A 118367-nucleotide genomic window follows, 5' to 3' on the forward strand; every position below is an offset into this window, starting at 1 on the left:
GTACGCGTCGAACAGCTGACGACCCAATGGCCGATCGATATTCGATATCGGTCTTAGTAACTATATCTTTTTCTCGTCACAGCGATTACGTATATAGGAGAAAGATGATTTATAAAATCATCGAAATCGGTGAAAAATGGTAACACACTCTATGTAATTACCAGTAACACCGGTTTCCTTTTATGATACATTTCCCAGAAAGTTCTCAGTCCTTTTATATTCGATGAAAACCCTGATTTCATTAAACATTAAAAATTTATTTATAATTACCAGCTCACTTTCTTTGCGCATAAATAATAAAAGAATACCGAAATATATAATAAGTATAACGAAATATAAATTGCAGAAAAATAATTCCATAAAATAAACGGCAGTACTGATTATTTTTTTTTTTTTTTTTAAGTAACACCTTAATTAAGTACACCTTTCAAACACCTAGACACTGATGTGAGTCTGATGTGACGCAGTAGTAAAAGTTTACACAAGCCGGACTCTTAAACATCGTCTGATTGCGCACGCATCGTTTGTGTCGAATAGATGACGATGGCATACTGTACGTACTGTACATACAAGTAGGTGCATAGGTAAAACCTTATTAGTTTTTGCTAATATCTGAGCATACCCTACACGTGACAAGACACTGGCTGGAGCGTCGCATAATCAGAAAAAATATATCGATCACGCACCCGAACAGTGATCAAATTCGTTTAAGAATTTATCGCTCTCTTGTCGGAGCGATATTTGTTGAAAACTTTACGTTTACACTTATTACATTGCGCCGCTGGTACAGCGTAATTTTACACGTTAACATCGGTTCCGTATACGTTACACAGAGTTATATAGGTAATGGAAATTAACGTTCAACGCGATACGATTGATTTTTAGGACTCTCGTGGCTGCAATATAAGATGCACCCTAAGCTAATATAAGGTTATCATCCATTTTTTCTTCATAAACACAAAATTCATACAGTTACAATAATATCACACCAACGTAAATAAATGGAACACTGTATTCATTGTACGCTTAGACGGATACGTGTCAACTGTTCATTGCACGAGTGAACGATAACAGTTCGGACTTGGTAGTGGTAGGTCTTATATTTCTCATAACTTCGGATCGGAACTTTAATATAATATTAGAAAACGATGAGTCGATCAATTTTTCATAATATTCTCGACGGCACGTAAAACCTTGCGTTTCACATCTCACACGGTCTATTTATCAACGACAGAAATGTTAAAAGAGCAATGTTGAAGCATCGTGTATTCGTCACCTACCTCACACACGTGGATATAATCCTGACAAACTCCGTGCAAACTCTGTGTGAAACTTTTCGTCTGTGAATCTTGTATACCCGATCGACTTACACAAAAAAAAAAAAAAAACAAATTAGTCTGTAAAAAGCGAACTTCGCTGACCGACTTCCAATTACAATATTAAAGGAACACTGGAATGTGTAACGATATTTCACTAGAATAAATTGGTAATTTTAAGGTTGCGACGTGCAGTTTTCTTCTCGTCAATAATACCGATACAAGTGTCGCGGGCACGTCGCAGAGAACTGCCTAGCGTCTAACTCGGGAGCATCTCGTTATTATTGAATTGGATAGACCCTATGGTCTGACATCAGACCATGTGGTGCCGACCAATGGGAACGGTCGTTTTCTATACGCATGCGCACTGGAATGGACCAGAGTTCTCATCTTCTGTTACGAATATTCCGTTTTTCTGCTGAAGCGCACTTACTTTTTCGCGAATGACAAGCAATTGAATTTAACATCAAGAGAGGTCGTGTGCATGCAGCTGTCACATGTCAACTTTGCTATATTCTCATATTTTACATAATTTCTACTTTATCAATATTGATAACACAGACATAGAATTATTTGCGGCTAACGACCAAGTGACGCGTACGATTGATATAATAGTGCAATTATTACGGTTCGGCGATTTACATTTTATTGCTTAATTAATCTCTCTAGTGGTATGTAAGGAATATTTTTCATATTCTTCACATTATCTTCAATATTTATGCTTCTCGAAATTTGATTTGTTCGAATAAAAAAAACTTTTCTTATTCTACTCAGTTTTTTAGTATACTTTTAATGCCAAAAGTGTACAACCAAAAATATCTACTATATATAATAGTTATTTTTCCTGTTGCAGCAAATGAGAATGAGAACTTTTATATAATATAACATATAATAGAATGGATAGAAAACGATAAGTGTCTTACGATAGACGTGTACATAATTCACGCCACTGTGTAGCATGATCACAAAATCGGATCGTAAACGCGCTCAAGTTCTTATATCTCGGTGGTAGGGATATATAAAAGTATATATATCGACAAAAATCGAACAGATAAGGACTTGAACTCACGGTCAGGGTGAAATAAAGCACTGCAATTAATTGACTGTCCGTATATGTATGTATATATATTTCTTACTACAAGCTGTCTTTATTACAACAGCTCCCTTCTTCTGTATGACAGCACGTCGGCAAACTCGAAACTTTAGATACAGTAGCTGTACCGGCTACCTTGCACCAATTCAAAACTTAGCGAAATTTTCTTATGCAAATATAAGCTCCTTTCAATCTTCTTTGTATAATAGGTTTTTTCAAAATCATACAATCTCATCTTGATCAGAACCTGTAAGAACGAACCCATTGTGTTATTATAATGTCGAATCACTAATACGGAAATTTTTATCTTCCCCCTTTTTTTATCAATTTTAATTGTCACCATGTAGGAACAAAGCCTCCTGCATGTTAAAAGATGGGATATATAATTTTGGTTATATAGTTTTGGTTACACGAAAGAGGATCAAGCCATCATTCTCATTTGTTCTCGTACGTTTTAAAATTAAATTAAAATTACAATAAAATACAATCAACTTGATATACGATTTACTGTTCGTTACTTAAAAAAACAAATCGGAGAATATATAATTGGAGAAACCGATAGATAATAGGATTCTTTTTCACTATAAACTGACGTTTTAAGATTGAATTTGATATGTTAGTGACAAAATACAAACTATTATATATAAAGAGAATACTTGTTCGTATCTCGTACATTTATATTTAGTACATTTCTGCCTTGATTTTTCTCGTTCCGAATAAAAATAGATGATAAATCTCAATAATAGAAACAGTCGGTATAATAATAAGTAACAACTTTTTCAAGCTATGTGGAACATCAACAAAAGAAATGAAGATTTATTATTGGGTACTCGATAGTCCAAATAAGAGTGGATTGGATTTAAACACATTTCGATAGAGCAGAAATATTATTTACCCTCCCCTCCGTTTCTTCCTGATTGATAACGCTTTGAAGAGGTCTTTGCCACTGCCTTACTGAAAGCCTGTTAGCTGCGTGTCATATCACGTGAACGTTATAAGAAAGAAACAAATAACCTGTATAACTTCAGAGTTAACGAGACTTTTGTGCTGCGATGCAAAGCTAACGGAGGCATCCTCCTACTCCTATTTCCCTTACAAAAGAGATGGTCACGGGCCAGATTGAAATTGTAGCTATCCCGAACGTAGTGTTACTGTGCCAGAGAGGCCATCGCTATTTTTGTCGAATGTCTCGCACTTTCCGTAAATCGAGCAAAAATTTTTAATACAGTCGCGACAAAATTGTGAAACGTACCATGTGACCATGAACTGACTACGAAGATTATATCTGAAATTTATCGGTCTAACACGAAGCTACGAATGTGCCAATTGCGCATGGAAAAAACTGGTATAATATACTGAGTATCTTGACGTTAATTACGACACATATTGATATTGTATAATATGAATTGCAAAACCCTAATTGCTGGTATATCAATGCACGATTTCTAAAAATGATTATCGAGCCTTGAAGAAGTTAACAACAAAATATATCTTTGTAATATTATGTATATCAGTTTGCACTTTATACGAAATACCAGTAAGATGGTTGGGGTGCAATAGAAAACAGAACCAGAATTTTTCTATGCATAATGCATAATATAGTGCAAAGTTCCAAAATGCAACTATACTATTGTATTACATAAATACACACAACTATTGTATTTATTACATAAATAAGATCAGTACAAAGAGATATTTTTACTAATAGGAATTGAAGTTGATATTGAAACACATTGCACGTGCAATTGTCCGCCGGTTTGCCATTAAAATGTATAGAATTCCATTAAAACAACATCTATATACGGCTACGCCAACGAGTCGAATCGGTGAAGCGTTAAGGCAGTGGTCGACTTATTTGTGATGTTGAAAAACCCTTCCTAATTATTATAATTAGGAATTATCTAATTGCTACGTTTCTCAAAGTCTAAAGTATCAAGAGTTAATAGAATTTCATTATGAATCGCACTAATTTCTATTATCCAAAGGTGATTTTTAATCCTCCAGTTAATGTAAGGTTGTAATGAAGTAACAACTTTTTTAACACACGAAACTCCTTCTTTTGAACGCAAATAATGATTACGTATCGCTTATTTTTACTTATGTAACCTGACTTTACATGCGTTGCTTGTAGTATGTAATATATAAGTGCCGATAAAAAGTATTTAAATTAAACAAATTAAAGAAAACAGACGATTTTTCTTATATACGTGAAATTCCTTTTCTGTAAGCAAATAGCGATCACATTACGTTTACGTTTACTTATGTAACTTACTTTTACATACGTTTCTGCGCGAGAATTCTAGGATTGACGACAAAGATCATACGGATAGGATGAAACCTAAGAGGAAAATTAATAATTAATATTATAGAAAATTAATTTTGTTTTAATTTAAAGCAAACGTGGAACGAATTCCGTCGCAGAATTATGCTAAGACAGCGCTTCTACTCAGCCTCTCGTAACGCCATAGTCTTAGCATTGGGGCAACACTTGTGTCACGACACTATTATAGCACCGCGATATGGCACAGGGGCAACATCGCCATGGCAATGACACTATCAGCTCACCATAGTGACACGCCTGACAGTGGCGTACGCTGACATTTCCTAACGGGGAAACTGTTTCCATCAAAACACGAAACAAAGATTGTATGAATTTGTTTTTACTACTTTCTATAAACTAACTCGATACGGCGATTTTTTCCGCAAAGTCGTTAATTATTTTATCATAAGAATGTACACGCTTATTTTATAAATAGTTTTTTCAACTCGTCGTTAAAAATTCATGCAACAGAGGGTTACATTATTTTCAATAATTCCGTTCATATTTAACAAATAATTACGTTCGATATTTTCACCTGAAAATTGTGATACACTAGGTTTAATAGGTGAATATATCATTTATTACATTTCCTTAAACACTATATAATTTCCATCGTATTTAATACTCTCTATCTTGGCATGAATTTTTATGACAAGTTGACAAGTGACATACGTCAATGCAGACAAAACATTTGAATGGGACGTAGACACGCGTGTCACGATGGTGCTGGCATTGTGCGATTCGCACGGCGTGTTACGCTGGTGTCTAGAACGTGCTGGTAACGTGTGCCAGCATTTTAGCCAACAACAAATCCGGTCACGGTAGATGGCTACGGATCTGCTGACACTCCTCGGAAGTGGTAATACAGTGCCAGTATGGTGTCGACATCATCTCGTCGTGTATTGCCTGGGCAATAATGCCTGAATAGAGTGTAACAGGCATTATAGTATTATGATTACATTGTTAAATAAATTATCATTGTTATAATGATTAATGTTAATATTGCAATTATTCATGATAATTTTTTCCTTTTCTCTTCTGCTTCTCATTTGCCTCTTCTAGTTGCTGACGTTCCAATTCGAGCGTCCGTTGTTTTTTACGATATATCGGTGTTTTTGTCAGCCATGCTACAAATACAAACTCATTACTGTAGTAACAGGATTATTTACCAAGTCAAATCGTAATTAAATGAATTATAGAAGCCTGTACGAACCTAAAAACGCTTCTTCTTCTTCGCAATAAACTGGATTCTTTGTACTCAGTACGTTTATTAATTCCCCGTATGTCAAAGGATGAGTTCTTAATTGAACTATTCGCTTCGTGGTCATGACCTACTTTCACATTTTTCGGTGTTATAGAGATAACAGTAATTAGTAGAAAATTGATACTATGGTAAATGCATTACAATAACTTATTTCGCTGATACCTCGTTAATCGAAGTTAATACAGTGCCGACAGTAAAACCATCGCAAACTTTCGCCATAGCGGATGTATCGAATTGTCTACTAATCCCAGAGTGCTGCACAGAATATACGATTAAAAAACATCAGAGACTGTAAGGTGGTACAGATATATAAATCAATAAAATATACTTTGTACAATAATTCTTTCCATATAAGAGACATAGTCCCATAATCTGGCCTGGGAATATATATAATTTTATCATAAGTTTGATGCAAAAGTTTTTGATCACCATCCCATGGTAAATTCGAAATTCCAATGAGAATCACTTTGTCTTCACTTGTGATACTTTTTACCAATTTCGGAAGATCTTTTCTTAATCGTTTTGGTTCAGTTTTATCTGCTTTCGAAATTTTTTTTACAAATGGTTTCTCTGCTCCGTCTATGAATATTACTGATGGTTGAAGCAAACGTGCCACCTTGAAGTTAAGAGAAAAAGGTATGAAATATTTTCTATTCTATTCTTTATTCTATTTCTAGTTATATACCTATGTTTCAAAGCACACCTTTGATACTAAATGAACAAGCATAATTAATCCCAATTTGCCAGGATATTTTCCAGCAATATTAGCTGGTGTAATATCAAACAAAGTGGCACCGAGCTCTGTGCAAATTGCATTTACTAACATCTTTTTGCCACTGCCATGTGGACCAGCTATCAACACTGATCTCACTAGCGGTGTTAATTGTCTAAGAGTGTCGTTTCCCAAAGGTAGAATGCAATATTCAGCTATCAATTGCCTTATGTCTGCTGTTGTAATATAGAGATTATTTAAAAGCAATTACAAGAGAGAGAGAGAGAGAGAGAGAGAGAGAGAGAGAGAGAGAGAGAGAGAGAGAGAGAGAGAGAGAGAGAGAAAATATTCTTTACACGAATCTATTCTTAAAATTGGAATCAGTAGATTATAATAGGAGAAACACTTAACCAAGTGATGGCAAAGGATCTTTTCCATTTTCCCTTAAATTATAGTTCGCAAACGAATTTTCCCCTTTAAAGTCACTAAGGAAAATTTCTGCAGGAAGCTTGATAATTCCTTCGTTTAACAGTTCCTCGAATAAAGATTCTATTGTTCTGTCAGGAGTCAAGTCCTTTTCTTTTTTCTTTTTGTTCTTTTTGCCGGTACGACGAATTTTTTTCTGACTTTTCTTAGTATGTTTGCCCCTTAAACCTCTGTCCCTATCCAACGCATTTTGCAATGCTTCTATGTCATCTTTAAATATGATACAAAGTATGATACAACACTATTGCAGCTTTTATGTTCCAATGAATTTAATCATGTTGTTTACCCCTGAGTGCTTCATCAACTGTAAGCCTAACTTCATTCTCTACCTCCTTGGTTTTTTCCATTTCTATCATGTCTAAATAGGGTAATTGTGCTGCATTCATAAATTCATCTTTATCCTTCCATACCTCTTGATACTCTTGACTTGCAAACACCAATTCTGAGAGGAAGTTAGAAGGCTTTGGTTTAAAACCTTGCTCGATTTCTTCTTCCGATTCTTCAGCGTCGCTGTCCTTTTTTGACTTTGATTTCTTAGATCTCTTGGACTCCTTTGATGACACTGCTGTAGATTTACTTATAGTGCTTTCGGTTCCCTGCAAATAATGAATTGTCTAACCATCGAATTGCTAAATAGAATTCAGTTTATAATATAAATCTGAATGTTAAAGTAGACTTACCTGCCTACTAAAAATAATTTTGGAACCACCACATTCTGCAGATGGCAGGTCAGGAATTTTTCCTGTTTGTTGGAAATAAGTATTTACCCAATTTCTAACTTCGCTTCTTATATTTTCCTCTATCATGGCTTTCTTCTCCTTACAAATTCTTTCTTTAATTTCGACCAACAAATTTTCGTACAGTTCTTGATATTTAATTCGTTTTTCATACCTCTCTTCTTTGATTCTCTCAGCTTGCCTGGCATTCTCTGTAATTTCTTGGCTCGGTTGGAGCATACCTTTGGAAATAAAATGATATATCGACATTTGTTTGTTAATAATCGATCGTTTCCTACTTTCTAAGCGAAAACTACCGATTAATAGCATTTCCTCAAGGCGCCTCTTATATATTTTGCACCTAGTCGCGTAACCCCGCCAAACTTTTTGTATTTTTATTGCGGCCGCTCTTTCCATTAATTCGTTTCTCACTTCGGTTTCCGTTTTAATCGCAGACTTATCTGTCATTTGACGAATTTCTTTCATAAATTGGAATCTAATTCGACCTTGCCTAGCGCGTTCGTGAGCCTAGTAATTTTACTAGCCTTTACTCTCCATTTAAAAGCTTGCCATACGTACGTAAACTTGTATACGTACATTATTGACAATTAACATTGCATTTACTAACAACCATATAACTGTATAATTCTGTTTCATAGGAAGAAACATTGGTGTGTTACCTGTATAAGCCTTATACCTTCGGATTCGGTCATTATTTTTGGTACAATCACTTCGCCCAAAACCCCTATATTTTTTAGAACACCTTCTATGTACTTTCGTCTCTCTTTAATTTCTTTTAAACGTTCCTGCCTAAAATATCTCGGCACTTGAATTTCAACTTCTTGCGGAGTAACGTTCAATTTCCTAAGTACATCATCGTAGTAATTATACTCTGAAATATCTGTTTCAACTAATTCGTGTTTTAGTTCTAGAATTCTGCCAAGACACGAGTCTAATAATTTCTTGATCAGTATTCGTTTCTGCGGTTGAATCATTTGATCGTAACACAATTCCAGCTTGTTACAAACAATAATATACCTTACGTATAATTCAGACACTGTATTATGAGCTTTTCTGCGATCTTTTTGCAGTTTAGCATTTTGCAAATTTGTATCCATTTGAACAAGTTCCGCCAAAGTGGTTTGCGTACTTCTCCAAAGCTGATTGTACGTTTCATTTGACATCATTCAATAGAATAAATATAAATTAACACAATAATCTTTCCTTTTCAAAGGAATGATAAAATTGCTCGATGACGATAGTATATAGAAGAACACTTTGCTTTATTTGTCTATTGGGATTAATCAACAATTGTTGAAAATCGTTAATATATCTTAGCAACCGTTACAGTATAATATATATATATATATATATATATATATATATATATATATATATATATATATGTATATCGATCGTTTGTATATGATATTAATTGTTGTGCATGATTCATCATTCGCAAATAAAAATATTTCACCTTACTTGTTAATTTATTCGTAGATCTTATAAATATTTCTTGAAGAATAGATATATATATATATATATATGCTAGACACAGGTGTATATATACATGTACCTACATTTATAGGCATGCCTACATATATTAAAGATCTACGATAAATATAATAATAATGTACAAACAAACATCAAACTTTGTTTTTAATAACAATTATACTTTGATCGGGCTACTTATAATGAAGATGTACACATGATGCATAATTTACTGAAATACATATCGATTCAAAATTGTGCGTTGATCGCAACATAAGAAGAGGGAGTTCGATGCAACCGGCTATTCTTGTAACATGCTTCAGAGCATTCCGGTTGCCTGTTTCAAAACGTCATCTTGGCTGATCGTTTGTTCGCGAAAATAATTTCTGTAAATACGGCTCGCCACTGACTAAAGGTGGTGATGATAAGGAAGCATTTGCAGTAATGGCGTCGGCATTGGAGCAATTTGTAAATAACGTGCGGACGCTCTCGAAACAAGGTACGACAGATGTTCGGACCTTCTTCGCATCCCTCGTCAACTTAACCTCTAAGAATATTCCCAAAAGGATTATCTGTAAACTATGTTCAAACGCTAATTATCCATATCTAAACACTTATTTCCTTGTTCAGTACGTGATACGAACAAAAAGATTATCCGTGCCTTTTTAAATCAATTCCATATTGCGATTCTAATTGTTATATTTATCCAAAGTAATTACTAGTTTTTTACTATAACATTTAACGTGTTCGATAGGTAATTTCAGAGAGCTGTCTGAAATAATAACTAAAAGTACAGATGTTCTCATAAAAAATGGACAACACTTGGATAATGTTCTTGAAACGCTAAATCTGCAAGAACATTCGTTGGGCATTCTGGCAGTGTTGTGCGTGAAATTTTCCATACCTAATCCTAGCGGCACAAACAATGTCGATACTTGTAAACCATTGTTTAATCAGGTACAGGAATTCATCATCGGTTGTAACGGAGAACAAGTTAGATTTGCTTCTGATATATGTGAGTTGTTGGTTTATTTAAAAAAGCAGGCCTGAAAATATTAGTATCTTATCTGTACCGTTCACCTTATAGATGCTGAATTATGTCACTTATTTACTCAAATGTTGGTCGAACTTCAAATACCTTTGCGTGGTATCGAATTATTATGCCGTGCGATACGCAAAATACAGTTGTTTGATAGCCAGCTCACTTCGATACACGCTGATCTTTGCCAACTGTGTCTCCTTTCAAAATGTTTCAAGCCAGCGCTTGAATTCCTCGATATAGACGTTACTGGTATTAGTCAAGAGGAGGGGCAATTTGATTCTAAATACTTTTTACTATACTATTATTATGGTGGTATGATATATACAGCATTGAAGAATTACGATAGAGCATTGTATTTTTTTGAAGTATGCGTAACAACACCAGCAATGGCAGTTAGTTACATCATGTTAGAGGCCTATAAGAAGTATATATTGGTCTCCTTAATATTGCACGGGAAAGTTTTAAATCTGCCTAGGTACACAAGTCAAGTAGTCAATAGGTACATGAAACCGTTGGGCCATCAATACCAAGAATTGGCTAATGCCTATCAAATGAATAGTTGCGAGGAGGTACAGAATATTATTACTAAATACCAACAACTTTTTACAAGAGACCACAACATGGGACTGGTGAAACAAGTGCTCAGCTATTTATACAAGAAAAATATACAAAGGTTAACGAAAACTTTTCTGACCCTTAGCTTGAGCGATGTGGCTAGTAGAGTCCAATTATCTGGACCTGCTGATGCGGAGAAATACATACTAAATATGGTAAATTTATTATTAATTTATTATTTACTGTCCTATAAATATTAAATTCACCTTTTTTTGTTTATATAATCATAGATAGAAGACGGCGAGATTTTTGCAACGATCAATCAAAAAGATGGTATGGTAGTATTTCATGACGACCCAGAGAAATACAATTCACCGCAGATGTTGGCAAAGTTAGAAAAGGAAATGGCAGCATGCATGGAATTGGATAAACGAGTTCTTGAAATGGAGGAAGAAGTTGTCCTCACGCCACAGTACGTTCGGAAAGCTTGCGGGCAAAATGATCAAGATGATCAGACAGCTGGACCTGCCCCAACGAATGTAACAAATGTGCAAGGTCAATCCAAGCATAGCAAATATTCCATGTAACATATACACATCGTTATGCGTTATCTTTATTAAAAAAGAGAGAGCAAAAAAAAAAAACAAAAAAGAGAAACCGAAGCAAATCTTGTTGAAAAGCGAGGACTCGAACATTTAAGAAGCCTGTTTTGGATGAGGACGAAGGTCCGTAATTTGGCTAGACATCATTTTTTTTTTTTTTTTTCTTTTTGTACAAAATAAAAAGAAAGCAAAAGTAAAGATTAAAATGTACCCCTCTTATGTCACACATTACACGTAACACATTTTCTGGATCTCTCTAAAATCGAAAAATGATCGATAAGTTGTAAGTTTTGAAGCGTGTCTGTGAATGAGTTGCCAAACTCAAAATATGCTTTATTATCTAACCCTTCTATTAATTTTTGTGTACGAAATACACTATGCATATCTAGAACGAAATTAAAAATTATTTCCCTAGCGATTATTCTTACAATTAACATCCGAAGCAGGCTTTATATGTGATACGAAAAAGAAATGGAAAAATTGTACATGTTATAGTTAGAATATTGTGATATATATAGCAGAAACAGTGATCACATTTCTAACGTAAAAAAAAAGCAAGCTACATTTGATTCGTACATGGGCATTTCCAAGGGAATTCATAAAAATTTATCGACCGATATTGCAACAATAACATATGTACATATTGCGTAAAATAAGGAAAATGAAGGAATATAAATCTACTTATCATTTACGAAAAACGCTCAATGCACGATCGTGCAAGGTAAGTACATTATGCTTTTTCAGCTCTATAAAAATTACACATACGCAACCGTCTATTTATATAGGAAATTTAATATACAGGAATATATCGTTACAATTATTTTATATATTTCAAACGTAGCGAAAAAATATTTAAGATAAATAATTTTGGTTACTATAAAAAGAGTATCTGAGAATTTCAATTACAATTACTTTGTGCCAAGCATTCTACGATGCTTATCCTTCTTTTCGGATGTTTATAACGTCTTCGTATTATCATTATAAAAATACTCGGAATCAATTTATGAGGTGTATTTATTTTATTAGTTTTAAGTAATTTCTTCGTTTTCTATCTAACAATGATTAACATTTAAAGATAACAATCTTTTTATTTCCGTAAAAATTATTTGAAATATTTCTTCTTTAGTTTTCGATCCATCAATGAACGTTATCGTTTTACATAAATCTTTGTCTTCCATCAATTGATTTTTATGTTTCAAATATTCCGGCCATACAGCTTTTTCAAAGTAACCAGGAACATCCTGTGGTTCGTATACTCTTCCTTTCCTTCTTTCCCAACATTCTTCTTTCGCCAATGTTATGAAGTACTTTTGGTCGCACAAAGTTGAAATAACCTTACATTTGAAAAGCAAGAAGCCTTCTATTATTAAAATGTTTCTATCGTGCGTTTCTTCCGAAAGCTCGCTTTCATTCGAGGAAGATTCGATTAGTTTTAAAATGTCCGAACGCATTTTCTCCATATCCATGCTGGTTATTATTTCCCAGTTAAAGTGATTAAGTTCTTCTATTTTGGTGTGCCGTGGATCATCAACCGGTAAAAAGTAATTGTCTTGATGTACGATGACAGAGTTTTTCAGTTCCTTCTGTAGTCTATTAGCCAGAGAAGTTTTTCCGCTGCATGTTGCACCCGAAATACCAAATACAAACCATCTTTTCGACATTTTTGCCCTTTGTTTTTTAATAGTAGTATAAAAGATACTTTACGTAAGATTTGTATCACTTCCATTATTTTACCGTTCTAGAGCTGTTCTAGTCATGCGCAATGCATATTAATCGTGTTTCGATTTTGTAGTATCTGTCTCTTCTTTCAAGATAGATTTGTCACAACATTCGATCGATAAAAAGTATAATCTTACATCTTATTTACGTCTCCTGTACTTTATATATACGTGAATTTCTTTAGAATAACTTGTTTACGCAAAACCAGTAGGATTCCAATTTTTAGATTCTCTTTCGAATTTGATTTGATTCTATAATAAAAATTATATATTTTTTTCTCGATATTTGTACATTTAATTATCATGTATTAAAAATATTCTTATGCGTAGAATTCACAATATTTAACATCTCTCTCTCTCTCTCTCTCTCTCTCTCTCTCTCTCCCTCTCTCTCTCTCTCTGTCTCTCTCTCTCTCTCTCTCCTTCGCTCTTCGATATTAAAATAATCCATAATAATTTTAATTGGTAAATGATTTAAAAGAAATTCGTTATAAAAACAAAGGCAGTCGTGGGAATATTACTTGTTGCCTTTGTATAGTGTATCAGCTCCCTCTACAGACAAATAACGCATCACCAACAATTTTAGTGATCGTTGGTAACTGCATCTGGATCATCAGTATGAAATCAGTATTAAAAAAAGATGCAGTTTATAATATTTTTCAATATCTTTGAATACGTATAGAGGAGAATAAAGTAACATTTCAGATGCCGTTAAATGCGTCTTCCCTCTATGATGTAACACTGGGGATTAATAAAAAAACAGAAATAAAAGCGTTCAGGCAGATCCCCTTATCAGTTCCAATATAAACGATTGCCGACTCAGATCAATCATTATGAAACTGAAGTTAGGTTAAAAATGTAGATAAAGTTGCAGGCACGAACGAAGAGATAAATATACTAAGATTCCATCAGTTATTAAATACAGAAGTATGTACTAAAAAATGATGCAGTTTACATTGCAAGTAGAGACGTTTATTTTAAAAGTAAAACAAATGATTTTTATATCATTTTGAGACAATGTTGTGTTACATCTTTCATAAATTTAACTTATTGAATGAAAAGTACGGCTGAACATGATAAATGGTGAACAGTACTAATCCGCCAATGAAACATAAGCCTGATATAGCAGGTACTACTAACGCGATATCATGAGAACCAAAAAATGCTCGTAATCTGTTATCTTCGATAAATGGTAGGCCAATGATCCAAACGGTATAATAGAGAAATGAAATTGAAGTTACAATTAATATTGCTTTACCTTTTTTACGGTCGTTATTCAACATTTTATATCTCTTAGCCATTTATAATAAATTCAATATTTACATAAATTTGTCTGCGCATGCATGTGTTGACTATTAAATATAGTCATAAATATTTTTATTTATCATAAAGCGCAAAAAGTTATTGGTCTACATATTCTTTCTCAAACTTCTTGAAATCTTCTTCGGTGAATGCAGTGGTTTCAGTTTCCTTAGATTTCTTCTTCTTCTTCTTTGGAGTGTTTGGTTTTTTCACGGCTCTGTCTAACAACTGTTATTAAATTTTGTATTATTAATAAAATTTGTCATTTTCAATTAGACGAAATTCAGAAACATACTAAGTACCTTATTTGCTGTCTGTAAAGGAATACGATTCTTACTAAGCATTAAAAGTCTTTGTACATTTTTATTTGTAGGATCTTTTTGTCTAGTTAATCTTTTTTGTGCCTCGTAAACGGACACTTTGCTTGATCGTCCCAAAATTGTACAGAGATCTACAATTTAGATTAATATTTCGATAGTTACTAAACACTGGAATGTGCAATGTTTTTATTTAAAAAATTTAGAGATACCTATTTTATCGTTCTTAGACAATATTCTATGTTTCGGAGGAATCAAATCTAGCGTGCCTTTATATTTCATGTGCTTTTTTCCCTTCTTTCCTATGAATTATAAATATCGTGTAATCTGAGAATACATAAAATGATAATGTAACACTTGTACAAATTGGAAAATCTTACTCTGTTTTACATCGTTTTTGTATCCAAGTAGCTCAAGTCCTTTTTCTACAAGCGAGTTTGACATTTTAAAGTAATTTTTAATTTAATATCTTTTCCGTAAAACGTATCAAAATACGAGTTTCTAAATAACATGATATAACCACAGATAAATGAGAATCTTTACTTGCAATGTGATTAAACGTATGGGTCACTAACACAGTATGTGTATCTGTCACTGGACTTAAAGTAAAAGAATATGGTCTTATAGAAGCGTATCTACGTCAGGCATGGAAATATATAGCATCAGCGACACTAGTGTCTTTCTATGGAAGCTTATTTTAGACCATGAATTTCAGTGGAAGCTTTTAGTGCTCAAGCTTGGTAGTATCGAAGTTGAAAGTTTGTTTTTTACTTTGTACAGAAATAAATAGCAAACTTTTACATTTAAAACGTGAAAATGCACGATGCTTATGAAAAAATATCAATATTAAATATTTCCGTTCAAATAGAATCTATGACTGCGTATGGTAGGTGTCACATAACTTTTAAATGAAATTTTATTTTCTGCACTCGAGAGCTATTACGCTTCTCGTGCTTGAGAAAATGTGTAGTTTGATATTACTTTGTGTAAACATGCAAGTATAATAAATAATATTGCATGGTTTCAGATGACAATTTACTGATTGGGACAAGGGAGGGTCATCTTCTTATGTATAATATACCTTTGGTATCCGATGACAATCATAAACTAGAAATATTAAGGCATAGCAAGAACTTCAATAAAAAGCGCATCACTCAGATAGATGTGGTGCCAGAGTATAACATACTTATAATTTTAACAGGTATTTTTCTTTAAATTCTTTATGTCAACTTCCGTAAACTTTCTTATTTGTCTATCATATTCTTTTTTAGATAACATAGTATGCATTCATGATTTAAACTCTCCAAACTTTCAACAACTTTATCAATTACAAAAGACTCGTGGTGCCACATTGTTTACATTAGATATACAACGCACTCAGAGTCTAACTGGTGAAAAAAATACAGTAGTACGTTTGTGTGTAGCTGTGAAACGCAAACTGCAGCTATATTATTGGAAAGCAAAAAAATTTGAAGAATTCAATGATTTTGAACTGACCGTACCAGACATACCACGTGAATTATCTTGGTATCTACTATGTAAATCAGGCATGGGTAAATTTAATGTCTTGGGCTATTCGTTTGGTAAAAACTCGTTGTAATAAAACTTTATTCGTACGGCTCAAGATTACTCATGTTTGGTACAGTTCGTATAGAATGTACTACATATATGTTTGTAGAACAATAGAATATTTTTCAATTGTAACACAGGTGCGGTGAAACATTAGTTTTGGGTTTTCGTGGACTATCGTACACAATTCTGGAATTAAATGGAAAAACCAAAGAATTGTTTCCAACTGGAAAATCTCCTGAACCAAACGTTACAAAATTATCAGACGCTTCCTTTGTATTAGGGAAAGATTCTCAATCGTTTGTTATGGATACCAAAGGAGAATTAATTCAACACAGTCCAATAAAATGGTCTGACACACCTAGCGCAATAGGTATGACATCTGTATAATTATAGTAATAAAGACTCTAGTGTAGGCCATGCAGACGTTGCGCGTTTATGTTAAGCGTCGAGGTACACGTTGCACTGACGCAGAGTGGTTTTTAATTCTTAAAGAATACGAAAATTGATGATGGTCTAGAGCAGCCTACACTGGGATCACTTATAATGATTAGTATTTTATAGAGAAAATAAAATCTGAACTACTCTATGTTTTCCTCGATCAATTACGTAGATTGAATAATTTCAGCTTGGGATGATCCTTATCTTCTTGGAATCGTACATGATAAATTAGAGATATATACTATAGAGGGTTGTTTGCATATTCAAACTATAAAAGATATAAATAAGGCTAGACTCATATATAGATGCAAACAGGGAAAAGTTTTTGTAGCGTCTATTAGTCACATTTGGTGTATAAGAGCAGTTGATGTAACTCTACAAATTAGAACATTACTTGAACAAACTCAGTTTCAACTAGCCCTGAAATTAACTGTAAGTTGTTTGTTGATGGTTTCATACATCCTAGTTTAGAGGTGTATAGATTTTGATTCACGCTTATCGAATGGAACACTAAGATATGGTTTTTCGTCGGTTTTTTTTTTTTTTTTTTTTTTTTATAGAGCTTATCGGATATATCCGAAGAGGAGAAGGTGAAGCAGATATATAAAATTCAAACGCTATATGCTCACCATCTGTTCCGCAGCAAGAGGTTTCAAGAGGCAATGGATCTGTTCTTAAAGTTGGGAACAGATCCGTACGAGGTGATCATGCTATTTCCCGATTTAGCCACACCGTCTAGTAATAATTCTGAAACCAATGATCCAACGTTACCTAAGCTCCAAGATCACGATTTGGAAAAGGGTCTACGCGCGTTAATAGTTTTTCTTACAGAAGTTAGACTTACGTTACTAAGTGACACAAAAGGGAAGGATTTAATGGAAGGAGAGAAGAATATGACAGCAGTAGCTACAGAACAATTGTTAAAAATTATAGACACGACTTTGTTAAAATGTTACTTACAAGTAATTAAACATTTTTAATTGAAGATAAGTAAAAATTGTTCGTTCTATACTTACGAATTATTCTTACAGACTACTGATGCATTAGTAGCTCCATTGCTTAGATTGAATCATTGTCATCTAGCAGAAGCCGAGAAGACTTTATTGATGCATCAAAAATATCCCGAACTTATCATATTATATCAGACTAAGGGGCAGCATAGGAAAGCATTAGAGCTTCTCGAAAAACATGCAAAGGAAAATGATTCTAGTCTAAAAGGTACCGCAAGAACGATACAATACTTGCAGCATCTTGGTAAAGATCATATGGACTTAATCCTAAAGTTTGCTGGTTGGGTCTTAAATGAAGATCCAGAACAAGGACTTCGAATTTTCATGGAAGATATACAAGTAATACGATATTGCGCAATATTTTGCGATATTTTTTTAAATATCATTAGAACTCATAATTGCAGGAAGTTGAACAATTACCAAGGCCAAAAGTATTGGACTATCTTCTCCGTTGTCATGAAGATTTAGTTATAACTTATTTAGAGCATGTGGTACATGTTTGGGAGGACACCAGTCCTTTGTTTCACGACGTCTTAATACATCAGTACAAAGAGAAATGTTTAACGTGTATGAGTAAAAACGCCACACCGGCAGAAAAGCAAACGGTCCAACATGTCAGACAAAAGTTGCAACATTTTTTGGAGAAGTCCGTCCACTATACTCCGGAAATAATATTGGCGCATTTTCCGTTCGATCAATTATTCGAAGAACGTGCAATTATTCTTGGACGACTTGGACGTCATCAGCAAGCTATTTCTATATATATTAGTCTACTTAACGATATACCAAAGGCTACAGAATATTGTCACAACGTGTATACCACGTATATAAGTAGGATATAGATATGAGAATTAATAATGCTTATCTACAGACTGAATCCTGTTTTGTTATTTTTAATTATTTTATTGTAGATCAACAAAATGCAGACAAACAGAAACAATCCGATGGAGCTGATGAAGTCTACGTAATGCTTATTCAACAATTATTGGAACCTAATAAAGAGGATTTAACGATAGGTAAAGTTTCGACATTGTTCGGTTTTTTTGGTCGATTTTATGATATCAATCAAATGTTCATAAAGGGATGGAATTAATTATTTTTGTAAAAATATTGTTAAATCAAGCTTGAAGGGAACAATTAAAATGATATGTAATGCTATGTTACATTAAATTGTTGCGTTAACAAATTCATCATCGGACGCCAAATGAAGTTGGTTGAAATATTTCGTTGGTTAAACTGGCACAGAAACAGCTCAAATATTATCACGATTAATTCATATATCATGCTCTATATTTAAATTATCCTGTTATTTATTTAGGTTGTAGCCCGAATATGCAAAGAACAGTTCAGCCCGATTTGGAGATGGCGCTTCAACTACTCGAGGAACACGCGTCGAAAATAAATCCTTTAAAAGCATTGAGCGTTTTGCCCGATTCAGTTCCAATAGGTAGAATAAAACACTTTTTGGAAGTCAGTTTACAGGAAAATTTGAACACCAGGAGAAGAGTACAGGTGTTGAAAGGTTTACTTTGCGCGGAACATTTGCAAGTACAAGAGCAGCGTATGCATTATGAATCGCAGAATGTTCTAATGACAGAATTTAATATATGCCCAGTATGCAAGAAAAGATTCGGCAATCAGAGGTTTGTATTTATTTAGTAACGTCAAGCGATATCAATGAGCGAACATGCAATTTAATATGATTATAATGTTAACTCATTTTTAGTGCATTCGCGAGATACCCAAATGGCGACATTGTACACTATTCGTGTCAAGACCGTAAAGGATAAGGAAGACATAATTTAAATACATTTATACTTATTATTAAACGTTATCAAATCAAATGTATACTTTAATGTACTTTTCTACTCATGCTATCTAAATAAGTGGACATATTTTCCATATATTCTCCTACTCATAGTAGCTCTCGTCTAGTTTTGACCATTTGTTTTGTTTTTAGAATATATAAAAAGAAAGAAAAGAAAAGAAAAGAAAAGAAATGGAATTGAGAAAAAGATTAAAAAATCAATTTAGTTCATATTCTGAACATAAATATATGAAGAAATACTGCTATTATATATCCTATATATGGATTTCAGTATTTATACATAATGATTAAGTAGATTCAAGTATATTAAATTTCAATTTATTTTTCGATAGTATTTTCGTGTAAGTACCAGAATTTGATATTTTCTAAGTATTATGATCCATAGAACCCGATCAGGAAGTGCCTCATTAAAAAATTTAAGGATGTGCCGATATTTTTTTATACGTTTACTAAAAGTAAATGTATTTTTATGTTAAAAAAATTTAATCCTTAAAACTTGTAAAAGATAAATGATAAAAAAATTTCAACAAAAAGTATCGCTTTACTAAATATTTAGTAGAGCAACGTATCGTTGCGAGAAAGTGTAAATAGAATGAGTATGCGTGTAGCCGATTCTTTTTCGGATGTTCGAATGTTCTCTCCGAACAAAAATTTCCTCACAGTTAAATAATTCCTTTTTAAATTTTCGTCATAATGTGTAACAGAAAGGATGGGGCGTGCCCGGTCCGGAATATGGGTAAACGGGACTAGTGATGTCACAAGCTATCTTGTATTCCTACGCCGACTGTTACTTGCAGGTACGGTACCGACAAAAGTGTAGTCATAAACACGTATTATTTAGTCGTTAAAATTCGTCCAGCAAAAAGGGTGAATTAATCATTTTTTATGTTATTTTGTAACATTTGCATAATAGTATTGTATTATTGATATTAATTAAAAAATCGTTATTTATACATATCTATTATTGTAAAAAATATAAGAATAACGTATAGTTGCTTTCGTTGAAATAGTTTCTTTTTTTCTTTTTTTTTTTTTCTTCTTTAACGAATATTAGTAGACCTGTTTCTTTTTCACAGAACGGTAATACATTTCTTTGGAATCTCGATGCAAATATTAAAAGTATATTTCTTTAGTATACGTAATAGAAGTTAACTAGAGGACATTCAATTAATCGCAGACTATAGTACGAATATATTAAATTATTATTATATATTGTTAAATATCTAATATATATAAGAGAAAACAGTTTGTTTTATTCATTATTCTGGTGAAGTATATATGCTACGTGCACATTGGCAAACTACTTCGATGCATCTTCGTTATAAATTTTAAATAAAAAAAGAACAAGGTTAATAATTGTATTTGTTACTGTTAAAAATATTATTCTCCAATGAAATTATATACCGGTTTGTTGCAGATATTCGTAATGTTATGGACGATTCCGATTGGTGGAGCTGAACTGGGACTAGTTACGGTGGCGTAGGTCGACGCTGTATGCGCTCAGTCAGTTGCGCGCCGGTCGAGTGTGTGGTTGGGTTTGTGTGGATCGTTATCGGTGGTTTTTGGTGTACATCGGCTGGATTTTATGCGAGTACTGGGATAGAACGGTGTCGCAGGGTATCCTTACGAGAAGGTTAGTGCATGGTTTATTATGGTTTCAGTTCGAAAATGCGAAAGCGATAGCGTTTTACGATCGGCTGTCTCGTGACGGATCAGACTTTACAGATAAAAATGGCGTGTGCCGCCTTTACCTTCCCTGATTTCTCTTGCGCTGTTTGAATCGTTACATGGAGTTTCGTTTGACATATAACTTTGACAGCGTTCGAACGGCATTCGCGTTTCAATGGGTACGTAGTAAGATTATACGTAATTTATTAGAATCGTCTCGCTTCTCACTATATCTTCCTTTGGTCGTGAATGCGGCATCGATTCCAGCGACGAAACTGTGTACCCACTGTACGATTGAACTAAAGTAGATTCTATTTGCCTGTTACAGGGACTTGTATACTGATATATTTTTCGTATAATCGGTGTTATAGTTTAACGAATTCATGTTGTAGTCTTTCCTGTTACTTCCTGTTGGATAATCTGCCTGGCATTCGGGTTATGCGTTCATTTATAGCGCTTTAATTTCCGCTACATGGTGTCCCTTGAATGGTTTTGTTCACCTGTCAAGACGCCCTATCTGTCGTCTGACCTAATTTCGCTCTCCAATGAAAATCTGTCAAGCATCTATCGTGCCTAACGTTACTGCGACTTAACGTCAAAATATCATTGCCGTGTGTTGTTATAAAAAAAGTATAAAAAGGACGGAAAGATGGTTGAACGAATATACGAAATTTCGTTGTATTTCACGTTGGAAATCAACTTCTTGGAATTGTTGCAAGTAGAATTATAATCTAATCGCTTAGGTCTATCGGATAGACAAATATCGTATTATCTTGATAATTCTGTAAAATGGACATTTAATTACGTTTGATCGTTTTGATTTTTGTGGAAAATATCCATAACTTTGTATAGTAAACCCGATGAATAATTTTTATTTATACTTAATTTGTCTGGTTTACGGTACAGCGTAGTAATTAATAGTAATGATCTAATCGCGTCGCATAGTTTTTTAATTGGTGATACTTGTTAGAAATTGCTCGGTTCGTTCAGTGCAAATTATTTCGTCACGAGACTGAATTCGGTGCTGAGTCATTATCAAAAACCTTCGAATTGCTTGAAAAACGTCATAAATGTTATATCGATTCCAGACAGGATATGTAATATTTTACAAAGATAAAAGCGTGTCTAGATTGGAATTACTAATATCAAAACATTTCGATTCAAAATGTTTGGGAATGTTCAACTTCTGGTTAAGGGATTTAAGCGGTGGTGAGTGTCGTTATTTGATTAGCTTTAAAAAAAAGTGTCGCGTAAGTCATTTAATAAATCTTTCTTCCTTTCGCTCCCCTTTCTGTCTTTCTTTCTCAGTGTTGTGTTTACAGTTACGTCACCGTTGTCGTCGGGGCTTGGGCGTGTGCGCGTCTTCAGCATAAATTAATAAATTAGTGTCGTGTACCGATCGCTTCTTCCGGATTGCGTTTTCGGCGACATCTGTCTGTTTAATTTAAAATACCACATTATTATTATTAGTATTATTATATTAGTATTTTACATGGAACAGAATCACTGAACAGTTCAACGCAGTGACTAAATACGTAATAATTTGATGCCACAGCAGATATTACTGTACCGAGTGTATAGCTTTCTTGGTTTCGATGTTATCAGATAAACAATATGTAGAGATCTGTCTAGAGGGCTGTTACTTTGTATCTATGTAATATATGAAGTGACCATTTTTCGACGCACCGTGTACAAATATAGAAGGCAAATCTGTGCTTTTGACCCATCATTACAGTCGTTGATGCTTGTTTGTAGTATATCTTAATATGTTCGGTGTTACATAGGCTTTGAGGGATTCGTTTAGAAAATAGATATTTGATATTATGAATACTTTAATCCTTCGAAGAGTCATTATTTGTCGATATATTTTCATATAACTTGTGTGGCAAATTGTATGCGTGTATGATGTCACTAGCTGATTTATTGTAAGTACCACGAATATGGCACTGTCCATGGTAAATATTGGAAGCAGGGCAAGTTGTTTCTTACTATTTCCTTTGTATAGAACACATTTTTCTTTGCCATTTTAAGGAAATTTAATAAGTCTATGTTGCAATTTCATCAACAACAATTAAAACACAACATATTTACATAAATGTGAAGGTAAACGTTTTTTCTTATTGGTCGCGTTGTCGGTTTTCTGATAGCTAGATTACGTTACTCCGTTTTAAAAATATCCACGGGACGTTTTTAACTTTTCTGCCCTGATTAATGCATCAACACTTTTATACCGCTGCATGGGGAAACGATATGGCAGTATAATAAGTGCGAGAACACGTACATACCAGGGACATTGAACTCCGTTTAGCAATTTTCTGGCTTTTCTTCAGTCTGTGTACACTGTTTGTCACACCAATTAGTCAATCTTTTACTAGTTACGCCCTGCTATTCGTATCACGTTATTACGTAATACCCCATTTCTTTTCACAGAGAAAATGGAATGTATTATTATTTATAACAGTAATATATAGTTTCTTGTTCCACTTTTTTCGCGCTGTAATTTTGTAGAACCACTTTTTCTTTTTTTAATCGTTTATTACTTTTGTTTCCTTTCTACTGCAGATTCCACGGTCCAAGTACTTTTCGTAGAAAGTTCGTAACATAGCAATGGGTACGAAGTTTGTACTAAGACTCGATATAAGCTATATTTTCTTTTTTGCAATGTTTAGCTTATTAGTAATACTGGTAGTAATACTGGGTTATTAAAGTTTGGCCTTGATTTTAATATAAAAAATAATAATAAATAGTCTTTTTGCTTTCTATAAACGTGCCAATTCGATGAAGGGTAAAAATATTCAAACTTTTCGACTCTTCCTGAAACGTCGCATCGTCAATGCCATGATGAATCATGGGAAGAGTGTATTTATAATCGAGGAAACTTCTCATTTTGCGAGGACCGAATTAAGCGAAGATACAATTGGTCCAATTAAGAAAATCGGCATTTCTCTTTAGTCCAAAGTATGTCCACGTATGGTTGTAATGAAATGTAACTTTTCATTTATTTTTCTGCAATGTATTTACATGAGCATAATTCGACAATTAATATATCCTGCATTTTCAATATTTATTAAAACCTGATATATAACTTTTTTCGTGAATGGTGAATTCTGTATTTTAAGAGACTCTTTTCAATCTCTATTACGAACGTTCTATTTTTAAAGGAGCAAGAAGATGAATCGTATTCTTCATTTCTGGGTCACCCGAACTAGAGTTCAATTTCCATCCAGTTTAATACAATCGAAATTATAGTAATTGTCGAGACGAACAGTACTTTCACCTATAGTGCGCACCTGCAGACTCGAAAGGATTGAGGGGTAAACGATGCGGCGTTCAAGTAAATGATGGAAGTAACCAAGTCGGCCGACAGGCGGATTAACGTAAATGCGGACGTGACGTAGTTTATACGTGTTATGTACAGCAGCGAACTAGCCGTGCTGCTCTATTGCACCAACATCCATAGCCTTAATCGATGTTCTTTTCGGCTATTCTCTCATCCTTTAATCCAACAATATCGTTCGATTTTACTATTCGTGTCGATCAGAGAACGTCACGACGTGTACAAGGTGGTTCTCCCTCGAATTCCCCTTATTCCTCGTATACATCCGTAGTCGATTCGAAATTCCTTGGCACCCGACGTGCTTTTCTATTTATTGAGGATGACTCGGCGTGCACCGGCGGAAGGTCAAAAACCTGCAACTTGCGGGGATTCAGAAAGGCAGATCCGAACTGTCTCGTGTGCGTGCGTGCACGCACGATCGATCGATAAATACACGCACCGAGATACGAGCTGTTTTATGGGAACGGAAGAAAGTATTGTTATAACGATTTATTTATTATTACGTGCACCTTGGTTTATCCGCAATCCTATGCGGGAGCTTTCTGTGTTGGGTGAAATTTCTATCGTAAAGTACCAAACTAATCTCTAACGAGCGAGAATATTCGAGTCAATGCATCGTCCAGACTCGCTCTTAACCTCATTAGCCAATGGACCCCCCTTCCGAGTCGAATAAAGTAACATTGTTGGCATCCTCCGGACCCGGACCGGACCCGGACCGGACCCGGACCGGACCCGGACCCGTTGGAAATCAGGTCGTACTCTGTCGGACTACCGAATTCGTCGGAGAAAATTACTTTTAATTTTTTATTACCGTCTAGTTTGAAAACAAAATGTTAATGTTACTTCTACTTGCTTTCAAAATTACAGCGAATCGTTTACATCGCTTAACTTTCAAATTAATGGAAATTCATTTTTCACGCGCGCCAATTATAATTAATTTTCAATTCCGTTCAATTTCAGTGTTGTAAATGAAATTTTTTTCTAATTGCGACCCAGTTTCTGTGCTACGTCCACGATTTCACATTTAGTAAACGAGTGTTACTTTAAGAGCAAACTTAACACGACTCGAAATAATCACGAGGCTTTCTCTTTTTCATACGAAGTCGTTCGAAACTTTGCGTCGTTCATTCGAGAATATTTTACAATCACAATACAGTGTAGTAGTAGCTATTTTTGACTAATATCAGAGGACCAGAATTGGAAAGAGAATTGAACTGATCCTAGTTAATTTATTCATTCGTTAGATTAACAAATTTTAGGCTAGGTAAATCGATAAAAAATGCTTGTATAACAGGTTCAGAAAGAAACACCGTCGTGTAGACGGCATACGTATATCGTGAACATTGGCGCCACGGTGACTCCGCTGAAAAATCAATAGCCCCGACGCTGTGTGTTCTTGGCGAGTTCATCTTACCCCTTCGGCGTTGCGGAGTCGCGCGTCTCTGTCGTGACTCTCTTTCGTACACGACCTACCAAATCCGTACCCTTCGATAAGCTAATATATCATAACATCAAAATATCATATATCAATTTTGATCAACCATTCAAATTTATCTTATACGTTAATAACATTATCAGATATTTGAATAATAATGTAACATTTGAAATAGTTTCGTACAATTCGAAGATGATTCAATCAAATTTTGTCACTTATTCAGTTACAAGTGAACGTACAATAGAAACTTACGTTCTCGTGTCGAAGGACAAAGAGCTTCTTGTCTCGCTCGCGGCTTCTTACAGCCTCGTTTTCGCGTGACTTGCTGTGTAACTAGGACGGTTCTAGTTTCCTTGATTACAGCCGAACCTCGTCCTCCTGTCTTGCCACTCTTCTTTTCCAAATACTACTTACTTACTCTGTTTAATTCGGTTAATCGATATCGCGCGAAATGTATTAATGGCAATTAATATTCCATAGAAGGAAAGTCCCACTCGAAAGTGCATTGTAATCGTATTCAACGTTCCTTTCAACGAGTCCGTCGTAGTTACGCGAGTAAAGTTAACCTTCCTCGATGATCGTGTCATTCACTTTTGTGATTCATTTTACTCCGCCCACTCGGTCGCAGAGGCAGCTGCTAATCTTTCTACTTACTCTTGCTCTACGCGGTCGGTCTCTACTCCCCTGCTTTCTGGCAATGTTCATTAAAGTGTGTCGGTGCCTCGCGTAATTGCTCTTAATTCGTCTTAATTCGTAAAGAATGCCATTCATTCGCGCGTTGCTGCCCTTTCGTCGCTGGCCTTCGAAAGTTTCTTCATTTTCGCTCTTTCCGGATGACCTACAACTGTCTTGAAGAAACATTTAGTCTTCATTTACATATTAGTGTTTGCTAGACAAATACTGTCTACTGGTGTTAAGTCTTTGTTAAATCCATTGTCTTCCAGTCGCGGATTAATAGATTGGTATCTGTGTCAGAAAAATGAAGTCGAGTTTATCGGTAGTGTTCACTTAGTCGAGTCTTGACGAATGATTCACCAGATAGTATATAGGTAAATTATGTAAATATGTAGTAAGTGAAAAGTATTCTACAATATATTAGATAATTTCTCTTCTCTGAAGCTATTTTAGTTAACAGTACCGCTTGAAATGGATCCCCTCCTCTCCTCGTGGAAAGGTATCGATGTCTCGTCCAAAGGTGTTCTCTGACTTACTTAACTGAAACTCGGCTGTGCCGCCGTTATGCAGCGAAATGTCACCGTGAAAAAAGGACGTCGGTATCCACTTACTGTGGTTTTCCTTGAGTTTTTGCACGGTTACCCGTGCGAATATACGATACACCAGCCGCGTGTACTCGCTTCGGTCAAGAGGAGATTCGAAGGACTTGGACCGTGCGACGACAAATGCTGATGTTATTCTGGAAGTCGTTCAAAAAGTGAATCTAGAGAAGTTCTATATCTATTACCATGGTATATTAATCGCACGACGTTATTTCAGAAGAATGGTGTAAACCGGAAATACGAAGATACGCGATCCGCGCAACTGGTTGCGGAGGATCACCGCAATGACAAAATCAGGATAAGTAATAGTCTTTCGATTATTCTGACACACTGAATAACTTGATTGAGATGTGATATAAAGGAAAATTCAGTTATTCTATTTAAAAGAAAACACTCGAACCAATCAAGAATGACGACTATACACCACAGTACTCGATTAAGAGAAGTTGAACTCTTAAAAAAAATGGCAATTCTAGACTTTTACTAGACCATTTCAGAAAAGATTCGCTGAACGATAGAAAGTGAAAATAATGAAACAGAGGGCTAGGATAAAAGACCAATAAAAGACAAAATGATGTTACTACTATATTATTGCTTAATACTATACGTACTTGGTACATTGTACGAGGAAAGGCTGTATTTCTTCGGTATACACAACTCGGACATAAAATCTTGGTCGAGATAAGAGCTGCAAAGTAATCTTATCTGTACGTTTGCTTTTTACGTGTTTTGTGAGTTGTAGGCGAGCTGAGCGTAGATAACGAGCGGCCCTGATCGAAGCATGCCGGCGCAATTAAAACATCGCAAAGATTACCATCGAGGATGTGAACGAAAGTGCAATTCTCCGATGCCACGAGCGTGTGACTAATTCGAGACGGTAACAGAGGAATTATATACTCGGTGAATCTATTCACGGAACGGTAAATAAAGATTGCGCAGGGAACCGTGCGGAACCTAATTAATTGGAGGATAAACGGCTACGAGCGGGTTGATAAGGATAAAGATAAATCGCGTACGTTTGAAATACTAATTGCGAACGGTTTCACGGATCAAGTAACGATCTTTAAATTATCCAAAATTAATGGATCCGCTCACCGAACACAAATGAAATCCAATGATTTCATCAATCATAAATTATTTTCGAGGAGAAAAATGTAAAATTATCGAGGAACTTTGTACGCTTTAATAGTAGTAGTAGTAGTAGTAGTAGTAGTAGTAGTAGTAGTAGTAAGTTGGAATGCCTTTTAAGGAGCAACCACAATTCCAAAATGAATAAAACATAACCTTCAATGATTTCATCGTGTCGTTCGAGCAAAACAATCTTTTGTTACGTATCGCCGATTGAAATTGCATAATCGAAACGTTGCAACTGAAGCGTGATGATAAGAATTTTCTTCACGTTATTTATTTTACTCTTCGAGTTACAACTGTTCGCAGTGTTATCAGCAATTAACAGGAACCCGAAGCGACAGTGGCTAAGAGAGAGAGAGAGAGAGAGACCCGATCGATGGGTTCAGAAAAGTCAGCAGATTAGTGGAGATTCGTTGTCCAAGTAAACTGAACAGTTCAAGCGACTAGAACATATTATACTTGCACTCTGTAACAGACTTTACGATAGTCTGGAGTTTACTAATTTTTTTTTTTATATACAAGCTTAAAAGTCGCCAATTAAGATAGAAAAATGTTACAGATTTTGTGGCATAATATAAGAAGACTTTGTTCCGCGATACGATCAATGTTTATACAATTTTTCTATACAAAATAGAATACGTAGAAAAGAAACTCTATATCAAATCAATACTTATTCCTGTTCACTTCAATGGCGGGTGAATAGACACGCTATAAGAATTCCTTGTAGTCAAAAATACAAAGATAATTTATAAAATAGCGTAATAATATATAAATAGAATAATCGTAATCAAGATACATATACGTAATAGATTTATCCTCCATAGTGAGTAAATTAATTTCCCATTTACAATGTCTTCTTTCTTTTGTAAGAGAATGCACGAGCGAGATATCTTTAGTAAAAATTTTGAAGAATCTGATGATAATCAGAAATTATCGAGTTATCGCGTACAGATAGAAGAAAAGTATACAAGTAATACCGTATAACAGTATTGTCAAGTGCACTTACCGCTTATTTTCAGACGTGGTTCGTGTAGTGGTACCGTGTGGGAGTCGCTCGACGCGCGATTACATCACGCGAATGATGTCACACGTGCGAAATATGCACCAATGGCGTAGCGAGTTACTCGAATGAACGCCGGGCTAGTCTCGCTCCTTTTAGCCGTGAATCGTTCCTTCCTGATACCGTAATCCATAATTGAAGCAATTGGTGTCCCAGAACGGTCAGCTTTTTTTGTTGTTAGGGCCTTGCTGATAGCGGATATGGTAATACGTGATGTAGCTCAGGGACGGTTCACAATACAATCCTCGTAAGCTAAGGAGAACATAGAATTTGCTTTAGCAATTGCTGTTCAATTTTTATCCGAATTATACTAGTACTTTTGCACGTACATCGAAGGATGTATACCGTGCGTAGGCGTTTGCTTGGGTCGAAATTACATCTCCGTCGGTATACAGAGATCTCAAATAAGAATAGAATGTTCTCTTCGAAGACTTAGGAACGTTTATAAGAACAAAATATAAAAACCAATTATTGAAAAAATTGTTCGAAGCCAAATTGCTAATCCACTTTTTATTATTCTGTTTTAGGAGCACCCTTCCGAAGGGTAAGAAACAGAAGTGAGCTGTTGGTCCGATTGACAAAATGACGACCGACATCTCGGTGGTGCGCGGTTGGGACTCCACGCTGCAACAAGACATTGTCGATGAATACGAATACGACGGGGGAAACTCGAGTTCGAGACTTTTCGAACGTTCACGGATCAAAGCTCTAGCTGGTATGCACCCTTGCGCACGCGAAACAAGGCTATTTTTGAATTTAAGAATTTAAGTATCAGCGTGGCATTGCAAAAAGGTTTCATTGCAAAAGGTGCCTCCTAATTGAAAAAGTATAGTTGAGAGTAATTCGCAAGAGAGCAATTTGCTTGGGAACTATTACCACATCCTTTGATAAAGACATGAATTTGATAAGTGTATGCTTTAAAGTTGATGTGCTTGCTAAAAAATGGTTAGTAGTTGCTCAGTTGCTGATTTTAACCGGTTTGGTTTGGTAAAAGCACTTGCGTGTGTTGACGGAAGAAAGGCTTTGAGAATTTGTTTTTCTTTTCTTTTTTTGATAAATGGATTACGATAGAGTCGTGTTTGATCTGAGAGGTAACGATTATGATGATAATGATGATATTGATTTGCGACTTGGCGTTAACATTTATTCACCCTTTTTCTCTCAACTTAGGTGAACGTGAATTGGTACAAAAGAAAACGTTCCAAAAATGGGTCAACTCTCACTTGGTTCGTTGTTCCTGCCGAATTGGGGACCTGTACGTCGATCTACGGGACGGGAAAATGCTTATCAAGCTTCTCGAGATCCTTTCCGGAGAACGTCTGCCACGACCCACAAAAGGAAAAATGCGAATCCATTGTTTGGAGAACGTTGACAAAGCTTTGCAATTCCTGCGCGAGCAACGAGTACATCTGGAGAACATGGGATCCCACGATATAGTAGACGGGAATCCCCGTTTGAGCCTTGGTCTCATTTGGACGATAATTCTCCGATTCCAGATACAAGATATTACGATCGAAGAGACGGACAATCAAGAAACGAAATCGGCGAAAGACGCGCTGCTCCTCTGGTGTCAGATGAAAACGGCTGGCTATCACAACGTGAACGTGAGAAACTTCACCACGTCTTGGCGCGATGGGTTAGCCTTCAACGCCATCATCCACAAGCACCGTCCAGACTTGATTCAATTCGACAAACTTTCCAAATCAAACGCTATTTATAACTTGAACAACGCGTTCAACGTGGCCGAGGACAAACTCGGCCTAACGAAACTGTTAGACGCCGAAGACATATTCGTCGATCATCCAGACGAGAAATCGATCATCACATACGTGGTCACGTATTACCACTACTTCTCCAAGATGAAGCAGGAGACTGTCCAGGGCAAGAGGATAGGCAAAGTGGTTGGCATCGCCATGGAGAACGATCGTATGATACACGAGTATGAGAGCCTAACCAGTGACCTATTGCGCTGGATAGAAGGGACTATAGAGGCCCTTGGCGATCGTCGGTTCGCCAATTCTCTTGTGGGAGTTCAATCGCAACTTTCACAGTTTTCAAACTACCGTACCGTGGAGAAGCCTCCAAAGTTCGTAGAGAAAGGTAACTTGGAGGTTCTGTTGTTTACGCTACAGTCGAAAATGCGAGCTAACAACCAGAAACCGTACACGCCAAAGGAGGGCAAGATGATCTCTGACATCAACAAAGCATGGGAGAGGCTAGAGAAGGCTGAACACGAGCGTGAGTTAGCTTTGCGAGAAGAACTGATCCGGCAGGAGAAACTGGAACAGCTGGCGGCAAGGTTTAATCGCAAGGCTAGCATGAGGGAGACCTGGCTGTCTGAGAATCAACGTCTGGTTTCGCAGGATAACTTCGGTTTTGATCTAGCCGCGGTCGAAGCTGCGGCAAAGAAACACGAAGCCATCGAGACGGACATATTCGCATACGAGGAAAGAGTCCAGGCTGTTATGGCTGTATCACAGGAACTAGAGGCCGAGAATTATCACGATATCGAGCGTATCAATGCTCGCAAAGACAATGTCCTTAGATTATGGAATTATCTGTTGGATTTGCTGCGTGCCAGGAGAATCAGGCTCGAGTTGTCGTTACAGCTCCAACAGAACTTCCAGGAGATGCTATACATCCTGGATAGCATGGAGGAGATCAAGATGCGTCTGTTGACCGATGATTATGGAAAGCATTTGATGGGCGTCGAGGACCTTCTGCAGAAACATTCTCTGGTAGAAGCTGACATAAACGTTTTAGGCGAAAGGGTAAAGGCTGTCGTTCAGCAGAGCCAGAAATTCCTAGAGCACGGAGAAGGGTATCGACCATGCGATCCAGCCATTATCGTCGAGCGTGTACAACAGCTCGAAGATGCGTACGCGGAATTGGTACGCCTGGCTGTCGAACGTAGAGCAAGATTGGAAGAGTCCCGTAAGCTGTGGCAATTCTACTGGGACATGGCCGACGAGGAGAACTGGATAAAGGAGAAGGAGCAGATCGTTTCCACCGGTGACATCGGTCACGATTTGACTACCATCAACTTGCTCCTGTCGAAGCACAAAGCTTTGGAGAACGAGATTCAGTCTCACGAGCCGCAGCTAATGTCCGTGGCCGCTGTTGGCGACGAACTAGTCCGCCAGAAACACTTTGGCTCTGACAGGATCCAGGAAAGACTCCAGGAAATTCTAGGAATGTGGAACCATCTCCTTGGTCTAGCTGCGTTCAGACGAAAGCGTTTGGAGGAAGCTGTGGACTACCATCAACTGTTCGCGGACGCTGATGACATCGATATCTGGATGTTGGACACTTTGCGGCTCGTCTCGTCCGAGGACGTTGGCAGAGACGAAGCGAACGTTCAATCACTGTTGAAGAAACACAAAGACGTCACGGACGAACTGAAGAATTACGCGGCTACCATCGATCAGCTTCATCAGCAGGCTTCGTCCCTTGGCGAGCAGGATGTCAAATCGCCGGAGGTGTTGGAGAGATTGTCCTCCATAGACTCGAGGTACAAGGAGCTGATGGAACTCGCGAAGCTTCGCAAACAGAGATTATTGGACGCGTTATCGTTGTACAAGTTGTTCAGCGAATCGGACGGGGTGGAACAATGGATCGGCGAGAAGAATCGGATGCTGGAGACTATGGTACCTGCCAAGGACATCGAGGATGTCGAGATCATGAAGCATAGATACAACGGCTTCGAGAAAGAGATGTACGCGAACGCCTCGCGGGTTGCCGTGGTGAATCAACTGGCAAGGCAGCTGTTACACGTCGAGCATCCCAATTCCGAGCAGATTGTGGCACGGCAGAATGAATTGAACCAGAAATGGGCCGAGTTGCGCGAGAAAGCGGAGAACAAGCGCGAGGAATTGAATTCCGCGCACGGCGTGCAAACGTTCCACATCGAGTGCCGCGAGACAGTGTCCTGGATCGAAGACAAGAAGCGTATATTGCAGCAGACGGATAGTTTGGAAATGGATTTGACCGGTGTAATGACTCTGCAGCGTCGATTGAGCGGCATGGAGCGCGACCTGGCAGCTATTCAAGCTAAACTGGACGCCTTGGAGCAGGAGGCGCAGAACATTCAACAACAGAACCTGGAGGATCCTGAGGTGATCAAGGGAAGGATCGATCAGATCCACGCGATATGGGAACAGCTGACGCAGATGCTGAAGGAGCGAGACGCGAAATTGGAAGAAGCCGGTGATCTTCATAGATTCCTCAGAGACCTGGACCACTTCCAGGCTTGGTTGACTAAAACGCAAACCGATGTCGCCAGCGAGGACACGCCAACCACTTTGGCTGACGCTGAGAAACTTCTAACGCAGCATCAGAACATCAAGGAGGAGATCGACAACTATACCGACGACTATCAGAAAATGATGGAGTACGGCGAGAGACTGACCAGCGAGGCTGGCGACGGTGACACGCAATACATGTTCCTCAGGGAGAGATTGAACGCCCTCAAGATGGGCTGGGAGGAGTTACACCAGATGTGGGCCAACAGGCAGAATCTGCTCTCGAACTCGTTGAATCTGCAGATATTCGATCGGGACGCACGCCAGGCAGAGGTGCTTTTGTCCCAGCAAGAGCACATTCTGGCCAAGGATGAGACGCCGGCAAACTTCGAGCAGGCAGATCACATGATCAAACGGCACGAGGCGTTCATGACTACGATGGACGCGAACGACGAGAAGATCAACTCCGTGGTGCAGTTCGCCGGACGACTTGTCGACGAGGGCCACTTCGCGGCGGACAAAGTCAAGAAGAAGGCGGAGAGCATTAACGAGCGTCGTCGTGTTAACCGCGAGAAGGCGAACCAGTACATGGAGAAGCTGAAGGATCAACTGCAGCTGCAGATGTTCCTGCAGGACTGCGAGGAGTTGGGCGAGTGGGTTCAGGAGAAGCATATCACCGCTCAAGATGAGACGTACAGAAGCGCGAAAACGGTGCACAGCAAGTGGACCAGGCACCAAGCGTTCGAGGCGGAAATCGCCAGCAATAAAGACCGTCTGCAGGAGCTGCAACAGGCTGCGGAGGAATTGATCCAACAGAAGCCCGATCTGGCCGAGATTATCAAGCCGAAAGTAGCGGAATTGGCCGATCAGTTCGAAGAACTCGAAACCACCACTCACGACAAAGGTGAGCGTCTATTCGACGCGAACCGCGAGGTCCTTATACATCAAACGTGCGACGATATCGACTCTTGGATGAACGAACTGGAGAAACAGATCGAGAGCACGGACACCGGTTCCGATCTGGCGTCGGTGAATATCCTGATGCAGAAGCAACAGATGATCGAGACGCAGATGGCCGTGAAGGCGAGACAAGTGACCGAGTTGGACAAACAGGCTGAACATCTGCAACGCACAGTACCAGATGACAAGATGGAGGAGATTAAGTGCAAGAAGGAGAAGGTCGCGCAGAGGTTCGCACAGTTGAAGGCTCCGTTGATCGATCGTCAACGGCAATTGGAGAAGAAGAAGGAGGCGTTCCAGTTCAGGCGCGACGTCGAGGACGAGAAGCTCTGGATCGGCGAGAAGATGCCTCAGGCAACCAGTACCGAGTACGGCAACTCTCTGTTCAACGTGCACATGCTGAAGAAGAAGAACCAGTCGCTGCGTACCGAGATCGAGAATCACGAGCCGAGAATCAACTTGGTCTGCAACAACGGGCAGAAACTCATAGACGAGGGCCACGAGGACAGTCCCGAGTTCCAGAAGCTGATATCCGAGTTGACGGAGAAATGGAAGGTGCTGAAGGACGCGGTCGACGACAGGAACAAGCATCTACTGCAGAACGAGAAGGCGCAACAGTATTTCTTCGACGCGACCGAGGCCGAGTCCTGGATGAGCGAGCAGGAGTTGTACATGATGGTGGAGGACCGTGGCAAGGACGAGATTTCGGCCCAGAATTTAATGAAGAAGCACGAGTCGTTGGAACACGCCGTGGAGGACTACGCGGAAACGATCCGGCAGCTTGGCGAGACCGCCAGGCAACTTATCAACGACCAGCACCCCCTTGCCGATCAGATCGCTGTGAAGCAATCGCAAGTGGACAAACTGTACGCTGGTCTGAAGGATCTTGCCGGTGAGCGTCGAGCCAAACTGGACGAGGCCCTTCAGTTGTTCATGCTGAGCAGAGAAGTGGACGACTTGGAGCAATGGATCGCCGAAAGAGAATTGGTGGCCGGCAGCCACGAATTGGGCCAGGATTATGACCACGTCACATTGCTGTGGGAGAGATTCAAGGAGTTTGCCCGGGACACCGAGGCGATAGGATCGGAGAGGGTCGCCGCGGTGAACGGAATCGCGGATTCCTTGATCGCCACCGGTCACTCTGACGCCGCCACCATTGCAGAGTGGAAGGATGGTTTGAACGAAGTCTGGCAAGATCTGCTGGAATTGATCGACACTCGTACTCAAATGCTACAGGCTAGCCGGGAACTACACAAGTTCTTCCACGATTGCAAGGACGTTCTCGGAAGGATCCTGGAGAAACAGAACGCGATGTCCGACGAGCTTGGCCGCGACGCTGGCTCTGTTTCCGCTTTGCAGCGGAAGCACGCCAACTTTATGCAGGATCTATCAACGTTGCAGAGCCAGGTGTCGCAGATCCAGGAGGAGTCGGCCAAATTGCAGGCCAGCTACGCAGGGGACAAAGCCAGAGAGATCACTAACCGCGAGGGTGAAGTCGTCGCTGCTTGGAACAACCTTCAGTCGTTGTGCGATGGTAGAAGAACAAAACTGGAGGACACTGGGGACTTGTTCCGGTTCTTCAACATGGTCAGAACTCTAATGATTTGGATGGACGACGTGGTTCGCCAGATGAACACCTCGGAGAAGCCTCGCGACGTTGCTGGCGTCGAGTTGCTGATGAATAATCATCAGAGTTTGAAGGCTGAGATAGACGCTAGGGAGGATAATCTGATGGCATGTATTAACCTCGGAAAAGATTTGTTAGCCAGGAACCACTATGCTAGCAGCCAGATCAAGGAAAAATTGGCAGCTCTTACTGATCATAGGAACGCGTTGTTACACAGATGGGAGGAACGTTGGGAGAATTTGCAATTAAGTAAGCATATGGACGACGTGCATTAAAATTAATCCTTCGGAACGTATTGATTTTACGATGAGAGTAGCTATTTCACCTAATAACACGTCATAGATTCGGAATTAATGAATTTTACTGTCTACTTAACTGTCTAGTCTATTTATTAGAATCTTAATTTCAAACAAAGGTCACAGGTAATTTAAAGTCAAATAATTAAAAATGTAATAGAATGTGTTCATATTATATTATTATATATGTTTCTTCTTGCAGTTTTGGAGGTGTACCAGTTTGCCAGAGACGCGGCTGTTGCTGAAGCATGGCTGATTGCTCAAGAACCGTATCTCATGAGCCAAGAGCTTGGCGTAAGTGCTGTTATATCGGATTTTACCAATGTCAAGGTTTTATTTGATATTGTATTAAATGCGATTGTTATAGCACACGATCGACGAAGTGGAGAACCTAATCAAGAAGCATGAAGCGTTCGAAAAATCAGCAGCTGCACAGGAGGAAAGGTTTAGCGCTCTGCATCGACTCACTACGGTTAGTAGGTTCCTTTTCTTTTTTTCGCTCTTAGAATGTAGGATAAGCCATTCCTAATCGATCGCCAAACACGAAAATCTTACAATTTGTGGAATATTTGAAAGAAAAATTATTAAGAGTTACTGTTTAGATTATTAATGTATATTTATATGAATACGATAAGATAAATTTTCTTCTTTTGTGTCCCGGACATTTTAGAAGAAACATAAATTTGTCGAAATTTGTAACTGAAAATTTTGTATGCGTTGCAGTTTGAGTTGAAGGAAATGAAGAGGAGGGAACAAGAACGGGAAGAAGAGGAAAGACGTAAGAAGGAGGAGGCCGCAGCAGCCGAGGCAGCTCGATTAGCTAAAGCAACACCTGTAACTAGTCCAGACGAACCGCCCAGCGAACGGTACATTGAATTCTAGTAATCTACTAATAGTTCATTTCTTCTCCTTCTTATTAAATTCTTATGGTATTATTATGATATTCGCGGCCAGTAACGAAATTATAGTGCACTGGATTTAATATTCAGTAGAAAAATTCGAATTGGGTAAAATTGAATAGTTTTCAATCAAGAAAATGGTTACAATTAGAAAATTATAAAATGTTCGAAATTGTAACAGAGCCGAAGCAGAAGGTGTACCAAGCGGAGAACGCCCAGCTGGAGAAGACGAGTCACATGGTAAGATAACTTTTCACTTTTCAATGCATTGGAAAATCCAAATAACAATAATCTTCAGTTAAAAGATCTCTAAAAATGCAACTTTCCTTTGAATAATGTTTCAAAACCATATCCTCTAGACAGATTGGAATTTACAAAATAATTTTGCGGAAACAACATTCCAATTAATAACGATCGTTGAATGCTCGATTCGATCATAACGAATAAATAGAAATATTATAAATAGAAATATTATTATATATCGTTTCACTAATACAATGTGTATCGTACAATTTTGCTTTTCACGTATCTTGTACATTTAACTCTTAGGCGACTGGTTTTTTAAACTGGTTTGTTTGGATAAGCATGAAACATTGCTAACAGCACGTTTATTTTTGCCTTCTCTCTCTCTCTCTCTCTCTCTCTCTCTCTCTCTCTCTCTCTCTCTCTCTCTCTCTCTCTCTCTCTCTCTCTGTATCTCGCTCCAACCTGTTGTTGATACCATGATTCCATTCCGAATATGAAAATCCGTCGGATCCCTTAACTGGTCGAATCCCTCCTTGAAACGCACCCTAAAATGCGGCACGGAAATGCACGAACCACAGTGGCACATCGCAAGGCTTCTACACGTACACCACAGCCTCAAGACAAGCCCAAGGAAGGTGAGTGTCCCGATCAAAGCGAATATCGCAAATTTTTGCACACGTAATCGTTTTTTTTTCTTTTTTTTTTAATCTTCGCCTACCTTAAACAAAAAAGATTTGTTATCTCTTACATTATAAGTTACATTATAATTTGTGTGCCATTTACTAGCTATTCATTTAATATTTAACGTATATCATATTTAGGCAAATTTTTTATCGCATTATTATTGTTTCATTTCTTGCAAATCCATTTCTGTATCACTTCAGTCTGTTTTATCGTAACTAACAAGTTAAGCAGAGGGTTGAAAAATCTTTTCCAGGATATTTAGAGAGATTATCAAGTAAATGAAAATGCACATCCTGTATATACTAATGTTGTTGTCATTTCTTTTATTAAATACCAGTGTTTGTTTTTAAGTAACAAGAAATGCATTTTTTTTTTTGTTGTATAAGGAATTTAGCACAACAATGCGTCGCTAACCTTGTTACGATGCCCGCGCTCTAACTCACTGTTTTAGTTCTATAAACGAGACTCTGGTATTTGATGATTGAATTGAATTTTATATATAGATTCTGCTATAGTGATCCTTTAAGCTGGTGGCGTGGGGAGCACAAAACTCAATCTGGCAGCCTTTTTGCGGCAGTTGTTTCTTTCTCCCTTTCCGCGAAAATATTAACCAGAATTGTGCAACTATATGTAATCGCAATTAATAATGAGAAAATTTATTTATTCCTTCGAGAGTTTTCTTTTCTTTTCTTTTCTTTTTTTTCTGTTTCCTTCTTTGTAAATTTGCAATCAAAGTCGTTCTGTCTGGAAAAGCATTAACAATTGGATTTGATTTTTGCACAGTTCAGGTCGATTATTAAATATCATATGATCTTTGTGTCTTTCAGCATATTCGTAGGCCAACTGCCACTGCCTTTCGCTATAATTGCAGTTGTAATACCGTTCACTTGCTTTATCATTAACTCTTTTTAGCAGGTGTTGGAGTTGCTCTTCCCAAGACACACGGCATTTATTAAAAATGTAATTAACATTTGTACAAGCGTGATTAAAAACGATTTTGTAGATCAAAGTTGATTTTTCGCATGCACGTTCTATAAAACTATCCGGCAACTATCATATATTATATTAATCGTTAAAGTATATAAGAAAAATTCATTGATGCATGGAATCGTTTTGTGAACAAAATTGATAGATACGAAATTGTTGAAATTAAATTCTTTTGCTCTGAAATTATTAGTAGATGACAAACTTTAATTGATTTATTTTTTGTTGAGAAAAGGTAAGCGTAGCTAGTTTTCATCGAGATATTTTGGTGTTTGGCGGTGAAATGCTTTAGAGCAACTTATTCATTCGTTATCAACTAATCTAAATCTACAATACCTTATTTCATCTTTGTTTCTCTTCGAAGCTTTATCGTATGTAGATGTAGTATACTTCTAACATACAGTACAGTAATAGAATAGTGTCTTTTTGCTTCTCTTAACAATTAAATGTTGCCATTATATTCATTATTTTGCTTTCGTTAAGCAACGTATACGTTGTTAGCATTTTATTCGAAACTATAGCATGTTAAAATTGGTGTGATGGTATGTAGTGCATGTTCAGAAACCTGCACGTCTATCCATCCGAGGAGGGCCGACAACACCTACCACCCCTACGAAATCTCCGCAAGATCTATCTAGTCCAACGAGTAAGTCCACTTCAACGATCACTATACTTCTTATCAGAATACGAGATTATTTATTTATTATTACTAAAAATATCGAGAAGATATACTACTACGAAATTCATTAATTTCTTTAATGATTCTCCAGAAAATACATCGATTATAATTTGTAAAAAACATTATCTGTAAATATAATATTAACTGATTAGCCTTGAAAGTAGAATTTTCGTAGATTTATCATAAAAATGAATGATTAATTAAGCTTCATGGCATTAGGGTCATGTGCTAAAATAAGTTGCCGTTTTATCTGGATCGACCAGTCTCTCCCTAGGCCCAGCAGGGCAGGTACTTCCGAATTCGTCGACGAATTTACACGCCTCTAAGATCCTCAGCGTTTCGTCGACAGAACGAGCCAAAGCCGACTCGCTGATGGCGATATGTCGTATCTTTTGATCTCTGTCTACGATAAACAGCCCTTTAAGACTTACACCCTCCCTTTCGTCCAGCACCCCATACATTCTTGATATCTTGTGATTCTTGTCGGACAGAACGGCGATCTTCGTGTCGCCCAGGCCACCTTGCTTCCGGGGTGTCACGATCCACGCTAAATGAGCATACTGAGAGTCCGTGGATATTGCCACTACTTCGCAATCTATTTAAAATCCCGAATTTAGTCGAAATTGGCTAGATATGTAGAAAGTAATCGTTGACGAACCTATTAGTATCAACTATCTATTAAAAGCAAGTGAACACTGAATATGGAATTGATTTGAAATGAATTTATGGGTAGATAAAGATTGATTTGTTCATTCTGTAGAGTATCGAAAACCATGTTGAATGGTAAGTTTATTCTTGATAAAGTGTGCAGTGCAAATGTATATGTAAGTCGTTAATTATACCGATTTGAAAAGTGAAGAACGTATTGTAAACGCGGTACTTTTATAATACGAATCAAACTGATTTATATTTCACTTACTTTTCACTCTAATGAATTTATTAAGGAGCTAGTAGTATACCTAATTTCTTGAACTCCTCGATCCGGTCATTGAACTGTATCATTTCCGTGGGGCAAACAAAAGTGAAATCGTACGGATAAAAGATCAGTATCAAGTATTTTCCCTTGTACTCTGTCAACGATATGTCTCGCACACTCGTGTCGATTATCGCGACGCCTTTCCAGGCTGGTGCTGGCGACGAAAGCGCGGGTACCACGTGCACTTCCGGTTCACGCGGATTCTGTGGTCGCTCGCCACAACAGAAGTCCGTAGACTCTAATTTGCCTCGAAGAAACGGATCAGAAATGGTCACCATAATTGATCACCACAAACAAGAGCGCGTACAAATAAAATATAATAATTGTAACTTTTTGTAAACATGAATATTGGCAAATATCGATTCGTGTTGTTGAAAACAAAAGTTGGCAGAGAAATCATCTTCTCTACTATATCTCGACTGCACTAATGTCACCATTTTAAACAATTTTTCGTATATAGTACAAAACTCCGGACAAATTAGAAAAATTGTCAAAGTTGTTCAAAACAAAAAAGAAAAAAAATAAATATTTCGCATTCTCCCGATAGATAGACGATAGATTAAAAAAAATCTTGCATGAGCATGTTGCATGGACAGCAAGAAGAAATAAATATGAGTGAAATTATTCCGGTGACGATTTGATACGATGTTGACAGACTATTTAAGTATTAAAAAGTTGCATATTTTCTATCTATACTATTGTATTTTTTGTATTATAGATGAAAAGTCATTCGAATGAAATTTTACTCATATTATGTAGAATTCGAGGACTTTGGAAACGTATCAGTATTCCAGGGCTAACGAACACCTCCCTGCTCTGACCCTGACTAATAATTCCAAACTAAACTAGGCTCTCGATGTGACGTGTAAGTAGCTAATAATCCCGCGTGTGTTGCGTGTGTCGTGTTGAAAGCTCCGAAAGGTGGAAGCGGTTCCGAGTCCGGTACTTTAAGACGTAAGGAACGTAGCCGCAGCAAGTCACCGTTCAGGAGCTTCCGGTGGAGAAAGTCGGCCAAGTCGCCCAGCTTAGATCGCAGTGGCGTGAGTGATGATGAACGCAGCATATCCGGTAAGCAATTTCTATCCACGCATCGATCGCATTCGAGCTTTTCCACTACCACCGTTAACATCGGCTACGTCATTCAATGCAAAATTAAGATTAGTTGATAATGGATTAGAATACATTGACGAATTAATAAATATTTTGTTCAGACAGTGCGTACCAAGGATCGCTGGAGGAAACGATCACTTCCGGTATCAAAGTACCATTAGTGAGATAGATATGTAAATTAATTTAATCGGTTAATTTTCAGCTTCGTTGATCGCTACACAGGAACCGTTTCCTTGATTCCCCCGGTCGTGCGTTGTGTGTTTGGAGTACGTGTATGAGGGATGTCGAATGAAACGCAGGAATCTGGGTTATGACAATATTAACAACGTTCTGCGTATCCTACCACTATTACTACTACTACTACTACTACTACTACTACTACTACTACTACTACTTCTATTACTACTACTACTACTACTACTACTACTACTACTACTACTACTACTACTACTACTACTACTATTACTACTAGTAAAGACCACAGAACGATTACGTTTGCGCGCGCGACTGCCCTCCGAGTTCCACTCCGAGCGAGTGCACACGTTTGGCTGCCTGATTTGCATTACTGCATCGTCTAACGTTTATCCGATTAACTGTCCAGGTCTTCCTACTACTCGAAACGGATTACCTCCAGTGAATCTGTATATAATTATGTTTACAGCTATGTTGTTCGCTCGAAGAAACCTGGATGTCGTTACGTAGATTATTCTATTTTTCTCTTTAATTAATCGCAAACCGCGTTCTAACTGCTTATTCTTCGATCTTTATATCGTTGTCAGTTTACCAATTGCAACGAGAACTTTACACTTACAGAACAACGAAGCCCCACCGATGACGAATTTGAAGGCGTGTTGCAACGAAAACACGAATGGGAGAGCACAACGAAGAAGGCATCCAATCGGTCCTGGCATAAGGTGTACATGGTTGTACGTGGCCAGAGCTTGTTTGTATATACGGACCAAAAATCGTATAAGGCAGCGCCTGATCAACCGTACAAGGGAGAATCTCCTCTGGACCTTAGAGGGGCGACCATTACCGTCGCGAGCGATTACACTAAGAAGAAACATGTCTTCCGAGTAAAGTGAGTCCTTTCTGTACCTTTAAGTAATACGTAACAAGGATGGAAAAACCAATCGTATATTCGCAGGATACTGCACTGTCAAATAAATCGGACCAATCTTTCGTATGAATTATTATAATATTCAATATCTTTTAGGTCGCAAAGCGGATCGGACTTCCTATTTCAGGCTAAAGACGATACCGAAATGAACGAATGGGTAACCGTGCTGAATCAAGCAGCACAGGGCACATCAGGTGCCGCCGGCACGTCCAGGGCGCACACTTTGCCTGCGCCCACACAAGCCGAGACCAAGCGGCGCAGTTTCTTCACTCTCAAGAAAAAGTGAGTCTCTTGTTAGAAGTATCTGAAACGCTCAAAAACAAAAAAAAAACAAAAAATAAAAATTAAAAAATTGGTGTATGATGATACGTGTAACATCAACATATCGCATAAGTAAACTAGAAAGAAAGGAGAAAAAGAGATTCACGATGGAATTTGATAGCTAAACGAAATATCTTGTAGTAGAGAGCTTCGATGTTTAAGCCTTTTTGCCTTCTCGTCCAGTGTCATTGTTCATCTTGAATCGAATATCAATTTCAATTAAAATCATTGCTCATATCATCTTCCATATATTATACATATATACTTTCCTTCATGCCGATGATCATCAAGTCATTATTGTTAAGTCCATGTTTTTGTTTACCAAATACGAGTTTAGTATAAATCGTTAATGCGATTGTTAATTACTATGTTGGAAAGATCGTGTGATGGTATGGTTTACCAAATATATATGCGTGTATACTGAACATGAACTTTTCAACGCTTGCCCTTTTTCTTCTATTTAATTGTTCAGTGATCTGATGTTTGTGCTAGCCCCTCGTTTCTTTCTGACATCTTTTCTAGGAAACGAAGCTCTGATTTGCGCTAGAATTTCTTCTAAAACGAAGCCGATTCGTTGCGTGTGGATATTTTAACGGACATACATTTTGCTTCTTTTTCTCATACGTCATTGATCGTCGTTTAAACGAGTGGCAGGTGATCATCTCAGATCTGGATCTGGTTTTCCCGTATCACTCGTCATTTTCTCAAAACGTATATACGTTTAGCGCTGGCAAATCATTTCTCATTTCATTCGATCACATTTTGCATTTGTCATATTTTTAGAAAAGCCAAAAAGTAGAAAGTGTCAAACCAATGAACTGTAAGAAAAACAGTACACAATTGGAACAACATTTAGAGAGATTGCGGTGAGTCGCACAATCAATCATTAGATCATTCATTTTTTCTTCTTTTCTTTTACCATCGTACTGCTGCACGATTTTTCATTGATCATCGTTTACCAGTTATTTATTTATTTATTTATTTTTTGTCTTCTTTTCTTTTCCCTCATTACACATATCTTCCGTTCTCACATATATACATATATGTATCTTTCTCTTGTCCGTTATGATTATATAGCATATGTCGAGAAGTACGAGAGGAATGTTCTTCCAATTGTGAATGCGGAATGGTATATTAATAAAACAGTTTCTCCGTAAAGAAAGAGAACCTGTATGTGCAGTGCTTAACTGTGTTTCATATGCGTGATCATAAGAGGTTCCTTTCAATAACCAAGTCGCTAATAACAGTCGTGTCTCGTTATCCGTTACAGTTCCTCCAAACGATAGCATTTAATTAACGTTAAAAGAGATACTGCAAGGGCTTGGTGCAAAGTAAACAATTCCTAATAATTGTTATTCAAAAACGAAAAAAATATTAGCTACTATTCTAAATCTATGAAATCTACGTATGCATAATCGTATGTTATTAATAAAGTTCCAAAGTTACATGTTTTAGCACTAGCCAATTTTGAAATTAGTGAGTTCGAAGATTCTGTAAAATCTTCGGACAGTATAATTTAACAAGAGTCGTAAGTCTCAACTGGACATAAATACAAATGGTTGAGAAAAGACGAGATACAGACTGAAGGCAAAGCCTAACACAAAAGGATCGTTCCCTGCAAAAAATGTTTGCTATTTCACAAAATTTAACATCGCTGCCCTTCTTAGTTTAATTGTTCTAATTTTTACTAATGTTCTGATGGATTGATTGTTATTAGAGTTTAACATTCTAAGTTTACTTCAAAGATTTAACACTCGTGGGATTCAAAATATTCCAAAAATATGAGAAATAAAAAATTGTTAAACAGAATTTTATCTATGGAGGGTAGGTCGACAGATGAACCAATTGCGATGGGTACTGCTTAAGCAAACAATTGTATTCTGGCGACAAAACATTTCCGGATATCGAAACTAAATTAAATTGACTCATTCGAGGAAGAATATGAAACACAATCATTTTAATCGCCATGCCATCAAAAACCAGTTCACAGGCGCTTTTTATTCGCATTTTTTCCATTGCTTTTTCATGAAACATTTCTTTTGTTCGCTCTAGTACGATGTATTATTATTGTTATTTGTTATTGTTATTATTATTATTGCTATTGTTATCATTATCATTATTATTTGTTGTTGATATCATTATTATTATTATTATTATTATTGTTGTTGTTGTTGTTATTATTATTGTTGTTATTATTATTATTATTATTATTATTATTATTATTATTATTATTATTATTGTACATGCGTAGACATACATAATTTATTGTATATCACTGTTGGATTACATTGTGGCCTTCCTCTTGTCATTGCTTCATTATATCATCATATACATCCGTATGTATATATGTACAAATATTTGTTCATGCTTCTTTGCTGGTTGGAACAGAAAAGAACTGTTGAGAGGAATCATTCTAATTTTTTTTTAGTATGACATCAACAACACTTTATTGAAAGGTATCTAGTCTCGACACGCGGCACAAACGCGTGCAGTTCGTAAGAGACGGAACTGTTTCATGCGTATTTACATTAATTGTTCAGATTTGTGTGTAGCATCTGCACTTGCTCGTGTCAAACCCTGAGCGATAGAATAGCATTCGTTTAGCAGTACCAAAAGATATTTTAAGTATTAGTAATGTTGTCTATACATATATACAGGATAATCCATTTTATTATTAATAGAATTGTGTCAAAGAAATGTTTTATGAAATTGTAATTAGAAAGAAGTTAGAAACAAATCAGAGGGTATAAAAAATGGACTGCACTGTATTTCCTTATAAATAACCCACACATACTTTTGCTTGGTACAATGTATATCTAATTTCACAGAGATTAGAATACTACTTTTTTTAATTCTGTATTGGCAAATTATGTGTTACACTCCATTTTTTGAGCTAAGCCCATTGGATCAAAAGTTTTTGATAATTCGCTTTTATTAGGCATCTTAAAGATTACTGCATTGTAAAGTATATAAAAAAATTATTGAACAATTTTTATTAGTTAAGAATGTAAAAGAGGAGAAGAATGTGGTATTTTAGCTCTACGCTTCGTCAATAATTACAGAGCAATAGACATTCATTGTTTTACGAGAGTGACATATACATACACGCATACACATTTCTTACTCTACGCGCACTGCGTTAACGCGGTTTTTAATTTAATGTTTGCTTTGTTTGCCAATTTTCAGCTAAACCGGAGCAGTGAAGTTCGGTATAAGCCGCTCAGCACAACACACACAGTTTAAATGAAATGTTTCGTCGCTCTGCGTGGTTAACAAATATACGAAAAGAAAGCAACGTTAATTATAAACTAACTAGGAGACAGACCACACATATGCGGACATGGTGTTTGCGAGAGAAAAAAAAAATGAGGGGAAGGAAGACTCTACTTGCTATAATATCCGTCGTTTTACGAAACATGCCTACCATCTTCGACTACCTACATATTCGCTACGGAAAGGAGATAATAGAAAATATTTAAACAGCTGTCTGTATGTGTTTACGAAACTTTTCACCCGCGTGTAGGCCATTCGAAGTCTCTAACTGCGTTTTTAATTTCTTCAAAGAATTTTTGGACACTGCAATATATTGCTAGTTGAGAAAGTGACACAAAAACAAACAAACAAACACACACACACACACACACACTAATACATGCACACGTACACATACATTCGATAATGTCCCACGTTAGCGTGATCGAGTTACTCGGACACAGATATTGATCGTCAAAATTAATTATGCACCTTTTCAGTATACTCTCGCTGTAAGATAATACTATGTATTGATGACGGTGAAACAACCAGTACGAGATTTTGTGATTCGCTACGCATTGTTTTCATATCGCTTTACCACGTTTGGTTTTGTAATCATTTAAAAAATGAATTATACATTTTTTTTAACTCGCGTCAGGTCGTCGTAACAGCTCTGGTTACTGCAAGTTAAAGAAGGGTTTCAACAGAATTTAATTTCAACGAACTGAAAGATCATAATTAACATTAGAAAAAAATAGTGTAAAGCTCTTCTCAATGTTAGAACTGCCAACTCTGAATGCATACTTAAATGACGTGCATCAGATGATCACAACTAGATTAATATTTCTCAAGGAGAAGTTAATATTTATAATTATTTTTATATCCTAATAAGTTGTGCGGAAAACTCTGTATGTTTTTAGTACTTATGAGAAAAAGAAATGCGTAAAATGTCATCTTTTTGGCGTTGTTATGGTGTTGTATTAATAGAAGTTGTACGCTTGAGAAGGAACTCGAAAAGCAATGTTTTAAAAGATATTTATACTATAATTTCAGTTGCAAGATTTCCTTTTAATATAAGTGGAAGGTGTCTTGTAACCCATTTTATATATTATATAGTTAAAACTTGTTTGAAAGAGAACTCGTACATCTAGAGTTTTTACGGCGACTTGATACGCGTTGTCACCCGTTTTGGGCGTAGTTGCTGAACTTATTTGCTTGTTTTATGGTTTCTATATTATTTTATCTGCCATTAGTATAAATAGTTCAATCAATGCATTCTCGTTTCAACATCTACACACATGATACGTACACTTTCTCGCCTTGTACACTTTTTCTTTTTAATAATTTCGCGTTTCTTCGCAAACGGTTCGTTTGCGTTTCAATGACTGCCATATATATGTATATTTTTAAGCGGCACACTAACTTGGGACATAATATATATATAAATATATAAATAATTATATAAATATTATATAAATATAAATATAAATTAGCTTTTAAAAAGAAAATTGTTAAATATATGCTATGCCCTAAGGGAATACGCATTGGAGGATTATAAAAAAAAAAGAAAGAAATGGAACACACATATACTGTGTAATAATTGAAAGAGTTTCCTCGTATATAAGAGATCCCAGAAATATCACAGTTCTACGGAATTAAAACAGGAAAAAAGAGATTTATTCAATTGTTCTTTATAGATGTTTCTGCGTGTATAATACAGTTTTTATCGAGCAAGTTTTCGTCATCAGTGTGACGAATCAGATTATAATTGATGTTGATTACTTGAAATATTTCGCTTGATATTAACTGATATTATGTTCACGTTGCGATTCACGCAATTGTTGTAACTTTCTTATCCTTTATTATTTTTACCTATTTATTTATTTTATTCTTTTTTTTTTTTTTAATACTTAAAAATATTTATCACATTCGTATTCAATTTTTCATCTAGAGTATCAAAAACGATCGTAATATTGAGACTTAAAAACCACGGTTTTGACTATATATACACACTTCTTTTAGTAACAATTATTTAAAAATAATTAAATTTTTACAGAAAAGTACCGTTTTGCGTTCTGAATATTGTCCGATTACAATGCGACTCGATTCGATTCAAAGTCGACGTGCTCCATCCTCTTGAATGCATCTTATTCTTAAATGCGGTAAACATGTTTCTCTCGACAAATATTCTGAGTAGTACATGTTGGGTTATACGTTTGTGAAACGCCTCATCTTTTTTACTATATATTATACTGTACGCTTCACTGATTTGTACATACTATCATGAGTAATACGCAGTATACGCCTAGACCCAAGGACGAACAAAGCAGTAACGATCTTAATCAAAAGAAAGAAAATGGAAAAAAAATCGACAACACGTTCGCTTCTTTCTAGTTTAATGCATGTGCATTTAGTGGGTATTTTTTAAACTATTCGGAGTCGCATTGCTAAAATACATACAACTCGATATTTCTCATAGCTATATGTGTTTTATATATATAAATATAAATATATATAAATATAAATAAGAGATAACGAAGGATAGTAAATTACAAGAAATAAAAATGACTATAATAGATTATATATATATATAAATATATATATTGTATATATATATATATATATAATTGTAAAACTATCTGACGATTGTACTTGTAAAACACCGTATTCCTACTTATATTTCTATCCTACTCGATTCCTAATATTCTAAATTGTAATTTACGCTTCTAACTTTAGGACATTACGTTAAGTTGAACTGCGTAAATTTTTATTGTATTCTTCTTCAGATTGATGATTATTTTAAAAGTTATCTTTTTCGCGTGATAAATTTTTTGTAGAAACTAATTTTTATCTTTTATAAAGAATTTATTTAAAGAATATTGTGCGTGTGGGTATATATATATATATATATATATATATATATATATATATATATATATATATATATATTTCACGATTCTAAAAGTTTGAAAAGAAAACTGTTTTTTTGAATCGTATATTTTACGTAAGTAAGTAGCAGAACAAGGGGAGACGATGGTGTTGCTAACAAATGATGGCTATTATCTAATGTAGTTTTGCTATTACATCTCAGAGGCACCATTAAAAGTAGTTACTCTCCCAATGATTCAATTTTATGGCGAATATATTTTGTTCCATTCGCTATTGCCTCGTTAATTGTATTCGTGTGAGCGTTATAATTTATAATATTTTACTATCATTATTTTCATTGTGTAGGATTAATAAGCTTTACAAATATTGCAATTAGTAACTTTAATTATCTACATTTGTACATTAATTTTAATGCTGCTGGTGCTATTAAAAATTTAAAAAAATCTAAAGGATATTAATTAAAATATGTTTTGCAAGCAATTTAAATTCGTATGTGCGTTCTAAAATTTGATCGATGAGCGCCCTCGTATATAGCCGTGTATTCAATGCACCATTATTTCTATAGGAAACTTTTATTTATCGAATAACTTCAAGGTAAAAGAGATATTAAAACGCATCGATGCATTATTTTCTCAGTCAAATGTTTTTATTTAAAATCTTTTATCGTTGAACAATGTTCAAACTTATTTAAAGTCTGATACTCATGTAACGAATGGCGCATGCGCGTCAATCTATACCGAATTGGAGATGTAGGATGTGCGACTTCAGAACATCCTGTGTGAAACGTATACATTCATATACATGTACGTATCTATGTAGTTTTATATATATATATATATATATATATATATATATATATATATATATATATTTGTACATGGTGATTAAAGAAAGTCAGTCTGAGCAAGATGGCCGGCCGGATGACTTCGGCCTTCTATTACTCCGCGCTAATTTTTTACTTGATATTGTTAACGAGTTCAAATAACGGGCAGAGGTTCGGTGAAAGAGCGAAAACCTTACACATCACGGAGGACTATGAATCGTATGGCTATAGGCGGCCGTTTGTCATAAATCGGGATGATTATTCGGCGGATGCTAACGAAACGTCATCCAGCCGAGCACGCAGGGATGTTCCTTCATCGTTCCCAAATAATCCAAATATCACGACGAAGGTATGCGATTACCTCTTTACGTTTCACCAGCGATCCAGTTATTTCGATGTTGCTTGCGAGACAGCGATGCCATTGATTCGTTTCCCGCATAATTTTACATTGTTTTTCTTCCCTTATCTCTGCCTATATATTTGTTATTTGTCGATAGGAACGATCTTTAGATTTTTTACGCGGTAGCTAATAAGGTCGGCTCTATACAACAGCGCTGCCTTTGTGCGGCGAACAACGTAGAACGTAATTGCCGTATTATGTCCCTTCCGGACTAAATTTAATCAATCTTCACGAAACGAAGTGTAGCGTCATAGTCGTTCTGTTATTGACAAGCAGAGGTCAGTAACCGTACCGTATACGTCCCTTTATTTCTACGATGCGATTCATATTTGAAATCGAATGCTCATTAATCGGCACACTTGGTTTATCATCAGCTGAACGCATCACGCTGCGATCTCTTCACTCGCGTACAAATGTATTGCGTGATTTAAATTTGGATATCGTTATTATATATATATTCACGTAAACACGAAACTCTACGGTACAACGGTGGTTTAAACTAACAACGTAGTTAACCCGTTCCCATCGAATTGAAATTGAACATTTTGATCAGTCTGTTTAGTCAAACGGTAATACTAACTTTACTTTCGATCTTGTTCGACCAGAGAAAAGCAGTTCGTAATTTATCGGTCCGTAGACATTTAGCAACATCGAACTCATGGAAATTATTTTTTCCTTTTTACAATCTCGGGTTCACGTTATCTTATATGATGATAATTATTGAAGCAGCTTAATACGTATTGGTAACGTATTTTGATTTATATTTGTCACGAATTGCCTTTGGTATCTTTACTTCGTTTCTTATTGCCGGAATTTCGGGGAAATAAAGGGACAACGGTTGAGTTTTAGTTTTTCTTTCTCCTGTGCGAAATATGCATTTATATCAGTAAATGCTCCGTGCAAAAAGTATTCTGATGACACAGCGGTATGTGACAATTAGTCATAGGTATATGTCATGTCGCTGAATGCAAATGTATATACATATATATATATATATATATAAAGCAGCATGTATTGTAATACTCTACACGTGAGGCTCGTATGAGTAACAGCAAAGGGGTATTATGTATCGGCTGTCTAAGGAGATAAAATAAACTGTACGAACCGAGATTAAGGCATTAGTCATTTGTAGGTACAAGTAAAATTTTGCTACTTATTAGTTTTTGTTAGAACATGGTTATAAACAGAAATTTATGTTTCTTATCGTTTATCGCAATCTCACTGTATAAGTTTGGACTTTTAGCAAAATGTATAGCTTCGATCTTGTATACGCATATAATTAAGAAAATGTGTTTATTCATTGAAACATGTTAGGCAACGTATAAAACAGGTAAACAACAAATAAGTATTTCGAATTCCTTTCACTTTTTTCACGTCTAATAAAATCATGTTTCACGATCAGTGACCTTGAAAGTACTAAAGAACAAAGAAGAGGGACACTATTGAAAATACTATTATTATATATTTACCAGTTTTTGAAACAATAAAAAACCCTTCTATAACGCGATGGTTAGATTCTTAGAAATAATCATGGTTAGATTCTACAAACTATACAGTATTGTACACTTTTGCTTCGATAATTGTTTGAAGTATGTTTACTGAACGTATCCGTAACGGGCTAATCGTGTTACATATCTGTTGATATTAAATAATTAACAAACGAAAGGATAGATATTTGTTTCCACAGTCTTTCTTATGTGTAAATAAAGTTTTTTTTGTTTGATGAGCAAGCTTGAAAATATTCATTACTCGACGTTTTTCAAATTTTTTGATCGTAACGAAACGATGTCGCTAGGACGTCATATTATATGGAGGGGGGGGGGGGGGGGGGGGATTTCCCAATTCTCTGTCCGCAGCGAGAGCAAAACAATGTTACAGGAGTAACCTGTTACAGAGACGTCGTTCGTAACGCTTCTGCAGATTAATAAAATTTTGTTTGCCTCTATATTTTCCAGGTCAATCCTTTAAACGATTCGCATCAACAACTGATTGTTCATTGGGTTGGAGAAAGATCGAACGTAATAATATGCCTGGCAAGGGACAGTACATCTATGATGAGATTGCAGGCAACCAAAGCCACCACGCTCAATCCCAGCGCTGTTTATATAAGTTACGATTACGGCGACACGTTCGTGAATATAACTGAAAAATTTCGTATCGACCAGCCGAAATCGACCACACCGCAATATGCGACTCTGGACAAATTCACTAATCATCCAAAGTATTACAAATTCGTAAGTGAACTATTCCCTACAGCGTTTTACTAGGGCGCTCTATTAGTTTCTTTCGCACCACGTTAGAAATTATACATACTTTAACTGGTCCATTAGCAAGCTCGTCTATGCCAGGGGTTCTCAAACTCGGTGCCGCGGCACCCTTTTTTGTTTTTCCCTGGAAAAATCTTCCGATGAATAGGATGGATACTTCGATGTTTGGGAAGGGTTTTCAGGGTTATGTCGGACTCTTGTCGGCTGGAACACCGCCGTGGCCTTCGGAGATCCGGCAACTTGCCTTGCGTATGCCAGGCAAACAGCATTGATAACTACTGCAATCAGCACTGATAAATCGGAAGTCGGCATAGCAGAAAAAAGGGCCAGAATTGGCGAACCGACGAGGCGTCGTTTTTCATCACAACAATGCAAAACCGCATGTTGCATTGGCTGCAAGAGAAAACCTATTACAATTTGATTGGGACGTTCCACCGCATCCTCCGTACTCCCCAGATCTTGCTTCATCCGACTATTACTTGTTCCTGTCATTAAAACGTTCTCTGTGCGATAAACGCTTTCAATTCGTAAGCGAAATAAAAACACATCTCGAGGAATATTTGACAAGTAAACCTTAACAATTTCCGAAGGGGGAGTAATGAAGCTTCCCCTGAAAGGTGATAAATCAATCTTAACAAACACATTCACGGTGGGTCACCGGCAGATATATGCAATACATTATATACAATTTTATTATTTACAGCATTTATGCAATTTAGCAGTCTGTTTTAATGACAGAAATAAGAAGTATCAGACATGTATCAATCATTGAACATTACATTTACGGAGGATGCTTGGGGCGTTAAATAACAAATATTACGTATTAATTTCGCGTATAAAAATAAAGGAAATAAACTTATGGGATTCCCTAATATATCCATCGTTTTCTCATCCGTTCCATTGTTCTTGCAATTCGCAATGTTTTTTCAGTGTATCTTCGTCGACAGTACGCACCAGTTACTTTTCATCACGCCGGACAACGGGAAGACTATTAAAAAGGTGCCGGTGACATTCTATCCGAGCGAAATCTCGTTTTACGAAATGGACGTTGATATTGTCCTCGCTCTGGACAAAGTCAGCTCCATGCGCACCGTAAGTTTTTCAATTTACCGAGTAAGGTCACTCCTGTAACGATTTGATTGTAATCATACTTGCAATCGTATTTTCACGCCTTTAGCGTAGTAGCAGTACACTGTACAAAGCCTTTATAGTGACTTATTAGAGTTTTCCCGGTTATCCGATTATATGTAGATCGTCCTGTTTCTTTATCGTAAGCGTAACTTCCTGCGATTTCTAACTTTTCTCGAAAGTAAGAAAGTATGCCAAAAGGATGAACATTTTCTGATATCGTTTATTGTTGCGCAGTATAATGCGATAGAGGAACTTGATAGTATTCTAGAAAACGAGTTTCAAGACTGGTTCCAGAAATGAGAACATTATCTAACTTACCGTGTAAATGGACAAGTCTACTATTATTTCGACTACTTAGAATGCGTCAATAGCTTTTATTAATATACAGTTGATATAATTAAAATACATTTATGTAATATATTATTATTTTATTTTCATTTCTTTTACTTTGATAATTTGTAGGATATGCTACTGCTATATATTTCACCCAAAAAAGTCTGCGACATTATACTGTTATTTCATTTTTAGCTATGGTTATCGACGGACACAGGTTTTTCATGGGTAGCGATACATCAATATGTGAAAGCATTCTTTTGGTCACCTTCGCCTGCATTGGTAATCGAACGAATGGACCCTACCGGAACAAATACCGTTTGCGAGTTTGATCTGCAGATCAATTCCCTGAAGGATGCGGCGATACATATGGCAGAACCATTAACTGTGGTTATTTCAGACGTGGAAGACTTTCAAATTAGAGGCGACTTTAGATTCGCTACATCGAAAAAATTAAAGGTGGGTAACGAGTCAAGAACGTGAACGTATATTACTGTACCGTGTCTGTACAACTGCATATGTAAGCATGATGGGAACGAGGAAAATAGACTTTTATCTTACACATACACTCTACCTTACAAATACAAAATGTTTCTTCTGTTGGTCTTTTTTCCTAGTAATCCTATTAGGTAAACACTAATGTCGTGGATTTTCCACGTGCAATCACGATGTACCGTATTACATATTCGTATTATTATATTCGAATCGAATGGATAAGGAAAATTTCGTTTTTGCAGAATGGAACGGAACACTTGGATCTTTATGTCTCGTACAAAAAGTTCAACTTCGTCAAGGCCGAGTTTAGTACGGCTTTGCCAATTAAGGATTATCACATCGTCGACGTTTCGCATAATAGAGTCTTCGTTGCTGCTTCGCACAGCGACACACAAGTGAATCTTTATATATCAGAAGTGATAAATGAAAAGAGGGCAACGTTCACCTTGTCTCTCGAGGGGATTCTTACGTTTTTCCCGAACAGCACCTGGAAAGACAGTTGGTTAAAGTAATTCATTAAGATTAAATTCATTAAAAAAACGTATTCTCCGGACTGTATTTACCTAAAAAGTTGTAACAAAATTTCTCCGTGGCTTTCTTTCAGTGACGTAGCAGACGAGACGTTTACCGACTTGTACAAAGTCCAAGGTATCCGTGGCATTTACATAGCATCTCAAGTAAGAGCAACAGCCAAATCAGGATCCATAGGACCAGAGCACTTAGTTTCGTTGATAACGTTCGATCATGGCGCAACGTGGAACTCTATAAAACCACCTACCTCGAATCACGAAGGTTTTCATATTCACTGCCCCAAAGATTGCTCGTTGCATTTGAGCCAGCGTTTGAGTCAACTGTATCCCGTGACGAGGGCAGTATCCATCATGAGCTCCAAGTCAGCGCCTGGTATCATAATGGCGACAGGAGTGATAGGGCCTAGTCTTAAGGGTCATCCTGCCCTGTACGTGTCAAGAGACGCCGGTCTCACTTGGAAACAGGTGCTTAAAGACTATTATTTTTTCAACATGGGCGACCACGGCGGTCTGCTGGTGGCTGTCAAGTATTTCAAGTCACGTGGCGAGACCAGAGATATTACTTTCTCCGTCGACGAAGGGGAGACCTGGCTCTCGTATCAGTTCAACGAGAAGATGCTACGTGTGTACGGACTGATGACGGAGCCAGGTGAAAACACGACGGTCTTCACGATGTTCGGTTCGGCCAGCGGCCAACATCAGTGGCTTATAATCAAGGTCGATCTGAGGATCGTGTTCGAGAGGGATTGCACCAAGGACGATTTTAAATTCTGGGTACCGTCTAGTACCGATCAGCCGGGTATATCCTGCGTGCTGGGTCGTAGGGAGGTTTACCAAAGAAGAGCGGCACGCGCCAAGTGTTACACGGGAGTGGATTACGATCGGCCAGTGCGGACAGAGGTGTGCCCATGCGATTATAACGACTATCAATGCGACTTTGGGTTTATGCGAGTCGGGAATCCTTATCACTGCATCAGAGACAAATCCATGACTACTTACGACCCTTACGCCGTATTGAGTAACTGTAAACCCGGCGCGTTTTACAATCGAACGAAAGGTTACGTCAAGATATTGGACGACGAGTGCGAAGGTGGATTGGCCAGAAACTTCGAGCCTGACGAGATACCATGCCCCATAGAGGAGAAACCCGGGTTCTTATTGGTCGCGCAACGGGAGCACATCTCGCGGATCGATTTGGTGGAAGAAAAATTGGAGACGTTGCCCATTCACAATCTGAACAACGTGATCGCCATCGAGTTCGATATGAGGAACAATTGTGTATATTGGGCGGATATAGTGAACGATACTATAGGTAGACAATGCTTCAAGGATGGCACAAGCTATCCTGAAATTCTGGTGGAAATAGACTTGAGCTCGATCGAGGGAATGGCGTTAGACTGGGTCTCTAACCTATTATACTTCGTGGACGGTGTTAAGATGAGAATCCAGGTAATCAGAACGGACATTTCCGTAATGGGAAGAATGCGGAGGACCATCCTAGGGCCTAACAATCTACAGAAACCGAGAGGAATCGCGGTTCATCCGATGAACGGATACATGTTTTGGACTGACTGGGCACCAGAAAATGCCTCGGTATCTAGAGCTAATCTGGATGGAACGGACGTGAAAAGGCTGTTCGTGGAACCGATTGTTGGATGGCCGAATGGAATAACCATCGATCACATAGCGGAACGTATCTATTGGGTAGATGCCAGGCTGGATTACATCGGGTCCAGTGACTTTGATGGGAAAAAATTCAAGAAAGTGATCTCTCAGAACGAGAGAGTGTCGCATCCCTTTGCCGTTGCTGTATTCAAAGACAACATGTACTGGGATGATTGGAAACATTCAATGATATTTGTCGCGGACAAGGACCACGGTCTCGGTATATCTAACGTTGTAGATCAGTTGCCCGGCCTGATGGACCTGAAGGTATTCGCCCACAGCATTCAAGAAGGTACTAACAGCTGCGTCAATAGCACTTGTTCGCACATCTGCGTGGGGGCACCCCACGGAGAGCACGTCTGCCTATGCCCCGATGGAATGGAAATGATCGAAGGGAAGTGTATGTGTCCGGGCGGAAGCGTAGCGTTCGCAAATTCAACGTGCCCCAAGGTGGCGAGTACGTGCGCCCCGAAACGGTTTGCCTGCGCGAACGACGTGTGTATCCCTGGATCGTGGCGGTGCGATCATGAGAACGATTGCGGTGACAATTCCGACGAGATCGACTGCAACAGGACCATCTGTATGCCGAACTTTGTGTGCGACGATACCAAGTGCATCTCCAAGGACTGGGTCTGCGACTTCGACGAGGACTGTAAGGACGGCAGGGACGAGATGAACTGCAAATACCCACAGTGCACCGAATCGCAGTTCAAGTGCGACAACGGAAGGTGTATATCGCACAGGTGGCACTGCGACGGTGAGAACGATTGTCGGGATGGTTCCGACGAGAAAAACTGCGAGAGGCAGCTGTCCCCGAGTACCTGTAGGTCCGACGAGTTCCTCTGCAAGAAAAATAGAACCTGCATACCAACTAGTTGGAAATGCGATACCGAGCCGGACTGCGAAGACGGTCAAGACGAGGAGGATTGCGAGGGGATGGTCTGCGAGAGCTGGCAGTTCACCTGTAATATGTCGCATATGAAACACAGCTGTATATACAATTCATGGGTCTGCGACGGGGATCGGGATTGCGCGGACGGGTCCGACGAGGTAAACTGCACCACCACCGTAAGTCCGACGCCGTTTACTCCGATGCTACCGAACAGTCCATGCAACCACTGGATGTTCACCTGCGACAACAAGAAGTGTATTCCGTACTGGTGGAAATGCGATAGTCTAGACGATTGCGGAGACGATTCGGACGAGCACGGCTGCGGTAACGACGAGTCCGAAGGATTTACTATGGTATATTCTACGGAACAGCCAAAGGTGTGCAGAGAACATCAGTATCAGTGTGTGAACGGTGTTTGTATACAAAACTCGTGGGTCTGCGATGGTACCAAGGATTGTGAATCCGGCGAGGACGAGATGCACTGCGCCGATCACTCTTCCTGCGTGGAGGATCAGTACAAGTGCCGGTTGGACGGTGCTTGTATCTCTATAAGGAATGTTTGCAACGGCGTAATGGACTGTCCGGACGGTAGCGACGAACTGAACTGCTCAGGCGAGCAACACTTCAGTACACCAGCTACGCCGTCCTGTTACGAAGGTTTGTTCCCCTGCGACGAGACACAGTGCATCCCCTTGGCGGCTTACTGCGACGGCAAACAGGACTGCGTCGACGGTTTTGACGAGAGTAACTGCGAGAAAAATGTCACACGCGTCTACCAAGTACGCGGTATAGCAGTGGACGAACGATCCATTAACGCCACCAGTTTCTTCTTGTATTGGTGGATACCTACGCCTAATAACATCACCTTCGAGTTTCTGCCCTCCATAGCGTACGCCGTGCCTGGGGCTAATTGGACCAACGCCACCGACTGGATGAAGAACGTGGACTACCAGTTTAATAATCTGAAACCGTACACTCGTTACAACGTGACCGTTTACGTTAGAATCAAGGGCCAGACGACTGTGTTCCCGCCAGCAAAATATTTCATCGTGAGGACAGGCGAGGGTATACCCTCGGAACCGTGGAACGTGACCGTAACTCAGAAAAATGGGACCAGCGTGGAGGTGACTTGGCAGCCACCTTTGTATCCGAACGGATCTATCATCGGTTACGACGGATTCGTAGTGCCACCTACTCCGCCCGTACAATTCTTCAGACAGAAGACTTCTGCCATTGTGGATATGCCGTTTGAGGCAGGGAAGAATTATTCGTTTTGGATAGTAGCGAAAAACGGCGCACGGGAGTCTGCTCCGTCCAACGTGGCTGTACTGACCTTCGATGGGTCCGCTAATATCAACCATATCGAGGATTTGAAAGTCGATGCGACCACCAATCACTCGGTGACCTTATCCTGGAAAAAGATGAACAACGTGGACTATTATCACGTATCACCAAAAGGACCGGCAAAGTATCCCGCGTTGTTACCAACCACCACAGACCAAAATCGTGTGGAGGTGCTTAATCTGGCCCCAGGTACTACATACACTTTCGAGGTTGCCGCGACGACCAACAAGTACGTTGGAAAGTCCACGGTTATTACCGCTACTACAAAGGACGCTCCTTTGCCGACCATCGTGAAATTGTTCGCTCATTTGGTAAAACCGCATGGGACCACAGTCAAGCTCACTTGGGATCCGCCCAAGAGCACTAAGAAGATCAAGTGGCAGTATGCCATTCACTATGCGGTGAATATGGCCGAGTTTTTCAGAGGTAATAACTTTGATCATCCTTAGATTATACTTGGATATTAATTACGATAATGTGTTGATAACTAATCATACTTTTTAGGATACAAACTGTTGACGTCGAATTTGTCAGCCACCATTAAAGACTTGGAGGCCTGCGAGTCGTACATATTCGCAGTCGGAGTTAATGGAGATTATGGTGCTGGCCCTTTAAGCGATCCTGTTATGGTCTTTACGCATTTCAACAAACGTGCTCCACCAAAGAAACTGAAAGTTACTCCGTTGGACAGACCCGATGCAATAGTTATCTCTTGGAGTGCCAGTTGCCCTAACATTGACGAACCGATTAGATATACGGTAAGTAAGGATGCGATTTTCACGATCTGTAGTCTGATTCGTAGAAAATGTGTTTAATTACCAACAATGTGTTACAAATATATCACGAAGAAGCGCAACAGATGGTTAAAACGGCCAGCCAGAAACAACAATATATTCATTTCAATGTATTAATTGAAATTTCAGATCAGTATGTTGGAATTGAACACAAAAGTGCCACTCACTGTGACCCTACCGCCGACCAACGAAACTATCATGAAGCACACGTTCAATTCCATTAAACATGGCGGTAGATATCAGATCTCGATATCCACGGACGTCGAAGACGCCATACCAAGTTACCCGGTTATCTTCGCGATTCAGGGTATTCAACCGCCGCATCAGGTAGATGTTTCGCACGGGGACCAAGGATTCATCATTTACTGGCAAGAACGGAATCTGCCAGAGACCGTGGATCCCGACAAGTATCATTATGAGATTCTGGTAGTAGAAGGAGTGGAAATGAATGAGTCGCTTGCTAAAATTTATAAAGTCGATCAGCCACCATACACCTACGAAGATCCGAAACCGGATGTGATTTACACGTTCGGTGTTCGTTTAGTTACCGACGACGGTTTCCGAAGCCCTATAAGCGAGACTGTCAGCAAACGATTCAGCGCAGGTGATTATTCTTTTTGATCATTATTTTTATACCTTGTACACGCATATTTCGAAGTGCTTTTCTTTTCACAACAATACTATAGTATAATATTTGAATTCGTTTTAACATTAACTATATAAATATACGTATGAAGATTAAGAACTATTTGTAGTTCTTTGCGACTGATTGTATTTGACGATGATGGGAATTCAATCGGTGAGATCTTTGTACTTAGCTTTGTTGTAGCAATTCAGGTTTGCTATGTGTCCCTCCCCCACTCTGTGCCTTGGCGAATACCATTCGACCGTGCGTTTCTTTTTTTTTTTTTTTTCTCAGTGACAGCATTGCCAGTGACGATAAATACGTCCAGCATCCTATCGTTTGCGATACCAATCTGTTTGCTGATCGTGGCCTTAGGATCTGCGTTGGCTTATTTCGTGGTTAGACACAGAAGGTTGACTAATAGTTTCACACAGTTTGCTAATAGCCACTACGATACAAGACGTGGACAGGCAACTTTTCCGGGCGCTACAGATGGTTTAGGTAATTTTATACAACTTATACTTAAAACAGTACAATTTTGTATCTTCCAGCCAGAGTAATAAAACATTAATTTCAGTTTATTAGCTTACTCTATTTTACAGTTAGCGGATTTGGCTCAGAATTGTATACAAATTGTAAACTAACTTTCTTCAAAAATCCATGATTTTTTAAACATTGCATTTTCCCAATTACAGAAGAAGAAGACAGTCCAGTCATCCGTGGTTTCTCGGATGACGAGCCTCTGGTAATAGCGTAAACTAGCAGAAAGTATCAAACACGATAACACAACACGTCCACACTGCGAAGCACGCATATAAAGTTACATCACAGGTACATCACATTTTCTATATGTGTGTATATACAAAAATTACATGTGAGAGGAGGGGATATGTGCCAAGACATTATTGCGATCGCGATAAAGTTTGAGTATATATATTCAAATGAGGGATGACCCGACCCGTAAAAGTAGAAAGCTCAAGACTGACTGACGTACACACGCACGCGTGCGCGCGCGCGCGCACACACACACACACGCACACACACACACGCACACGCACACACACAGAGATGCGCGCGCGCGAACATCGATATAAAGGCGTGTACACATTACTATAATCGTAGTAATCAGGATTGACTGAATATGGGCTGCTCAGAGCACTTGCGCGAAAGGTTTGCGACATCCATATGCGATGGGAAAGAAAAAGAAATTATACCACACTATGTTTACAGAGTATACTAATTATATACGTGTACATGTTATAAAGTCGATTAAGTATACGGATGATTAAATTTATGTTATATCGATGGGCCGTATGAGAAAGACGATTTGTAAAGGTAGAACGAGGGCGAATGAGAGAAAGAGAGACAATTTGTACATATAGTAAATATTTTGTACGAATAGCTCAACAATTTTAAGCTTATTCGGGGGATGCCATACATAACGTTGACCATGAATTTTGTACTATACGTATAACAGGTAACAAAAAGAAACCACTTTATTTTCCTATAATGAATTCTTTTATTACTTTTCGATCTTTCTTTATTCTTTATTATTTTCTGTAACATCTTATCATTGTTTAAGACTCATTTTCTCAAACGAGGAGTTGCATCGTCGCCTCTTCCTAGTGGACACAAAGAGCGTTAATTTTCATCATACAATTTCACAACCGTAACAAAATTCCAAAAGGAGCGAGGAATTTTCGTCGCTGCACTAAGAAAAAGAAATATTCTTTTTTTTTTTATAAACTGTGCCTTCGCTCTGCTTTATAATATATAATACTTTTTCTTCTCTTTTCATACACACGTAACACGAACGAGCTTGTGCATAATTAAAGAGTCGATGGGAAAAACGATGAGAGTTTTTGCTATCCTTCAGAAACGAAGAACAACATTAATAATAATTCATCCTGAGAAATCTGAGGGACACTAGCGAAAAATGGACTTTCATCGTTTCTTGTCTCCGACCCTTCAACTGGTAATCTATGTATACATCATTGTAAACCTTCTAAAGAACAACCACGATGAATTTTCATTAATATCGTCGGTAGAAGTTTCGTCAGCAATAACGAAAAGGAAAGAAGGAAAAGGCAAATTGTCTTTCCTTGCTGTTAACAATTTGATTGAAAGTGATAGATCGTTTCGTATCCTCCATTGTGAGCCTGTCTATTTCTGAGCGATTGTTTGTAACTTTCTTATAATTCCCGTTTTCTATTCTACTTGTTCGATGCACTTTGAGAGAAGAAACAGATGTAAAAGTAAAAAAGAGAAAGTATTTTATACCGTTACGTCACAGACAGAGTCGTGGATGGAAATTGTATCGTTGGATGTGCGTGAAAACGGAAAATATTTTTCAGGGGGAACGTTTTGGGAATGAAAGCGATGGTGACTCACTTGCAGGGTTGTTGGTGCTGTCACAGATTTTGAGGGACTTGAAGATCAATATTGTTATTTAATATTTTTAGATAACGGTTAGAAGAAATTCATTTTTTTTTTTTTTTAAATGGTACGTTAGATTTGAAAGTTTAGCGTAGGAATGCGACTTTTATCAATTTTACTAAGCGACTTTTTAATACGAACATTTTATTCCGCTTAAATGGCAACCAAACGACATCTGAAGATCATGTGCGATTTGGAGCCATTTTTTATACAAGTCCACACGAACGAATAATTTAGGATATAAATTAATTCAAAATCAAAAGACAATTAATAATATTCCTTTTCTCTGAAGGAACTACTAAAATATTTTTTATGTTAAACAAGCTCGCAAACGTGTACATCGTTTCATCTAACATTTTGTATCAGCTGAAAAGAAGATAATGTACACACAACGCTGTTTGTTAAAAAAACAAGAAGAAATTTACGATCGTGTTCTGTTATACTTTTTAACGAATTTTTAACGATTTATCGTTTATACTTCAATGGCAGAAAAGAAAACAACTCTCCACTTGAGGAGGTACTGCATTTATCAGGCAGTATTATCAGTGTTTGTTTTAACGCTTGCGAGTAGGAGAAAAAAAAAAAAAAAGAATAAGTAAAAGTTGATGTTCGTTTAATTTCGAGTGCGCTGTATCGAAAGTTATTACGATCACGTAACACGTCGATATTCTATATTCTAAACATTCTGAAATCATAAATTGTTTTGGCATTCTATCGGGACTGCGAATTTTTCGATCGAACGAATTTTGTAACACGTGTAATTTTTCACAGACGTTCGTCGAAAGAGGGAGAGGGAGAGAGTGAGAGAGGGAAAGGGAGAGAAAGAGAAAGGATTATAAATCGAAGGAAATATATCACTGTGAAAGATGGAAGATGGCGTTGAATGCTTCGAGATTAAAAATTCCAGCCAATAACTCGCTCTCGTTTGTTAACTAACTTGCTACGATATACGGGAAATCCACGGGAAAATGTTATTTTATGGGAAGCGACGATGTTGATGGGAGCGTAGCTTGTACGTGTAAATCTCAAGGGTTATAGCAATATAACAGTGATATATACATATATATGTATACATATAATATATTTGCGTGTAAATAAATCAATTTAAGGCACAGACTCTTACAACTTTGTCTTGCTAGTCGCATTAATCATAGATTTCATTGTTATACTTGGTCCAAATAATGTTTAACATCCTACTGTGAAGTAAAACGGTAAGATTGTAAATGCTAACTTAAGTACATGTCTATCAAGATCTGTTCATCGATCGCTTGGACAATATACATACATATATTGTTCAAGAGTAAACTGACATTTTTTTGATAATAGAACGGCATCGCATTGGTTCATAGGTAATATATGTATTAGTGGAATTTGAAAAGAATTGTGCGCTCGCATACGAAAAATTACCAATGAAACAAAAGTAATAGAAACTGAAAAACAATAACAGTTTGGAACTCGGTATTTTTATTCTTTTTCTTTTATTATTGTTATTCTTTTTTTAACAGCTCTACGTTCATTTTATATTCCTGTTAACATTGGAGTGAAAGTAGTAGGAGATAGGTCAACATAAATTAAAGTTAGTATTCCTTACCTTCTCTATCCTTGTTTCACAATGGACAGTCCTTGTCTAATACCTCCATTGTCGTTCTATATTCCTGTTAACGTTCGGCAAAGTAGCAGGAGTGACCTGAACATAAAATAGAGTTAGTAATCTCTAATAGTCTCTATCCTTGTTTTACAATCGGCGGTCCTTGTCTAATACCTCCAATGTGGTTCTATATTCCTGTTAACGTTCGGCAAAGTAGCAGGAGTAAGCTGAACATAAAACAGAGTTAGTAAACTGTAATTATTTCTATCCTTGTTTCACAATGGACGGTCCTTGTCTAATACCTCCATTGTCGTTCTATATTCCTGTTAACGTTCGGCAAAGTAGCAGGAGTGACCTGAACATAAAATAGAGTTAGTAATCTCTAATAGTCTCTATCCTTGTTTCACAATGGACGGTCCTTGTCTAATACCTCCATTGTCGTTCTATATTCCTGTTAACGTTCGGCAAAGTAGCAGGAGTAACCTGAACATAAAATAGAGTTAGTAATCTCTAATAGTCTCTATCCTTGTTTTACAATCGCCGGTCCTTGTCTAATACCTCCAATGTGGTTCTATATTCCTGTTAACGTTCGGCAAAGTAGCAGGAGTAAGCTGAACATAAAACAGAGTTAGTAAACTGTAATTGTCTCTATCCTTGTTTTACAATCGACGGTCCTTGTCTAATACCTCCATAGTCGTTCTATATTCCTGTTAACATTCGGCAAAGTAGCAGGAGTAACCTGAACATAAAACAGAGTTAGTAATCTGAATTTTGTCTGTTCTCTCTCCACAATTGGAGTTCTTTGTTTAATAAGGAACCCTCTATAATAATTTTATATTCCTGTTACTAGCCGGGGAAATTTAAAAGGGATTCAGAGTTTAGTTGCTATTTTCTATGATTCTTTTCTTGTTTTAAATGAATTATGGGAACATAGAAGAAAATGTTGAATCTAAAAGAACCAAAGGATATAATCTATTATACATTAACTTTATAAAATGATGTCTATACGTATGTATGTATGTGTATGTCCGAGATATATGGCAATTTGCATAATTGTTGCAGAAAATCTTCTTTGGAAATTCTATTCTATTGAAATTGTTGCAGAAATGATCTACAGAAAGCCGGTGCAGAGCGGGTTCTTAGGCACGGAAGATCGTCTGAAACGGAAAAAAGCATTGACGTTCAGAAGAGAGGCAGGTTTTTCGATGGATTTTTGTATTTTCAACGCATATATTTAGAACGCATACATACTTGTACGTGTCAGAGTGTTTTGCAAGCCAGTGCAACTGCTGGCAAGTTTAAACTAGGCTTCTGCTTCCGGTATGGCGACGAAAATAAGTAGAAGATCTTTGTATAATTACACATATCGAAGAATTCACCGTTTATTTTAGTTTCTACTTTCTTTCGAACCTTGCCAGTCAGTGGGTATGTGGCACATTAATTATAGGCATATTAAAATATAGAAATAGAGAATTTTCTTTCCGGAAAATGAAATTCTTAATAGTGTACATCGTTGATACATTTCTTCTTTTTATTCGAGTACGCTACACATTATATCGTTCTTCTAAAAAGTTTTCGTCTTCTTCACCTTCTGAAGAAACGCGAAAGCGAGCGGTGGTAAGACCAACTAATGTTACTTAAACTGCTTGTGATGCTGTAGATGATAATCTGATTGTAAAATAGCAACAATACAGAACAGTGAGAAATGAAATAAATAACATTGTATTAATGTTTTGATTATGTTTGGTATAAGGTTAGAATGAAGAAATAAGAAAGAAAATTTGAAAAAAAAGAAGTGAGATCGGAATCGTGAAATTAAGGAAGTTCCCTTAATGGATAATTCTATATCTACATACCATTACAAGTCTCACCCGTCGTTCCACTTTTTTGGCAATTTAACGGAGAGGCCAGATTTCCGGCAGAAGAACAGTAGAGTCGTTCAGTTTCCGTTCCCCATTTTATGTAGAAGGTACCGAATGATTCGAGGAAATCCACCCTTGTAATTAGAGCGTTCACCGTTTGGTTTAACGCGTTCGGTTCTTTGGCAGGCAGCCATATTAAATTGATCTTGTATCGACTTTGACACGGCCGGTTAGAAACAGTTTTTCACCGCAATCCATCACTGTCTCCGCGATAATAAATGGGACCGAAATGGGACCGAAATGGGACCGAAATGGGAGCGAAGCGGAATAATAGCGATCAACAGCAAAACAAATTTATACGGAGAGTTCGTTTCAAAATGATGACTCCATTTTTTCGGGAAACTTTCTCGCTCTGTTACTTGAGACACAATATCGATGGAAACATTTAAAATGGTATTTAGTAAGATATGAAGTAATATTAGAGAAAATAAGAAGAGCGTTAGGAAGCTCAGCAGCGATGAATTCCCTGGCTCATCGTTAGGCAATCATCGTTTCTTGTCCGAGCGTTGAAATCACCGTAAACCGCGCGTTACCGCCGATTTAGATCAACCGTTTTCTCATTACCGAAAACAAAACGGATGAATTGCCTGAAATCACGCAATAATATATGTTGCAAACCTATTGCAAAGCTAATTAATATTCGCCGATACATTTCAGAAATGTATGCGGCTAATTAAAATTCTTCAATGCCGAATAATTTGGAGAATTTACATTTTTATTAATTCTTCATTTGAATTAATTCTCTTCCTTTCTTTCTATTTTTGCATGTTTCATTTTCTTAGCCTATATTCTTGCTGCGTATTACTTACTATACTAATACAATTACTGCTGTATATAGAATTTTTTTAATATATTATAATTTTTTAAATAGATATTTTCTATTTGGAAATAAGAGAGAGGAAGAAATGAAAAAAATGATTACTACTCTATTACTGTTGTATGCAAACTAATTGCATTTATTCACTGATAATTGCCATTTATCTCTCGGTAATATCCACTGAAATTTTCTGTTCAGATTGTTTTCTCACGAAATATCGAGTCGTAACATCCTTGACTGGCCAACTGCCACTGGCATTTGCAGAGGCAAATGGGCAGGTGAGAAAACAATGGATCGTTCGATGGGAACAGTTAGTGTAGCGGATTATCGTGTAGCAATACATTAACGCGTTGCTCGCTTAACTGTTCGCCTCGGACGACACTTTCTTCCTTTCGACTCGCGTCTTCCTCCTTTAACAATTACCTTACCAACGATATTAAGTTTCCGTCTAATCACCAAATTAATATCTCTATCCTACGATTCCGAATGTCGTCGCGAAACTCCACTTTCGAGGGCAGTGGCGCGATCCGCGAGAACGGTGTTACCGGTTAAACGGGAGACTCGTGGGAACGCGAATAGGAAGGACGACAAGAAGAAGATGGTGAACAGCAAGGACACGAAGAGCGTGACTTACCAGCGAAAGAAGGGATATCCGAGTCCCCACTATTAAATGGCTCGACTCCGACGCGGAAAGGGGAAGAAGCTACATTCGGGGCGGTAGAACACCATCCAGCCTCAGTGCAATTTCGACACTCGTCTAACCCAGCCAACAGTTGTTATCAGGAAAGGACTGCTGTCTCGTTCGAGAGGGATGAACCGAACTCCTCCCGTGGAGGATATCGAACAAGTTAGAGAGACTCCTATTGTCAGGATATCGTAGAAGATGTTCCGCGGCAGACCTTCACTGGAGAACGTAGAGAAGAACCATTGGAAGTCCATGGTGAGTCTTTTACGAGGGACAAGGATTAGAGGTCCTTTAGAGAAGACGATAATATATAGATAAAGATATTAAAGAAGAAAAACAACTGCTTAGAGAAACTATTACGGCTATTACACGATATATTATAATACGAATATATCGTGTGACATGAGATAGTTGAAGGAAACCGAGGGGATTTCAGTCGGCGAAAAGTAAACGCGTTGGTGGAAGAAGAGGACGAAAAAGGTGGAAAAAGTCCGAGTGAAAGCGGACAAGACCGCCGAGTCGCGATGCAAAAAGGGTGGATCTAAACGAGGCTTACGTTACCAACTTGACATTACCAATTATTCTTACATACTTGGGCCTCGAATTTTTTCCAACGTGGAAGGATCGTAGAAGACAAAGAAAACGTGAAGCTGTTTTTAAAGGTAACCTTATTAGAGGAGCTTATAAGGAGCCACTCGACTCTCTGCAATCTTCTTTCGCTATCATTAAGAAACTGCTTGAAACTAATAATATTTAAGATAATTCTCGAATTTTTAACAATTATTAGAGCGGAAATATAAATGAAATGCCTGAGAATTGACGGATTGTTGTAAACCTTGATCATGGACCGAGTTTCTTTGATTTAGAAACGGAAGTCCAGCGGACGATGCCGATCGTAAAACGGTGGGCCGTATAAATCGACACAACACCGTGTCGAAACGAGTCCAGTCCAGCCGCGGAGCATTCCCTGGACCGTGTGGAAGAGGAAACGACTCGAAGTAGGTGAGTAGTATGGACTACTGTTGTCTTGAAACTATCGCCGGTCTGGGATATTTTTATGAAAGTTTACAATTTCTCTCGACCTGCAAATCAATTCTCTTCGTACCAAAATCAAAAAACAATAAATAAACTATAGATTAGAGCAATTCCTCTAAACAGATTTGCCATTATGCCTATTACGATAATCGGCATGTTAACGGCGATGTTTACAAACATCTCCCTTTTTTCATCGACACGCCCATGCAATTAATACCCAATTATAATAGAATAATTAACCTGCACTTTCGCGAACACTGGAACCGGCTGCCTACCGAACGAACAGCTTTACCAGTTAGACCAATTTCATTTCATTTCATTGTTCCATCGGTTACTTAAGTAATTTCAATAATTTCGATGCTTGAAACGAAGAAAAGAAGATTAGAAGATAAGAATCTTTTCCCATTCAAGTGAATTCACTTTTCTGTTGAATTTCGTTTGTTCTTCTTAGCTTCTTCTCGCACGCGTCTTCTTCGCACATTCCTTCTGTTTGTCAATTATCGCCGAGGAGGCCAATTAGTATCGTTCCAAGGAGCTGGTGTCACTTTTTCCTTTCCTTCTTCAGATGGCGTTGTTCCACGTTTCCTTGAAACTTTCGTTCTCATCCCGAACGGTCATCCAACGTCTCGCTCCTTTTACCATTCACTAGGGAAAGTAATCATTTACAAATAATTTCCTATTCTACCGTTCAACGAATATCCCATTAAACGTCGCATAATCCGTTTTTCCTGGGAGATCGCGTATATTGGATCGCGCGTTCGGCATGCAAAACAGCTATTTATTTACAAGATCGGCTAGACGACTCGCCTTAGAGGGTTTTCAATCGATAACGGTGCACGTCGCGGAACCGCTCCCGATATTAATTTATTACGCGCCGCTAACGTAACCCAAGAACGCCACCTTTAATCGTTGAATCGTTCCCAAACGCAAACCTACTATCTATGCACCAGCCAGATGGGAAACGTATGGTATCTATGGCCGTAACAAGTGCCGCTATGTCCCACATCGGACTGGCTACGATTTCTCGGACGGTAGCCACAATTTCCCTCCCTTTTTTAACTTTACAGATTAGATCGTTTATCAAAAATCCATATCGTATATCGTGCTCGACGTTCAACGTTTCTAGTAATTAGCCGAACAACGGGACAGAGTTACACTTAATATCATACTTCTTTGTTCAGCTTGAATCCCGGTATCTATTATACACGATCTTTCAACCTCACTTCCTATCTCAGAGCGTCTTTAACAACTTGCCTTCTAATTTCCAGCGGTAGCCTTATTTTTTCGTATTTCGTCGCTCCGCGACAAAAGGAAGTAATTATATATTGTCGGATATTGTCGACCTGGGGAGCCGCACCGGAAACGGCTGTCCACCTCGTTCACGTTGTCACCTGTGTCGCGCGTGCACCTCGTTTCGTTTCGATTCAATCGTTCCACGCACCGGTTTGTCGTCCTTTGTAATTCAACCAGGAAAATTTACAGCATTTACGAAACTCGACGAACCAGTTTTAAAATAACAGAACAAATTTTAATCGATCTGCCACTCGATCGTTGCTGGTCGTTGAATTCTTTCCCACTTGTCCTTCGACTTGCCTTTAATATATCTTATCAGAAAAATTCTCATTTTTTCCCATATTTATCTTATTCGTCCAAGCTCAGCTTCCCGGTCACAGGCCATTTTTTAATAAAATTATCCTTATCGATTCGTTTTCCGCGCCGTTTCCGTGTTACGTTTTCTCATGGCAACTTCCGGGAATCGAGAGAAATGCGTTCCCTCCGATGGTTTTCTTTTCGACCTTTATTTCTAAATACCATACCGGCAATATCCCTCAACGCATCCTCCTCTTGTCGCGTTACATCACCCAACGGCGACTCCAATCGAGCGTGGACACCTTTCCAAGATTCACCACCCAATTCCCAAGTGGAGGTGGTCGACCAAGGTAGTCGAGGACGAGCAGCACACGCTTTTAGCATACGCTTCGGCCTGGCGCGCGCCGCGCGGAAGGTTATTCAACCCAAGAGCAGATCTCGTTCGTTCGTAGGCTACGCGGAGTATAACGGGTTCCCGATGACTCGTCCATGAAGGAGGCGCCTCTCCGCCTTGCCGTCCGCGTGTGCACGCGGCGCCCACCGCCACTTCTCTTGAAGACTCCTCGAGCCGCGGGCTCAGTCAGCCGTGCACCATTGTCGAAAGATATAGTCCAGCTGGGTGACACTCGTGATCCCTCTGTTCCGCTCTCCGTCTATCCCGCGTCGGTTCAATCTCGCGTCCAGTTCTCTTTCTCTTCAGTGATAATCGGTTCTAATCAACTTTACTTTATTTATTTATTTATTTATTTATTTATTTTACCTTTATTTGTTTATTTGTTGCGGCTGTGATTGTTAAATGCGGCTTCGCGGTGAATTTTAGGATCCAGGTAAGATCAAGGGCTTGGCCGAGGGGTTTAAAGGGGTGCTGATCGATTTTTATCCTTAAATGATCATTTAAATTCTCCTTTTGGAAAGGGCAGATGTTAATGGTTATAGTAGAGAATGAAGAAATTCAATTTTCTCACCTTTCTTTGGTGAGAACTTTTTTAAATTCCATTTCTGTGTTCGGTTTCCAAGGATTTATAGTGTGTGTGTGCGCGCGCGCGTTGAAAGTAGCACGAGACGTCCAAATAGAATACCAACATTAGATTGTTACCCAAACGAGCCAGAAAATTCAGCAACTCCCTCGACCTGGAAACGGAAACGGTCCATCCGAAGTGATGAGATACCGTGACGGATGTCGTCGGAACGGCATCGCGATTTAAAGTGTCCCGTCGTAACGGTACAGGTGTACACGTCCATTGTAATCGAGCGACGATACGGCGTCTACTGACACGCTGGCTACCGACGAGGATGCACCTAACGCGCCTCGTGCACATGCAAATGCCGCCTAACAAGACTGATAGAGCCGCGGTGTACCGTTACCGGACACAAATATCAATGAAAAATGAACAAGAATGAACGACACAGAACGAAGAGAAAAAATTCACGATATTCTTTCATTCTGATGATGTCTCTACATTCTTCACGGTCCGATTTCCGATTTTTATAATATTCTTTAATCAATTAATGACCACCGCCTTATCAATGATGGACATAAAATTTCGCAAAAATACGATACGAATAGTATAATAGTTTTCTAGAAACGGCCATTTTACATTTTAACACGCTCGGACACGGCTCGATGTGGTGTCTGCTTCCGCAAAGTTACCCATTCCCATGCGATTGGCATCGCAATGCGAACGATCGAGACCTTCATATACGTAAATCGGCCGGCCATCAGGCATTCTCACCGCGTTGCACTTGAAAACGATTCGACACCTTTAAGAGGGTCGAGGCCAGTTTGTTTTGTTCACGAGAAACAAATGCGATTCTATGCGATAGGATTCAACTCTTTTTTCAAGAATACATAACTTCTAGTTAATTATTTTTTCCTATTGAAAATTCCGAAGAGTAATTTTCGAAGAGTAGAATTTTCCTTTTTACAAATAGTATCGCAACTGATTGAAACGTCGATCATTTTTTGTTGCAGTGCGAAAATGCGGATGAAATTACTGAAGGTCGTGGTGGTCCTGCTGCTGTCAGGATCGGGCAAAGCCAGGCCGCAGAGAAGCGGTAAGCGAGGGAACGTGTTATCGAGGAAGCGCGAACGGTATCGTTGAAACGCTGTCGGGTGTAAAAATGAAAAGGAAAGGACGCGATCCTCTCCGCGATAATCGAACGGTTTGGTCGTCGTAAAACGCGGGGAGAACTCGCCTATTTACTCGGTTTCGAATCGATTCATGGAAACGTTGCCGGTTTCTCTGGAACTTTCAGAGGCTTTTATCAAGCCGAGCACCACGCAATTACCAACGTGATTCGCTTTCCATATTAGTGGGCAACCACATGGCTCGTTTCTTTAGTTGGTCTCGTTTCAACAAAAATTTAATCATGCGTAATGGTGGTTGGCGGCGATATGTGCTCAACTTGGGCTAGTGTCGCACACCATCATTTCATTTAGATTTTGTAAATATTCTATTGTTACGACGTTCTTCCATTTATTGTCAGTTAATTAGTCGCGACAGCGTTTTCTCGATGCAAAATAATAGTTCAATATTAATACTGACACGAAAAAGTAAATGAAACTGTTATTGCTCTATCGTGTATATTAATAAATATGTAATAACATGTAACATCGTTAGTTTCGATTTCATTCCCTATTATAACTGTGAATTTACTGTTAATTTTTCAGAAGGGTCGTCTCAAGCTCTGCCATCGCAAGCGAGTCCTGCGGAATGGAGAACGCTGGGCGTGCCGCAGCCCGTTCGAGAAGATAGCAGGTACACGCGGAATTCCGGAAGTAGCACTATTCTGTACGCTAACTCTTTTCGCGGTAACATCGATCCCTTTCACGAACGTCACGGCCAGGTAAACGTCGACAAGACGGTAGCCCAAAGATCGAACGATCTTAAATACTCGTCAAAGATTCCGCTAAAAAACTCAGGGAACCAACTCAAACTGATCTCAAACAGCTTCCGCGGACAATCGACGAAACTGCAGAATAGTAACAATAGAAACGTACTCCGTCGCCATTCTACCGTTCAAACGTCCAAAGGTGCCATTTTTGGCAGTATTCGTAGAAATTCCACGAGTCCCTCGTTGAAAAAATCGGGTCAAAGTTTAAACGTAGGTTACGCTCCTGTTTCGCTTCTGGGTTCGACTGTTTCGTACCCGAAGGGCAGTGGTCCTCGAAAAGATTCCGTGCGCGGAAGGCCGAATGCCGCGAGCACCTTGGGCCAGAATTCGGTGTTCTCAGGTGAGAAGGAAGGATCTTGGTCGACGATTCCGTTCGATCACGTAGCGGCCATCAAGAAGGTCACCAACACGCTCTCTTACGTCCCGCAATTCCCTGCGGAAACGAAGAATCCTTCATCGAGCCATCTGAATCGTAATTGGAACTCGAACCACTCGACGAAAATCCGTCGTCCTTCGGGTCATCATCAGAAAAAGAACCAGAACAAGGTACATTCGAATAAGAATCATGCGAATAAGAGCAACTCGTCGGAGCCGGATACGAACTTGAAGAACTGGCCGAACGGGGCCATTCAGAACGCTGACGACTTTCATAATTACGATAAGTATACGTCGATAGGGGATGATTTGATGCCGGACGAGGCAGCGCAGAAGCCAGTTCCATTGAAAAATTCGACTCTTCACTACCAGGTGCCTATTTCGAGTCCCAGTCTTCAGGAAATAGTGCACTGGTTAAAAATTCCCGCTTTTATGACGAATACCAGTCACGCGGTAGAGAGCGAGCAGATCGACGGTCCAATTAGCGTAACTTTCGATCCAATTTATCAGAATCTCGAACCGAATAAGCCCTCCGAACCGAGTAATCAACAAAACCTGAAGCCTGGCTTCGTCTATCCCCTTCATTCTCCTAGTTATCACACAGAGAATTGGTTAGAAACCGTTTTACTGAGGAACAAGACGCATGGACCCCTCGTTTACAACCCTCAGACACAAGTTGCCCAGAACACTGTCGTACATTTAATAAACACGGACCCCGGGAAGCCAAATAGGACGATCGTTGCGTCAAAAGTGCCACCACCGTATGTTAATCCAACTGCTACCGGTCCTCCTCTTGGATCCTCTTCGAGACCTGGCTCGAAGCCAGGTCCAAATGTCCATATAGGCTTCACTTCGTACCAAGAGAAGAACAAGGTCCCCGTGCAACAGAAGCCCCAACCCCCTCTGGTCACTTACGATCGGAATTGCCCGACTATTTTAATAAACTCTTACACTCGGATCAATAATACCATCCAGAGCAAAGAAGGTTGCACAGACTTGAGCATAGTCATCAACTCTCACGTGTTCAATACCAATGTGTACAAATCCACCCCCTCCCCTTTAACCGGTGACGCTGGAAGTGAACAACAGGCTTCCGAACAAGTCAATAAATACAACCATGTTCCTATCTACCAAACAAGCTCTTCGGAATACTCTCAGTCAGCACAGACTGGTTACTACGGTCCACAGAAAAATCCACAGAGCCAAGTTCTTCAGCAGAATGACGTTTCAAGCGTCCAAGTGATCCAAGACACCGAGATCAACATTTCACCCGAGTCTAGTTTCGCGACAGACGAGGAGGGTAATTTAGCAAACAGCGATGCATCGGCAGTCGTTGCCCCAGGCGTTGGTAGCCAAGCGAACGATGCTTCGTTGGTTCGACCAGCTGTAGCGTCAGCTGCCTCGAGTACAGTTTCTTCGGGAACCTCGCCTGCTCCTCCAGCCGGTTTAATACCAAGTTCCGCGAAACCAACTCGTCCAACCGAGGACGACGACGACGACGACGACGACGACGACGACGACGACGACTATGATTTGTCACCCACTGACACTATGATGGACTCCATAACTTCCGTCTTTACGTATTTCACGTTTGTCAAACCGCTGCATTACGGTTTCTTCAGCTTGGCGACCACCCCTTTTACCGCCCTCGCGGCTGGACTGCTCGGTATAGTTACTTTCCTCTTTCCATGGTTGTTCCCTAGTTCCCTTGGCTTCAGCAGGTCCAATAACAGCGACGAGAGCTTCTGGTCTAATCTCGAAGGGGTCGTGAGGCAGGCTATGGATAAGTACGGCAAAGTAAACGAATGGAAGAGCAAAAGGAAGAAGGGGAAGAGATGAAGTGCCGTGGGTTCATTCAACTTCGTTTTTTCTCGTTTCTTTCCGATGATTTGCCGGTTATAATTTGCAGCAGCAGTTGCCTGCCGCTGGTCTAGGAGTTCATGGGTTGTTGACACAACTGAAGAACTGGTAATACCATTCAGATGAAATCATACGGGTGTTAGCAACAGAAATGTGTCGCATAGAGGCTGGTTCGAGTATAATATTCCTTAAATCAAACTGTACATATATCGATATTCGTCGTACAGTTAATGGAACATTCTTATGGTAGACAATTTTAGACGCTTTAATAGTTTTGGATGACCAACAAGATGATCCTGTTCTGTTTATTTTCTTTGTGAATCGTCTGAAGGGTAACGGATCTAGATTAGTACTTAGATCTAGTACTTTCAATAAGTAAGTATAAACGAGTATCCTTAATGACACACGTACACACACACACACACACACACCATTCGAACAGTATTACACAGATGTGTACTCACGCTATGCTTTTAGTGCTAACGGCTTAATCGAACTAATTATTCCATAAAATTTAGGGCATTTCTAGTATTTGTGCCAGTGAATTGTAATTGAAATAAACCATTCGAACGAATAAATTTGCATTTTTCTTCACTCTTATCATTCTTATTTATTACCGACATCCTGGAACAATGTAATCCCTCCTATCCGGAATAAATCATTCTAAATGAGTACAGCGGTTGTGAAAAGAAAGGAATAGAATTTTTGCCAATAAAAAAATTAACAAGTCATCTTGTCTAAAACTTGACAGGTAGACAAAGGTAAGGAACTAAGCCATGAATTGATCGTTCCGGTCAAACTCATCGAACGTGTTACCAACCTATATATTATTCAATTAACGTAATTGAACATTGACTTAACCAAACGATTTTTTTTTCAGTGTTCAACCGAACGAGACGCAGCGCCATGTGAAAAACTTTCAATACATGGACCAGTCTTTAAGAACGCTGGCCACTCAGCTGTTAAACGTGACCAATCACGAAGCGCCGCCCAAGATCCTCGACAACGTGATCAAGAAACCGAATGGCAGCCAGAAACTGATAGAGAAGAACGAGGTCGCCCCGATAAAAGAGATAAATGTAAACAATGGCCAACCTTCCAGCGTTGGATTTGGAAGGCCGGTCAATTCCAAGTTCGGCTACTTCGAGACCAGTCATCCAGGTCAAGCAATGGCCATCACGGAAGAGGAACTCGAGAGGGAAATGAGTTCGACCCGTCTGATGACCGCTTATAAAAATCAGGCAACGACCACTGGTGGGATATCCACGTGGATCCTTTTGAATCCACCGGCCACTACTGTGAAGACGATAGAGGCGGAGAAAAAGGCTAAGATCCCCTCTGAAACGGAAGTGAAGATAACGGTGAGGCCAACGACCTCGATGGAACGAACGGAGACCACTGAAAGGGTGATCGAGAAGGCTACGATGCCTGTTTCCACGACAACAATCGCGGAGGAGCCCTCGACTACTAACAAGTCTGTCACGGCGACCACGAAGAAGACAACCGAACCGAAACAAGAAAAGACTCCAGTCACAGAGAAGATGGAATCCGTTCCGACTACTACCGCGAAGGTTCCACAGACTACCATGGCATTTATTTCTGACAGTAAGGAAACCACCATCACGACGAAGAAGGTACAGGTGGTAAGAACAACGCCAAAGCCTAAAATAGTTACCACCAGGACTACGGTGTTGTCCTCGAAACCTTCCGGTTCCAAGACGCCCAAGCCTAATCAGCAGAATAGACCTAAACCTCCAATGAGAAGGACCACTGTCAAGCCAGATATCGCGAAGAACGAGAGTATTTCGACTGGCAAGGTGGAGAAGGTTACCTTCAGACCAGTGCAGATGATCACGATACCGAAGAATAAAGTGGAAAGCACTGAGAAGCCAATGTTTGTAACCAAGATCAAAGCGTCGATCCTAACGGAGACTCAAAGGACCACCACGCAGCCTTCTATCCCAACCACGATTAGCTTCGAGGTTACCACCACCCCCAAGCCATCTGCTACCAGCATTGATCTTGTAGCGGTCCCTGCGGCAAAGCCGAAACCGATTGGCACCAAAGTGAGCAATATACTGAAGGTGCAACTGAAGAGACCTTTGAACGAAGCGACGAGAATCGAAATAGAGCCCATCAAGGTAAACGCTCCTGTGCTGAAAATCGAAAAAGTCGAGAATGAGGAGAACGAGGCGAAAAACGAAGACGCCGCGAAAGAGACGGAGAGTCTGGATAACACTAGGATAGACTCGACGAAGTTCGACTTCAATCCCGAGTTGACCAAGATCAACGTGGACACTGACGTCTCTTCCCCGTCTTCGACTACCAGCACCACACCCTCCGCAACGTCCACTTCGACCACCAAGAGGCCGAGAAATAACTCGAAGAGAAAGAAGAACAAGGTTAGAAGAAGGAAACTTACTACTTCCACGACCACGACCACGACCACGACGATTTCGCCTTTAGCGGTTAGCTCCACGGAGAACGAGTCGGTAACCGAGGAAACGATCGTTGAGAACGGAATACAAGAGTCGAAGATAATCCCCGAGACCAAGCTAGCCGGTAACGGAACGAAGACGAAAAAGAAACCAGCTGCAACTCCTATCAGCATGCAGATTTACAATTACCTTAGTCGAGAGGTGATGCCAAGCTTCGGTGTGATGTCTCTGGTAGGGCTGGGGCTTGGTCTGGCTTCCTACTTCCTCTATCCGTTTGGAGGGACTGTGACCAGAAGGAACTATGAGGTCGAGCCTAAATACAAGTACAATTTCGACGAATATGGAGGTCACTACGGGCAGAACGAGGAAGAGGTTCTGTCTAAGGTTCTTCAAGGTATGACGTCCGATGAAATCAAGTACCCTGGTCCAAAAGGCTATGACAACAATTACTACAAATATCAGCACTACGACGTCGGTTACGATCCTCGGATAACGAAGAAAAGCGATCAAAGGTACTCTTCGTCTTCTCCGATGTATCGTCCGGAGAACACAGCCTCTGTCCTCAAGTATAAAAATACTGACTACCGTTACTCTGACACGCCAAGTACTCCAAATTACTATGACAAACGCTCGGAATACGTGGTTGGCTCGGTTGTTCCTGGCTCGGTTAATCGACAATTCGTCGTTGGGAGCGTTCCAAAGGATTATCCATCTTACGACGAGAAGATCCCATCTCTGTCGACCACGGGAAAATTGCCGAACGGTTACGAGCCAACGGAAAGTGTCCAGGTGCAGTTCGATCGTGACGCAAATCAAAACTTTGATTACCCAGTGGGGTCCGTTTCAAAATACGGTCAGACGCAGACAGCTAGACCCGAGGAGACGTACGAGGAAGTAGAAATTACACCCACTGCTGTTGCCGTGGAGCACGGACCCCGATCTCTGAGGAACAAGAGGTCCCTCTTGGACCCACCTCTCCGGCTTCTAACGAAAATCTACCGTTCTAGACGAAAGAGGGACTCCGTCATTCAAATAATACCCACGAAGAGAGAACTGGAGGGAGAACAGAAGGAAGAGGATTTGAGTAACGAAATTGTCGACATCATCGACTCAACGCTGCCCGAGGAGGACTACGCTAACGCCAAAAAGAGGAAGAACAAGTTCACCGAGGAAGACTTCGTGAATCAACGAAGAAAGGAGAAAGAGAAAGAGAAAACTCGTCTGAACGGAGGCACTGCGACGAGTCAGGACCCGGAGACGAGTACAGCCATCAGTACGGATCCTTCGGTAGTTTCTTCAACAACGAAGACCGCTACTGACGCTACAACGACGACGTCCATAGAAATGGACACTGAGGAAACCACGGCTACCACCTCGAAAACGATCGAGTGGACCGCAGATCCAACCACGCAGAAGCCAACCGAGTCGAGCGGTTACAATTTCTTCAACATCGTGAAGAAGATCGCTGAGATTAAGGTGCGGCTCGGGCTGACGATCCTCAAACACGCCAGCGAAGGCTTCGCCAGATACCTCGGCCACGTGCAGAAGAGGATCAACGGGGAGGAGTGAAAAGGCGCATTCGAGCTCTCTTTTAAATACAACGGACTCGAGTGACTAAGTCTTAGCGTATGCCTTCTCTTTGAGCGTGTCAAAACAACGTTTCGAAACCGAAAATCTGTTCTGTCCTGATCGTTTCTGAGAGTTCCGTTTCGAGGGTGTTTTTGGGTGCCTTTCTGGGAATATATGTTGTGCTGGATACTGAAATATTTTCTTGTTTCTTCTTTTCGGAAGAATGGATATGCTTGTTTTAAAAAGAGTAGTTTTGGTCATTTAAGAAAATGATGTGTGAATTTTATTTCTTTTTTTTCTTCTCTTTTGGGGGAAGAAGAATGTTGCAGTGATACACTATTTATAAAAACAATTGGCATCTCACACCCTTCCAAGTGTAAAAAGAAGAAACAGGTGAGGATATTTTGAATCTTAACGTCGGAAAACTCACCCTCTATTAGTATAATACTTTGACGATTGCAAACTATTCTTGTTACACGTTTTAACCGTATAAATCTTCGTAATTTCAATTATTACAGTTAACAACAGTTTGATTGTATCTATTTATATTAATTGTTATTTATTTAAGCATTATTAAATTGTTAACGCTAATTGGGACTAAAAAGAGGAGAGAAGGACCTCTCAAGGATAAGCTTTAAAAGTAAATTTAAGGAATAGGATTTCTCGCGTGGAATGCACTTTCTATACAGAAAAAGGTCAGATGCATTCTGAGAAAGATTTTTCAGAACCACGGAAACGCAGGTTTTGAAAAACGTCCAGCGAAAAATTCTATTTTTTTATTCTCCAAGTGACTCTTTCGCTTTTCGACCATATCTTTCGTAGATACTTGTATCTGTTTTATTAAGTATTTAAACGAACGGCGAAACGTAAAATATGTTATAAATAAACGTATAAATAAATAAATAAATAAATAATAAATAAGATGCATGTCTACGTAATATCTTGAAACGAATTTGGGCGAATATATAAAGAAATCTACTTTCTCGTTTCCAACAAGAATACACCTTCGACATTTTAAAGCAGAAAAAGGAAAACGACAAAACAAATAGAAATTCTTTAAACAATTACTTAAAGCTATACGTATAGATTTATCTTATTCGAAACCCTAATTAACTAATTCAATTTTTGTATTTTCTATTGAAAGCCTTCCTCTTTCTCTGTATCCGATTTTTTCCAATTTGTTTTTCTAAAATTTCACCTCTTTTCACATAGTTTCACTCTCATTACCAGAGGCACTTTATCTTAGTCTCGTTGCACCGATCCTGTATTCATTTCTGGGAATATGAGAGTTCGTAACTGACTGAACGTGATCGGGAAGTCTCATTCCGAAAGCCATTAGGTCCCTCTTTCGCCGGCCAAGCATCATCGGTATCATCATCGCCATTGTTGCCGGTAGTATTCCTGTGGAGGAGCAAATTTACTCTCTTGATTAGTTTCTTTGTAATTTGTTAATAATTAGTCGTTGTTAATGGCCCAAATTCCAAGTTCAAGAAGAAACAAATGTTCTCCAGTGAAACGATCGATTTCTTGCGTCGTTAATTTCTAATAACCTTAATATAATATAATTTAACACCATAACTGTTAGTTGGTTAATTAAACACTGTTAACGATCCAAATCCTAACAGCTACGTTCTGATACCATTTAAAAAAGAATAACGCGTAAGAAAAACTTACCAGCACTCACGGCAGCTAAAACAGCAGAGCCGGATGGCTTATTTCCCAACGTATTCCTGATAGGTCTCCTCTTCAGAATCGCAGGCAGCATCGGCAGTGTCTGTTTCTCCAACTCGTACTCCTTTCGGCTCTGGTCCACGCTCTTGAAGGTTTTCTCCACTTCCAGGAGCCCTCCGTGGGATGTGGTTGTGTTCGTGCCGTTGATCGACGGTAGCACCGTCAATCTAACCTAGGTAAACGATATTTCATCGAGCGAGTGCTAGTTTCTTTTACGATTGGGTGTTTACAAAATGTCACTTAAAAAAAAAACAAAAACAGAAAATATTCCGCTATCGTCTTTCTTCAAGAATTTGTTCAGAAAAAAAACGAAAGTAGAGAACCAGATTCGAGTACAAATGTTAAATAATATTTTTTTGTTTGAATCTTGTTTTTTCTATTTCCTTTCTTATTTGGAAAACTTTTAGAGATCGAATAGAGCAAATTCACTCGAACGGAACCACTCTCTTTATTAGTTTCTTTGTAATTTGTTAGTTAGTCGTTGTTGATAGCCCAAATTCCAAGTTAAACAGGAACAATGTTGTTAATTTCTAATAACCTTAATATGCTACTAAAACATAAAAAACAGAAAGAAAAAAGTACCCTGTTCTCATTATTAAATAAAACGCAAAATTTTCAATCCTTAAGAATCCAATAAAGAAGCATTCTAGACATACTTTCAATACAAAATTGCCTACATAACTTAACAAGCACTTAAAAATAATCATCTCTCTCAACATCTTCGGTTACATTCAATCACCCCAGAGCACTTCAAATCACATACATTTTCTTAAGTACTTGTAAAACTTCTTTGATCATCTAGCCTAACCTGTCTTTTCGAAGTCATCACAGCAATGGCTGGATCAGGCTCTTCCCCTTTATCAGCCAGGCTCTTGGTTGCGTTCTCCACTGCACCAGCTGAATCTATCTTCATCGACCTCTGTCTGGACTTGGTGTAGCCTCTGTTCGTGGACAGGAGTACCCATTGTCCGTCTCCGTTCCCAGGATAACTCTGTGGAAGGTTATTGACGTATTGATACTGCGAGAAACCTGGCCTCTCCGTCGAGGGTCGCAGACGATCGTCGAATCTCGTTGGGAAGTCGTGCCAGTCGTTGCTCTCCTCTCCCTGATTTTTATCCGGGTACTTGTCCAAGTACTGATAACTGGGCTTCGTAGGCTGAGGCCTGTTCCAGTTGTTGGGGAAATTCGCTGGCCGATTGTCTGTAATTATATCGCCGTTCGGACGGTCCGTGTATTTGTTCCAAGATGGCCGTTCCGGGGGCCACTTTTGTGCCTGCGTTTCTTCCGGTTTTTCCGTGTAATAGGAAGGGCGAGTCGTGGGTTTCTGCCATGGCTTCTCGTTGTTGGTTTCTGGCCAAGTTGGCTTTGGCTTTTCGTACCTGCAACAAATTTTCCAAATTTTATTATCGATGCATCGTTAAAGGGGGGATAGAGGTAGAATTCTGGCGAGTTTTTAGTAAAAATTGGTGATATACATATTTGTCGATAGCACCCTGAGCTTTTCTTTAGACGCAGATATATTCGTGGAACATTAGATAAATGTTAAGTAATGTGAGTTCCAAAGGAACTACAATTTCGAAATCTAGGTTTTGGATTAAAGTTAATATATCATTATGTATAGCTTTCGGTTGCTACAATAGTAATTTCGATTAGAGTGGTACACAGCAAAAAAAGAGAAAGTGAACGACTCGTAAGTAATATTACCATGGTTTGTTCTCGTAAATTGGCCTGACAGAGTAGTCCGAGGCCCAAGGTTTCCCAATGCTCGGCCTTTCCCAAGGTTTCACTTCCGGCCATGGTCGCTGGGTACTGGGCGTTTGCGCCTGCCATTTAGAAATTTTGCTTTTCGACCATGGAATTGCTTCCAACGTAACCCAGCCATTTCTGTCTTCGTGCGAATTCGCTCCGTAATACTTGTTCCTCTTCAGTGTGTCGTTCAAGGCTTCGCTTATCTGAGAGCATAGGCACGTTGTTCGTTACAAAAAAATGGCACGGAATGGTTACCTTTTATCTTAAAAACTATAATTTTGCAATTAAATTAACATTACAGGATGCACTGAAAATACAATTGAATTTTCTACAAATAACATCTTATGTTATAACAATATGTACAAAATATTATAATTTTAAATTAAATTAACGACTCACCCCAGCTTCGGTCGACGTAGAATTTTCAGCACTCTCCTCATTCTTAATACCTTGATCATAGCTCGAGCTGGTCGATTGAGTAGTCGGATCATCCACCCCGAGAGCAAGAGTATCGACAGGCTTGACGACCCGAAACGGATATCTCTGGTAGTTCTCGGTGCTTCCTTTGATCTTGCTGGCGTACTCCTCGAGGAACTTGTTCAGCACGTCTGGATTGAACGTCGACGTCTCAAACGCGTCCTCGGCCCTCGAGAAATCCTCGATCATCCTCTGACCGTCCTCCTGAAAGGTAGCTTTTGTTTCATCGTGCAACGAACTTTGAATAACGGCCATCGGCTCGACGAGTACCCTAGTATTCTCCCCCTTCGTCTTGAACACCTCGGATGCGTTCGTCCTCATCTTCACGTAGTACCTCGTGTCGCACTCCGAACCCATCAGGGTCAAGGACACCAGGAGCAGGAAGATCGCTCCCCTCACCGCCATCTGGAATGGACGAAGAAAGGAAACTTGTACACGATTGCACTTTCGCAACGTTTCCTAAAGGTCCGTCGACTTTTTGAGTGTCCCGTTATAGTTCTGGTTTGTCTGGTTCTTTGTTGTGCAGGGTGTATTAGGAGAACAGTTGCCTAAATAAGAATAGATCCATGGAAACTCTACAGAAATTGAAAGCGTGTTTTTATGATGAAGATCAAAAATTCAATATTGTAATTGAATGTTATTGCATTTTCTGCATCCTATCACTGTGAACTTTCGCTATACAGACTGTTACAAAAGTTTAGGAACTTGTTGATTTTTATTTTGTGTAATTAAATTAAAAAAACGTATTCTAGTGCAAATGTTAATAACACTGGATTAACAAAATTTTTAATTCGGACATTCTAACATTTCTTGTCTGAAATGACAATTGAATACACAAATAAATTGATAACATAAATTGATGGATACCACTTGACCGCCATCAATAATAACCCCCTTCCATGCTTAATAACTACGAAACATCCACCATCTCCAGAATATATCGATAGAAAAAAATTTTCCATACACTCACTGCAAGCTAATCTATTCCTCTCAAAAAGAAACATTGGTCACGCAAAAATGGAATTAGAACGAGGACAAAACAAATAAACGAATTTCTCCGTTAACCCGAAAGCTATACAAAAGTATACTACAATTAATCCGAATATCTACATTTCGAGCAACATCGTTCACCAGGAGATTAAGCAGCTCCAACTAAAATCTGTCCAGAAGTATAAAGAAGGGGTTAGATAGAGTGAGTGAGAGTGTGTGTGTGAGGGGGGGGGGGGGTTATGAAAAATTAAATGAAACAACGATAAAAGCGGGTCACAGCACAACACTGACCGTTTCCGTAGATCTCCGTCCAGCTTTCTGGCGATGACTTTCGATTGCGGATCACCTGGGTGGACCGGATAACCAAGGGCGGCCAGAGACCCGTTAGGAAACCGCGAAGAGCACTCAACGTGAACCAAGATGCTGGTGAACCGCGAGTCCGACCTCCGCTGTTCAAGGTCCGAGATGGCTCTGTCGCCGAGACGTTGCCCTCATTTGCTTTTAATCCAGGTCCCCACTTCCTGGGGACTTGGTCCATTTTGCGTCTCGCTTCCAGCTAGGCGATACCAACGGGCCGTCTACTCGCGCGCGCGCGCCTCGTCACCTGGAGAACGGTCCGCCATACTTCTCCTCTCTTCCTATTCCTGTTCTTGCCTGCTGATAATTGTCAGCTGGGTTTAACGTGGGTATTCGGCGAGCAGATTGACACAGATCTTCGTCTCTCGCATACGGATTAACTATTGGCATTTATTCGCTTTTATTTTTCATTTTCGTACGTTTCTTCCTCGAGAAAAGAAGCTGAGCAGACGCTTGGAAAGGTTCAGTGCTTAGTCGGCTTTTTCGTTCGCTAGCGGACGAAATATTTTAGTTAGTTGAGATGAGCGCGATTTGAATGGTCCGACAATCGTTTTGATGAATTTAGCGAAATCTAATTGGTTGGTTATATAACGTGGTATCTTGGTTTTGATTTTGAATTATTTTTGCAACTATAAACGTTCACGTAATGGAACTTTTAAGTGTATGTTTGCGATCGTTTGCAGTACTTACAGAGTTTTTCAAACAGTACAGTTACAGCATAGTTTCACACCCTTTTTCACTTGTTAACTCTCTGCTTCAGATTTAATCATTTATTCATCAAAGTAACGCAAAGTAAACGATACTACTTGTTAATCCAAATCTCAAACAATTTTTACACCCATCCGGCATTACTCGTTTATTTAGAGTTGCAATTCTTTTCAATAAAATTTCCCAAAGCTTCCAATGTTGTTTCGCGTTACCGCGTCAATTTGTTCATTCTTAGTTGATTTGATGAGATATTGAACGATGTCCAATGAAAGTTTGAGTCGTAGAAGATGGCAAGGAACGCAGTCGCGTTCGAAGAGCGGACGATCGCGAGCAAGCCAGGATTCGTCACGCACTAATTGCCAGGCAGCGTGGACAATCAACAGCTACCTTGCACGGTGGTTTTTCTGGTTATGATTCGGAATGTCAGCCGTCCGCGGACGCGCGCTATTCACCATTTTTACGACAACTCAATGGAGAACCTTCCGCGCGATCTTCCAAGTATGGACGTCGCAAGTAAATTCGTTTTACCATTCAGCGATCTTTAAAACCGGTTCCCCGACACGGACGCTTGCGTTCAAACTTCTTTCAGATCGCGAAACCATCCAAGTCGTTGAACGAGATCCTGAAGAATTCCGTTTACAACTTGCTTTCGCACGCCCTTTTTGTTCGGCAACTTTTGCCGAGTCGAACGTCTTCCTTTTCTTTTGTCAGTTCTTATTATTATTCTCCCAATATTATTATTATTGTCATCTGCATTCTTGCAATAATGCGTACTTTCAATGAGAAATATCATTCAAAAATACACATTTCGACATACAAATATTGAAAATTGATTTTCTTTCTCTTTGTTTCTGCCATTATTCTGCATTTGAAGTTGCTGTATCGATAAATATGTTTAAACATTTTCATTTACAGGAAAGATGATACAGAAAATTGATACTCCCCCCTCTCAGTCACAGAATTCTTCTATATTAAATAAAAATAATGACAACAAGAACTTGTTCAATCTTTTATATCGTAGTGTCTGTAATGTCAGCTTGTCGAATGGATCTTCTATTGTTTCAGAGGCGAAACCCATGATCTGGTTATGGCGGATTCGTTCGTCGATTAAGGACACGCGGAAAAAGAAGTGACGGAGGAACAGACATGACATCGTTCATGCTCGATAAATCTTCGATTTAACATTGTTTTACACGCGGGGGGAGTCGATCGTTTTGTTTCACGATTTTTGCGCTTTCTCGACACAGAAACTGGCGAATTTTTCCCCTTTTTTCTTTCTCATCGCATCAGGCGATGCACTTGTTTTTGGTTTTGCCGCGGGAGCGATACGATTTTAACGTTTCCGTTTTACGAGCAACTTTCATTTTGCGAGCTCAGATTTTTACATTTTTGCATCCCTGACCTACAAACATTTTCATCAGTTTCATCCTTACAGCGGAATATTATTTAATAAACCCCTTTTTGTTGACAAAACGGTTGTATCGAACAATTACACAATGTGGATAATAAACGTAAATTCAGTGTAGAAATGTTTTTTTTCAGTTTACCTTCTTTCCGTTGCTGATATCAATTTTGAAATTTCAAATTCAAATGGCCGAAAAATATGCTTTGAATGTACAATATAATAAAAAATTTCTATCGTTCAGCTTAACCCTATTTACTGCGGGTTCGATCGAAAAATAAATTGAAAATAAATAGTATAGACTTCCCCTGTAATGTTTACCGTGTGTTGGCAGTATCTGAACTCGTCGACGCGAGTATTACGGGGACAAAGAGTGGCCGCGCGCGACTTCCGCGGATTTTTCCCTTCCGGATTCCGGTCTGTCGGGGTGCGGTCGGCTGGCCTACTCGAAACCTGAATTGGGTCATTCTCCGACGTAGATGACCGCGAAAACGAGCATCAGGAACCGAGCATCGATGGAAAAGAAAGGACGCGATGGTTGTCAAAGCGCAGGGTACGTCTACTTTCGTTGTCGGCCGATCTAAACGGAAAGGGGACAAACTGTGCGTTTGGTACCGATTTTACCGTGCGATGACAAGTCGTCTGGAAGGTACGAAAAAGAAGAAACGATGAAAAGGAGAAGATATCATGGTTATAAATCAGGTATGATATTAGTTGATTTCATTTTTTAAGGATAAAATTATACGTACAGTAAAGATAGAGAATGTTTATTTGTATCAATGGACTGCATTTATTATTATTATTATTATTATTATTATTATTATTATTATGTATCGGCAGGAATTTTCTGGTAAAAAATAGATGTAACGTGATAAGTGAAAATTTCTTTTCTTTACTATCATAATTAATTAGCTAAACTTTAATGAGCCTCGAAAGAAGACAAACTTCCAAACCCTCGATCGACCTGATTCTCAAATTTCAAGGTGAATCCTGCATTTAATCCTGCAAAGTTCCTTTTCATCTACGGTTTCGCTCGGAGCTTAATTAAACGCCGACAAACACGATGACTGGTAGTTCACGGGAGAAGTGTATACGGGGTATTGTACGGGTTTATCTGGCATCTAGCATCTGCTACGTCCAGTTCTTTAGCACGACTTGACCTCCGTCTGGAATAAGGTCAGACTCTCGCCGGTCGCTGATAAAACTTGCCTTAGAAAGTCTTTTCACCCCTTTCCTCCGTTCTTCGCCGTGGAGCCGTGTGTAATAAAGAATTTTTCCTTCCTATTTTACGCCTCGCCCGTAGAAACTCGGAAGCGCCTGACCGTTTCTTTCTGAACGAGTTCCATTGCTTCCCATCCCTCCAAGTGTGACCCCTCCGAAACTGAACTCGTTACTCTCGTTCAAAAAAAATTCTGATTTTTCCTTTATTTTATAATGTTCACTTTACTGAATAATATAATCGATCGTTCTATTGATTATATCTTTCTATGCAGTTACAAAAGTTTTAAAGAAACCTTTCGAATGCGGTCCAAATTGGTGACCGAGGATCGCCTCCCGGTCGCAAAGGGTTAATATACTATAAGCTTTAAACGCTTAGCATAACTTGTTTTAGTAATTTTAGAATTTCGTAACATTCCTTAGTAATAGAGATAAGTTTAGACATTCATAAATTTTTAATGCAATTAATTGTGAATTCATTAATTAGTAAGTGTTTGAACATATTAACAACGAAATTCCTAAAAAAAAAGAAACCAGAAATATACCCATTTCATTTAGCTAGGAAACCTTCCTCGTCTCATAGGCGAGCGGCGTGAAAAGTGTCCCAGAATCCGTACGAGAAATCCGCAACAGAACGATGTTCGATCCGATGTATGCGCGTACTTACATTCGACTCTCCATACGTTTCGTGACTCCTCGCGTTAACACGCGTGCCTGACAGTAAAAACGTTTCATTATCCCGAACCGTACTTTCCATGAAAACTGGTTGTCGGATGCGTGAATATCACCTCGACATCTAGGCTATCCCCTTTCGTGGGGTTGTCCTTTCTTCCTTATTTTCCACGGCCACTTTCGTTCCGACCTTCTCGAGATCTTAACGCGACGACGACGACGACTGCTCGTAAGATGAACGATAAAGCTGATAATCGTGATTATCCGTTCGCGTGGAAAGCGTCGGTCCGCATTTACATCGCGCACGCTATCGCAACTGATTTCAGGATCTTATACGATGCTATCCATCTATATCGACGATGATAAAGTGATGATTTCTGCCGTCTAATTATAAATAGAGTAAGAATGCGTTTTCTCGACGAAACTTTTCCTCGACGTCCCTTTCGCCCGCCTACCTGAACTAAACGACCGCTTTGTCAACGGCAATTGGAGTGAGGCTTGCGATTAAGCGACGAGATCGTCTTCACGCTTTTTAGAGAACGACATCGGCGCCGGTTCCTCGGTAGTTAAAGTCAGCGAACCACCAAAGTTCCTCCTTAGTCCGACGGATTCTTCGCAATGGAAACGACTTCATCGTTTTTGTTCCATTAAACGGCGAACATGAACTACCGAGAGTCCACGGGAAAGCTAGTCGTCACGATCCTCTTATCCGCCACTTTAATCGCCGCTGAGCGCTTCGAAGAAACGAAGAACGGGACTCCGAAGGAGCAAGCGAAGCAAATCGAAGAATTCTTCGAGGAATCTAGCCAGGATGAGTATTCTTTACGAACAACGTCTACAACAGAGTCCACGACCACCATAGAGACTTACCAGAAGCTAACGCTGTCTATAAGTGGCGAGAACAACAACAACGTCTCCAAGGAGTTCAGACCTAGTTTGCATCTCGGGGAAATTAAAGAGTCCAGAATCGGCACTCCTTTTAACAACGTCCATCAAATTAAGTTTGGCACTGCGATGGTGCCCAATTCCTATCACGAACACCTCAAGGACCTTCGTTTCGTATTCCAACCTACTCATCAAACGCTACCAATTAATCACCAGGCCAATTATCATCAGAATTTGTTCGAAACGACAGCCGGACCGTTGGAAGATCACAGAAAAGATAGAATACAGCAGAATAGTTACGTTGAGTTCAAAAATGACGCGTTGGAGCCTCCTAGAGTCCAATATGGCGGTGTATCGAAGGACCAGGCGCACCAACAGCAATATAGCGCGCCAATGACCGCGAACGTAGGAGCACAGTACGATTTTGTGGACCAACGGGTCTTTCAAAATCTGGACAAGCCAGTTTTTGAGCAAGACGTGATTCATTTTTGGGGGAAACCGTCCAAGTTTCAGGGAGACGCACAAAAGCATGAATCCGGAGGACTTTTCACCGTTGCTACTCCGAAGGTGACGCATTACGCGGGATTATATGATCATCAGGGTCATCAAGATTTGCAAGAATACAACGACTTGTTTAAGAAGCCTAGTAACGGGGTGGTTTATGTCGAGGAGTCGTCGTTTATGAGGACCAGGAAGTTTCCTTATCCTATTTATCAGCCACAGGTTGGATACCAACTTGTTGGCACTGCTAACAACGAACATCCATCTCCTTTTGCTCTTCAAAAGGGGTGTGTATTCTTACACTTACATCAAAGTAATAATTATTGTAAATATTTAATCATTCCGTAGTGTGTCGTTTCGTTGACTTACCCCATTTTCGTTCAGGATATCCCCATGGAAGAAGATCATCCATCTAATCGGTGCGTTCCTGCCCCTTGGTTTGCTCATAGCCGCTCTGACGCCGAAAGTTGTCAAGGTCGAGAACACTACGTAAGCGTACTTTCGTTTTTTCCCTCTTTATTCTCCCGGCTCCGGGAGCGCGCCTATTTCAATTCGAATCCCTTCAGCCAGCCCAATATCGTGCTGTCGAAATGGAGGGTCACCGATTTACCAGTAGAGCACAAACAGATGCGATTCACGGACGACTCGAGCGGCTGCGAGGAGAGATCGATCTGCGATTTGATCTTGGCTGGAAGCGACGCAGGATCGACCGCGTTGCAGAACGTGCTGTGGAACCTGGCGACAAGGTGATTTAATTGATTGTTTAATTGTTTGGAACATCGCCGATAGAATCTTGAAAGACAATCACTGGTTGTTTACATAGAATTTTTGCAAATGTGATTAATCGTAAGCGTGGCTAATCGTTGTTTGCTCGTGACAAAATGTTGAAAGGAAATTTCGTTGAAAGGGAATATCGAGCAAATTTCATTTTTCGTTGGGATGGCGAGGGTGTGAATATATACTTAACAATTGGTACTTAAACACGTAAAAAAGATTCGAATAATTTTATTTAGATATTTCTAGACATTTTTATAAATTTAATGAGTAATTCCTGTCGAATTATATTTATTTTGAAACAGAATTATGACGAAATAGAGGACAATTTTATATAGAATTACGATTATGTGATTTTCAGAGAAGAATTAAAATTATGTAATAAATTGTGAATGAAATCTTTTGGACAATTTTAATATAATCATATCTAATCGATTATGGTCGTATGCATTATTCTCATTACGAAAATTTTGTTAATCGATAGAACATCGCAAATAATGGCCGAGGAGAGCGGTCTTCGCGAAGTGTTCGAAGCTGTGAAGAAAAAGGACTGCACCAACGTCCCCTGTTAATCTTCAGTTTGATCCGCCATCAACCCGTTTGTATCGTTCGAAAAAGTGGAAAACTGGCCCATATTTACCAAAACCTTTTGCTTTTACCCGGAGAAATACTTTATCCATAAGGGAAATTCCGTGTGTATATAAGTTTAGAATACAAATGAATTAAAAAGTCTAACTGGACGACGGTGATGGTGAACCTTATATTAAACGCATGGGTGCGCGTAATTTTCACTATGGAAGAGAGAAACAAAAAGGAAGGAAAATTGAGATCTGTTAATGTTCAACTTTCTCCAAACGATCGTAATAAAAATGAGACACGCAGAAAGGAACAAGTAGAAATCCAGCTGAAAGTAACTGTCAAGTAATTACTTGTAGCACTTTATCTTCGCGTACTTGGTAGTATTTCTATAATTAGAAAATAATTACAAACGTGCACGGGATCGTTGCTGTTATCCTAGTTTCTACAGAAATTGCAAAATAATTGCAGCGATTGAATCGATAAATAATTGGTTTATCGCAGATCTTCATTTGCTATCCGAATCTCATTTTCATTAATTTTTATTAATTAATATAGTTATATAGTAAATTGTTAAATATTACAATTTTGTGTGGCGAATCGTGTTGAGACTTATATATTTCGATTATACTTTTTGAATAATTAGTTACTCGTGTTATTGTACTTTTTATGTGTTCGTTCATATATTTTTATAAATATAGTTAGATCGTGTTATTTCTGAATTACTAACGGTTTACTTAAAGTTCCACTTTCACTACCTCTATATATCTCTTACCGAGTGTCAACGAAAGTGATCAAAGCTCGACCGAATAAGGACGCCATGCCCGGCCGGATGCGAGGATTATTCGGGAATTGTTCTGTCAGCCGCGCGACTGTCGTTCCAAGTGAAAGTAGTCACAGTAAACCCATATGCGGGTCGACGTTATTCTATACCAGTTCCAGTCAGGAATTCCTGTACCCACGACAAGATGATACGGGTTATCGCCGACTACAACAGCCTATCATCTCGCATCTCGAGCATTGATATGCTCCCAAGGAAATGGCTCATCCATTGTCTCCTTTAGCACGGTTTTTCAATTGTTTTTTAGTTCAACACGTGATTGAATATTAATTTTTACATGTTCCGGCGTTCAAACTATATATAATAAACTTAAGATATATTTCTTTTGCCGCCATACTTGAGGAAACTTTTTAACCAATACCCAATCCCAAACTATCGATTTATACATTTACAAATAAAACAACGAGATGGAAGTTAAATAAAGATCTAACATTTTTCACATTAAATATGTACCCCTGTTTTCCAGCACAAAGACAATACCCAAACTGCAGCCGCATCGTTGCAAAAATACCCCTCAACGCGAAACAAAGGCCAGCATTCCCCCCCCCCCCCCCCCCAAGTGAAGTTCCCCCCCTGAAAGTTCAGGTAATTGTGCTCACTTATCTCTAATTACCACTGTCTCGTTCCTGGCGAGCACACCTTCGCGGAACGTTGTCCATTTTATTTCTTTCCTCTTCTTCTTCTTCTTCTTCTTCTTCTACTTCTTCTTCTTCTTCTTCTTCTTCTTCCTCTTAGCGTTCAATACGCGAGAACACGGGATCGCGTATCAATAGCAACGAAAGTGAGCCACCTTTTTATCGACGCATTCTACTTTTGATGAAAAGGCGTTCTCCGCGGACTCGAGCGCATCGTAAAACGGAAGGATAGCCTGGGATTTCTGGTCACCGTTGTGGGTACCGTTCGACGGTACGTGTGCTCGTTGTACAATGGATGTAGAGTATCGGGTGCGTTTTCCGCGTGGAATTGTAACGTTGTTCTAGAAATATACACTGCGATACTCACGCGTGTATTGGGTCGTCCGGAAAGTCCGTACCCAGCAAGGAATGTTTTATGTTCATTCGTATTTTTCGAAATCTGCGTCAGGAAATATGCCGGGAAGACTCGTGACGCCATCTCTGCGGAAAGTGCTGAAACTGTTCGCCGTTCAGGGTTCAGCCGTTCCTCGAGTGGTGGCGTCACAGTGGCGTAAATAAATTAATTAACCTAATAATTAATGAATTGATCAGCAATGTTAGGAATATAACGATAATAGAATACGTGTAATCATTAAAAATGCGTTTCTATTATGGGAGAATGTTCCAAATGGTGGATGCTTCAAAGTGAATGACAGGATTTCTTTGATTAAACTATCATTTGGATTTATGAAGGTAATTTATAATCTAAGACTTTTGTATTCGTTGAATTGTCAACAAATTGCAATAAACGTTCTGTCATTTTCAATGATCAGTTTAAATACTCAATCATCCCTGCAACGATCCCGAAAAGATCTATTTCAATATCTGAGGCGAAAAGATATTGTAACACTGTACCAAACACAAATAAATGAATTGCTTGCGACCACGTACAGTGCTGGACAAAAGTATTGGCACAGCATGATTGTTATGATAAAAATGCTTATAACTATGAAACAAATTGTTAAAAAGGAAAAATTTGTTTACACGTTTATTTATTTATTATTCTAGATTATTATTTAACAGAAACAGTAATATAAATAAAGTGATATGCGAAATAATAACAAAAACATATTTATTGAGCGTTTTAAGCATGGACAAAAGTATTGGCACATTATACAAAATTTAGTGTAGTTGTATCTCTCCGAAAAAAATCCGATTGTCACTTGATGGTATAGGTAGGGGATTCCCTGATAGTCATTTTTTCTAACAGTCATCCTTAAGTTCAGTCGATTAGCAACATAGGAAATATAACAAGCAACAATGTCAAGAAGAGGGAAAGAAACTACAAGTGAAGAGAGAAAAATAATATTAAATTTGCACAAAATGCGAAAATCTTATAGTGAAATAGCAAAAAGTGTTAATAGAAGTCGATTCACTATTAGAAGTGTCGTAAAACGATTTGAGAATCAATCAGATTTCAAAAGTAGGAATCGAAGTGGACGTCCCTCAAAGTTAACAGTTAGAGAAAAACGGAAAATTGTAAAGGAAGTGAAAATAAATTGTAAATTAAACTCATCACAACTTAGAGCAAAGTTAAATGAAGAAAATAAAAAAGAAGTAAGTTCGAAAACTATACGGAGAGTGTTAAAAGATGCGGGATATTCTGCGTGTGTCGCAAGAAGGAAACCATACATATCCAAGAAGAATCGGAAGATGAGAAAAGAATTTGCAAAAGAATTTATAAAAAAGGATCCCACATTCTGGAATAACGTATTATTTTCAGATGAAACTAAATTTAATATATTTAAATCAGATGGCAGAGTATTAGTTTGGAGAAAGCCAAATACGGAAATGGATCCACAACATTTACAAGCCACTGTGAAACATGGAGGAGGTGGAGTCATGGTATGGGGTTCCATTGCAGCGTCTGGGGTTGGCGAATTAGTATTCATAGATGAGATTATGGACAAATATGTATATTTAAATATATTAAAGGAAAATTTATTTAAAAGTGCTAATAAATTAAATCTCCCGCGTGATTTTTATTTTCAACAAGACCATGATCCAAAACATACTGCCTATATTGTACGACAATGGATCGTTTACAATACCGCACATACATTAAATACCCCACCCCAGAGTCCAGACATGAATCCCATCGAACATGTTTGGAATGAATTAGAAAAAAAAATTAGAAAATATAATATAACAAACAAAAACCAATTAAAAGCTATTATTTTACAAGAATGGAACAATATAGAGCCGGATTTTACAAAAAAATTGGTAACTTCAATGCCAAAACGATTGAAGGAAGTTATCATGAGGAATGGAGGGCCAACCAAATATTAATTTTTAATTTCTAAGTACTTTCAATCATTTGTGCCAATACTTTTGTCCATGCTTAAAACGCTCAATAAATATGTTTTTGTTATTATTTCGCATATCACTTTATTTATATTACTGTTTCTGTTAAATAATAATCTAGAATAATAAATAAATAAACGTGTAAACAAATTTTTCCTTTTTAACAATTTGTTTCATAGTTATAAGCATTTTTATCATAACAATCATGCTGTGCCAATACTTTTGTCCAGCACTGTATATAGAAATTAGTTGGGAGTGCGTTCAATCGTATGGATACACCGATTGTACTTTATACCAATGCGTATATTCAGAGAAACAAGCACAGAAACAGTGAAACTAATAGAAGTAGATATAAGAGAATGGGTATAAATCTATGCAAATATTACACAGATATGTTGCAATCACTGCAAGCACGAGAGTAATGAATAGACGGGAATAAAATAACGAATCATTTTTCAATAGCATCTTATTTACATTAACTATGAAGTTACTGCTCTTCCCTCGATCACTACGTGACAAAAGAAACTGCGTGCTAATTAATTAATAGCTGCAATAAGGAATGTTTTATGTTTATTCGCATTTTTCCACCCCTACGTCAGAAAATATGGTGGGAAGACTGGTGGTGCCATGTCTGTGGACAGTGCTGAAACTGTTCGTTGTTTAGGGTTCAGTCGTTTTTAAAGATATGGCGCCACTACGACGTAAATTGTGACGTTATCGACTTCCACATCCCGGCAGACTCGTTCGCTGCCATCTACTTCCGAGGGACGTTATCGACTTCCACATCTCAGCAGACTCGTTCGCTGCCACCTACTTCCGAGGGACGTTATCGACTGTCACATTTCAGCAGACTCGTTCACTGCCATCTACTTCCGAGGAACGTTATCGACTGCCACGTCTAAGCAGACTCGTTCACTGCCATCTACCTCCGAGGGACGTTATCGACTGCCACATGTCAGCAGACTCGTTCACTGCCATCTACCACCGAGGGATGTTATCGACTGCCACATCTCAGCAGACTCGTTCACTGCCATTTACCTCCGAGGGACGTTATCGACTGCCACATCTCAGCAGACTCGTTCACTGCCATCTACTTCCGCCCCTCGGAAGGTACATTTTCAGTAGGAAATTGTTTAAAGATTAATTCGTGCCATCTATAAAAAAGAGACTCTCGTTTGCTACGTCTTTCAAATTTACACGTTTTTAAAATATATTATTCACTTATTTGTACGCCATCAAAGACATCACATCATAATTTTTCTTTACAAAATCTAGATTTATATTTAGCTTATATTTCTACGCTTTCTATAAGAAACATGAAAATATAAGAAGTTACTTTTTACGCGACGTTTAATCCTGTATCACGATTATCAACTGAGAACCAGCACCATGTTCCAGGAACGTTCTCTCGAGTCCACGTTCAAACAGTGCAAATATCTCTGTCAATAAAGTCGAAACAAAATTAATTACGTACACGGCGAAAGGCAGTGATTGTACGGTTCGCGGATAAGTTTTTTGTTACCGCAGCTAATAACCGAAGCCAGTAGCGAAGACTGCAAGGCCGCTGGACATGCAATTGACACGATAGCTCGTGCGGCTACGTTAGCTGTGTTGAATCCTTAGAGCTCTATGGACGCATATACGCGATTTTTCTAAGCTTCTACTTCAGTTTACCTTACTTGTTAAAGACTTATTGTTTGTAGGAAATTGTACCTTCCGAGGGGCGGAAGTAGGTGGCAGCGAACGAATCTGCTAAGACGTGGAAGTCGATAACGCTTCCAAATAAATTTATATTAATTAATTAATTAATCAAGGATGTTGGAGATTATAATGAAAATTGTAGGCGTATAACCATCTAAGTCCTAGTAATATATTATACGTATGTGCATTATAAAGATAATTTATAAAACAAGACTTTTGTATTCTGTCAATTGACAAGAAGTTGCAATAAACGTTCTGTTATCTTTAATGATCGGTTTAATTATTCAATCACCTCCATAACGTTCCTGGAAAGATCTATTTTAATGTCTGAGGCAAAAAGATAGTAGAATGCTGTATTAAACGCAAATAAATGAATTGCTTGCGAATACGTGTGCAGAAATTAATTGGGAATGCGTCCAATTCTATGGACAGATCGCTTATATTTTCTGTTGAAGCGTATATTCAGAGAAACAAGCACAGAACAGTGAAACTAACAGAAATAGATGTACGAGAATGGGTATAAATCTATACAAATATTACACAGATACGTTGCAATCACTGCAAGCACGAGAGTAATGACTGGAAGGGAATAAAGCAACGAATCATTTTTCAATAACATTTTATTTACACGAACTATAAAGCTACTGCTCTTTCCTCGTTAATTACGCGACGAAAGACACTGAGTGTTAATTAATTAGTAGCCACAACAAGGAATGTTTTATGTTTGTTCACATTTTTCGACACTACGTCAGAAAACATGGCGAGAAGACTGGTAGCGTCATCTCTGTGGAAAATGATGAAACTATTCGTCGTTCACGGTTCAGCCGTTCCACGAGAGATGGCGCCACTGTATCGTAAAAAATTAATGGTGATATTAATCAATAAATTGATTAGCAATATTAAAACTATAATGGTAATAGAATACATATAATCATTAAAAACGCGTTTCTATTACGAGAATATGTTCCAAGTGGTAGATGCATCAAAACAATTGAATGGATTTCTTTGATTAAACGATCAAAATTAATAATGTTCTGACACTTGCAATAATCCTTTTTTCTGACTTTTCTCTTGTTTAGTATGCTACATCAATCAATTGCTTACATGTGTATGTTTTTAATTTTATGCACAGATATCTGATGATGCACCCCAAAGGACTTTATTATTCAAGCAACTATAGGTCTACGTCGGATAAGAATGTCAGAGAAGAAACTATAATATCCATGCACCAAAGGCTGGCAGACCGCCCGTTATTACTATTCAGACAAGAGTTACAAAATCCTGAAGCAGTTATAATGGATTCTTTAATCAACAACAAAGAAGAAGTTGCAGAAATGGCTGACCTACGTTATATCTTTACAAATTGACATGAGTGTTAGCCGTAGATGTGTCGTACACTTGCTTCCTGAGATCCTTTATAAAATGCATCTACTAATTCTTACCATTTAAATTTTAGTAATATACTATGCGTATACGTATTTATTAAGGTAACTTATAAGCTAACACTTTTGTATTCTGTAAATTGACAATGTTATCTGTTATCTTTAATGATCGGTTTAATTATTCAATCACCTCCACAACGATCCTGGAATGATCTATTTTAATGTCCGAGGCGAAAAGAGAGTAGTATGCTGTACTAAAAACAAATAAATGAATTGCTGCGACCATGTGTGTAGGATTTAATTGGGAATGCGTCCAATTGTATGGACAGACCGCTTGTATTTTCTGCTAAAGCGTATATTCAGAGAAACAAGCACAGAACAGTGAAACTAATAGAAATAGATATAAGAGAATGGATATAGATCTATACAAATATTACAGAGATGTGTTGTAATCACTGTAAGCACGAGAGTAGTGACTGGAAGGGAATAAAACAACGAACCATTCTTGTATAACATCTTATGTACATTAACTGTAAAGTTACTGCTCCTTCGTCGTTAATAACGTGACGAAAGGAACTGCGTATTAATTAATTAATAGCCACAATGAGGAATGTTTTACATTTATCCACATTTTTCGAAACATACGTCGGAAAATATGGCGGGAAGACTGGTGGCGCCATCTCTGTAAGAAGTGTTGAAACTGTTCGCCGTTCAGGGTTCAGCCGTTTCACGAAAGATGGCGCCACCATGCCATACATAAATTAATTAATTAATCAGCAATATTAGAACTATAACGACAGTAGAATGCTTATAATAATTAAAAATGTTCCAAGTGGTGAAGGCGTCAAAACAATTGAATGGATTTCTTTGATTAAACGATCAAAATTAATAATGTTCTGACACTTGCAATAATCCTTTTTTCTGACTTTTCTCTTGTTTAGTATGCTACATCAATCAATTGCTTACATGTGTATGTTTTTAATTTTATGCACAGATATCTGATGATGCACCCCAAAGGACTTTATTATTCAAGCAACTATAGGTCTACGTCGGATAAGAATGTCAGAGAAGAAACTATAATATCCATGCACCAAAGGCTGGCAGACCGCCCGTTATTACTATTCAGACAAGAGTTACAAAATCCTGAAGCAGTTATAATGGATTCTTTAATCAACAACAAAGAAGAAGTTGCAGAAATGGCTGACCTACGTTATATCTTTACAAATTGACATCAGTGTTAACCGTGGATGTGTCGTACACTGGCTTCATAAAAACCTTTATAAAATGCATCTACTCTAGCTTATCATTTAAATTTCAGTAATATACTATGCGTATGCGTACTTATTAAGGTACTTTGTAAGCTAAGACTTTTGTATTCTGTGAATTGTCAAAAAGATGCAATAAACGTTTTGTCATCTTATAATTTAATGACCGGTTTAATTATTCAGTCACCTCCACAACGATCCTGGAATGATCTATTTTAATGTTTGAGGCGAAAAATTAGTATAATGCTCTACCAAACACAAATAAATGAATTGTTTGCGACCACGTGTGTAGAAATTAGTTGGGAGTGCGTTCGATTGTATGGACAGATCGTTTGTACTTTCTACTAATGGATATATTCAGAAAAATAAGCACAGAACAGGGAAACTAATAAAAGTAGATATACGAGAATGGGTATAAATCTATACAAATATTACACAGATACGTTGCAATCACTGCAAGCACGAGAGTAATGACTGGAAGGGAATAAAGCAACGAATCATTTTTCAATAACATTTTATTTACACGAACTATGAAGCTACTGCTCTTTCCTCGTTAATTACGCGACGAAAGACACTGAGTCATACTTAATTAGTAGCCACAACAAGGAATGTTTTATGCTTGTTCACATTTTTCAGGGTTCAGGGTTCAGCCGTTCTATGAGAGATGGCGCCACCATGACGTAAATAAATTAATGATGATACTAATTATTAAATTAATCAGTAATGTTAGAACTATAACGATAGTAGAATGCGTATAATGATTAAAAATGTTCCAAATGGTGAATGCGTCAAAACCATTGAAAGGATTTTTTCGATTAAATGATCAAAGTTAATAATGTTCTGACACTTATAATAATCCCTTTTTCTGACTTTTCTCTTGTTTAGTATGGTACCTCAATCAATTGTGAACATGTGTATGTTTTTGATTTTATGCACAGATATCTGGTGATGCATCCCAAAGGACTTTATTAATCAAGCAACTACATGTCTACATCGGATAAGAATGACAGAGAAGAAACTCTAATATCCATGCAACGAATACTAGCGGTTGGCTTATTATAACTATTCAGACAAGAGTCGCAGAGTCCTGAAGCAGTAATAATGGACTGTGTAATCAACGACAAAGAAGAACTTGCAGAAATGGATGATCTATGTTATCTCCTTACAAATCGACATCTATGTTGGTCTTACATGTGTCGTACATTGGCTTCCTAAGATCCTTTATAAAATGCACCTACTAAGCCTTACCATTTAAATTTGGTAATATACTATGCGTATGTGGATTTGCAAAGGTAATTTATAAGATAAAGTGTTTGTATTCTGTGAATTGATAAGAAGTTGCAATAAACGTTTCGTTACCTCTAATGATCTGTTTAATTACTCAATCACCCCCGCAACGATCCTGGAATAACCTATTTCAATGTCTGAGGCGACATAATAGTACAATATTGTACCAAACACAAATAAATGGATTGCATGCGACCACGTGTCCAGAAGTTAGAAGGGAATGCGTTCAATTGCATGGACAGATTGCTTGTAGTTTCTACTAATGCGTATATAAGAGAAACAAGCACAGAAGTAGGGAAACTAATAAAAGTAGATGTAAGAGAATGGGCATAAATCTATACAAATATTACACAGAAACGTTGTAATCACTGCAAGCACGAGAGTAATGACTGGATGGGAATAAAACAACGAATCATTTTTTTCAATAACATTTTATTTACATGAACTATGAAGTTACTGCTCCTTCCTCGTTAATTACGTGACGAGAGAAACTGAGTATTAATTAATTAATAGCCACAACAAGGAATGTTTTATGTTTGTTCACATATTTCGATACTTAGTAAGACTGGTACCGCCATCTCTGCAAGAAGTGCTGAAACTGTTCCCCGTTCAGGGTTCAGCCATTCCACGAGAGATGGCGCCACCATATCGTAAATAAATTAATGATAATTAATAATTTAATCAGCAATGTTAGAACTGTAACGATAATAGAATACGTATAATCATTAAAAAATGCTTTTCTACTTCGAGAGTATGTTGTAAGTGGTGAAAAATAAATAATGGAAAGGATTTCTTTCATTAGACGATGATAGTAACATTCTGACACTTGTAATCCTTTTTTTTTTTTATGACTTTTCTCTTGTGTAGTATGGTATCTCAATCAATTGTGCACATGCGTATGCTTTTAATTGCGTGTACAAACGTCTGGCCAAGCATCTCCAAGGACTTACGACTAACAATTACATGTGTTCAGCTGAGAGTAACGGTGCAAGAACTACAATAACCAGGTAGAAGAGATTAATGGTAAGCTTCTCATCACAGTTAGAAGAAGAGTTCCTATGTCTTAAAGCAGTTACAAACAACTGTTGGATCAACGACGAAGAAGACGCAAGAGAAATTGTTAATCTACAGGTTCTTATTATAAATTGGCATCGCTTTTAGTCGCGTGGGATGTATCTTACACTTGTTTACAAAGACTATGCGTAAAATGTACCTGGTAAGCCTTACCAACAAAATTTTAATAATATACTATGTATATGTGCATTTATAAATTTAATTTATAAGCGTACGCAGGTACGGACACTTCTTGTATTCTTTAATTGTCAAGCATCTGAAATAAATGTTCTATTATCACCAATTAATCGTTAATAACACTTGTAAATAACCAAGAATGACCCATTTCAATCCTGAAACACGAAACAACTTGTAAACTGCATTTTCTGAAAGAAATTAACAAATCGCTTTAGACAACGTGCATGCAGATTAGTCAGGAACGCCTTGATCCTTATGGAGATTACTTGCAGAACACAGAAACCAGCAGAATTGAATATAAAAGTAGGGGTACAGATGTAAAAAAAAATAATGCACATGTTACAACTATAAGCACGTGAATTTAATAATTGTTTGGAACGGGATAAAACATGGAATCACTGCACAATAATATACTCTTTACATTAACAATGAAGAAACTGTTTAAATTTTAAGTAACCAACAGCTATTACGACGCATATTTTGTAATTATTAACTTTAATCGAAATGTACAAGCAAGTACTGCTGACTGACAGGTGGCGCCATCTCTCGTGAAACTGCTTAAACCTTTCGCAACTTTGTTTCGAAAATTATCGAAGAGATGGCGCCACAATGGCGCCAAAATTGAATTATAATTATGAAATTATTAATTAATCATGAAATTATGTAATGATCCTTAAGTAAAGAAAGGCGTTGTAGGCCCACGGTAAGAAATGATCTATCCATCAATGAAATTGGCCCTACCAATGACACAAAATACAAGTAGGAGTGCCTTAACCGCTCGCCAAACGCAACCGGAAGTAAGCTAACCTAACCTAACCTAACCTAACCTAACCTAACCTACCCTAACCTAACCTTCACCCCTTCGGACCATTCCTAACCTAACCTAACTTATCCTAACACTAACCCAACCCCTGCGGAAGTAACTTAGATAACCCTAGACCCTCCGGCAAGTATTATAATCTATCCTAACCTAACCGAAACCCTTTTGTAAGTAACTTAATACAACCTAACCTAACCTAACCGGAAGTGACGTCATCCCGTCATCCCTTCGCGCCTGCGCAAAACGGAAGTGACGTCATCCCTCGGCACCTGCGCAACCGGAAGTGACGTCATCCCTCGGCGCATGCGCAGCCGGAAGTGACGTCATCCCTCGGCGCATGCGCAGCCGGAAGTGACGTCATCCCTCGGCGCATGCGCAGCCGGAAGTGACGTCATCCCTCGGCGCATGCGCAGCCGGAAGTGACGTCATCCCTCGGCGCATGCGCAGCCGGAAGTGACGTCATCCCTCGGCGCATGCGCAGCCGGAAGTGACGTCATCCCTCGGCGCATGCGCAACCGGAAGTGACGTCATCCCTCGGCGCATGCGCAACCGGAAGTGACGTCATCTCCTCGCGCATGCGCAACCGGAAGTGACGTCATTTCTCGGCGCATGCGCAACCGGAAGTGACATCATCTCCTTGCGCATGCGCAGCCGGAAGTGACGTCATCTCCTCGCGCATGCGCAACCGGAAGTGACGTCATCACACTCGGGACCACCGGAAATGACGTCACCCCCACTCGGGGACCACCGGAAGTGACGTCATCACACTCGGGACCACCGGAAATGACGTCACCCCCACTCGGGGACCACCGGAAGTGACGTCATCACACTCGGGACCACCGGAAATGACGTCACCCCCACTCGGGGACCACCGGAAGTGACGTCATCACACTCGGGACCACCAGAAATGACGTCACCCCCCACTCGGGGACCATCGGAAGTGACGTCATCTTGTTGTACAGGTTAGGTTAGGTTAGGTTAGGTTAGGTTAGGTTAGGTTAGGTTAGGTTAGGTTAGGTTAGGTTAGGTTAGGTTAGGTTAGGTTAGGTTAGGTTAGGTTAGGTTAGGTTAGGTTAGGTTAGGTTAGGTTAGGTTAGGTTAGGTTAGGTTAGGTTAGGTTAGGTTAGGTTAGGTTAGGTTAGGTTAGGTTAGGTTAGGTTAGGTTAGGTTAGGTTAGGTTAGGTTAGGTTAGGTTAGGTTAGGTTAGGTTAGGTTAGGTTAGGTTAGGTTAGGTTAGGTTAGGTTAGGTTAGGTTAGGTTAGGTTAGGTTAGGTTAGGTTAGGTTAGGTTAGGTTAGGTTAGGTTAGGTTAGGTTAGGTTAGGTTAGGTTAGGTTAGGTTAGGTTAGGTTAGGTTAGGTTAGGTTAGGTTAGGTTAGGTTAGGTTAGGTTAGGTTAGGTTAGGTTAGGTTAGGTTAGGTTAGGTTAGGTTAGGTTAGGTTAGGTTAGGTTAGGTTAGGTTAGGTTAGGTTAGGTTAGGTTAGGTTAGGTTAGGTTAGGTTAGGTTAGGTTAGGTTAGGTTAGGTTAGGTTAGGTTAGGTTAGGTTAGGTTAGGTTAGGTTAGGTTAGGTTAGGTTAGGTTAGGTTAGGTTAGGTTAGGTTAGGTTAGGTTAGGTTAGGTTAGGTTAGGTTAGGTTAGGTTAGGTTAGGTTAGGTTAGGTTAGGTTAGGTTAGGTTAGGTTAGGTTAGGTTAGGTTAGGTTAGGTTAGGTTAGGTTAGGTTAGGTTAGGTTAGGTTAGGTTAGGTTAGGTTAGGTTAGGTTAGGTTAGGTTAGGTTAGGTTAGGTTAGGTTAGGTTAGGTTAGGTTAGGTTAGGTTAGGTTAGGTTAGGTTAGGTTAGGTTAGGTTAGGTTAGGTTAGGTTAGGTTAGGTTAGGTTAGGTTAGGTTAGGTTAGGTTAGGTTAGGTTAGGTTAGGTTAGGTTAGGTTAGGTTAGGTTAGGTTAGGTTAGGTTAGGTTAGGTTAGGTTAGGTTAGGTTAGGTTAGGTTAGGTTAGGTTAGGTTAGGTTAGGTTAGGTTAGGTTAGGTTAGGTTAGGTTAGGTTAGGTTAGGTTAGGTTAGGTTAGGTTAGGTTAGGTTAGGTTAGGTTAGGTTAGGTTAGGTTAGGTTAGGTTAGGTTAGGTTAGGTTAGGTTAGGTTAGGTTAGGTTAGGTTAGGTTAGGTTAGGTTAGGTTAGGTTAGGTTAGGTTAGGTTAGGTTAGGTTAGGTTAGGTTAGGTTAGGTTAGGTTAGGTTAGGTTAGGTTAGGTTAGGTTAGGTTAGGTTAGGTTAGGTTAGGTTAGGTTAGGTTAGGTTAGGTTAGGTTAGGTTAGGTTAGGTTAGGTTAGGTTAGGTTAGGTTAGGTTAGGTTAGGTTAGGTTAGGTTAGGTTAGGTTAGGTTAGGTTAGGTTAGGTTAGGTTAGGTTAGGTTAGGTTAGGTTAGGTTAGGTTAGGTTAGGTTAGGTTAGGTTAGGTTAGGTTAGGTTAGGTTAGGTTAGGTTAGGTTAGGTTAGGTTAGGTTAGGTTAGGTTAGGTTAGGTTAGGTTAGGTTAGGTTAGGTTAGGTTAGGTTAGGTTAGGTTAGGTTAGGTTAGGTTAGGTTAGGTTAGGTTAGGTTAGGTTAGGTTAGGTTAGGTTAGGTTAGGTTAGGTTAGGTTAGGTTAGGTTAGGTTAGGTTAGGTTAGGTTAGGTTAGGTTAGGTTAGGTTAGGTTAGGTTAGGTTAGGTTAGGTTAGGTTAGGTTAGGTTAGGTTAGGTTAGGTTAGGTTAGGTTAGGTTAGGTTAGGTTAGGTTAGGTTAGGTTAGGTTAGGTTAGGTTAGGTTAGGTTAGGTTAGGTTAGGTTAGGTTAGGTTAGGTTAGGTTAGGTTAGGTTAGGTTAGGTTAGGTTAGGTTAGGTTAGGTTAGGTTAGGTTAGGTTAGGTTAGGTTAGGTTAGGTTAGGTTAGGTTAGGTTAGGTTAGGTTAGGTTAGGTTAGGTTAGGTTAGGTTAGGTTAGGTTAGGTTAGGTTAGGTTAGGTTAGGTTAGGTTAGGTTAGGTTAGGTTAGGTTAGGTTAGGTTAGGTTAGGTTAGGTTAGGTTAGGTTAGGTTAGGTTAGGTTAGGTTAGGTTAGGTTAGGTTAGGTTAGGTTAGGTTAGGTTAGGTTAGGTTAGGTTAGGTTAGGTTAGGTTAGGTTAGGTTAGGTTAGGTTAGGTTAGGTTAGGTTAGGTTAGGTTAGGTTAGGTTAGGTTAGGTTAGGTTAGGTTAGGTTAGGTTAGGTTAGGTTAGGTTAGGTTAGGTTAGGTTAGGTTAGGTTAGGTTAGGTTAGGTTAGGTTAGGTTAGGTTAGGTTAGGTTAGGTTAGGTTAGGTTAGGTTAGGTTAGGTTAGGTTAGGTTAGGTTAGGTTAGGTTAGGTTAGGTTAGGTTAGGTTAGGTTAGGTTAGGTTAGGTTAGGTTAGGTTAGGTTAGGTTAGGTTAGGTTAGGTTAGGTTAGGTTAGGTTAGGTTAGGTTAGGTTAGGTTAGGTTAGGTTAGGTTAGGTTAGGTTAGGTTAGGTTAGGTTAGGTTAGGTTAGGTTAGGTTAGGTTAGGTTAGGTTAGGTTAGGTTAGGTTAGGTTAGGTTAGGTTAGGTTAGGTTAGGTTAGGTTAGGTTAGGTTAGGTTAGGTTAGGTTAGGTTAGGTTAGGTTAGGTTAGGTTAGGTTAGGTTAGGTTAGGTTAGGTTAGGTTAGGTTAGGTTAGGTTAGGTTAGGTTAGGTTAGGTTAGGTTAGGTTAGGTTAGGTTAGGTTAGGTTAGGTTAGGTTAGGTTAGGTTAGGTTAGGTTAGGTTAGGTTAGGTTAGGTTAGGTTAGGTTAGGTTAGGTTAGGTTAGGTTAGGTTAGGTTAGGTTAGGTTAGGTTAGGTTAGGTTAGGTTAGGTTAGGTTAGGTTAGGTTAGGTTAGGTTAGGTTAGGTTAGGTTAGGTTAGGTTAGGTTAGGTTAGGTTAGGTTAGGTTAGGTTAGGTTAGGTTAGGTTAGGTTAGGTTAGGTTAGGTTAGGTTAGGTTAGGTTAGGTTAGGTTAGGTTAGGTTAGGTTAGGTTAGGTTAGGTTAGGTTAGGTTAGGTTAGGTTAGGTTAGGTTAGGTTAGGTTAGGTTAGGTTAGGTTAGGTTAGGTTAGGTTAGGTTAGGTTAGGTTAGGTTAGGTTAGGTTAGGTTAGGTTAGGTTAGGTTAGGTTAGGTTAGGTTAGGTTAGGTTAGGTTAGGTTAGGTTAGGTTAGGTTAGGTTAGGTTAGGTTAGGTTAGGTTAGGTTAGGTTAGGTTAGGTTAGGTTAGGTTAGGTTAGGTTAGGTTAGGTTAGGTTAGGTTAGGTTAGGTTAGGTTAGGTTAGGTTAGGTTAGGTTAGGTTAGGTTAGGTTAGGTTAGGTTAGGTTAGGTTAGGTTAGGTTAGGTTAGGTTAGGTTAGGTTAGGTTAGGTTAGGTTAGGTTAGGTTAGGTTAGGTTAGGTTAGGTTAGGTTAGGTTAGGTTAGGTTAGGTTAGGTTAGGTTAGGTTAGGTTAGGTTAGGTTAGGTTAGGTTAGGTTAGGTTAGGTTAGGTTAGGTTAGGTTAGGTTAGGTTAGGTTAGGTTAGGTTAGGTTAGGTTAGGTTAGGTTAGGTTAGGTTAGGTTAGGTTAGGTTAGGTTAGGTTAGGTTAGGTTAGGTTAGGTTAGGTTAGGTTAGGTTAGGTTAGGTTAGGTTAGGTTAGGTTAGGTTAGGTTAGGTTAGGTTAGGTTAGGTTAGGTTAGGTTAGGTTAGGTTAGGTTAGGTTAGGTTAGGTTAGGTTAGGTTAGGTTAGGTTAGGTTAGGTTAGGTTAGGTTAGGTTAGGTTAGGTTAGGTTAGGTTAGGTTAGGTTAGGTTAGGTTAGGTTAGGTTAGGTTAGGTTAGGTTAGGTTAGGTTAGGTTAGGTTAGGTTAGGTTAGGTTAGGTTAGGTTAGGTTAGGTTAGGTTAGGTTAGGTTAGGTTAGGTTAGGTTAGGTTAGGTTAGGTTAGGTTAGGTTAGGTTAGGTTAGGTTAGGTTAGGTTAGGTTAGGTTAGGTTAGGTTAGGTTAGGTTAGGTTAGGTTAGGTTAGGTTAGGTTAGGTTAGGTTAGGTTAGGTTAGGTTAGGTTAGGTTAGGTTAGGTTAGGTTAGGTTAGGTTAGGTTAGGTTAGGTTAGGTTAGGTTAGGTTAGGTTAGGTTAGGTTAGGTTAGGTTAGGTTAGGTTAGGTTAGGTTAGGTTAGGTTAGGTTAGGTTAGGTTAGGTTAGGTTAGGTTAGGTTAGGTTAGGTTAGGTTAGGTTAGGTTAGGTTAGGTTAGGTTAGGTTAGGTTAGGTTAGGTTAGGTTAGGTTAGGTTAGGTTAGGTTAGGTTAGGTTAGGTTAGGTTAGGTTAGGTTAGGTTAGGTTAGGTTAGGTTAGGTTAGGTTAGGTTAGGTTAGGTTAGGTTAGGTTAGGTTAGGTTAGGTTAGGTTAGGTTAGGTTAGGTTAGGTTAGGTTAGGTTAGGTTAGGTTAGGTTAGGTTAGGTTAGGTTAGGTTAGGTTAGGTTAGGTTAGGTTAGGTTAGGTTAGGTTAGGTTAGGTTAGGTTAGGTTAGGTTAGGTTAGGTTAGGTTAGGTTAGGTTAGGTTAGGTTAGGTTAGGTTAGGTTAGGTTAGGTTAGGTTAGGTTAGGTTAGGTTAGGTTAGGTTAGGTTAGGTTAGGTTAGGTTAGGTTAGGTTAGGTTAGGTTAGGTTAGGTTAGGTTAGGTTAGGTTAGGTTAGGTTAGGTTAGGTTAGGTTAGGTTAGGTTAGGTTAGGTTAGGTTAGGTTAGGTTAGGTTAGGTTAGGTTAGGTTAGGTTAGGTTAGGTTAGGTTAGGTTAGGTTAGGTTAGGTTAGGTTAGGTTAGGTTAGGTTAGGTTAGGTTAGGTTAGGTTAGGTTAGGTTAGGTTAGGTTAGGTTAGGTTAGGTTAGGTTAGGTTAGGTTAGGTTAGGTTAGGTTAGGTTAGGTTAGGTTAGGTTAGGTTAGGTTAGGTTAGGTTAGGTTAGGTTAGGTTAGGTTAGGTTAGGTTAGGTTAGGTTAGGTTAGGTTAGGTTAGGTTAGGTTAGGTTAGGTTAGGTTAGGTTAGGTTAGGTTAGGTTAGGTTAGGTTAGGTTAGGTTAGGTTAGGTTAGGTTAGGTTAGGTTAGGTTAGGTTAGGTTAGGTTAGGTTAGGTTAGGTTAGGTTAGGTTAGGTTAGGTTAGGTTAGGTTAGGTTAGGTTAGGTTAGGTTAGGTTAGGTTAGGTTAGGTTAGGTTAGGTTAGGTTAGGTTAGGTTAGGTTAGGTTAGGTTAGGTTAGGTTAGGTTAGGTTAGGTTAGGTTAGGTTAGGTTAGGTTAGGTTAGGTTAGGTTAGGTTAGGTTAGGTTAGGTTAGGTTAGGTTAGGTTAGGTTAGGTTAGGTTAGGTTAGGTTAGGTTAGGTTAGGTTAGGTTAGGTTAGGTTAGGTTAGGTTAGGTTAGGTTAGGTTAGGTTAGGTTAGGTTAGGTTAGGTTAGGTTAGGTTAGGTTAGGTTAGGTTAGGTTAGGTTAGGTTAGGTTAGGTTAGGTTAGGTTAGGTTAGGTTAGGTTAGGTTAGGTTAGGTTAGGTTAGGTTAGGTTAGGTTAGGTTAGGTTAGGTTAGGTTAGGTTAGGTTAGGTTAGGTTAGGTTAGGTTAGGTTAGGTTAGGTTAGGTTAGGTTAGGTTAGGTTAGGTTAGGTTAGGTTAGGTTAGGTTAGGTTAGGTTAGGTTAGGTTAGGTTAGGTTAGGTTAGGTTAGGTTAGGTTAGGTTAGGTTAGGTTAGGTTAGGTTAGGTTAGGTTAGGTTAGGTTAGGTTAGGTTAGGTTAGGTTAGGTTAGGTTAGGTTAGGTTAGGTTAGGTTAGGTTAGGTTAGGTTAGGTTAGGTTAGGTTAGGTTAGGTTAGGTTAGGTTAGGTTAGGTTAGGTTAGGTTAGGTTAGGTTAGGTTAGGTTAGGTTAGGTTAGGTTAGGTTAGGTTAGGTTAGGTTAGGTTAGGTTAGGTTAGGTTAGGTTAGGTTAGGTTAGGTTAGGTTAGGTTAGGTTAGGTTAGGTTAGGTTAGGTTAGGTTAGGTTAGGTTAGGTTAGGTTAGGTTAGGTTAGGTTAGGTTAGGTTAGGTTAGGTTAGGTTAGGTTAGGTTAGGTTAGGTTAGGTTAGGTTAGGTTAGGTTAGGTTAGGTTAGGTTAGGTTAGGTTAGGTTAGGTTAGGTTAGGTTAGGTTAGGTTAGGTTAGGTTAGGTTAGGTTAGGTTAGGTTAGGTTAGGTTAGGTTAGGTTAGGTTAGGTTAGGTTAGGTTAGGTTAGGTTAGGTTAGGTTAGGTTAGGTTAGGTTAGGTTAGGTTAGGTTAGGTTAGGTTAGGTTAGGTTAGGTTAGGTTAGGTTAGGTTAGGTTAGGTTAGGTTAGGTTAGGTTAGGTTAGGTTAGGTTAGGTTAGGTTAGGTTAGGTTAGGTTAGGTTAGGTTAGGTTAGGTTAGGTTAGGTTAGGTTAGGTTAGGTTAGGTTAGGTTAGGTTAGGTTAGGTTAGGTTAGGTTAGGTTAGGTTAGGTTAGGTTAGGTTAGGTTAGGTTAGGTTAGGTTAGGTTAGGTTAGGTTAGGTTAGGTTAGGTTAGGTTAGGTTAGGTTAGGTTAGGTTAGGTTAGGTTAGGTTAGGTTAGGTTAGGTTAGGTTAGGTTAGGTTAGGTTAGGTTAGGTTAGGTTAGGTTAGGTTAGGTTAGGTTAGGTTAGGTTAGGTTAGGTTAGGTTAGGTTAGGTTAGGTTAGGTTAGGTTAGGTTAGGTTAGGTTAGGTTAGGTTAGGTTAGGTTAGGTTAGGTTAGGTTAGGTTAGGTTAGGTTAGGTTAGGTTAGGTTAGGTTAGGTTAGGTTAGGTTAGGTTAGGTTAGGTTAGGTTAGGTTAGGTTAGGTTAGGTTAGGTTAGGTTAGGTTAGGTTAGGTTAGGTTAGGTTAGGTTAGGTTAGGTTAGGTTAGGTTAGGTTAGGTTAGGTTAGGTTAGGTTAGGTTAGGTTAGGTTAGGTTAGGTTAGGTTAGGTTAGGTTAGGTTAGGTTAGGTTAGGTTAGGTTAGGTTAGGTTAGGTTAGGTTAGGTTAGGTTAGGTTAGGTTAGGTTAGGTTAGGTTAGGTTAGGTTAGGTTAGGTTAGGTTAGGTTAGGTTAGGTTAGGTTAGGTTAGGTTAGGTTAGGTTAGGTTAGGTTAGGTTAGGTTAGGTTAGGTTAGGTTAGGTTAGGTTAGGTTAGGTTAGGTTAGGTTAGGTTAGGTTAGGTTAGGTTAGGTTAGGTTAGGTTAGGTTAGGTTAGGTTAGGTTAGGTTAGGTTAGGTTAGGTTAGGTTAGGTTAGGTTAGGTTAGGTTAGGTTAGGTTAGGTTAGGTTAGGTTAGGTTAGGTTAGGTTAGGTTAGGTTAGGTTAGGTTAGGTTAGGTTAGGTTAGGTTAGGTTAGGTTAGGTTAGGTTAGGTTAGGTTAGGTTAGGTTAGGTTAGGTTAGGTTAGGTTAGGTTAGGTTAGGTTAGGTTAGGTTAGGTTAGGTTAGGTTAGGTTAGGTTAGGTTAGGTTAGGTTAGGTTAGGTTAGGTTAGGTTAGGTTAGGTTAGGTTAGGTTAGGTTAGGTTAGGTTAGGTTAGGTTAGGTTAGGTTAGGTTAGGTTAGGTTAGGTTAGGTTAGGTTAGGTTAGGTTAGGTTAGGTTAGGTTAGGTTAGGTTAGGTTAGGTTAGGTTAGGTTAGGTTAGGTTAGGTTAGGTTAGGTTAGGTTAGGTTAGGTTAGGTTAGGTTAGGTTAGGTTAGGTTAGGTTAGGTTAGGTTAGGTTAGGTTAGGTTAGGTTAGGTTAGGTTAGGTTAGGTTAGGTTAGGTTAGGTTAGGTTAGGTTAGGTTAGGTTAGGTTAGGTTAGGTTAGGTTAGGTTAGGTTAGGTTAGGTTAGGTTAGGTTAGGTTAGGTTAGGTTAGGTTAGGTTAGGTTAGGTTAGGTTAGGTTAGGTTAGGTTAGGTTAGGTTAGGTTAGGTTAGGTTAGGTTAGGTTAGGTTAGGTTAGGTTAGGTTAGGTTAGGTTAGGTTAGGTTAGGTTAGGTTAGGTTAGGTTAGGTTAGGTTAGGTTAGGTTAGGTTAGGTTAGGTTAGGTTAGGTTAGGTTAGGTTAGGTTAGGTTAGGTTAGGTTAGGTTAGGTTAGGTTAGGTTAGGTTAGGTTAGGTTAGGTTAGGTTAGGTTAGGTTAGGTTAGGTTAGGTTAGGTTAGGTTAGGTTAGGTTAGGTTAGGTTAGGTTAGGTTAGGTTAGGTTAGGTTAGGTTAGGTTAGGTTAGGTTAGGTTAGGTTAGGTTAGGTTAGGTTAGGTTAGGTTAGGTTAGGTTAGGTTAGGTTAGGTTAGGTTAGGTTAGGTTAGGTTAGGTTAGGTTAGGTTAGGTTAGGTTAGGTTAGGTTAGGTTAGGTTAGGTTAGGTTAGGTTAGGTTAGGTTAGGTTAGGTTAGGTTAGGTTAGGTTAGGTTAGGTTAGGTTAGGTTAGGTTAGGTTAGGTTAGGTTAGGTTAGGTTAGGTTAGGTTAGGTTAGGTTAGGTTAGGTTAGGTTAGGTTAGGTTAGGTTAGGTTAGGTTAGGTTAGGTTAGGTTAGGTTAGGTTAGGTTAGGTTAGGTTAGGTTAGGTTAGGTTAGGTTAGGTTAGGTTAGGTTAGGTTAGGTTAGGTTAGGTTAGGTTAGGTTAGGTTAGGTTAGGTTAGGTTAGGTTAGGTTAGGTTAGGTTAGGTTAGGTTAGGTTAGGTTAGGTTAGGTTAGGTTAGGTTAGGTTAGGTTAGGTTAGGTTAGGTTAGGTTAGGTTAGGTTAGGTTAGGTTAGGTTAGGTTAGGTTAGGTTAGGTTAGGTTAGGTTAGGTTAGGTTAGGTTAGGTTAGGTTAGGTTAGGTTAGGTTAGGTTAGGTTAGGTTAGGTTAGGTTAGGTTAGGTTAGGTTAGGTTAGGTTAGGTTAGGTTAGGTTAGGTTAGGTTAGGTTAGGTTAGGTTAGGTTAGGTTAGGTTAGGTTAGGTTAGGTTAGGTTAGGTTAGGTTAGGTTAGGTTAGGTTAGGTTAGGTTAGGTTAGGTTAGGTTAGGTTAGGTTAGGTTAGGTTAGGTTAGGTTAGGTTAGGTTAGGTTAGGTTAGGTTAGGTTAGGTTAGGTTAGGTTAGGTTAGGTTAGGTTAGGTTAGGTTAGGTTAGGTTAGGTTAGGTTAGGTTAGGTTAGGTTAGGTTAGGTTAGGTTAGGTTAGGTTAGGTTAGGTTAGGTTAGGTTAGGTTAGGTTAGGTTAGGTTAGGTTAGGTTAGGTTAGGTTAGGTTAGGTTAGGTTAGGTTAGGTTAGGTTAGGTTAGGTTAGGTTAGGTTAGGTTAGGTTAGGTTAGGTTAGGTTAGGTTAGGTTAGGTTAGGTTAGGTTAGGTTAGGTTAGGTTAGGTTAGGTTAGGTTAGGTTAGGTTAGGTTAGGTTAGGTTAGGTTAGGTTAGGTTAGGTTAGGTTAGGTTAGGTTAGGTTAGGTTAGGTTAGGTTAGGTTAGGTTAGGTTAGGTTAGGTTAGGTTAGGTTAGGTTAGGTTAGGTTAGGTTAGGTTAGGTTAGGTTAGGTTAGGTTAGGTTAGGTTAGGTTAGGTTAGGTTAGGTTAGGTTAGGTTAGGTTAGGTTAGGTTAGGTTAGGTTAGGTTAGGTTAGGTTAGGTTAGGTTAGGTTAGGTTAGGTTAGGTTAGGTTAGGTTAGGTTAGGTTAGGTTAGGTTAGGTTAGGTTAGGTTAGGTTAGGTTAGGTTAGGTTAGGTTAGGTTAGGTTAGGTTAGGTTAGGTTAGGTTAGGTTAGGTTAGGTTAGGTTAGGTTAGGTTAGGTTAGGTTAGGTTAGGTTAGGTTAGGTTAGGTTAGGTTAGGTTAGGTTAGGTTAGGTTAGGTTAGGTTAGGTTAGGTTAGGTTAGGTTAGGTTAGGTTAGGTTAGGTTAGGTTAGGTTAGGTTAGGTTAGGTTAGGTTAGGTTAGGTTAGGTTAGGTTAGGTTAGGTTAGGTTAGGTTAGGTTAGGTTAGGTTAGGTTAGGTTAGGTTAGGTTAGGTTAGGTTAGGTTAGGTTAGGTTAGGTTAGGTTAGGTTAGGTTAGGTTAGGTTAGGTTAGGTTAGGTTAGGTTAGGTTAGGTTAGGTTAGGTTAGGTTAGGTTAGGTTAGGTTAGGTTAGGTTAGGTTAGGTTAGGTTAGGTTAGGTTAGGTTAGGTTAGGTTAGGTTAGGTTAGGTTAGGTTAGGTTAGGTTAGGTTAGGTTAGGTTAGGTTAGGTTAGGTTAGGTTAGGTTAGGTTAGGTTAGGTTAGGTTAGGTTAGGTTAGGTTAGGTTAGGTTAGGTTAGGTTAGGTTAGGTTAGGTTAGGTTAGGTTAGGTTAGGTTAGGTTAGGTTAGGTTAGGTTAGGTTAGGTTAGGTTAGGTTAGGTTAGGTTAGGTTAGGTTAGGTTAGGTTAGGTTAGGTTAGGTTAGGTTAGGTTAGGTTAGGTTAGGTTAGGTTAGGTTAGGTTAGGTTAGGTTAGGTTAGGTTAGGTTAGGTTAGGTTAGGTTAGGTTAGGTTAGGTTAGGTTAGGTTAGGTTAGGTTAGGTTAGGTTAGGTTAGGTTAGGTTAGGTTAGGTTAGGTTAGGTTAGGTTAGGTTAGGTTAGGTTAGGTTAGGTTAGGTTAGGTTAGGTTAGGTTAGGTTAGGTTAGGTTAGGTTAGGTTAGGTTAGGTTAGGTTAGGTTAGGTTAGGTTAGGTTAGGTTAGGTTAGGTTAGGTTAGGTTAGGTTAGGTTAGGTTAGGTTAGGTTAGGTTAGGTTAGGTTAGGTTAGGTTAGGTTAGGTTAGGTTAGGTTAGGTTAGGTTAGGTTAGGTTAGGTTAGGTTAGGTTAGGTTAGGTTAGGTTAGGTTAGGTTAGGTTAGGTTAGGTTAGGTTAGGTTAGGTTAGGTTAGGTTAGGTTAGGTTAGGTTAGGTTAGGTTAGGTTAGGTTAGGTTAGGTTAGGTTAGGTTAGGTTAGGTTAGGTTAGGTTAGGTTAGGTTAGGTTAGGTTAGGTTAGGTTAGGTTAGGTTAGGTTAGGTTAGGTTAGGTTAGGTTAGGTTAGGTTAGGTTAGGTTAGGTTAGGTTAGGTTAGGTTAGGTTAGGTTAGGTTAGGTTAGGTTAGGTTAGGTTAGGTTAGGTTAGGTTAGGTTAGGTTAGGTTAGGTTAGGTTAGGTTAGGTTAGGTTAGGTTAGGTTAGGTTAGGTTAGGTTAGGTTAGGTTAGGTTAGGTTAGGTTAGGTTAGGTTAGGTTAGGTTAGGTTAGGTTAGGTTAGGTTAGGTTAGGTTAGGTTAGGTTAGGTTAGGTTAGGTTAGGTTAGGTTAGGTTAGGTTAGGTTAGGTTAGGTTAGGTTAGGTTAGGTTAGGTTAGGTTAGGTTAGGTTAGGTTAGGTTAGGTTAGGTTAGGTTAGGTTAGGTTAGGTTAGGTTAGGTTAGGTTAGGTTAGGTTAGGTTAGGTTAGGTTAGGTTAGGTTAGGTTAGGTTAGGTTAGGTTAGGTTAGGTTAGGTTAGGTTAGGTTAGGTTAGGTTAGGTTAGGTTAGGTTAGGTTAGGTTAGGTTAGGTTAGGTTAGGTTAGGTTAGGTTAGGTTAGGTTAGGTTAGGTTAGGTTAGGTTAGGTTAGGTTAGGTTAGGTTAGGTTAGGTTAGGTTAGGTTAGGTTAGGTTAGGTTAGGTTAGGTTAGGTTAGGTTAGGTTAGGTTAGGTTAGGTTAGGTTAGGTTAGGTTAGGTTAGGTTAGGTTAGGTTAGGTTAGGTTAGGTTAGGTTAGGTTAGGTTAGGTTAGGTTAGGTTAGGTTAGGTTAGGTTAGGTTAGGTTAGGTTAGGTTAGGTTAGGTTAGGTTAGGTTAGGTTAGGTTAGGTTAGGTTAGGTTAGGTTAGGTTAGGTTAGGTTAGGTTAGGTTAGGTTAGGTTAGGTTAGGTTAGGTTAGGTTAGGTTAGGTTAGGTTAGGTTAGGTTAGGTTAGGTTAGGTTAGGTTAGGTTAGGTTAGGTTAGGTTAGGTTAGGTTAGGTTAGGTTAGGTTAGGTTAGGTTAGGTTAGGTTAGGTTAGGTTAGGTTAGGTTAGGTTAGGTTAGGTTAGGTTAGGTTAGGTTAGGTTAGGTTAGGTTAGGTTAGGTTAGGTTAGGTTAGGTTAGGTTAGGTTAGGTTAGGTTAGGTTAGGTTAGGTTAGGTTAGGTTAGGTTAGGTTAGGTTAGGTTAGGTTAGGTTAGGTTAGGTTAGGTTAGGTTAGGTTAGGTTAGGTTAGGTTAGGTTAGGTTAGGTTAGGTTAGGTTAGGTTAGGTTAGGTTAGGTTAGGTTAGGTTAGGTTAGGTTAGGTTAGGTTAGGTTAGGTTAGGTTAGGTTAGGTTAGGTTAGGTTAGGTTAGGTTAGGTTAGGTTAGGTTAGGTTAGGTTAGGTTAGGTTAGGTTAGGTTAGGTTAGGTTAGGTTAGGTTAGGTTAGGTTAGGTTAGGTTAGGTTAGGTTAGGTTAGGTTAGGTTAGGTTAGGTTAGGTTAGGTTAGGTTAGGTTAGGTTAGGTTAGGTTAGGTTAGGTTAGGTTAGGTTAGGTTAGGTTAGGTTAGGTTAGGTTAGGTTAGGTTAGGTTAGGTTAGGTTAGGTTAGGTTAGGTTAGGTTAGGTTAGGTTAGGTTAGGTTAGGTTAGGTTAGGTTAGGTTAGGTTAGGTTAGGTTAGGTTAGGTTAGGTTAGGTTAGGTTAGGTTAGGTTAGGTTAGGTTAGGTTAGGTTAGGTTAGGTTAGGTTAGGTTAGGTTAGGTTAGGTTAGGTTAGGTTAGGTTAGGTTAGGTTAGGTTAGGTTAGGTTAGGTTAGGTTAGGTTAGGTTAGGTTAGGTTAGGTTAGGTTAGGTTAGGTTAGGTTAGGTTAGGTTAGGTTAGGTTAGGTTAGGTTAGGTTAGGTTAGGTTAGGTTAGGTTAGGTTAGGTTAGGTTAGGTTAGGTTAGGTTAGGTTAGGTTAGGTTAGGTTAGGTTAGGTTAGGTTAGGTTAGGTTAGGTTAGGTTAGGTTAGGTTAGGTTAGGTTAGGTTAGGTTAGGTTAGGTTAGGTTAGGTTAGGTTAGGTTAGGTTAGGTTAGGTTAGGTTAGGTTAGGTTAGGTTAGGTTAGGTTAGGTTAGGTTAGGTTAGGTTAGGTTAGGTTAGGTTAGGTTAGGTTAGGTTAGGTTAGGTTAGGTTAGGTTAGGTTAGGTTAGGTTAGGTTAGGTTAGGTTAGGTTAGGTTAGGTTAGGTTAGGTTAGGTTAGGTTATGTTAGGTTAGGTTAGGTTAGGTTAGGTTAGGTTAGGTTAGGTTAGGTTAGGTTAGGTTAGGTTAGGTTAGGTTAGGTTAGGTTAGGTTAGGTTAGGTTAGGTTAGGTTAGGTTAGGTTAGGTTAGGTTAGGTTAGGTTAGGTTAGGTTAGGTTAGGTTAGGTTAGGTTAGGT

The 118367-nt window shown here is 38.9% G+C and overlaps 10 protein-coding genes and 1 pseudogene across 17 annotated transcripts; 5 read left to right on the forward strand and 6 right to left on the reverse strand.

The window, feature by feature from the left end:
* The first annotated feature begins 3591 nt into the window (after nt 1–3591).
* On the forward strand, nt 3592–11753 carry Csn3 (COP9 signalosome subunit 3). The gene is made up of 5 exons (XM_076907077.1): nt 3592–3754; nt 9722–9897; nt 10153–10413; nt 10486–11210; nt 11286–11753. Exons 2-5 carry the CDS (start codon nt 9843–9845, stop codon nt 11580–11582), a joined length of 1338 nt encoding a protein of 445 aa, XP_076763192.1. The 5' UTR covers nt 3592–3754; nt 9722–9842; the 3' UTR covers nt 11583–11753.
* LOC143430691 (dynein regulatory complex protein 11) lies at nt 5738–9091 on the reverse strand. The gene is made up of 10 exons (XM_076907071.1): nt 8588–9091; nt 8225–8435; nt 7872–8149; nt 7478–7787; nt 7117–7401; nt 6697–6938; nt 6322–6609; nt 6156–6248; nt 5943–6060; nt 5738–5856 (listed from the first exon to the last, which is right to left on the reverse strand). Exons 1-10 carry the CDS (start codon nt 9089–9091, stop codon nt 5738–5740), a joined length of 2448 nt encoding a protein of 815 aa, XP_076763186.1.
* Nucleotides 11754–12593: 840 nt separating the features above from the next.
* Nrk1 (nicotinamide riboside kinase) lies at nt 12594–13334 on the reverse strand. Its single transcript, XM_076906938.1, has one exon. The coding sequence runs from the start codon at nt 13256–13258 to the stop codon at nt 12650–12652; it is 609 nt and encodes a 202-aa protein (XP_076763053.1). The 5' UTR covers nt 13259–13334; the 3' UTR covers nt 12594–12649.
* A 972-nt stretch (nt 13335–14306) lies between these two features.
* LOC143430632 (uncharacterized) lies at nt 14307–14728 on the reverse strand. Its single transcript, XM_076907005.1, has one exon. It carries the CDS (start codon nt 14614–14616, stop codon nt 14350–14352), a length of 267 nt encoding a protein of 88 aa, XP_076763120.1. The 5' UTR covers nt 14617–14728; the 3' UTR covers nt 14307–14349.
* Nucleotides 14590–15530, reverse strand: LOC143430631 (uncharacterized). Its single transcript, XM_076907004.1, has 4 exons — nt 15315–15530; nt 15147–15236; nt 14920–15068; nt 14590–14845 (listed from the first exon to the last, which is right to left on the reverse strand). Exons 1-4 carry the CDS (start codon nt 15376–15378, stop codon nt 14717–14719), a joined length of 432 nt encoding a protein of 143 aa, XP_076763119.1. The 5' UTR covers nt 15379–15530; the 3' UTR covers nt 14590–14716.
* A 140-nt stretch (nt 15531–15670) lies between these two features.
* Nucleotides 15671–19826, forward strand: Vps39 (vacuolar protein sorting 39). Its single transcript, XM_076907215.1, has 11 exons — nt 15671–15820; nt 15962–16135; nt 16206–16461; nt 16644–16876; nt 17132–17376; nt 17505–17906; nt 17976–18293; nt 18359–18785; nt 18866–18970; nt 19273–19597; nt 19681–19826. The coding sequence occupies exons 1-11, from the start codon at nt 15751–15753 to the stop codon at nt 19742–19744; spliced, it is 2619 nt and encodes an 872-aa protein (XP_076763330.1). The 5' UTR covers nt 15671–15750; the 3' UTR covers nt 19745–19826.
* Nucleotides 19827–21267: 1441 nt separating this feature from the next.
* Nucleotides 21268–47656, forward strand: Beta-spec (spectrin beta chain). Of its 6 annotated transcripts, XM_076907209.1 has the most exons (13): nt 21268–21415; nt 30218–30405; nt 30861–36767; nt 37017–37108; nt 37182–37286; nt 37538–37680; nt 37895–37953; nt 38538–38594; nt 40178–40273; nt 42195–42350; nt 43206–43473; nt 43609–43794; nt 47020–47656. In XM_076907209.1, the coding sequence occupies exons 2-13, from the start codon at nt 30273–30275 to the stop codon at nt 47021–47023; spliced, it is 7206 nt and encodes a 2401-aa protein (XP_076763324.1). In that variant the 5' UTR covers nt 21268–21415; nt 30218–30272; the 3' UTR covers nt 47024–47656. The 6 variants fall into 6 exon arrangements, with proteins under 6 accessions (XP_076763324.1, XP_076763326.1, XP_076763325.1 ...); XM_076907211.1 differs by lacking the exon at nt 40178–40273; XM_076907210.1 differs by lacking the exon at nt 38538–38594.
* Nucleotides 40528–41560, reverse strand: LOC143430794 (peroxiredoxin 2 pseudogene; annotated as a pseudogene). The gene is made up of 2 exons (XR_013102650.1): nt 41266–41560; nt 40528–40901 (listed from the first exon to the last, which is right to left on the reverse strand). The product of XR_013102650.1 is annotated as a peroxiredoxin 2 pseudogene (transcript).
* Nucleotides 47657–50856: 3200 nt separating the features above from the next.
* Nucleotides 50857–62999, forward strand: LOC143430812 (sortilin-related receptor). Of its 2 annotated transcripts, none has more exons than XM_076907238.1 (11): nt 50857–51146; nt 53153–53431; nt 54395–54556; nt 55124–55387; nt 55666–55931; nt 56028–60280; nt 60359–60612; nt 60778–61252; nt 61568–61774; nt 61969–62263; nt 62342–62999. In XM_076907238.1, exons 1-10 carry the CDS (start codon nt 50883–50885, stop codon nt 62028–62030), a joined length of 6486 nt encoding a protein of 2161 aa, XP_076763353.1. In that variant the 5' UTR covers nt 50857–50882; the 3' UTR covers nt 62031–62263; nt 62342–62999. The 2 variants fall into 2 exon arrangements, with proteins under 2 accessions (XP_076763353.1, XP_076763354.1); XM_076907239.1 differs by having other exon boundaries at nt 61969–62104; nt 62856–62999.
* Nucleotides 63000–73322: 10323 nt separating this feature from the next.
* LOC143430702 (uncharacterized) lies at nt 73323–80483 on the forward strand. Its single transcript, XM_076907083.1, has 3 exons — nt 73323–73401; nt 74018–74105; nt 77357–80483. Exons 1-3 carry the CDS (start codon nt 73326–73328, stop codon nt 80481–80483), a joined length of 3291 nt encoding a protein of 1096 aa, XP_076763198.1. The 5' UTR covers nt 73323–73325.
* Nucleotides 80484–81720: 1237 nt separating this feature from the next.
* Nucleotides 81721–91691, reverse strand: LOC143430692 (uncharacterized). Its single transcript, XM_076907072.1, has 6 exons — nt 91543–91691; nt 84363–84845; nt 83919–84166; nt 83023–83593; nt 82158–82386; nt 81721–81884 (listed from the first exon to the last, which is right to left on the reverse strand). The coding sequence occupies exons 1-6, from the start codon at nt 91618–91620 to the stop codon at nt 81721–81723; spliced, it is 1773 nt and encodes a 590-aa protein (XP_076763187.1). The 5' UTR covers nt 91621–91691.
* Nucleotides 91692–118367: the final 26676 nt, after the last annotated feature.

The sequence above is a fragment of the Xylocopa sonorina genome, chromosome 15 (assembly GCF_050948175.1).
Source record: "Xylocopa sonorina isolate GNS202 chromosome 15, iyXylSono1_principal, whole genome shotgun sequence".
Taxonomy (NCBI): Eukaryota; Metazoa; Arthropoda; class Insecta; order Hymenoptera; family Apidae; genus Xylocopa; species Xylocopa sonorina.

Bases quoted from the DNA above. Each gene is read 5' to 3' on its own strand.
- LOC143430691 (XM_076907071.1), bottom strand. From the start codon at position 9,091: ATGTCAAATGAAACGTACAATCAGCTTTGGAGAAGTACGCAAACCACT. The intron at 8,150-8,224 runs GTAGTTTTCGCT...TTATTTCCAAAG, and splicing joins TGAGGAAATGCTATTAATCG to GTATGCTCCAACCGAGCCAA. The intron at 6,249-6,321 runs GTATATTTTATT...TATTCTGTGCAG, and splicing joins GGAAAGAATTATTGTACAAA to CACTCTGGGATTAGTAGACA.
- Csn3 (XM_076907077.1), top strand. From the start codon at position 9,843: ATGGCGTCGGCATTGGAGCAATTTGTAAATAACGTGCGGACGCTCTCG. The intron at 9,898-10,152 runs GTACGACAGATG...CGTGTTCGATAG, and splicing joins GCGGACGCTCTCGAAACAAG to GTAATTTCAGAGAGCTGTCT. The intron at 11,211-11,285 runs GTAAATTTATTA...ATATAATCATAG, and splicing joins AGAAATACATACTAAATATG to ATAGAAGACGGCGAGATTTT.
- Nrk1 (XM_076906938.1), bottom strand. From the start codon at position 13,258: ATGTCGAAAAGATGGTTTGTATTTGGTATTTCGGGTGCAACATGCAGC.
- LOC143430632 (XM_076907005.1), bottom strand. From the start codon at position 14,616: ATGGCTAAGAGATATAAAATGTTGAATAACGACCGTAAAAAAGGTAAA.
- LOC143430631 (XM_076907004.1), bottom strand. From the start codon at position 15,378: ATGTCAAACTCGCTTGTAGAAAAAGGACTTGAGCTACTTGGATACAAA. The intron at 15,237-15,314 runs GTAAGATTTTCC...TATAATTCATAG, and splicing joins CAAAAACGATGTAAAACAGA to GAAAGAAGGGAAAAAAGCAC. The intron at 14,846-14,919 runs GTACTTAGTATG...ATTTAATAACAG, and splicing joins CTTTACAGACAGCAAATAAG to TTGTTAGACAGAGCCGTGAA.
- Vps39 (XM_076907215.1), top strand. From the start codon at position 15,751: ATGCACGATGCTTATGAAAAAATATCAATATTAAATATTTCCGTTCAA. The intron at 15,821-15,961 runs GTAGGTGTCACA...GCATGGTTTCAG, and splicing joins AGAATCTATGACTGCGTATG to ATGACAATTTACTGATTGGG. The intron at 19,598-19,680 runs GTTTGTATTTAT...ACTCATTTTTAG, and splicing joins AAAAGATTCGGCAATCAGAG to TGCATTCGCGAGATACCCAA.
- Beta-spec (XM_076907209.1), top strand. From the start codon at position 30,273: ATGACGACCGACATCTCGGTGGTGCGCGGTTGGGACTCCACGCTGCAA. The intron at 38,595-40,177 runs GTGAGTGTCCCG...GATGGTATGTAG, and splicing joins TCAAGACAAGCCCAAGGAAG to TGCATGTTCAGAAACCTGCA. The intron at 42,351-43,205 runs GTAAGCAATTTC...TTACACTTACAG, and splicing joins TGATGAACGCAGCATATCCG to AACAACGAAGCCCCACCGAT.
- LOC143430812 (XM_076907238.1), top strand. From the start codon at position 50,883: ATGGCCGGCCGGATGACTTCGGCCTTCTATTACTCCGCGCTAATTTTT. The intron at 55,388-55,665 runs GTGGGTAACGAG...TCGTTTTTGCAG, and splicing joins CTACATCGAAAAAATTAAAG to AATGGAACGGAACACTTGGA. The intron at 60,613-60,777 runs GTAAGTAAGGAT...TTGAAATTTCAG, and splicing joins ACGAACCGATTAGATATACG to ATCAGTATGTTGGAATTGAA.
- LOC143430702 (XM_076907083.1), top strand. From the start codon at position 73,326: ATGCGGATGAAATTACTGAAGGTCGTGGTGGTCCTGCTGCTGTCAGGA. The intron at 73,402-74,017 runs GTAAGCGAGGGA...TTAATTTTTCAG, and splicing joins AGCCAGGCCGCAGAGAAGCG to AAGGGTCGTCTCAAGCTCTG. The intron at 74,106-77,356 runs GTACACGCGGAA...TTTTTTTTTCAG, and splicing joins CCCGTTCGAGAAGATAGCAG to TGTTCAACCGAACGAGACGC.
- LOC143430692 (XM_076907072.1), bottom strand. From the start codon at position 91,620: ATGAGCAAACCAAGGGGCAGGAACGCACCGATTAGATGGATGATCTTC. The intron at 84,846-91,542 runs GTAAGTCAACGA...CGTCCATTCCAG, and splicing joins ATATCCTGAACGAAAATGGG to ATGGCGGTGAGGGGAGCGAT. The intron at 81,885-82,157 runs GTAAGTTTTTCT...GCTCCTCCACAG, and splicing joins TTTAGCTGCCGTGAGTGCTG to GAATACTACCGGCAACAATG.